General features: G+C 44.4%; 6 protein-coding genes and 1 long non-coding RNA gene across 18 annotated transcripts in view; 3 read left to right on the plus strand and 4 right to left on the minus strand.

Annotated features, from left to right (window-relative positions):
• LOC120024700 (signal peptide peptidase-like 2A) overlaps window positions 1-3,349 on the plus strand; it is a 13,527-nt gene extending 10,178 nt beyond the window's left edge. For 2 of the 4 annotated variants that reach the window (XM_038968952.1, XM_038968953.1), the window contains 6 exons: window positions 412-511; window positions 1,415-1,495; window positions 1,576-1,736; window positions 1,953-1,986; window positions 2,211-2,297; window positions 2,805-3,349. In XM_038968952.1, coding sequence (XP_038824880.1) covers window positions 412-511; window positions 1,415-1,495; window positions 1,576-1,736; window positions 1,953-1,986; window positions 2,211-2,297; window positions 2,805-2,845 — 504 coding nt within the window. In that variant the 3' untranslated portion in view covers window positions 2,846-3,349. The remainder of the gene's footprint in view (window positions 1-411; window positions 512-1,414; window positions 1,496-1,575; window positions 1,737-1,952; window positions 1,987-2,210; window positions 2,298-2,804) is intronic. The other 2 variants (XM_038968955.1, XM_038968956.1) reach the window with 2 other exon arrangements.
• Window positions 3,350-4,229: 880 nt separating this feature from the next.
• Window positions 4,230-84,958, plus strand: LOC120024696 (transient receptor potential cation channel subfamily M member 7-like). Of its 7 annotated transcripts, none has more exons than XM_038968940.1 (42): window positions 4,247-4,425; window positions 19,516-19,595; window positions 32,296-32,334; window positions 33,912-34,122; window positions 35,123-35,336; window positions 35,718-35,842; window positions 36,164-36,335; window positions 39,721-39,895; window positions 40,013-40,136; window positions 40,682-40,754; window positions 43,854-43,954; window positions 44,497-44,631; window positions 44,840-44,950; window positions 45,073-45,213; window positions 45,392-45,526; window positions 46,309-46,586; window positions 46,909-47,137; window positions 47,354-47,509; window positions 47,965-48,108; window positions 49,636-49,764; window positions 50,127-50,378; window positions 55,566-55,740; window positions 57,169-57,301; window positions 57,451-57,635; window positions 57,942-58,074; window positions 58,238-59,025; window positions 67,536-67,645; window positions 68,030-68,126; window positions 68,262-68,341; window positions 69,680-69,717; window positions 70,673-70,704; window positions 70,842-70,889; window positions 71,703-71,747; window positions 71,895-71,960; window positions 76,519-76,599; window positions 76,725-76,792; window positions 76,972-77,106; window positions 79,253-79,335; window positions 79,475-79,680; window positions 83,233-83,284; window positions 83,447-83,553; window positions 83,794-84,958. In XM_038968940.1, exons 1-42 carry the CDS (start codon window positions 4,423-4,425, stop codon window positions 83,895-83,897), a joined length of 5,793 nt encoding a protein of 1,930 aa, XP_038824868.1. In that variant the 5' UTR covers window positions 4,247-4,422; the 3' UTR covers window positions 83,898-84,958. The 7 variants fall into 7 exon arrangements, 5 of the variants coding, with proteins under 5 accessions (XP_038824873.1, XP_038824868.1, XP_038824869.1 ...); XM_038968941.1 differs by having other exon boundaries at window positions 70,676-70,704; XM_038968943.1 differs by having other exon boundaries at window positions 44,897-44,950.
• A 1,748-nt stretch (window positions 84,959-86,706) lies between these two features.
• Window positions 86,707-87,669, plus strand: LOC120024712. Its single transcript, XR_005472934.1, has 2 exons — window positions 86,707-86,935; window positions 87,232-87,669. It is a non-coding gene; the product is annotated as an uncharacterized LOC120024712 (long non-coding RNA).
• A 7,017-nt stretch (window positions 87,670-94,686) lies between these two features.
• Window positions 94,687-100,111, minus strand: LOC120024708 (anti-apoptotic protein NR13-like). The gene is made up of 3 exons (XM_038968971.1): window positions 100,001-100,111; window positions 98,434-98,904; window positions 94,687-96,124 (listed from the first exon to the last, which is right to left on the minus strand). Exons 1-3 carry the CDS (start codon window positions 100,055-100,057, stop codon window positions 96,002-96,004), a joined length of 651 nt encoding a protein of 216 aa, XP_038824899.1. The 5' UTR covers window positions 100,058-100,111; the 3' UTR covers window positions 94,687-96,001.
• LOC120024706 lies at window positions 96,131-98,427 on the minus strand. The gene is made up of 2 exons (XM_038968969.1): window positions 97,279-98,427; window positions 96,131-97,235 (listed from the first exon to the last, which is right to left on the minus strand). The coding sequence occupies exons 1-2, from the start codon at window positions 97,313-97,315 to the stop codon at window positions 96,352-96,354; spliced, it is 921 nt and encodes a 306-aa protein (XP_038824897.1). The 5' UTR covers window positions 97,316-98,427; the 3' UTR covers window positions 96,131-96,351.
• A 158-nt stretch (window positions 100,112-100,269) lies between the features above and the next one.
• LOC120024702 (guanine nucleotide-binding protein subunit beta-5b) lies at window positions 100,270-110,562 on the minus strand. Of its 3 annotated transcripts, XM_038968962.1 has the most exons (12): window positions 110,294-110,561; window positions 109,256-109,367; window positions 108,803-108,939; window positions 108,301-108,342; window positions 108,106-108,182; window positions 107,659-107,791; window positions 104,195-104,338; window positions 104,033-104,124; window positions 103,581-103,629; window positions 102,931-103,027; window positions 102,047-102,213; window positions 100,270-100,906 (listed from the first exon to the last, which is right to left on the minus strand). In XM_038968962.1, exons 1-12 carry the CDS (start codon window positions 110,417-110,419, stop codon window positions 100,895-100,897), a joined length of 1,188 nt encoding a protein of 395 aa, XP_038824890.1. In that variant the 5' UTR covers window positions 110,420-110,561; the 3' UTR covers window positions 100,270-100,894. The 3 variants fall into 3 exon arrangements, with proteins under 3 accessions (XP_038824890.1, XP_038824889.1, XP_038824891.1); XM_038968961.1 differs by lacking the exon at window positions 100,270-100,906 and having other exon boundaries at window positions 100,917-102,213; window positions 110,294-110,562; XM_038968963.1 differs by lacking the exons at window positions 100,270-100,906; window positions 110,294-110,561 and adding an exon at window positions 109,570-109,851 and having other exon boundaries at window positions 100,917-102,213.
• Window positions 110,563-120,630: 10,068 nt separating this feature from the next.
• myo5aa (myosin VAa) overlaps window positions 120,631-142,746 on the minus strand; it is a 79,431-nt gene continuing 57,315 nt past the window's right edge. The window contains exons 20-40 of the mRNA XM_038969556.1: window positions 142,563-142,746; window positions 142,179-142,427; window positions 140,518-140,611; window positions 139,733-139,881; window positions 135,772-135,924; window positions 135,412-135,525; window positions 135,260-135,316; window positions 134,749-134,976; window positions 134,478-134,486; window positions 134,122-134,222; window positions 130,741-130,939; window positions 128,897-128,990; window positions 128,641-128,787; window positions 127,292-127,446; window positions 127,038-127,127; window positions 126,601-126,751; window positions 126,004-126,188; window positions 125,100-125,197; window positions 124,823-124,997; window positions 121,553-121,633; window positions 120,631-121,288 (exon numbers count right to left, since the gene is read on the minus strand). The exon at window positions 142,563-142,746 is cut by the window's right edge and continues 56 nt beyond it. Coding sequence (XP_038825484.1) covers window positions 121,136-121,288; window positions 121,553-121,633; window positions 124,823-124,997; window positions 125,100-125,197; window positions 126,004-126,188; window positions 126,601-126,751; window positions 127,038-127,127; window positions 127,292-127,446; window positions 128,641-128,787; window positions 128,897-128,990; window positions 130,741-130,939; window positions 134,122-134,222; window positions 134,478-134,486; window positions 134,749-134,976; window positions 135,260-135,316; window positions 135,412-135,525; window positions 135,772-135,924; window positions 139,733-139,881; window positions 140,518-140,611; window positions 142,179-142,427; window positions 142,563-142,746 — 2,866 coding nt within the window. The 3' untranslated portion in view covers window positions 120,631-121,135. The remainder of the gene's footprint in view (window positions 121,289-121,552; window positions 121,634-124,822; window positions 124,998-125,099; window positions 125,198-126,003; window positions 126,189-126,600; window positions 126,752-127,037; window positions 127,128-127,291; window positions 127,447-128,640; window positions 128,788-128,896; window positions 128,991-130,740; window positions 130,940-134,121; window positions 134,223-134,477; window positions 134,487-134,748; window positions 134,977-135,259; window positions 135,317-135,411; window positions 135,526-135,771; window positions 135,925-139,732; window positions 139,882-140,517; window positions 140,612-142,178; window positions 142,428-142,562) is intronic.

The following is a 142,746-nucleotide window of genomic DNA, read 5'->3' on the forward strand; positions in this document are numbered from 1 at the left end:
AGAGTTTTTTTCAGTTTTTATCACGTAGTCCTGGCTCTAACAAACTTCTTAATCTGAATTTAATAAAACATTGATATATTTGTTGTGTGATTTGGTGGTGAACTGATTGCTTTCCTGTGTGTCTCATGTTCATGTCATTAACAAACACTACGGCTTGACAGTTGGCATATTTACATTACATGTATGTCTGTTTTCTGTTTTGTAATGGAAGTACTGTAATTGGTTTTGATTCAGAATCTATCATAGTGAATCCTCAGTATGTCTCTCTGTGATTGATTTGAGGTTTAGTTTAGTTTTGGTTGAGCTTTAGTTAACTGTTAGTCAATTGTTATTTAACAGCGTGTTAGATGGTTTTTATTTAATCATTAGTTGACCGTTAGTTGACCGTTGCCTGTGTTGTCTCCCTGGTAGCTCCCGGTAGTGATGCGTGTTCCACGGTTCTCCGCTTGGACACAGAACCTGTGTGGCATGCAGTTCTCCATCCTGGGCTATGGGGACATCATTGTACCAGGTGAGATAAACATGTCTGCATCCCAAATGGCATCCTATGCCCTATATAGTGCACTACTTTTGACCAGAGCTAGGGTTGCAAAGGGAGGGTATATTACGGTAAACTTGACAAGTTTACCAGTAAACGACCAGAATTACGGTAACGTACGTTTTTATTTTATCAGATACCATCTAGTGGGCTTTTTGGGTACTTCAGATTATCACCGGTGTCTGTAATTATCTAAATACAATAAAATATATACAATAATAAAATAATGACAAAACAGAATGACAAAACTATAAAACATTATCCTAAATATGAACCATCAACTTAGTGAATACCATTAGTGTTTAACAGGAGGGTTTCAGCATGAAATATCTTTCTATTTATTTAACTATGTTAATATGTCTTTGTTGTCAATGTTTTGGTACCAAACTGGTGACAGTTGTGAAGAAAGTCAATAGTTGGAAGAGTTGCAGAGTTAATTGAAAAAAATGCCATTGTTGTTGAAATGCTTTTTTCATTCATTCGTTTTTTTTCTTGAACCATATGGTCTATCCACTGGAAACTCATGGACAATATGGACACAGATAAATTACCATAGATTGCCATAGATTACCTGTTAATTACCAAAATGACTGAAGATTCTGGTAACTTTGGTAAATTACCAGTAGCTTTGCAACAATAACCAGAGCCCTATGGGTCCATGTTTCTAGACAATGATCTAAGGTCAGTATTATGCTTCCCTCTATAATGGTTATAATTAGGATGTGTGGAGAGTGTAAGCTGATCCTAGATCTGTTCATAAGGTAATTTTCTTCCTGGTGCGATCTAAAGCTCCATCTTCACACCCTTCTGTTCTGCCTTCTCATTGGACGATAGCTTCAGACCTTCATATATTCTGTTTGCTGATTGGCCCAACAGGTCTTCTTGTGGCCTATTGCAGCAGGTTTGATGTGTGGGTCAACAGCCCCAAGAAGATCTACCTTTTCTGCTGCTGCATAGGTAACGACATGGACATTATCAATATGTTACTGATCATTATCATCATCGTGTTGATCATCTCCTCTCCACCCCTCCCCCAGCCTACCTGTGTGGTATGGTTTTGACGTTTGCGGTGATGTTGGTGACTAAGATGGGGCAGCCAGCCCTGCTCTACCTGGTTCCATTCACCCTGCTAGAATCTGCTCTGCTGGCCTGGAGGAGAGGGGAGATGAGGCAGTTCTGGAACGGGACAACCTACGAGGTGAGAGGACAAGACACTTTTCCTTAGGTGGTTGGAATTCAGTCTATTTAATTGAATATTTGATCACTTCAAAGGGTTTGGGCCTAATTCCATTTCCAACTCAGGAAATGAATTTAAATTTGATTATACATGTTTTTGTTCTCATTATGTATTTCTAATATGGAGGGTTGTTTACAGTAGTGTGTGATGTAATGATGATGATTTAATCTCCATCAGGTGTTGGACTCCACCAGGGAACCCTTACTGCCAGGTGTGCTTTCACCCCCTGACCTCTAACCCCTGAGGCCAGTAAGGGCTACTCACGCTCTCTTCTACTGCATCCTCCCCGCCATCTAGCTACCCTATGTCTCCAGACTACCATTATGTTTTCTTCTTTCACAGCCTTTCAGCCTTTACTTCAAACATTTAGCAAATCAAAAACATAACACTGGAATGTCAACTTGAGTTATGTGTAATATCATGTTACATACTCAGACCAGCTGTACCCGACGTGGTCACTAGATGTCACTAGAGTCCTGGAAATGCCAGATTTCACTCTAGCTTGGACACACACACATTTAGGTTAGAAAAGTCTGTTTCTATTGTTTTATTTCTTTAGTTTGTTTGTCAATGTCTGCATCCCTTAATTTTTTTTCAACAGCCGTCCATCTCTCCTAATCAGAGTACAATCATCTCATAACGTTTTTGTGAGTTTGAATTTTCCCCGTGCAGCTGTGTTTTATTCAGAGGGGGAGTTGCCACGTGGGAGCTTTGTTCGTTGTTTATGTTTTGTCATGTGCGTGTCGTCATGCTTTCTGTAAACCTGTGGTTTGCTTCTGTTCAGAAGGGTGAACATTTCAGAACGTTGCAGTTATAAATGCAATGCATAGAACAGACACAATAGGCTATTCTCTATGACAATGAAGATAAATGTCTGTTCTACATGAACGTTCTGTACAGTTTCACCCTCCTGAATAAGCCTGGGCTGTGCAAAGCAGACTGTCTGTTGGCTACTGGACTAAGCTTTATGTTGTATCACATATGTCTGTCTTATACTGATAAACTCATCTCCTCCACTCCCTCTCCTAGATGGAACACCTGACGATGGCAGCGGAGGAGGAAAGTGCTGACTACAACTGATCTAGGAGCCAACTAACAAACCAAACGCAGGGGCTCTTTTCTACTCTTCAAATCAAGCATCTAGTTTATCATCCATGGGATGCAAGGGAAATACTATAGCTAGTCTATCAATCAATAAGAATTTATACTGGGGAGGGGTAAGGGGTCAGGGGTGGGTTAGGGGTATTGATTGTACAGTGTGGGTCTCTGTTGATTGGACAGTGAGACAGTTTAATTGGAGAGGCTTACTAGTGGCTAAGAACTATAATATTAAAATGATGCCTAAACTGTGTTGCCTTGGTAAAAGATACAAGTGATTTATTGAGAAAGCACTTTAATACTCATGTTGGCAGGTTTTGGGGGATTTTAAATTCAAAGTTAAACTGTAGGTGAAGATAGATTTTTTTGTATTTTCTTTGATAACAGCTGTTCTGGGGTTTTCTGTATAACTTGTTTGTTGTATTGAGAAACACAATCTTTGATTGCTTTTGTTGCCTTAAATTAGTCCAATCTGATTTGAGCTCTGAGTGTGTTCTGTGGCCTGTACTTTATCTAACACTTCATGTCTCTTTAAAGCTCACAGTTAACTATGACATAACTGATTGAAATAATTATAGACTAACAAAAACTCACTGTATAAGTTGAATCAGCTGTGTTACTGCCTCGCTGGAGCAAAAGCCTGCACCCACACCGGCCCTTTGCAGATATCTTTGTCCACCTGTGAGCTAGGTCACTATGGGGCTGGTCAGTGTTACACGGCTCTGTACCTGTACTTGTTACCACCGGGCCTTTAGAAAGAGCAAATATTGAGTTAGTGAGTTTGGGAAGGCACTGACTGACTGCTGAGCCCATGGTACCCATTAATGAATTACTTTATAGATTTGTATTGTCTAACTACCATCCTCATAAATGTACAGAGAGAGTGAGAAAGAGGGAGGGTGGTGGAGGAAGTCCTGGGAAGAGTGAGGAGGGAGGGGGAGAGCGAGAATAGCAGGGAAAGAGAAAGGGAAGAAGATGGAGAGATCAAACTTGGAGAGTACAGTAAAGAGGGAGAACAAGTTAGGGAGGTGGCTTTTTGTACTGTTGCAAAATGTAATTTTTTGGGGTTCATCTGTGGAGTTCGTCATGTTTCAGCCTGTTGTAGCTTATTACTGGTGACTTGCCACTTCTTGCCTACATACCAGTCAGAATGAGAAGTATGTAGATCTACCACATTGACCTAGAAACCTGTTTACAGTACACGCCTGTTGCATAATATACTTATCCAAACACTCATCCCATGGCAATACACTTTAATATCAATGCGGGTATTAATCAATCAAATAATTGATCAATATTCAGGTATTTGACCCCCGCTGTCATGTGACGTGCTCAGTGCTCGGGGGCTGACTCAGCTGGCTTCGTCACGCAGCGGCGTCAGTTCAGAGTCGCACAATTATGAAAAAGCAACCTTCCGCTGGAGCTGCAGCTAGGGCAGATTTCACCAGCGACAACTGGACTTTCCTTCCAAGGCTAACAGAAAAGAACACCGCCGATAGATGGATAAAAGCCTCGGAGAAGCTCTTCCTGAGTCTCAACGGTGAAGAGAATGGTACGAGATCCAACCAAAGTGCTCTTCTGCGTTTGTTTGTCCAGTAGAATGTTTGAGGTAGAATGGGGGCTTCTAGAATGTCAGGTCGGAGGATCGAGCGAGTCGAGGAGGGAGATATGAGTAATTGGCAGTTATTTACATGCTGCTTGATTGTCAAGAAGATCATGATCAGTTGGTATTGCGTACTTGTGTTTAACTATCTATCTAGAATAACGTTGGATATGGTTCAGTGACTAGCCAGTGCCACCGACATCTGGGTAAAACATCTGGGCACCTTTTGCATTGGTAGTGAAAATGTATCGGCCGAACGTTCGCTGAAATGCAAACTGCGGCTGGCTGAGTCTAGCGATGCCGCGGCTAGGTAGTTGAGTTAGCTAACGTTCGCATTACCATCCATCCACAATGGCGTTAGATGCTAACTAGTGAGCCAACTCCAGTTAGCTCTGTCCGCCAATGGACTTGAGTACAAAGCGATGTGACTGCAGAGCCATGCCAACTCGTGCGTGCACTCGTGCGATGACTTGACAAAGTTGGATTCCAAGAAAAGGGGTGGAGATGACATTGTCCCCGCGAGACAGTACTGGGACCCAAAATTCAAGGCTTGCCTTTATCAGTCTTGACTAGCTAGCAAATTAGCCTGCTAGTTTTAATTTTGCGTAAATTATCAGAGATTGTGTCGCTAACTCGTGGTATTGTTGTCTTTGCTATGGCAAGTTGTCATTAAACAATAGCTTAGCCAGCTACATTAGCTGACGAATTTCTGTCTTTGTGGAACCCCCGAGGGGAATCAGTCTCTGGATTGTTCATCATCTAGCTAGCTAACCACCACTGACTAGCATAGTTAAGCTATATATAATGGTTTGAAGCTTCTGATCAGCTTGTCATCAGACCGCTAAAAGTCAGTTGAAAACACACTCTTGAAGAGTTTCAGGCTACATCGGGCCACTGTCAAGTCGTCGCCGGTTCGCGGTTTGGCCAGACAGACAGACACTGCATGTGGCGTCACTAATTGTGCGCGGTGGTCTGGTTGTCATGCTGCTGTGTGTGATGGTTTGTTGTAGTCCCCATGTGTTCACTGTCCAGCGGTTTACCAGGCCAGATGAATGCATGCAGGCTACAGGATATAGAACGGACACCAGCAAATGGTCCCCCGATAGAATAGAACATAATTAAACAATAGAACCACATAAGTCCTACTTCCATCTGTTTTAGACTACAGGGGATCATTAGACCACGATTCATTTTTTGCAAGTGTCAAAGGCCTTTATACAGCTCTGTCCATTCTATACTGAACAAAAATTTAAACGCAACATGTAAAGTGTTGGTCCCATGTTTCATGAGCTGAAATAGAAGATCCCAGAAATGTTCCATACACAAAAAACGTATTTCTCTAAAATGTGTTTACAACCCTGTTAGTAAGCACTTCTCCTTTGCCAAGATAATCCATCTACCTGACAGGTGTGGCATATCAACATGCTGATTGAACAGCAGGATCATTACACAGGTGCACCTTGTGCTGGGGACAATAAAAGGCCACTCTAAAATGTGCAGTTTTGTCACACAAACAAGATGTTTTGAGGGAGTGTGCAATTGGCATGCTGAATGCAGGAATGTCCACCAGAGCTGTTTCCAGAGAATTGAATGTTAATTTCGCTACCATAAACCGCCTCCAACGTTGTTTTAGAGAATTTGGCAGTACTTCCAACCTGCCACACAACTGCAGACCACGTGTATGGTGTTGTATGGGCGAGCTGTTTGCTGATGTCAACGTTGTGAACGGAGTGCCCCATGGTGAGGTTATGGTATAGGCAGGCTTAAGCTACGGACAATGACACAATTGGATTTTATCGATGGCAATTTGAATGCACAGATACTGTGATGAGATCCTGAGGCCCATTGGTGTGCCATTCATCTGCCGCCATCTTGTTTCAGCATGATAATGCACAGCCCCATGTCGCAAGGATCTTTACAGAATTCTTGGAAGTTGAAATTGTTCCCAGTTCATCCATGGCCTGCATACTCACCAGACATGTCACCCATTGAGCATGTTTGGGATGCTCTGGATCAACGTGTACGACAGCGTGTTCCAGTTCCCGCCAATATTCAGCAACTTCGCACAGCCATTGAATAGGAGTGGGACAACATTCCACAGGCCACAATCAACATCCTGATCAACACAATGAGATGTGTCGCGCTGCATGAGGCAAATAGTGATCACACCAGATATTGACTGGTTTTCTGATCCATGCCCCTACCTTTTTTTTTTAAAGGTATCTGTGACCTACAGATGCATATCTGTATTCCCAGTCATGTGAAATCCATAGATTAGGGCCTAATACATGTATTTCAATTGACTGATATCTTTATATGAACTGTAACTCAGTAAAATCTTTGTTGCATGTTGCGTATATTTTTGTTCAGTATAATTTCAGTAAGAAGGACTTGATGGTGGTGGCCGTGGGTTGAATACTGGGTGTAGGAAAACCAGTCCTGTCTGAACCTGTAATTTCCTTGGAGTGAGTGAATGTTATCATTTGTGTTCTCTCAAAGTTCTTCCTCCCTCTGCATCAGATGCAGGTTGTTGTAATGCTACTCCTTGTTAGTGTAATGGTCACAGGAGGTTCATGAATAATTCATTACAATGACCTATTATGATGCATTGCTATCACTTTTTACAAGACCTCTAGGTGCCTCTTAAATGGAACTATTTTCCCTATAAAGTGTACTACTTAGTAGTACAATATATAGGGAATATGGTGCCATTGGGATACAGCCCTAGCTTGTGTACACCAACCATGGGTTTTCTGTCAAACTTTCCCAGAAGAGCCTGGTTCTGCAATAAGTTCTGGCCAGGGCAGGTGTTGTGAAACTGCTCCTTGTTTCCCTCAGTCCCTGTCCCCTTTCAGCCTGCCTCAGCTTACAGCCACTTAGCATGTTGTAGCAGTAGGGTGGTTTACCGTAGCCCTGCTGCAGCCAGGCCAGCGCTGCAGAGATAGTCACTTACTCAGCATGTCTCCAAGATCTTCCAACCTGATTATTTTTTTTAAACGCACTGATCTACAAATCATTTTGCATCCCAAATAAATCTGTTTAAAATGTAAGGGATCTGGACTAAAGAATCTGCACAGTAACTTGTGTAGGGCAAGCCCCCTGGAATGCACCACCTGACTGTCCGTTTTCTAGAGGGCTAATCATGGACCAAAGGAGACTACTACTGTATAGGAGTCTGGCCTGTTCTATATACAGTAAGCTATAGACTGTTATCACACACATTGTTCCAGTGCATGGAAAGCGTGAGAGCAGTGGCACAGTATAGTAGTGAAGGCGGTAGTGTTCTTGTGAAGTAGCAGTAGCATCACTATCTGTCCTCATCCTCCTGTTCTACCTTATTCACTCTGAGAGAAGTCTCTTATATTACACTACTATGCCTACAAGGGCTCCCTGGGAGTGTGAACTGAAGGCTCGTCACACTGCTGTCCCGTGACTTTTCACATGGCTCCACACTTGGCTTAGTTTCAAGTTCAAGTTTTATTAGTCACATGGACAGGTACAGTGAAATGCTTAACTTGCAAGCCCTACCCAACAGTGCAGTATTCAATGTCAAAACAGTATCACTAATAGGAATAAATAAATAGAAGAATGAAAGTTATATACAGGGTCAATGCCAGTACCACATTTACAATGTGCAGGAATACTGGAGTAGTTAAGGTTGACATGTACATGTAGGCAGGGATCAGGAGAAAGTGACTGGTAGCAGGATTAATAGTAAACAATATGGCAGCTGTATAATGGTGTGTGTGTGCTAGAGTGTCAGTGTGTGTGTGATAGGTGACTATACATGTAAACAGGAGTAATAGTGACCAGTAGCAGGATAAATATACAGCACCAGTCAAAAGTCTGGACACACCTACTCATTCAAGGGTTTTTCTATATTTTTACTATTTTCTACACTGTAGAATAATAGTGAAGACATTACCTCGATTTCTGCATAAATTTGACATAGTCACAACAATAAACACAGTGTGCTTAAACTAATAACACACAAATTATTGTATTTTTCTTGAATACATAATTTAAACTTTCAAATTGTAGGTTGGAAAAAGTATGTGAACCCCTAGGCTAAGACTTCTCCAAAAGCTAATTGGAGTCAGGAGTCGGCTAACCTGGAGTCGAATCAATGAGACGAGATTGGAGATGTTGGTTAGAGCTGCCTTGCCCTATAAAAACACTCACAAAAGAGTGAGTTTGCTATTTACAAGAAGCATTGCTTGATGTGAACCATGCCTCGAACAAAAGAGATCTCAGAAGACCTAAGTTTAAGAATTGTTGACTTGCATAAAGCTGGAAACGGTTACAAAAGTATCTCTAAAAGCCTTGATGTTCATCAGTCCACGGTAAGACAAATTGTCTATAAATGGAGAAAGTTAAACACTTGCTACTCTCCCTAGGAGTGGCCGTCCTACAAAGATGACTGCAAGAGCACAGCGCAGAATAATCAATGAGGTTAAGAATCCTAGTGTCAGCTAAAGACTTACAGAAATCTCTGGAACATGCTAACATCTCTGTTGATGAGTCTACGATATGTAAAACACTAAAGAAGAATGGTGTTCATGGGAGGACACTATGGAAGAAGCCATTGCTGTTAAAAAAAAACATTGCTGCACGTCTGAAGTTTGCAAAAGAGCACCTGGATGTTCCACAGTGCTACTGGCAAAATTATTCTGTGGACAGCAGAAACTACAGTTGAGTTGTTTGGAAGGAACACACAGCACTATGTGTTGAGAAAAAAAGGCACAGCACACCAACATCAAAACCTCATCCCAACTGTAAACTATGGTGGAGGGAGCATCATGGTTTGGGGCTGCTTTGCTGCCTCAGGGACTGGACAGCTTGCTATCATCGACGGAAAAATTAATTCCCAAGTTTATCAAGACAATTTGCAGGAGAATGTTAGGCTGTCCGCCAATTGAAGCTCAACAGAAGTTAGGTGATGCAACAGAATGGCTTGAACATTAGGAAAATCCGCTTTCTGTAGTGGCCCAGTCAGTCCTGACCTCAACCCGATTGAGGTGCTGTGGCATGACCTCGAGGGCAGTTCACACCGGACATCCCAACAATATTGCTGAACTGAAACAGTTTTGTAAAGAGGAATGGTCCAAAATTTTAGTTGTGCAAGTCTGATCCTCAACTACAGAAAATGTTTGGTTGAGGTTATTGCTGCCAAGGGAGGGTCAACCTGCTATTAAATCCAAGGGTTCACATACTTTTTCTTGCCACTGTAAGTCCTGGATGGCTGGGACCTCGCCCCCAGTAATGCGCTAAGCTGTCTGCACAACCCTCTGTAAGGCCTTCCGTCTGCAGTTGCCATACTAGATGGTAATACAAGCAGTCAGGATGCTCTCCATAGTGCAGCTGTAAAAGTTCCTAAGGATCTGAGTGGCCATGCCAAATGGTTTCAACCTCCTAAGGGAGAAGAGGCGCTGCCGTGCCGCCTTCACCACTGTGCTGGTGTGAGAGGACCATGTTAAGTCCTCAGTGATGTGGACACAGAGGAACTTGACACTCTTGACCCACTCCACTGCGGCCCCGTGGATGTGGATGAGGGGTGTGCACCCGCCCCTGTTTCCTGTAGTCCACGATCAGCTCCTTGGTCTTGCTGACGTTGAGGGAGTTTAACCTGTTTGAGGCAGCCATCTACAGCCAGCTATAGATCCTTTAACAACATTATCTTATCATATGTAGCTACAGTTAATATAAATAACATTATCATGTTGTGTGGTAATAGGACTTATAACAACATTATTATGCAATGTTGATGATTGTGGTACTTTTTGCTTTAGCTATGAGATCAATCATAGTGACAGCCTGAATCTTATCTTACTTTGCCAATGTCAAAGTTTATTGACCTTCATTAATGCTGCAAAATGTCAGGCAATGTCAAATAAGACGATTGGAGTTGTATTACAACTCTGGGTCATTGAGGGCAGTAGTTTATGGTGTTTTACGAAGAGCAGTGCAGACATTTAAGGACATGTTTATGGTAGTGCCTACAGTAAATGTTGATTTATTATGAAGGCAGGAGAGTGATAGTTCCCTCAGAGTAGACTCCACTGTGCAACTGTTACGGACTGTACCACTACCTGCTGGTGAAGTGGGACCGTACCACTACCTACTGGTGTAGGGTGAAGTGGGACTGGGGAGAGGTCTGTCCATAATAAAGTGCTATTCTGCCTTAACAACGCTGTTAACAAGGTAGGTCCTACAGGCCCTTGTTTTGTCGTACCTGGACTACTGTCCAGTTATGTGGTCAGATGCCACAAAGAGGGACTTAAGAAAATTACAACTGGCCCAGAACAGGGCAGTACGGCTGGCCCTTAAATGTACACGGAAAGCTGATGTGTCAATCTCTCCAGGCTCAAGTAATTGGACTGGACTGATTTGAGTAGAGGAAAGATTGACTTCATCACTACTTGTATTTGTGAGAAGTGTTGACATGTTGAATGCACAGTGTTGTCTGTTTAAACTACTAGTACACAGCTCAGACACCCATGCATACCCCACCAGACATGCCACCAGAGATCTCTTCAGTCCAGAACAGACTATGGGAGGAGCACAGTACTACAAAGAGCCATGACTACATGGAACTCTATTCCACATCAAGTAACTGATGCAAGCAGTAAAATTCAATAAAATAAAGATAATAATACACATTATGGAACAGCGGGGACTGTGAAGAGAGACACACACACAATAACATACTCACTATACACACACGTACACATGGATTTTGTGTTGTGGATATGTGGTAATAGAGTAGTGGCCTGAGGGCACACACTTAATGTGTTGTGAAATGTATTTTAAAGTTTAAATTGTATTATAATGTATATTACTGCCTTCATGTTGCTGGACCCCAGAAAGGGTAGCTGCTGACTTGGCAGCAGCTAATAGGGATCCTTAGTAAATACAAATACTGGTGTATGGTGAAGTTGCCCCTAGATGCTAGTCTGGGGTCAGTTTCTCATTTTCTGTCCCACACTAATGGCTAAGGTTGGGATTGCATTGTTGGGAAGGGCCCGTAAGTAAGCATTAGTTACTCTACACCTGTTGTTTACAAAGCATTTGACAAATAACATTTGATTTTGATTTGATTGGAGGAGGGGAAGCTCATCCTACATATTCACCGGGGGGAAACTTCACCCCAGTGTGTACCTACTCTCTAGGTATCCTGTTGTCTCTTGTGACAGGCTAGTTACATGGGCCTACATGTTAACACGTTTCGTATCTCAATTGGGTTGAGGTCGTGTGATTATGGAAGCCAGATCATCTGATGCAGCACTCCATCACTCTCCTTCTTGGTCAAATATCCCTTACACAGCCTGGAGGTGTGTTGGGTCATTGTTGAAAAACAAATTATAGTCCCACTAAGCGCAAACCAGATGGGATTGTGTATCGCTGCAGAATGCTGTGGTAGCCATGCTGGTTAAGTGTGCCTTGAATTCTAGTTCATTAGAGTTATCGGCCATAATCGGTTTACAAAAATGCCGATTATCGATTGTTATGAAAACCTAAAATCGGCCCTAGTTAATCGGACATTACGATTTTAATCGGTCAACCTCTTCTCTGGCAACAGCTCTGGTGGACATTCCTGCAGTCAGCATGCCAATTGCATACTCCCTCAAACCTTGAGACATCTGTGGCATTGTGTGGTGTGACAAAACTGCACATTTTAGAGTGGCCTTTTATTGTCCCCAACACAAGTTGCACCTGTGTAATGATCATGCTTTTTACACCTGTCACGTAGATGGATTATCTTGGTAAAGGAGAAATGCTCACTAACAGGGACGTAAACGGATGTGTGCAAAAAATGAGAGCAATAAGATTTTAGGATCTTTTATTTCAGCTCATGAAACATGGGACCAACACTTTACATGTTGCGTTTTATATTTTTGTTCAGTATAGTTCCTCTCCTCTGTTATCTCCTTATCTCTCCCTTGTGGTGTGTCCACCTAATCCTTCTGTCTTTGTTTTAGTAGTAGTAATATTAATAATGCCTATTTAGAGGTGAGAAAGATAGCGGTCTGTCTGTGTCTGCTACAGAGGCAAGGCCAGTGTGAGAGGTAAGCCTATTCACCCAGCCTCTCTTAGAGGATAAAGGAAGTTGATTTGAAGCATTTTCAATTCTCTTTATTGTTAATTTTTTTTTTTTTAAAGCGCTGAGCATTTTTCAATCAACACTGGCCTTCTGAGGATGACTCAACACCTCTTTTACACTTCATTTTTGTTGTCATATAGCAGACGCTGTTATCCAGAACCAGAATTGCTTGTGTAAGTTGCTAAGTACCTTGCTCAAGGGCACACCGGCAGATTTTTCACCTCGTCGGCTCTGGGATTTGAACCATCAACCTTTCAGTTACTGGGCCAACGTTCTTAACCAATAGGCTACCTGCCTTTTACACATTCTCCTGTTTGACCCTGAGCTTCTCAGCTTTGTCATGCGCCTTGCCTGGACCGCTAGCCTGGCAGGTAACAGCAGTATAAACTGTCTCTTGTTATTAACACCACAGCACCACTACTTCATGCTAATGTCTTCTCTCTCCCCCAGTTTATAGACTCATTATGAGTGTGAGAACAGGCTGGCTGGCCAGATGTTATCTGGAATTCTATGAGTCAGTCAGGCATGTTGGCCAGAGGAGTGAGAGAGGAGAGGTTAACTAGGGCTGCAGGCCAGGGCTGTGGTGTGCATTTAGCAACCTTCCTCTGTCACTGCCACAGCCCGCCCACCTGGGAAACGGGTTGGAGAGTGGGTGGGGAGTTGGGTGCTTCATGAAACCGACTCATGTCGTCAGAAGGTAAAGGGTCAACAGAGGTGTGTGTGTGTGTGTGTGTGTGTGTGTGTGTGTGTGTGTGTGTGTGTGTGTGTGTGTGTGTGTGTGTGTGTGCGGTTTATGAAGGGAAATAGGGCTGGTTAATTTCCTACAGGAAGACTAAGTGGCCAAAAAGAGCCCTTCCTCTGTTTGGCAGAGAAAGAAGGAAAGCGGGAGGGAGGTAAGGGGAGAGGTAGAGAGAGAGAGAGAGAGACAGGGGGAACGAGGGAGGTAGAGAAAGAGAGAGAGACAGGGGGAACGAGGGAGGTAGAGAAAGAGAGAGAGACAGGGGGAACGAGGGAGGTAGAGAAAGAGAGAGAGACAGGGGGAACGAGGGAGGTAGAGCGAGAGAGAGAGACAGGGGGAACGAGGGAGGTAGAGAGAGAGAGAGAGACAGGGGGAACGAGGGAGGTAGAGAGAGAGAGAGAGACAGGGGGAACGAGGGAGGTAGAGAGAGAGAGACAGGGGGAACGAGGGAGGTAGAGAGAGAGAGACAGGGGGAACGAGGGAGGTAGAGCGAGAGAGAGACAGGGGGAACGAGGGAGGTAGAGAGAGAGAGAGACAGGGGGAACGAGGGAGGTAGAGAGAGACAGGGGGAACGAGGGAGGTAGAGAGAGACAGGGGGAACGAGGGAGGTAGAGAGAGACAGGGGGAACGAGGGAGGTAGAGAGAGACAGGGGGAATGAGGGAGGTAGAGAGAGACAGGGGGAACGAGGGAGGTAGAGAGAGAGAGAGACAGGGGGAACGAGGGAGGTAGAGGGGGAACTAGAGAGAGGGAGGTAGAGACAGAGAGGGAGGTAGAGAGAGAGAGGGGGACCGCGGTAGAGCGAGCGAGGGATGTAGAGAGAGAAGGAGAACGAGAGGTAGAGGGAGAGAGACGTGTCTGTGTTCCTGGCTGGGGCTTTAAAGTGCATCTAAATTGAGTCTTTTGTTGCCTGACATTCTCAGGTACCATGGATACAGGTCAGCGGGGACCAAAGCCTCTCTAACAACCCTCTGTTAACACTATTAACCATCAGACCACCTGAATGAATGAGATGTCCAGTGTTCATTCTCTGAAGAATTCAAATCTTCTCCTGTTATCATAATATCACCATCCTATTGAAGATAGTTTTACCATAATGAATAGGGCTGGGAATTGCCAGGGACTCGCAATACAATATTATCACGATAGTTAGGTGCCGATAAGATATGTATTGCGATTGCCACAATTCTATATATATTGCGATTTGATAATGTGATTTTGTGATTTGATGTTCTAAACATGTTGCTCACTATAGAGTGTCTGCTGCAGAGAGACAAGAGAGCATGAGAAAACGAGTTTTGATCAGTCAGGGAAATAGAAGTGCTGAAAACATGATGACTCACTATTTAAAAAGAAGATCGAAAACAAGCTATAGGATGAAAAAGACAGGTGTTTTGGTGCAGGTACAGCCGACTAGCGCTAGCTAACGCTACCTACTGTAGCATAAATAAATACATTTATTATACAGTACATGTCAAAAGTTTGGACACCTACTAATTGAAGGGTTGTTTAAAAAAAAATATATATATATATATTTTCTACATTGTAGAATAATAGTGAAGACCTCAAAACTATGAAATAACAAATATGGAATCATGTAGTAACCAAAAAAGTGTTAAACAAATCAAAATACATTTTATATTTGAGATTCTTCAAATTAGCCACCCTTTGCCTTGATGACAGCTTTGTTTACTCTTGGCTTTCTCTCAACCAGCTTCACCTGGAATTATTTTCCAACAGTCTTGGAGTTCCCACATATGCTGAGAACTTGTTGGCTGCTTTTCCTTCACTCTGCGGTCCAACTCATCCCAAACCATCTCAATTGGGTTGAGGTCAGGTGATTGTGGAGGCCAGGTCATCTGATGCAGCACTCCATAACTCTCCTTCTTGGTCAAATAGCCCTTACACAACCTGCAGGTGTGTTGGGTCATTGTCCTGGTGGAAAACAAATGACAGTCCCACTAAGCGCAAACCAGATGGGATGGCGTATCGCTGCAGAATGCTGTGGTAGCTATGCTGGTTAAGTGTGCCTTGAATTCTAAATAAATCACAGACAGTGTCACCAGCAAAGCACCCCCACATCATCACACCTCCTCCATGCTTCACGGTGGGAACCACACATGCGGAGATTATCCATTCATGTACTCTGCGTCTCACAAAGACACGGCGGTTGGAACCAAAAGTCTCAAATTTAGATTCATCAAAACAAAGGACAGATTTCCACCGGTTTAATATCCATTGCTCATGTTTCTTGGCCCAAGCAAGTCTCTTCTTCTTATTGGTGTCCTTTAGTAGTGGTTTCTTTGAGGCAATTGGACCATGAAGGCCTGATTCACGCAGTCTTCTCTGAACTGTTGATGTTGAGATGTGTCTGTTACTTGAACTCTGTGAAGCATTTATTTGGGCTGTAATTTCTGAGGCTGGTAACTCGAATGAACTTACCCTCTGCAGCAGAAATAACTCTGGGTCTTCCTTTCCTGTGGCGGTCCTCATGAGAGCCGGTTTCATCATAGCACTTGATGGTTATTGCGACAGCACTTGAAGAAACATTCAAAGTTCTTGACATTTTCAGCATTTAAAAATGCTTTAACCTTCATGTCTTAAAGTAATGATGTACTGCCCTTTTCTCTTTGCTTATTTGAGCTGTTATTCCCATAATATGGACTTGGTCTTTTACCAAATAGAGCTATCTTCTGTATACCCACCCTACCTTGTCACAACACAACTGATTGGCTCAAATGTATTAAGAAGGAAAGAAATTCCACAAATTAACTTTTAACAAGGCACACCTGTTAATTGAAATGTATTCCAAGTGACTACCTCTTGAAGCTGTGCCAAGAGTGTGCAAAACTGTCAAAGGCAAAGGGTGGCTACTTTGAAGAATCTCAAATAGATTTTGAATTTAACACTTTTTTTGGTTACTACATGATTCCATATGTGTTATTTCATAGTTTTGATGTCTTCACTATTATTCTACAATGTAGAAAATAGTAAAAATGAGAAACCATTGAATGAGTAAGTGTACTGTATATAGGCCTATACATATAATTGTTTTTACAAATCGATACTTGAGTCAAATATCTATATAATATTGCAATATGTAACTGTATATATTCCCCCCCATCACTAATAATGAACAGAGCTAGCCTTGTGAAACTAGCTTGATCTCGCGATTGCTCACATTCTGTTTCACTTCACGTCAACATGAACACAGCGGACAGTCTGCTTGACCAGGCTAGAACAGATTTGAATAGCAGTAATGCCATTGACCAGAGAGTTGGGCCTAGTTTCAGTGGGAAGTGAGTCGCTCCCAGTGACTATTAGTTGTCTAGTAATGGTAAGCGTTACCAAGTCGTCTGGTAAGCCTTACCAAGTCGTCCTGTAAGTACCTAACCTGTGGTCCCTGTGTATATAGCGGAGGTGGTTGGTTGAGTGAAACATGCTCACGTGACGAGTGAGACTGTCTCAGCAGGTGGTCTGAAGAAGATATAAATTACTGAGGCCTCTACCTCTATCATCCTGCCTCTCTCTCTCTCTCTCTCTTTCTCTCTTTCTCTCTTCTCTCTCGGGTAATAAGCAGTGTGTCTCAGACACATTCATCAGCCCTCTGAGTGTCTCTGTCTTACAGATTAACTCCTATTTACAGTTCGAGTAACACAAGAGGTTTCTCTCTACTGCTCACTGATCGCTCAGCTTTTAACAGACACGGATTTGCAATTTTCCATCACCTTTTAGACTTTGAGACCGGAGTGATTATGTGGTGAGGGACATAGAGCGAGAGAGAGGAAGATATAGAGTGAGAGATGGTATCTGTGGTGATCTGTTGAGGCTGCGCTGCTGGTCTGCAGTGCTGGTGTGGTTGGTTGGTCAGGAGATGTGTGAAGGTTATTTGGTATGTTCCTGTACTCAGCCCTTAAACACTACCGCGATGAAGAAGAAGACAACTTCCAGGTAGACAACCTGTTTTATCTGTGTTTTAGAACTTCTGTTGTTCCAGAACTTCTGTCCTACCTGTGTTTTAGAACTTCTGTTGTTCCAGAACTTCTGTCCTACCTGTGTTTTAGAACTTCTGTTGTTCCAGAACTTCTGTTCTACCTGTATTTTAGAACTTCTGTTGTTCTAGAAGTTCTGTTCTACCTGTGTTTTAGAACTTCTGTTGTTCCAGAACTTCTGTTCTACCTGTATTTTAGAACTTCTGTTGTTCTAGAAGTTCTGTTCTACCTGTGTTTTAGAACTTCTGGTCTTCTACCTCCTGTTTTAGAATTCTGTTCTAGAGCTTTTGTTGTGCCACTGCTGTGTTACAACTTCCATTTGACCTTTGTTCGAGAACTTCAGTTCTTCTAGCTCTGTTTCTGAAACGCCTGTTGTCCTAAAACTGTTTCTAGCTGGTATGTTCTTTCACTGTGGGAAGACAACAGGGCTACTAGGCCTCTTCAAACCTGGTCATTCCCAGTGTTGTGTAATCTCAGCTCTCTGCCAGTGAACCACTGTACCCAGTACTTCTCTGAGTTAGGAGGAGGTGAAGAATTTCAGCCTGTTCCTTTGTGAAGGGAAGGATTATTGGTGCTAATCGTCTGTGAGGCCCTGTGTTGTTTAGAACCAGGAACAAAAAGCTATCGGAACGACGGAACCCTGAAAATTAATTGAAAATTCTTCTGACATAAAGCCCTCGCTCTCGCTGGACGCTCGGCCGCCTGTCTCAGGAGAGTGAGAGAGTTTGTGGTTGTGAACGGACCGCTGCTGTTCTCACACACACACACACACACACACACACACACACACACTGCTGTCCCCTTGGCAGCACTAGCAGCTCTGGTCTAATACACAGCAGTATTTAGTCTGATTGCATTTATTAGTTTATCAATCAGAGTACTGAGCCTCCTGGATTAGGGGGTCACTTGGAGCTCCTGGCTGGCTAGTTTGGGGTGCCCCTGGGGGGAGCTCGGCTCTGTGGTTACTGGTTAGTTACCACAGCAAACATTGATTGGACTGCCTTTAACTGGGAAAATATTATCTTCTATTATTTTGTGTTGACATGAGTTCAAATTGTATGTATGTATGTATGTACAGTCCTGGCCAAAAGTTTAGAATGACACAAATATTAATTTTCACAAAGTCTGCTGCCTCAGTTTGTATGATGGCAATTTGCATATACTCCAGAATGTTATGAAGAATGATCAGATGAATTGCAATTAATTGCAACGTCCCTATTTGCCATGCAAATTAACTGAATCCCCCAAAAACACATTTCCACTGCATTTCAGCCCTGCCACAAAAGGACCAGCTGACATCATGTCAGTGATTCTCTTGTTAACACAGGTGTGAGTGTTGATGAGGACAAGGCTGGAGATCACTCTGTCATGCTGATTGAGTTCGAATAACAGACTGGAAGCTTCAAAAGGAGGGTGGTGCTTGGAATCATTGTTCTTCCTCTGTCAATCATGGAAGGAAACACGTACCTGCAAGGAAACACGTGCCGTCATCATTGCTTTGCACAAAAATGGCTTCTCCCAACCATCCAGGAACAGTTTGGTGACGAACAATGCCTTTTCCAGCATGATGGAGCACCTTGCCATAAGGCAAAAGTGATAACTAAGTGGCTCGGGGAAAAAAACATCGATATTTTGGGTCCATGGCCAGGAAACTCCCCAGACCTTAATCCCATTGAGAACTTGTGGTCAATCCTCAAGAGGCAGGTGGACAAACAAAAAAAACACAAATTCTGACAAACTCCAAGCATTGATTATGCAAGAATAAGCTGCCATCAGTCAGGATGTGGCCCAGAAGTTAATTGACAGCATGCCAGGGCAGATTGCAGAGGTCTTGAAAAAGAAGGGTCAACACTGCAAATATTGACTCTATGCATCAACTTCATGTAATTGTCAATAAAAGCCTTTGACACTTATGAAATGCTTGTAATTATACTTCAGTATTCCATAGTAACATCTGACAAAAATATCTAAAGACACTGAAGCAGCAAACTTTGTGGAAATTAATATTTGTGTCATTCTCAAAACTTTTGGACATGACAGTATGTATGTTGAATGTTCAGGGTAAGTCAATTAAGCAACCAAGTAGACCAGCTACAGCCCCGTTTGAACTGTACATTGGCCCATGGTTTCCCTACTATAGTGATCTCTGATACAGGGAGCCAGTTTGTACCGTTGTGATTCATTATATTTCTGTCTCCTTTCTCCACAGTCCCAGAAATCCTGGATAGAAAGCACTTTCACCAAGAGGGAATGTGTCCACATACTTCCAGTGTCGAAAGACCCCCACAGGTATCAATCAATCAAATGTATTTCTAAAGCCCTTTTTACATCAGCCGATGTCACAAAGTGCTGTACAGAAACCCAGCCTAAAACCCCAAACAGCAAGCAATGCAGATGTAGAAGCACGGTGGCTAGGAAAAACTCCCTAGAAAGGCAGGAACCTAGGAAGAAACGTAAAGGAACCAAGCTCTGCGGGGTGGCCAGTCCTCTTCTGGCTGTGCCGGGTGGAGATTATAACAGAACATGGCCAAGATGTTCAAACGTTCATAGATGACCAGCAGGGTCAAATAATAATAATCAGTGGTTGTAGCAGGTGCAACAGGTCAGCACCTCAGGAGTAAATGTCAGTTGGCTTTTCATAGCCAATCATAGAGAGAGAGTGGAATACAGCAGGTCCGGGACAAGGTATCACGTCCGGTGAACAGGTCAGGGTTCCATAGACCCAAGTAGAACAGTTGAAACTGGAGCAGCAGCAGGTGGACTGGGGACAGCAAGGAGTCATCAGGCCATGTAGTCCTGAGGCATTGTCCTAGGACTCTGGTCCTCCGAGAGGAGAGGGTTAGAGGGTGCATACTTAAATTCACACAGGACACCGGATAAGACAGGAGAAATACTCCAGATATGACAGAGTATGTCTGTCTGTCTGTCTGTGTTTCTCTCTTTCTCTGTCTGTCTCTCACATGTATCTCTCTCTCCCGTCCCTCCATCCTTGAGTCTTTATTACCTGCATGGTGGGGTTAGTACACTGCAATCTGTAATTACACTGAGTGTGTCAGTAAAGGCCAGAAGGTGAAACTTAACCACTACTGTAGTAAGTAAGATTTGGTGTTAGGGCAGGGTGTAGCCCAACTACTAGGTTATCCTCCAACAGTCAGCCAGCCAGCCAGCCAAGGGCGTAACTTTGTGTTGGATATTGGAAGGGTCAGGGTCAATTGGTTCCAGTGTCAACAACCCTCTACAGGGGGTCCGGGGGCTTGGGAGATTTTATTTTATTTGCTGTGAAATGGTTGTTTCTGTTGACTTTCTAAGGGAAAATGCATCTAAAAAAAATCCTGATAATTTGGTCAATATACCCCAATCACAACTGCAAAAATCAATATTTTTCTATATTACTTTAACCGTGTTCCTACTCTTAACAGTTAACAAAAAGTCACCACCACACCCATTATTTAACTACATTTGAATGTCAAAGCCCATTATTCTATTTGTGTACCCTTCGCCACGCTTGGCTAGTACATGGTCTTGAATAACTAATTTCTTATACCCAACTAACTTTAAAGCAGTCGAGTCCAGAAACTTTTTACACTATTTAATTGCAGTATTAATTCATCAAATAATTCAGTGACAGTTGGAAATGTAACTCTTCAATATGGATCAAACATTAGACTTCAAATAAACCAATCAGTATGGAGTCATTCTCAAGCAATAGACTTCAAAATAAATCAAATCAAATTGTATTTGTCACATGCGCCGAATACAACAGGTGTAGACTTTACAGTGAAATGCTGAATACAACAGGTGTAGTAGACCTTACAGTGAAATGCTGAATACAACAGGTGTAGTAGACCTTACAGTGAAATGCTGAATACAACAGGTGTAGTAGACCTGACAGTGAAATGCTGAATACAACAGGTGTAGTAGACCTTACAGTGAAATGCTGAATACAACAGGTGTAGTAGACCTTACAGTGAAATGCTGAATACAACAGGTGTAGTAGACCTTACAGTGAAATGCTGAATACAACAGGTGTAGTAGACCTTACAGTGAAATGCTGAATACAACAGGTGTAGTAGACCTGACAGTGAAATGCTGAATACAACAGGTGTAGTAGACCTGACAGTGAAATGCTGAATACAACAGGTGTAGTAGACCTGACAGTGAAATGCTGAATACAACAGGTGTAGTAGACCTTACAGTGAAATGCTGAATACAACAGGTGTAGTAGACCTTACAGTGAAATGCTGAATACAACAGGTGTAGTAGACCTTACAGTGAAATGCTGAATACAACAGGTGTAGTAGACCTTACAGTGAAATGCTGAATACAACAGGTGTAGTAGACCTTACAGTGAAATGCTGAATACAACAGGTGTAGTAGACCTTACAGTGAAATGCTGAATACAACAGGTGTAGTAGACCTTACAGTGAAATGCTGAATACAACAGGTGTAGTAGACCTTACAGTGAAATGCTGAATACAACAGGTGTAGTAGACCTTACAGTGAAATGCTGAATACAACAGGTGTAGTAGACCTTACAGTGAAATGCTGAATACAACAGGTGTAGTAGACCTTACAGTGAAATGCTGAATACAACAGGTGTAGTAGACCTTACAGTGAAATGCTGAATACAACAGGTGTAGTAGACCTTACAGTGAAATGCTGAATACAACAGGTGTAGTAGACCTTACAGTGAAATGCTGAATACAACAGGTGTAGTAGACCTTACAGTGAAATGCTGAATACAACAGGTGTAGTAGACCTTACAGTGAAATGCTGAATACAACAGGTGTAGTAGACCTTACAGTGAAATGCTGAATACAACAGGTGTAGTAGACCTTACAGTGAAATGCTGAATACAACAGGTGTAGTAGACCTTACAGTGAAATGCTGAATACAACAGGTGTAGTAGACCTTACAGTGAAATGCTGAATACAACAGGTGTAGTAGACCTTACAGTGAAATGCTGAATACAACAGGTGTAGTAGACCTTACAGTGAAATGCTGAATACAACAGGTGTAGTAGACCTTACAGTGAAATGCTGAATACAACAGGTGTAGTAGACCTGACAGTGAAATGCTGAATACAACAGGTGTAGTAGACCTGACAGTGAAATGCTGAATACAACAGGTGTAGTAGACCTGACAGTGAAATGCTGAATACAACAGGTGTAGTAGACCTGACAGTGAAATGCTGAATACAACAGGTGTAGTAGACCTGACAGTGAAATGCTGAATACAACAGGTGTAGTAGACCTGACAGTGAAATGCTGAATACAACAGGTGTAGTAGACCTGACAGTGAAATGCTGAATACAACAGGTGTAGTAGACCTGACAGTGAAATGCTGAATACAACAGGTGTAGTAGACCTGACAGTGAAATGCTGAATACAACAGGTGTAGTAGACCTGACAGTGAAATGCTGAATACAACAGGTGTAGTAGACCTGACAGTGAAATGCTGAATACAACAGGTGTAGTAGACCTTACAGTGAAATGCTGAATACAACAGGTGTAGTAAACCTGACAGTGAAATGCTGAATACAACAGGTGTAGTAGACCTTACAGTGAAATGCTGAATACAACAGGTGTAGTAGACCTGACAGTGAAATGCTGAATACAACAGGTGTAGTAGACCTGACAGTGAAATGCTGAATACAACAGGTGTAGTAGACCTGACAGTGAAATGCTGAATACAACAGGTGTAGTAGACCTTACAGTGAAATGCTGAATACAACAGGTGTAGTAGACCTTACAGTGAAATGCTTACTTAACCAACACAACAAATAATTAAGGAGCAGCAGTAAATAACAATAGTGGGGCTATATACAGGGGGTACCGGTTCAGAGTCAATGTGGAGGTTATATACAGGGGCTACCGGTTCAGAGTCAATGTGGAGGCTGTATACAGGGGGTACCGGTAGAGTCAATGTGGAGGCTATATACAGGGGCTACCGGTTCAGAGTCAATGTGGAGGCTATATACAGGGGGTACCGGTTCAGAGTCAATGTGGAGGCTATATACAGGGGCTACCGGTTCAGAGTCAATGTGGAGGCTATATACAGGGGTTACCGGTTCAGAGTCAATGTGGAGGCTATATACAGGGGCTACCGGTTCAGAGTCAATGTGCGGGGGCACCGGTGTCGAGGTAATTGAGGTAATTATGTACATGCAGGTAGGGTTATTAAAGTGGCTATGCATAGATAATAACAGAGAGTAACAGCATCGGCGGGAGGGGTGCAAAACAGTATTCAAAATAAACCAATCAGTATGGTGTCATTCTCAAGCAATAGACTTCAAAAATACTTAACATTGTCGTTCACCATCAAGTAAAAAACATACACTTTGAATAACCGGTTGCAACCTTGTATACATATAGTGGTACAGAGAGGGTTCAGATCTTCACTCTCAATTCACTTCAATGTCCCAAATACCTGTTTTATGCCCGTCACTGACGGAAATAAGATGTGGGTATATTGTTTTCCTATCTATGGTATCCGGCTTCTCCTGGTGGATAGGACAGACGGCAACATGGTGCTTTGTGTCATTGTTGATCACAGCCACATCTTCAACCTCCATGACAACCAAATGAAATCAGAATGCCGACAACAACATTTGGGCTACAGTCAGGAAAGATGAGCTGAACCGATAGTGATGTAAATAGCTGTGCAACGTGTTTTACCAGAAGGCCTTATAACTCAAATTCAAAATGTTTCCGTGATGTCCTGTTCATCCTCACCATGTGCCTCAACAGGGGTGGTGCTCTCCCTCTCTACTGACTGTCTCTGATCCCTGGCATGACAACCAAATGAAATCAGAATGCAGGCAGCAGTCATTTTGTTATAGCACTTGGGCTATAGTCAACAAAGATGAGGAGTTGAACTAATAGTGCCTTATAACTCATTCTCACCTGATGACCTGTTCGTCCTCTCCCTGCCTTAGCATGGGGGGGATGCTCCCTCTCTCTGTTGCCTGTCTTTGAACCCTGCCATAATCATATGACAAAAATGTCTGGCCTTAATGATGGGGTTACCCTATTAAGACGAATTAGATTCTGCTTTTATTAGCTAAATTATTGATTTACTGTCTGGCAATAAGTATAGCTAGCTAGCTAGCTAGCTAGCTGACTGCATAGTACCAGTATATTGTGAATTGTACAGTGTAGATAGCTATGTAGCCATTCATTTACTTAGTCTACTGCACTCCTTCAATCTTACGTCCTGCACTTTTCTCCTCTTTTGTATTGGCACCTCCATTAAGCTACTTTTTCACTAGGGTGACCACTGACTCACTGAGTGCTGCTCATCTGAAACTGCAGTTGGAAAGATAAAAGGGAAGATCAAGATACTGTGCTAGCTTGCTAACGTTAGCCTAGCTAAAATAGCCAACCTAGCATTGCATCACTTGGTATAAAACTGTTTTTATACTATTATCTCATCACCAATAGTTTGCTAAATACACAACAACATAGGACTACATTTTATAAAATGTTCATGAACTTTTACTCGTTTTAAACTTTCAAAACATTTATACATTGGAGCGCTCGTGAATATAGCTTCCCAGGGCTCAAGACTAATCTTGATTCTGGAGTGGCACAGGAGACAGTGTCTTCCACCACCATCAACAAAGCACCAAATGATGGAATTTCTTGTGGAAGAATGATGTCACATCCCTCCAATAGAGTTCCAGACACTTGTAGAATCCATGCCTATGCGCATTGAAGCTGTTCTGGCAGCTCGTGGTGGCCCAACGCCCTGTTAAGATGCTTTATGCTTTCTCTCCGTGTCTCCCATCCCACCCATGGCATTATTAACCAAATCTAGCAGAGCGGAAACCAAAGCCTACTGGAGGCACGCTTCGTTCAAATCAAACACAAGAGCGGAGAGAAAGGCCAGTGCCTGTTGCGTACCGCGTATCATCCACCTTGCACATCTGAGCGGAGGCAGTCAGCAGTTTGAAAGTAGCCAAAATCAGACCATAGAAATTGAGGGAATTATTTGATAAATACGTCCTTATGCCATTGAAAACAGCTTTCTTTCATTGTTCCAGCAGCCAAAGACACAATCCTAGTCATATTAGCAACTCATGCTAGTTGTTGCATCTTTAGATCTCCCCTCTTTCTAAATGTGTGGTGTGCTTTTTAGTGTCTTCCAGCTACTTGCATTCTGGAACATTCGTGCAGAGCCTACTGTCGTGTGTGCATTGTTGCGTTTATTCTGATCTGTTGCATCAGCCTAATTGCTTTGTATTTATTTTTATATACAGTGGTTATATGAATTTTGGATCTGTCGTCCCAGAACAGTCCCAAGGTCTGTTTTGAACCGTCCCAGACATCTCATGTTTAACGTCCCGGGACGAGAGGGACACCTTTTTAATTTCAAGCCCTGTAGCTACGTCTCCTCAGCAAACAGCACAAAGAGAGAGAGGTAGTGCATGCTGCTGAACTGTTGCTGCAGGGCTGCTGCCTCTGGGGACCGGGCGCAACCAAAAGCCTTTGGTAAAATGAGGAGCAGGTGTTGTTTTCTATGTTTATAATCTGACAATATAATATGATGGTCTGACGTGTAGGCTAGGCTATGTGTGTTGTGTTTAAGGCTTGTATGAACTTGAAGGTCTCCTGCCGCTTAGTACTGTAGTATTTCCTACTTGAACTTGCTGGAATGTGACATTGCAGTGCTGGAATTCTACAGAGGTCCCGTTTGTACACATTTCACACTACTGAACCATGCTGGCCTGGTTACAATGCTGCAACTGTGTTGGGAAAGACAATCTGAAAAGAAAAATCCAAGTAAGCAGAGTACGGTTTGGGTTCGAGACAGTGTGAAAAGGGTGCTAGTGTGTGGTAGGTTACAGTCATTCAGTTCACGTCTACTGGACAGCTAGACACTCAAATAAGTCGTCTCTCTTCAAAACATTAATTTTATTGTGAAGTACTAACAAAGGATTTCAGACTGGCTATTTTTCCCAATATGACATCAATCGTTGCCAGTTTGCCCTCAGTGACACGGATTCCATCCCCACACTCTAAAAGTAGTGGTTCCCAACCTGGTGTGTCTTGAGGAAACTTTTTCTAATCTTGTTTTTTTTTTTTTTTTAACACTTAGTTAAAAGTGACCAGTGGAATGCACATGGGAGCAGTGGCAGTCAGATAACACACTAAATGGCACATGGGAGCAGTGGCAGTCAGATAACACACTAAATGGCACATGGGAGCAGTGGCAGTCAGATAACACACTAAATGGCACATGGGAGCAGTGGCAGTCAGATAACACACTAAATGGCACATGGGAGCAGTGGCAGTCAGATAACACACTAAATGGCACATGGGAGCAGTGGCAGTCAGATAACACACTAAATGGCACATGGGAGCAGTGGCAGTCAGATAACACACTAAATGGCACATGGGAGCAGTGGCAGTCAGATAACACACTAAATGGCACATGGGAGCAGTGGCAGTCAGATAACACACTAAATGGCACATGGGAGCAGTGGCAGTCAGATAACACACTAAATGGCACATGGGAGCAGTGGCAGTCAGATAACACACTAAATGGCACATGGGAGCAGTGGCAGTCAGATAACACACTAAATGGCACATGGGAGCAGTGGCAGTCAGATAACACACTAAATGGCACATGGGAGCAGTGGCAGTCAGATAACACACTAAATGGCACATGGGAGCAGTGGCAGTCAGATAACACACTAAATGGCACATGGGAGCAGTGGCAGTCAGATAACACACTAAATGGCACATGGGAGCAGTGGCAGTCAGATAACACACTAAATGGCACATGGGAGCAGTGGCAGTCAGATAACACACTAAATGGCACATGGGAGCAGTGGCAGTCAGATAACACACTAAATGGCACATGGGAGCAGTGGCAGTCAGATAACACACTAAATGGCACATGGGAGCAGTGGCAGTCAGATAACACACTAAATGGCACATGGGAGCAGTGGCAGTCAGATAACACACTAAATGGCACATGGGAGCAGTGGCAGTCAGATAACACACTAAATGGCACATGGGAGCAGTGGCAGTCAGATAACACACTAAATGGCACATGGGAGCAGTGGCAGTCAGATAACACACTAAATGGCACATGGGAGCAGTGGCAGTCAGATAACACACTAAATGGCACATGGGAGCAGTGGCAGTCAGATAACACACTAAATGGCACATGGGAGCAGTGGCAGTCAGATAACACACTAAATGGCACATGGTTACATCTGTATCCTTGTTTCAAGTCGTGTGCTCAGGTTGTTACATTTGTATCGTTTGAAAACCATTCGCACAGGCAAGTTTGATTAGGCTTAACCAGAGTCATTTATTTCTTAATATATGGCTCTGAACTTAGCTATGCCACAGCCTCTGCCATAGAACCAAATGGATCATGGCTTTGTGTCTGTGGTTGCACCTTTTACAATGTAGAAAACCGCTCATCTGTTGCCAAAACCATTCAAAACTAAATACCTATTTTACCGGAACTACATTTTCTTATTTCTGGCGCAGGTTGCGGGACGCTCTTAAAACGGATGCACACTAAAATTAACCATCATGAGTAAGGAACTATCAAAACTATGAAAATATTTCAAATAAACCCTAATGTATAAAAAAAGGTTTTCACAGAAAATAAACAGCTATTTTTAGTTCTCAACAGAGATGTTAGATTGGGTTCAAGTCAGTGCTCTGGCTGGGCCACTCAAGGACATTCAAAGAGTTTTCCCGAAGCCACTCCTGCGTTGTCTTGGCTGTATGCTTAGGGCCGTTGTCCTGTTGGAAGGTGAATCTTTGCCCCAGTCTGAGAACCTGCTCCAGAGCGCTCAGGACTTCATCAAGGAGCTCTCTGTCCTTCTGGAAGGTTCTTACATCTCTACAGAAGAACTCCAGAGCTCTGTCAGTGACCATCGGGTTCTTTGTTTTCTCCCTGACTAAGGCCCTTCTCCCCTGATTGCTCAGTTTGGCCGGGCGGCCAGCTCTAGGAAGAGTTTTGGTGGTTCCATACTTCTTCCATTTAGGAATGATGGAGGCCACTGTGTTCTTGGGACCTTCAATGCTGCAGACATTTTTTGGTACCCTTCCCCCAGATCTGTGCTTCGACGCAATCCTTTCTCGGCGCTCTACGGACAATTCCTTCGACCTCATGGCTTGGTTTTTGCTCTGACATTCACTGTCAACTGTGGGACCTTATATAGACAGGTGTGTGCCTTTCCAAATCATGTCCAATCAATTGAATTTACCACAGGTGGACTCAAGTTGTAGAAACAAGGATGATCAATGGAAACAGGATGCACCTGAGCTCAATTTCGAGTGTCATAGCAAATGGTCTGAATACTTATGTAAATAAGGAATTTGTTTTTATTTTTTATACATTTGCAAAAATGTTATCTGTTTCCGCTTTGTCACTATGGGGTATTGTGTGTAGATTGCTGAGGATGTTTTATTTATTTAATCCCTTTTAAAATAAGGGCTGTAACGTAACAACATGTGGAAAAAGTGAAGGGGTCTGATTGCTTTCCGAAGGCACTGTGTCTATATACACATCAATTACACAAAACACGAAAAGCAGAGCACAAACACATGAACCAAACACTTTCTTCAGTAAAAAGGCCATCTAACGTCTTCCTGAATTTCCCCCTGAGGCACCAAATCCACCAACTTTAGGCACTTTTGAAGATCATTCCTAACTCGGTGGAGATCATATCCAATATCAGCTTTCTGCATAAACTAGACGAGTCTCAGTTGGCCCGACCAACCAGTCCTCCTGCACATTGGCTAACCAGGCTATCTGCATTGTGTCCCACCACCCGCCAACACCTCTTTTACGCTACTGCTATTCTCTGTTCATATATGCAAAGTCACTTTAACCATATATACATGTACATACTACCTCAATCAGCCCGACTAACCGGTGTCTGTATGTAGCCTCGCTACTTTTATAGCCTCGCTACTGTATATAGCCTGTCTTTTTACTGTTGTTTTATTTATTTACTTACCTATTGTTCACCTAATACCTTTTTGCACTATTGGTTAGAGCCTGTAAGTAGAATTTCACTGTAAGGTCTACACATGTTGTATTCGGCGCACGTGACAAATACACTTTGATTTGATTTATATATCGGTGTGAGTGTTACTCAATCAATGCTAGCTGGTTTACTTATTGATCATACTAACAACACTACTGCTTCCTGTGAAGTACAACCCCGAGATGGGCTAACAACGGGTACATGATGAACGTGTCTTCAAACAAGACTAGATAGAAACTGTTGTCTGGGTTCATCTCTCTTATTTTATAAGGCCAGGTTACAGCTAAACTACATATGCAAAGGTATGTGGACACCCTTTCAAATGAGTGGATTTGGCTATTTCAGCTACACCCGTTGCTGACGGGTGTCTAAAATCGAGCACACAGCCATGCAATCTCCATAGACAAACACTGTCAGTAGAATGCCTTATTGAAGAGCTCAGTGACTTTCAACATGGCACCGTCATAGGATGCCACCTTTCCAACAAGTCAGTTAGTCAAATTTCTGCCCTGCTAGAGCTGCCCCATTCAACTGTAAGTGCTGTTATTGTGAAGTGGAAACATCTAGGAGCAAAAACAGCTTAGCCGCGAAGTGGTAGGCCACACAAGCTCACAGAACGGGACCACCGTAGCGTGTAAAAATCATCTGTCCTCTGTTGCAACACTCCCTACCGAGTTCCAAACTGCCTCTGGAAGCAACGTCAGCACAAGGACTGTAAGTCGGATTTCCATGGTCGAGCAGCAGCACACAAGCCTAAGATCACCATGCGCAATGCCAAGCATCGGCAGGAGTGGTGTGAAGTTCGCCACCATTGGACTCTGGAGCAGTGGAAACGCGTTCTCTGGAGTGATGAATCACGCTTGACTATCTAGCAGTCCCACGGACAAAGCTGGGTTTGGCGGATGCCAGGAACGTTACCTGCCCCAATGCATAGTGCCAACTAAAGTTTAGTGGAGGAGGAATAATGGTCTGGGGTTGTTTTTCATTGTTCGGGCTAGGCCCCTTAGTTCCAGTGAACAGAAATCTTAACGCTAAAACATACAATGACATTCTACACAATTCTTTGCTTCCAACTTTATGGCACAAAGCGAGGTCCAAACAGAAATGGTTTGTAGAGATCGGTATGGAAGAACTTGACTGGCCTGCACTGAGCCCTGACCTCAACCCAATCGAAAACCTTTGGGATGAATTGAAACGCAGACTGCAAGACAGGCCTAATCGCCCAACATCAATGCCTGACCTCACAAATGCTCTTGTGGCTGAATGGAAGCAAGTCCGCTCAGTAATGTTCCAACATCTAGTGGAAAGCTGTTATTACAGCCTCCACTCTTTTTTATATTATTTTTTACTATTTTCTACATTGTAGAATAATAGTGAAGACATAAAAACTATGAAATAACACATATGGGATCATGTAGTAACCAAAAAAGTGTTTAACAAATCAAAATATATTTGAGATTTGAGATTCTTCAAATAGCCACTCTTTGCCTTGATGACAGCTTTGCACACTCTTGACGTTCTCTTAACCAGCTTCACCTGTAATGCTTTTCCAACTTCACCTGGAATGCTTTTCCAACAGTCTTGAAGGAGTTCCCACATATGCTGAGCACTTGTTGGCTGCTTTTCCTTCACTCTGCAGTCCAACTCATCCCAAACCATCTCAATTGGGTTGAGGTCGGGTGATTTGCGGAGTCCAGGTCATCTGATGCAGCACTCCATCACTCTCCTTCTTGGTCAAATAGCCCTTACACAACCTGCAGGTGTGTTGTCATTGTCCTGTAGAAAATCAAATGACAGTCCCACTAAGCCCAAACCAGATGGGATGGCGTATCGCTGTGATAGCCATGTCGGTTAAGTATGCCTTGAATTCTAAATAAATCACAGACAGTGTCACCAGCAAAGCACCATCACACCTCCTCCTCCATGCTTTACGGTGGGAAATACACATGCGGAGATCATCTGTTCACCCACACCGCGTCTCACAAAGACGCAGCGGTTGGAACCAAAAGTCTCCAATTTGGACTCATCAGACCAAAGGACAGATTTCCACTGGTCTAATGTCCATTTGCTCAGGTTTCTTGGCCCAAGCAAGTCTCTTCTTCTTATTGGTGTCCTTTAGTAGTGGTTTCTTTGCAGCAATTCGAACATGGAGGCCTGATTCACACAGTCTCCTATGAACAGTTGATGTTGAGATGTGTCTGTGACTGGAACTCTGAAGCATTTATTTGAGCCGCAATTTCTGAGGCTGGTAACTCGAATGAACTTATCCTCTGCAGCAGAAATAACTCTGGGTCTTCCTTTCCTGTGGCGGTCCTCATGAGAGCCAGTTTCATCATAGCGCTTGATGGTTTTTGCGACTGCACTTGAAGAAACTTTCAAAGTTCTTAAAATGTTCAGTATGAAGGTCAGTTAATACTGAACATTTTAAGGTCTTAAAGTAATGATGGACTGTCGTTTCTCTTTTGTTTATTTGAGCTGTTCTGCCATAATATGGACTTGGTCTTTTACCAAATAGGGCTATCTTCTGTATACCCCCCCTACCTTGTCACAACACAACTTAATGCGTTTGAGCCAATCAGAAGGAAAGAAATTACACAAATTAACTTTTAAAAAGGCACACCTGTTAATTGAAATGCATTCCGGGTAACTACCTCATGAAGCTGGTTGAGAGAATGCCAAGAGTGTGCAAAGCTGTCATCAAGGCAAAGGGTGGCTACTTTGAAGAATCTCAAATCTAAAATAAATGTTTATTTGTTCAACACTTTTTTGGTTTCTACATGATTCCATGTGTTATTTCATAGTTTTGATGTCATCACTATTATTCTACAATATAGTAGAAAATAGTAAAAATAAAGAAAAACCTTTTGAATGAGTAGGTGTTCTAAAACTTTTGAACGGTAGTGTATGTATAATACTTATATTTTACTTCATACTCTAATGTGAAGATGTTTGTTGATGTTGTTTCAGATGCCTTCCAGGATGTCAGATCTGCCAGCAGTTGGTGAGGTGAGTCTTTGGCCCTATTCTGGTCTCTCAGACAGACATGAGCCCAGTCCTTGACTCAAGACCCTGGGACCTCCTCAATTCAACCAACCTCTTCTAAAATACTGTACTGACATAAACAATAACTGGTATTAAAGTTCTGTGTGGAAGTGTAGCCTAGTCTATTGCACTCCACGCCTATGGTTCTTCACTGTATATAGTACTGTATCAGTGGCGGTCGGTGTCGTTTTAAGATGAGGAAGGACGATTTTTACAATATTTTTATGAGCATGCCGTTATTTCTGTTACAGCATATTTGATGACTGTCATTCATATGCCATTCACCCAACTCAATGTAACATAGTTTAGGTTACTACATGATACTCAAATTGTCCCTATACCCATCATGAGGTTGTTACAACCTATCTTATGAATGAAAGTTTACAATGTACAACAGGTCGAGAGAAAAATTTGAGTAATCAAGGTGACACACAGTGTCTCATTCAATACCGCCTTGCACAATCTTGCCTGCATCTAGCTGATCTAGTGTGTAACTGTAATCATTAGTCCAATAGTTGCAAACGAGAGTTTCTATTGGACAAATTAATGTATGTGTATCCCCGTTACGTTTGCTCCAGTTTAAGAAAGTTTTTCGGCGGAATGAATACACCCCTGATCACACGCAAATACAGTTCACTTTCATAGCAGCCACATACAAATAGCATGATCACTTTGCTCGTTAATTCCTTCTCAAATCTATGCGCTTTCTTCCGCTTACCTTTTCCCTTCATTTGTGGGCTTCAGTGCACAACACATCAGCTGTCTGTGACCAGGCGAAAAAACCTTTCCATGCCAAACCTTTATATCATAACCGCTAACCTCTACACATAGCCTACGTCGTTGTCACCATATTAGCCAACGTCAGTCAACATAGTCCTCTGGAAGTTGTCATAATTACTGTGTAAGTCTATGGAAGGGAGTGAGAACCTTGAGAATCCTAGGTTTTGTATTGAAGTCAATGTACTCAGAGGAGGACGGAAACTAGCTGTCCTCCGGCTACACCATGGTGCTACACTACAGAGTGCTGCTGAGGCTACTGTAGACCTTCATCGCAAAACAGTGTGTTTTAATCAATTATTTTGTGACACGTGAATATATTTAGTATAGTTTTATCTAAAAAGGATAACATTACTATTATTTATTTTATTCACTGAGGATGGTCCTCCCCTTCCTCCTCTAAGGAGCCTCCACTGTACTGTATATAGTACCCCACTGTATATTACGGTGTATATAGTACTCCACTGTATATAATACTCCACTGTATAGTATTGTGTATATAGTACTCCACTTTATATAGTACTGTATATAGTACAGTACTACACCCCGGTCCTGAAAAGAAACCATTACCTTCCAGGCTTTGTGTGTCAGGAGGAACACATCATCCCTCTGAGAGAGGGTGTATGGGAAAGCAGGACCCAGACTGCCCTGTGTGTGTGTCACTGTATAGAAATGTAGAGGGGTAAAGCTGATGATTCATATGAGGCTCTGATGTGTCTGTGTGTAAAATAATATTTATCTCGGTGTCCCCCCCCTTCCTCTAGATGCTGCTGTGGTCGGCTGGTACGGCAGCATGCTGGGTTTACAGCCAGCCTGGCCATGAAGTACTCAGACATGAACTTGGGTGGGGGGGCAGAGGGTGGAGTGCAGCCGGAGTTGGAGGAGTGGGCTGTGGACAAACACACACAGGAGAGCCCTACAGACGCTTACGGCATCGTTAACTTCCAGGGAGGGTCGCACTCTTACAGAGCCAAGGTAGGGTGGAGAGAAGCTTACACACACACACACGTACACACGTACACACTCTCACATCTCCATGGTGGACCTCACAGAGACAGACACTCTCTAAGCGCTTAGCACAACAAATCAAACCAGTGTCTCAGTCACATTGTGTCTCCGGCCATCGCCACATATTTGGCTACTTAGTAGGTTTAATCTGGCTGGCAAACCAGCTCCAAGGTATACATTATAAGACATCCTTTGACCTGGCCTGGCCTAGCATTCTGGATACTCTTCCCTGAGCTGAGCAGCCTAGCCTGTCTAGTCTGCCTCCATAGCCAGCGGGTGAGTCCCAAATGGCATCCTATTCCCTATATAGTGCCCTACATTTGACCATGGCCCATTGGGCTCTGGTCAAAAGTAGTGCACTATGTAGGTAAAAGGGTGCCATTTGGGATGCAGACACCTATACACCACCTAGCAAAACACTTTTACCTCAGACTAACTTACTTACTTAGGCCTGTGTATTCCTTGCAAAACATATGCAATGTTTTTGATGAGTCACCTCCATCCCTTTTGGGCTAAAATAAGTGGTTATTATTGTGGTTATTCTACATGAAGTAGGTGAATATAATCACAACGCCATTTAGTGTAATAGTTTAGAAACAGCAGTGACTGTAATACGGGCAAATCCCCCTCTTAAAACTACAGGTTTATTATGCCTTGGAACAAGTGAAGGGGTTGTGAGACTGAGAATATCCTTCACTGTACGTTCAGGACCGCTTTCCATGGCCCAGATTGACACATTTAATGGTGATGATGTATCAAGCATGTCCGTGTAGGTCCGGGAAATCGACCCTCAAAGACCCAAGTGTTGACATTGGAACATCATTAAGAATGTTAAGCTCGAGTTCAAACTTCAAATTAAAGATGGGTGTATTTTGAAAGGACTGCAACATGAAGTTTGTACATGAGAAGTTCAAACCCTCCAATCTCTCCTTTCCTCCCCTCCTCTCCACTCCTCTCCTGTCCCCAGTATGTGCGTCTGTCCCATGACAGCAGGCCAGAGAGCATCCTGAGGCTGATGCTGAATGAGTGGCAGATGGAGCTTCCTAAGATCCTCATCTCTGTCCACGGAGGCATCCAGAACTTTGACCTGCACCCCCGAATCAAACAGGTGGTGGGGAAGGGCCTGATCAAAGCGGCTGTCACCACCGGGGCATGGATACTGACAGGAGGGGTTAACACAGGTGATACACACGGGCATAGAAAAACGTACATACGCACAGATTCGCGCAAACTCTCTCACACACAGTGACTTACTGTTCTTATTAGGTAAAAGACACACAAGTCGGGTGTTCTGTCTTAGCAGAGTTGTGTTTCTCCATCCCAGCACTACTGGAACCTATATACTGTGTTTAACTCATTATGGAGACCTAATGATAATGTTTGACTCCTTACTTAATGACAGTGTTTAACTGATTACTTAGTGGGTTAATTAACCAGACTGGTGTTTATTCTGACTGGTCCTGATAGTAACACTCAGCTACAGCAGAGTTGGTTGTCCTGACAACTACACTAGTCTGTTTTGCTTGGTGTTGATTGGTTGTATTTTAACCCCTGACCTCCAGGTGTTGCCAAACATGTGGGTGATGCGTTGAAGGAACACTGTTCTAGATCGTCAAGGAAGATCTGTACAATTGGAGTCGCTCCCTGGGGCGTCATTGAGAACCGCAATGACCTCATCGGGAGAGACGTGAGGAACACACACTCACACACACAAAAGTTTGTTTTTTACTATCCTTGTGGGGACCAAACAATTGATTAAAATCCTATTTTCCCTAACCTTAACCTCTAAACCTAACTCTTAAACCTAAAATAGCCTTTTTCCCCGTGGGGACCGGAGAAATGTCATTTTCCTTGTTTTACTATCCTTGTGAGGACTTCTGGATAGTGAAACCAAAAACCCCCACACACAAACAAGCACATCACAATACTTATTTACCCAGTATTTATTTTAAGTGGTCAAAAATATCTGCTGTCCAGTCAGAGTAAAGTGTGTGTGCGTATGTTCCAGGTTGTAGCCCCCTACCAGACGTTGCTGAACCCCCTATCCAAGCTCAATGTGTTGAACAACCTCCACTCCCACTTCCTACTGGTGGATGATGGGACGGTGGGGAAGTACGGAGCTGAGGTCGAACTACGCCGCGAGCTGGAAAAACACATCAAACTGCAGAGGATACACGCACGTAAGAGACACACACACACACGATAAACACATTAAACTGCAGAGGATACACGCACGTAAGAGACACACACACACACACACACACACACACACACACACACACACACGATAAACACATCAAACTGCAGAGGATACACGCACGAAAGAGACACACACACACGATAAACACATTAAACTGCAGAGGATACACGCACGTAAGAGACACACACACATGATAAACACATCAAACTGCAGAGGATACTTTAGCAATAAGGCATGAGAATCGTGGATTATAGTGAATTACACACAATTTTGGGCTGTTCTTAAACACAGTGGGAAGCGGAGTGCCGGGAAACAACCCTTGAGTGTGTTATTCATGATAATCTACAGGTTTGAGTGTGTTATTCATGATAATCTACAGGTTTGAGTGTGTTATTCATGATAATCTACAGGTTTGCGTCTGTTATTCATGATAATCTACAGGTTTGAGTCTGTTATTCATGATAATCTACAGGTTTGAGTCTGTTATTCATGATAATCTACAGGTTTGAGTCTGTTATTCATGATAATCTACAGGTTTGAGTCTGTTATTCATGATAATCTACAGGTTTGAGTCTGTTATTCATGATAATCTACAGGTTTGAGTCTGTTATTCATGATAATCTACAGGTTTGAGTGTGTTATTCATGATAATCTACAGGTTTGAGTCTGTTATTCATGATAATCTACAGGTTTGAGTATGTTATTCATGATAATCTACAGGTTTGAGTCTGTTATTCATGATAATCTACAGGTTTGAGTCTGTTATTCATGATAATCTACAGGTTTGAGTCTGTTATTCATGATAATCTACAGGTTTGAGTCTGTTATTCATGATAATCTACAGGTTTGAGTGTGTTATTCATGATAATCTACAGGTTTGCGTCTGTTATTCATGATAATCTACAGGTTTGCGTCTGTTATTCATGATAATCTACAGGTTTGAGTGTGTTATTCATGATAATCTACAGGTTTGCGTCTGTTATTCATGATAATCTACAGGTTTGAGTCTGTTATTCATGATAATCTACAGGTTTGAGTCTGTTATTCATGATAATCTACAGGTTTGAGTGCCTTATTGCTTATATAAAATGATTACTAACATATAATTTTTTTTTTAAAAAGATTAACATGTTTTCATAAAACAAAAAAATTAGTAAATAAATTTTATTAATCTTTCCACCCAATGATAGTGTCTGGACAAACCCCAGTTGTGTGTTCTATTTATGTGGTTGCTTGCCAAAAGCACATTTTGTTTGTTTTATTGGCACATTAGCTTGCCAATTGGACTGGTCGTCCGTTCTAATTGATAAAGGTTACTATGCAGGCTAGCAATATTTCCTTTTCTAGCTAAGCAACTAAAGCTAACACAATCACACCAAGCAGCTGGAATGACAGCAAACTAGCTACATGTTTGTTTGTTTCACCTTTTGTTTCTATTGCCATTTCTTTGGATATATCCATAATAATAATGCTGATGCATGAACAGGGCCGGCCCGCCCATTAGGCAGGATTAGGGCGGCAGATTGACGAGGGCGGCATTTTAGGAGCTAAACTGACCAAGACGCACCTCCAACAACACATAACGCCTCACATAATTCTGCCCAAAACAATGAAAACGTATCTCGCCCAATGGCATACGGGCTGTTTTAGGTGAGCGCTGATACCACCCCATGATAAGGAGTGCCCACTTTGCCAAAGTCAGGGTTGCAAAATATTTAGCTTGTCCATTCCCAGCATGCCTCTCCAGGGTGCTGTTGGAGATGAGCTGCGGCGCTCCACCAACACTCAAGTCACAACATTAATCATGTAGCCTATAGTAGAGCGAGTAGTAACCTGTGGTTTTTCTGTTGCCTACGGACTGGAGACCATATTTATGACAATGTTATGAGACAGACACTTTTTTTTACATCAAGCACGTCTCTTTGACCAAATAGCCCTATTAAATAAAAATGCAATTCAATATCCTAAAACCAGGATGGGTCCAAATAAAATGGACAATATGGAATTAAATTAGGCTACTCACGACTGCTGTCCGGGAGTTTCACTCCGTGGGCTAAATTGTCATGAATCAATTTTAGGCCTATTTGTCAAAAAAAAATTACGAGCTGATCACAGCAAAGAAGAAAATAGTTCTGCATTTCCGGCTGTGTAAACACATGGATTCTCACTGAAAATGGACTCATAACTCCTGATAATCTTCGGTATCTCATATGCAGATCTTAAATAGACAAAATGATTAGTCTTAAACCTTGGTCAGGAATCAGGATTAGGCTAATAAACCAATGCAACTACCTGTTTTACAAACAGTAGTACATGGATGGGCATTCATAAAATTGCATTGTGGGCCGTCGCTGTAGGCTACACTATTCTAGTTTTTCTGGGGTAGGAGGAGGGCGGTCATTTTTTCTCGCCTACGGCGGCAGAACGGCCAGGACTGGGCCTGCATGAATTCCCCTGGCTCAGAGAAGCTGTCTGTCTCGTCCGGACACGTTCATTCTCATTCTACACGCTGAAGGTTGCATTCCAACATTGTTGCAGAGATCAGAGAGGCAGACTGCAGGGTTTAGACAAACCCCCACTGTTGCAAACCAAATGCTAGGCTAGAAACATGGGGAAATAATGTCAAGATGCTGTTTCCGGTAGAGAGAAAGTTTTGGAATTGCCTGGCTGGGCTGTGGGACAGTCAATGCGCAGTGATAATTCAAATAGCACTGTTAACAAGCATTACCTGTGGATTATCGTAAATAACTAATGACTATCAACCAATTAGCATCCAGGATCCAAACGTAACGTTTTATAATTATTTTTTCCACCACAGGCAGGTGGCTGTGTGTTGAGAGTACTTTAACACCTGAAGGCCATGTCTAAGAATAATGGTCAGGTCCAAAATTATTGGCACCCTTGATAAAGATTAGCAAAAGAAGTCTATCAGTCAGTGTCTACTGTAGTTGCTGTATCTCCCCTGGCCTTTTCTGTCTCTGTGTGGTGCTTCTAAGTGCCAGTGTGTGACAGAGGCAGTTACCAGAGACCGACTATTATCACAATAACCTTAGATCCCCTATTATTAAAATAGCCTAGGCAGACACCCATACAGTATGTACACCCACTGTTATTATGGTGTGGCAGTCCGCTGACCTGCTGAAACACCCTCTTAAAATGGAGCTTTAAGACCTGTCACATGTCTCTCTGGTAACCCTTTACTGCTTTCCTTTTGTCATCACAAACAGAGACCAATAGAATACAGCATCTAGATGAACATACAGTGTTGATATTTGAGATGTTTCCAATGTTCTTAACAGCATATTTAGTGATCTTCTGGCTTTCTCTCTCTCTTTCTCTGTCCTTCTTTCTCCCTCCCCCCCCAGGAATTGGTCAGGGTGTTCCTGTGGTAGCGCTGATATTTGAGGGGGGTCCCAACGTAATTCTGACGGTGTTGGAGTACCTTCAGGAGACTCCCCCTGTTCCTGTGGTGGTCTGTGAGGGGACTGGGCGTGCTGCTGACATACTGGCCTACGTCCACAAACAGACTGAGGAGGGGGGGTGAGACACACATTCTTCTAACAGATTGCACCACATATAATGGGGTTCCACAGGGTTCTGTGCTAGGACCGTTACTTAGAGGAATGATCGTGGATGTAACTTCCTTTAATCCTTCAGGGGTCTACCTGACGGTGTGGAGACGGAAATCATCGCTACGATCAAAAAGACGTTCAACTTCAGCCACAGCGATGCTTTGCACCTCTTCCAGACCCTTATGGAATGTATGAAGAGCAAAGAACTGGTAAACACATGGTTAACTCACAGTTAATACATGGACATCTATTCCACATCAGGTATTTGATGCAAGCAGTAGAATCAGATTTTTTTTTAAACAGATAAAAATACACCTTATGGAACAGCGGGGACTGTGAAGAGACACAGACACAGACACACATACACATAAGACACACACGTACACATGGATGTTGTTTTGTAAATATGTGATAGTGGACTAAATGTATTGGGTAAAGTGTTCTGAAATGTAATGTCATGTAATATTTCAAATTGTATATAACTGCCTTAATGTTGCTGGACCCCAGGATGAGTAGCTGCTGCCTTGGCAACAGCTAATGGGGATCCTTAACAAATACTGAATGAATTTTAAGAGAAAGCTGAATCCTACAATGCGTACTGTGTCGTCAGTTCATAGTCTGATTTAATATAAAGATACGGATGATACTGATAATGCTTATCGTTTTTCATTAATACCAGAAAGTATTGCATTAGTTTAGATTTTTTAATGACCATGTGGGTTTTCTCACCCTCTCTCCTTCCTCTGAACGACAGATCACTGTGTTTCATATTGGCTCTGAGGACCACCAGGATATCGATGTGGCCATACTGAGGGCATTACTGAAAGGTGCGTGTGTAGTGTGTGTGTGTGTGATAGGTAACTTCATCTCAGTGTCCTGCTGTTTGACTGACAGAAGATCTGTGCCCATGACTCCTCTCTGACCTCTGACCTCCTAGAGAAAGGGAGAGGGCAGATGAAAAGATCATAATAATAAAACAGAAGGGCGAGACAGTGGGTTGTGTAGCCAAAGTTTTCACTTTTATGTTTTCATTTTAAAACTGATACTATAGATATGTTTTGAGAAGTCAACTCTCTCCTCCCTCCCTGTCTGTCTCTCTCGTCCTGCTCTCTCCCTCTACTCCTGAGCTCTCTCTCGTCCTGCTCTCTCCCTCTACTCCTGAGCTCTCTCCCTCTACTCCTGGGCTCTCTCTCGTCCTGCTCTCTCCCTCTACTCCTGGGCTCTCTCTCGTCCTGCTCTCTCCCTCTACTCCTGAGCTCTCTCTCGTCCTGCTCTCTCCCTCTACTCCTGAGCTCTCTCTCGTCCTGCTCTCTCCCCCTACTCCTGAGCTCTCTCTCGTCCTGCTCTCTCCCCCTACTCCTGAGCTCTCTCTCGTCCTGCTCTCTCCCTCTACTCCTGAGCTCTCTCTCGTCCTGCTCTCTCCCTCTACTCCTGAGCTCTCTCTCGTCCTGCTCTCTCACTCTACTCCTGAGCTCTCTCTCGTCCTGCTCTCTCCCTCTACTCCTGAGCTCTCTCCCTCTACTCCTGAGCTCTCTCCCTCTACTCCTGAGCTCTCTCCCTCTACTCCTGAGCTCTCTCTCGTCCTGCTCTCTCCCTCTACTCCTGAGCTCTCTCGTCCTGCTCTCTCTCTCTCTATCTCTCTCTCGTCCTCTGTTTCTCTCGCTATCTCTTGTCCTGCCGCTCTCTCTCGTGCTCTTTCTCTCGCTCTCTCACTTGCTCTCTTTTGGGGTTTCCCTGTGGGTGTCAGAGGGGCTTATTGCTAGATACTCTGAGACCCCATTCTCACAACACATAAATCTGTCCTCTTCTCACTTTTCTTAATTCTATTCTATCCGATCTGGCTCTAAGACACAGGGCAAGAGAGAGCTCTGAAAGGATAGGTATTCACATGAACTAGTCTGTCCCTGTGTATTCAGTAGTTATGTGTGTATGTCTATCTATCAGTGGTCTTCTGTCATTGAATAAGAAGTTCAGACAAATGCAGGAATGTGTTCAAAGTCCGCCCCACGCAGCTTGTCTACCAGCTATGTAGATCCCATAGTAGAGGAACCAGTCCAGTCAGTCAAGAGTTCAGGACATTCTGACTGAGCATAATAGATCCCCAGCCAGCAGGAAAATATAAGCCTGTCAAACCAGCATTAGTCTTGGTCAACCAGTAACACATCCTCAATAGAAGGCCTCAATAGCTCATTAGACCCTAAAGGATACATACACAAGCATATGGAAATACCTTTAAAATAGCTGTCCAGTGTTTCCAGATTTCTATGAAATATGACCTATAATTAATTGTATGTATGTTAAAAAGCAGCTTGTCTGTGTTTGAATGGTGTGGGCTTACAGCAACAACAGAATGGTGTGGGTGTAAATGGCTGATTTAGCCACATCAGCTAATGAGCCATCTCTGTGATAATGAGAAGTCTCCTCTATGAGGAAATATGAGACGTGTCCGCTATGAGGAAATGGCAAGCATTTTTGAAACGGTCTGTTTGATATACAACTTTGAGGTGGGGTTTTTCAAGTGTTTTTTTCTGTAATTTATGCTTTGGTCACATGAGTATAGGAAGAGTATAAGTCAACAACATGATTTGGGTTTGAGTTAACAGATTGAGCTGTTAAATGTGAGATTTTCTTTGGACAGTTACATTAAGATTTCCTCCATAAACATATCAGTTGAACCGTAAGGTTACAGAGACATGTTAGTAAATATGGAAATGTCCTGTCTCCCACATCAGGATTTACATCCTGAAAATACGACTTGAACTTTAAACTTTACCAAAAGGAAGTCCTGTAGGAAATTCTCTCTCTATGGTAGTTGTATTTGACTGTGTTTATTTATATTTTTAATAAGGTACACAAACGGGTACACATAGACAGAGAAACAAGTGACAAGACCGAACAAGACAAAGTTCCCATCCCACACCCACCCACAGGACTTCCCCAACCCAAGTTAGATTAGTGGTTCACAATAGCAGTCTTTTTACAGAGTCATATGTTGATGAAAGAGCAAATATGTTTCTTTCACTCGCCCATGTATGAGTCCTACATATATTTCCATGTTTATAATATCCATGAATGATGGCAGACACTGCTGTCTGCTTAAAGTATGAGGAGCCTGCCAACGTGAGGCCAAATATGTCGCTGTTTGACAGATAGGTCTAAAGTAGTGTCATCATTTAACAATAAAAGAGATGGGGAACATGGTACATTTCTACCCATTATGTCACAAAGGCCGGATGAAACACAACTTCAGAAATGTAAAACCCATGGGCACTCCCAAACCATATGAAAACATGTGCCAGGAGCCCCCTGAGAGGGATTGTTTAGCGTTCATCCACTAGAATACTAACTTGGTGTGTAACTCTGACTTCATGCATGGGTTTATATGGATGGTTAGAGTGTACATTGGATCCCATGTTAGGATATGGTTCTGTGTAAAACAGTAGTGGTGATTTAGTATGGTAATTCATCTGTATTATTCTGTATGGTTGTTTCTGTACTGTCTCCCCCTGGCCCTCTTCTCTAAATCCTGCTGCTAAGTCAACAGGAAACACACAATTCATGTGGCTTTGCCTAGCAATTAGTTTGTGTGTGTGTGTTATATATATGCTGTGCATGTGTGTGTGCTTACGCTGCTGCTACTCTGTTTATTATATATCCTGATTACCTTGTCACTTCTAACCCTATCCACATGTACATACTACAAACTACCTGGTAACCCTGCACATTGACTCAGTACTGGTACTCCTCGTATACAGCCTTGTTAATGTGTTTGTGTTACTATTTCCTTTTTATTTAGCAAATATTTGTCTTTTTATCTCTGCATTGTTGGGAACGGGCTCGTAAGTGAGCGTTTTCCAGGAAAGTCTACACCTGTTGTATTTGACGCATGTGACCAATAACATGTGATTTGTGTGCTGCTCCTCCAGGCACCAATGAGTCTGCGTTTGACCAGCTGGTTCTGACTCTGGCCTGGGACCGGGTGGACATCGCCAAGAACCATGTGTTTGTCTACGGACAGCAGCTACTGGTACGTCTATCTGTGTGTGGCTGGCTGGCTCTCTTTGGCTCTGTCTCTGTCTGTCTGGCTGGCTCTCTCTGTTTATGTGAATGGCTGGCTCTCTTTGGCTCTGTCTCTGGCTGGCTGACTGGCTCTCTTTGGCTCTATCTCTGGCTGGCTGGCTGGCTCTCTTTGTCTCTGTCTCTGGCTGGCTCTCTTTGGCTCTGTCTCTGGCTGGCTGGCTGGCTCTCTTTGGCTCTGTCTCTGGCTGGCTGGCTGGCTCTCTCTGTTTATGTGGCTGGCTGTCTGTCAAGACTGCATCTATTATGAATGTGCTGTTCATCAGTATCAGCCTAAACGAACAAATGTAATTTAAACCCCAAATATCTCCTAAGCTAGCCACTCCAGAGTCAGTGGTCCTATATGAGCCAAGGGACAGACTACAGCAAGGCTGCCAGTAGACTGTTTATTTTCACTAGTCTGAACTGGTCTGGTGTATTTATTCATTGTTAGTGCAGTCAATGTTGGATCCTTGTTGAGAGGTGTGTGTGTGTGTGTGTGTGTGCACGCAGGTGGGTTCGTTGGAGCAGGCCATGCTGGATGCCTTAGTGATGGACCGTGTGGAGTTTGTGAAGCTCCTGATTGAGAATGGAGTTAGCATGCACAGGTTCCTTACCATCACACGGCTGGAGGAGCTATACAACACGGTAACACACACACACACACGGCTGGAGGAGCTATACAACACGGTAACACACACACACACACACGGCTAGAGGAGCTATACAACACGGTAACACACACACACACACGGCTCCACAGGGCTCTATGCTGGTACCATTACTGTTCTCATCACACTTGCAACCTCTCAAATCTAACGTTTGATTCGTATTCTGTCAAATCATTTCTAAACAGTCTGTTTATCCATGGTCCTGCTGGGCATCGTGTTTATCTCTGTCTCTGCTGTTCCAGAAACAGTCCCCTACCAATCCCACGCTCTTCAACCTCGTAAGGGATGTCAAACAGGTACGTCTTTGACTTCTTGTCAACCATTGATTGTCAACGTTTGAATTAATTTGAACAATAGTAATTGATGATGATGATGGTGTTGTTGATTAGTATGGCTCACTATGACTAATTGTTTCCAGGGTAATCTCCCCCCAAACTACAAGATGACCTTAATTGACATTGGCCTGGTGATAGAGTACCTGATGGGCGGGACTTACAGGTGCAACTACACCAGGAAACGCTTCAGGATCATCTACAACAATCTCCATGGCAACAGCAGGGTAAGGGTTAACGGTTAGTGTTGAGGGTTGAAGATAAAAGGTTAAACCGTTAGTTTGCTTCAGGGTCAAGGGTTAAACTCATTGTTCACACAGGTTATTTTGATCTTTCACTGATTGATTCATTTAGAGTAATGGTGAAAGTAAACAGTTCTCTATCTTTTTCTCTGTCTCTCTCCAGAGGTCAGGTCGCCACTCTGCAGGGCCTGGGTCCCACCTGAGGAAGAGCCAAGAGTCGTTCAGTATCCAGGCCGACAAGAAGGAGAAGACCAGGCACAACCACTTCATCAAGACTGCACAGCCATACAAACCCAAGGTACACACACACGCACAACATGAAGAGTCATATTTGAGAACACACTGTGACTTGTGTGATGGCAAGAAACAGCCTGTCCACTGATGACCTTGTGGAAATCTATACCAATGTAATCCGACCATGCCTGGAGTATGCCAGTGTGTTGCTGGTAGGCTGCACAAAGATTCTGCACTGGATAGGGTACAGGAAAGGACAAGCAAGATAATAACAAAAACAGAGACATCCCACTGACCCTTCCACCACTACAGCCATGGAGAGAGCAAGCAAGCAGCAGTAAGATTGGTCACTGACATGCACCAACCTGACCACTGTCTACAGGATCTCCTACCACAGAGAAGGGGAGAGTACTGGCAGAGTCCTCCGCAACCAGAACCAACTGTCCAGCATCAACGCAAGGAAAAATAGGCTGAAAAATTCTACCATTGACATCTGCCACCAGACTTTTTAATAACAAAATGTGTCACTTTAAACTGTAATTTCTTGTAAGATGGTACCTTTTTTATTTAGTGTAGTGTCTTGTTTTTGAACTATTGTCTGAATGTAACTGCATTCTGCATTATTCTTGTTGACTGCGAGCATGAATGAAATAAATCAAATCACTACAAACCCAAGGTGTGTACGTACACACACACACACACACACACACACACACACACACACACACACACACACACACACACACACACACACACACACACACAATCAGCCATACAAACCCACAGAACTGAGCCATCAGATTACATTCAAATCCCCCTCTTGACACCCACTCCTCTCCCTCTTAGTTGGAGTCGGCGACAGACCAGTCCAAGAAAAAAGCCAAGGAGGAGATAGTTGACATCGACGACCCGGAGACGCGCAGGTTCCCGTACCCGTTCAATGAGCTGCTGATGTGGGCCGTCCTGATGAATAGGCAGAAGATGTCTCTGTTCTTCTGGCAGCATGGGGAGGAAAGCATGGCCAAGGCCCTGGTGGCCTGTAAACTCTGTCGCTCCATGGGCTATGAGGCCAAGAAGAGTGACGTCGTCGACGACACCTCCCAGGAACTCAAGGACTACTCCAAGTATGACACATTACACACCAAATAACTAGGACACTAAAATCCTCACTAATACTCAAGACTACTATAATATGTGACAGATTACATACTAATACTTTAAGTACTCCAAGTATGATGCATTACTACTAGTAGTCACTAACACTCAAGGCTACTTGAAGTATGAGTATTACTGAGTATTAGTATGTAATGTATCAGACTATTTTTGTGAGTGAAGTGACTGATGTTTGATGTTTTCAGTGAGTTTGATACCGTGGTATGTGTGTGTCATGTTCAGAGGGATGATGTCTGGAGTAATGTAGGTTTGATGATGATTATTATTTCATAGTGAATTTGGCACCCTAGCAGTGGACCTCCTGGAGCAGTCGTTCAGACAGGATGAAACCATGGCGATGAAACTGCTGACCTACGAACTGAAGAACTGGAGTAACAGCACCTGTCTGAAGCTGGCCGTGTCGTCGCGGTTACGACCCTTCGTGGCTCACACCTGTACCCAGCTGCTGCTGTCAGACATGTGGATGGGACGACTCAACATGAGGAAGAACTCCTGGTACAAGGTGACACTGCCCAGCAATGCAGTGTATATACACACACACACACACACACGCAATAGTGTTCGACAGGTTTCTGTGCTTGGATGGTAATTATAGATGTATTATGTTTTTCCAGGTGATTCTCATTATCCTGGTCCCTCCTGAGTAAACATAAATAAACATATACAATAAATACATTTAAAAAATCTAATATTAATATAATAATGTATATATCTCTAGGTGATCCTCAGTATCCTGGTGCCTCCTGCCATCCTCCTGTTGGAGTACAAGACAAAGGCAGAGATGTCCCACATCCCTCAGAGTCAGGACGCCCATCAGATGACCATGGAGGACAGCGAACACAACTTCCAGAACACCACCGACAACATACAGATGGTCAGAATCAATATGACAGAGTTCATCTCATCTGTTATCTTAGTTTATGTTGTATTTTCTTATCTTACTGTGTCTGTTCTGGCAAGTACACTGGTGCTACTGGTATTCTGATGATCCTTGGGTTTAGCTATGAGGGGTAGCTATGCTGGTCCTGGGGTTTAGCTATGAGGGGTAGCTATGATGGTCCTGGGGTTTAGCTATGATGGTCCTGGGGTTTAGCTATGAGGGGTAGCTATGATGGTCCTGGGGTTTAGCTATGAGGGTCCTGGGGTTTAGCTATGAGGGGTAGCTATATGAGAGAGAGGGTTGGACTGCAGTTCTGTTAATTCATGGTTTCTTAATTTCTGGTGCTGTGGTCTGTTTTCAGTCTGCATGTATATATATGGACATCTACATATGCATACATGTCTATACAGTCTATTAAAGAGGCGTTATTAAACATGAATCTTCTCCAGGACGTGTTCCAGGAGGCGAAGGCGGATGACACCGTGGAGGTGAAGGATGAGGCGGAGACACAGGTCCGCTCCCGAAGACTTCCTCTAACCAGGAAGTTCTACGCCTTCTACCACGCCCCCATCGTCAAGTTCTGGTTCAACACGGTATGACGCCCTAACCCCTGGCTCTACCCCCTCCATGTGAGCTGACTAGCAGACACTCTGGGCCTTACTATGTTTAATGGTACAGCAGAGTTCTGACTACCAAGGTTTCCCCTGTGGAGCCGCTAAGCAGCTTGAATGGAAGGGATGTTTCCTTTCTCCTCGTGGGATATTTCCTGTATCCTCTGTGTGTGTGGATGAGTTCGTTTTGCATCGCTTTGTGTCCCGGGTGGGTGGAGATTTCCCGTTCGAAGCAATGTAATGTAACGGTCTAAAAATGAGCACAACTCGCCCAGTGTGTGTACTCTGAGACCGGTGAGGGCTGACATGAAACGTGTTCATGTTGAGAGGACAGAGGGAGGCTGGGGCGTGTGTGTACTTTTCCAGAGCTCTACCTCCCACCCCCTGCATACTTCACACACACACACACACACACACACACACACACACACACACACACACACACACACACACACACACACACACATACCCTCAGGTGGTTTTTCCAGGTGCCCTGGCTTCATTTTCATGTTCTGATAGCATCAGTAGAACAGTCCTTAACATAACTATAGCTGCTGTACCCAGATCAATGCTTATCTGCCCCACAATCAACATCAACATAATTATGCTGCCTGCCACACAATGATCCAGCTCTCACTGCATGTCTGTCACATGATCTCTGCTTCCACATAATAACCCTGCCTGCCTCAGTCAGCACTGATCAGTCTCAGTTTAGTCACGGCCCTCCAACAGCCACACACACCCTACCTAACCCCCGGGCCATAGTTAGAATGACTGATGTCTAGGGTGGGTCTGTATAATGGCTGAGAGGTGTTGTTAAATGCTGTGGTTCCTCCACTTCATGCTTCACTAGTCAGGCTCACAGTGTTCACCTTTAAAAAGACCTGGGGGTATGTCACAAAGCAGGAACAAAGTAGGACTGCTGATATAGGATCAGTTTAGCCTTTTAGGTCATAATGACCCCTACAGATCAGACTTTTTCAAACCTCTCCTCTGACGGCCCTAAACTAGCACACCGGTTTTACCTGGTCGAGGGCTTGATGATAAGTTAACTAGTTGATTCGGGTGTGCTAGTTCTGGAATAGTTCAAATACATGGAATATCTGGGGGTCTCTGAGAAAATGTTTGAGAAGGGTTGATATAGATTTTAAATAAGATTATATGGATGGGGGGACACTTTTTAAATATGGGCCCTGTGCATTGTCTTGGACAAGGGTTTAGTAACAATAAAGAAGCATTTTCAATCAGCTTTACGCTTACCTGGTACTTTCTGTATTAGAGTGCGTGTGTGTTACCAGTATCGATATTGGTATCACAATACTACAATACCAGTATCACAATACTACAATACTACAATACCAAAACAAACACAAAGCAGACTTCACTCTGTGGTGCTGTTGTACAACAGTGTGTGCTATAGATTGCAAAATAAACAAATGTGACTCCACTGACTCAGTGGGTCTGTATAATAGCCTGTGTAAAGGTGTGTGTGTGTTTTCCCCTGGATAGCTGGCGTACCTGGGCTTTCTGATGCTGTACTCGTTTGTCGTTCTGGTCCGGATGCCCGAGTTTCCGTCTCCTCAAGAGTGGGTGGTCATCCTCTACATATTCACCTCCGCCATCGAGAAGATACGAGAGGTACGCTAATGCTGCTCCCTGCATCAATATGTTTATGTTCCAATTGGCATTGTATTTGCTATATAGTGCACTGCTTTTGCCATTTGAAATGGACCCTATGACTTCATTTGTATGAGAAGGACAAGACACTTACCCAGCTATCTTTGTCTCTCAGAGGATTCAATACAATTTTGTTTAGTTCAATTTGCTTTAAACAAGCTCCTTATTCTTCTAGTTGACAGTTTAAACAGAGAAGTACTGACTCCAAATTCATGATAGAATATCTCTCCATTTCTATCACTTTGTTTCCATTGTTGATTTGATTTGAGCTCTCAGTTCACTGGATGCACTCATGTCCTATTGTCTGTTCTGTTTCTTTGTAGATGTTTATGTCTGAAGCTGGGAAGATTAGCCAGAAGGTTAAAGTCTGGTTCAGTGACTATTTTAACCTCTCAGACTTCCTGGCTATTGTCACCTTCTTTGTGGGCTTTGGATTGAGGATCGGAGGAGAGGATGTGCTTGTCCCAGGCCGGACTGTGTATTGCTTGAATATCATCTTCTGGTACGTGAGACTCCTAGATATTCTGGCAGTCAACCAGCAAGCAGGACCGTATGTGATGATGATCGGTAAAATGGTGAGTTATTTTTTCCCCTAATGCTTTACTAATCCAAAATCGTTTTTCAACTGTATCAAATTGTATTTGTCACATGCGCCGAATACAACTGGTGTAGACCTTACAGTGAAGTTGCTTACTTACGAGCCCTTAAAACTTCTTAGGGCTGAGATCCCGCTAACGGGATCGATATGACAACAGCCAGTGAAAGTGCAGGGCGCCAAATTCAAACAACAGAAATCTCATAATTAAAATCCCTCTAACATACAAGTATTTCACACCATTTTAAAGATACACTTCTTGTTAATCCCACCACAGTGTCCGATTTCAAATAGGCTTTTCGGCGAAAGCACCACAAACAATTATGCTAGGTCAGAGCCAAGTCACAGCCATTTTTCCAGCCAAAGAGAGGAATCACAAAAAGCAGAAATAGAGATAAAATGTATCATTAACCTTTGATGATCTTCATCAGATAACACTCATAGGACTTCATGTTACACAATACATGTATGTTTTGTTCGATAAAGTTCATATTTATATCAAAAAATCTCAGTATACATTGGCGCGTTATGTTCAGTAGTTCCAAAAACATCTGGTGATTTTACAGAAATACTCATCATAAATGTTGATGAAAATACAAGTGTTATACATGGAACTTTAGATACACTTCTCCTTAATGCAACCGCTGTGTCAGATTTAAAAAAAGCTTTACGGAAAAAGCAAACCATGCAATAATCTGAGTACGGCGCTCAGAGCCCAAACAAGCCAAAAAGATATCCGCCATATTGTGCAGTCAACAGAAGTCAGAAATAACATTATAAATATTCACTTACCTTTGATGATCTTCATCAGAATGCACTCCCGGGAATCCCAGTTCCACAATAAATGTTTGTTTTGTTCGATAATGTCCATCATTCATGTCCAAATAGCTCCTTTTGTTAGCGCGTTTGGTAAACAAATCCAAACTCACGAAGCGCGTTCACTAGGAGCAGTCAAAAAGTTATGTTACAGTCCATAGAAACATGTCAAACGAAGTATAGAATCAATCTTTAGGATGTTTTTAACATAAATCTTCAATAATGTTCCAACCGGAGAATTCCTTTTGTCTTCAGAATTGCAATGGAACAGAGCTCGCTCTCACGTGAACGAGCGTGGCCAGCTCGTGGCTCTCTGGCAGACCTCTGACTCATTCCCCTCTCATTCGGCCCCCCTTCACAGTAGAAGCATCAAACAAGGTTCTAAAGACTGTTGACATCTAGTGGAAGCCTTAGGAAGTGCAACATGAACAATATCCCACTGTATCTTCAATAGGGAATGAGTTGAAAAACGATCAACCTCAGATTTCCCACTTCCTGGTTGGATTTTTTCTCAGGTTTTTGCCTGCCATATGAGTTATGTTATACTCAGACATCATTCAAACAACTTCAGAGTGTTTTCTATCCAAATATACTAATAATATGCATATATTAGCAACTGGGACTGAGTAGCAGGCAGTTTACTCTGGGCACCTCTGGGCACCTTATTCATCCAAGCTACTCAATACTGCCCCCAGCCATAAAAAGTTAATCAACAATGCTTTAAGAAGTTAAGTAGAAAAGTGTGTTAAGTAAAAATGGATAAGTAGAAAAATAAAGTAACAAATAATTAAACAGCAGCAGTAAAATAACAATAGCGGGGCTATATACAGGGGGTACCGATAGAGTCAATGTGCGGGGGCACCGGTTAATTGAGGTAATAAACAAAAAAAGTAAACTGCTTTTATTTTCAGCAAACTTAACATGTGTAAATATTTGTGTGAACATAACAAGATTCAACAACTGAGAGAAACTGAACAAGTTCCAAAGACATGTGACTAACAGAAATGGAATAATGTGTCCCTGAACAAAGGGGGGTCAAAATCAAAAGTAACAGTCAGTATCTGGTGTGGCCACCAGCTGCATTAAGTACTGCAGTGCATCTCCTCCTCATGGACTGAACCAGATTTGCCAATTCTTGCTGTGAGATGTTACCCCACTCTTCCACCAAGGCACCTGCAAGTTCCCGGACATTTCTGGGGGGAATGGCCCTCACCCTCCGATCCAACAGGTCCCAGACGTGCTCAATGGGATTGAGATCCGGGATCTTCGCTGGCCATGGCAGAACACTGACATTCCTGTCCTGCAGGAAATCACACACAGAACGAGCAGTATGGCTGGTGGCATTGTCATGCTGGAGGGTCATGTCAGGATGAGCCTGCAGGAAGGGTACCACATGAGGGAGGAGGATGTCTTCCCTGTAACGCACAGCATTGAGATTGCCTGCAATGACAACAAGTTCAGTCCGATGATGCTGTGACACACCGCCCCAGACCATGACGGACCCTCCACCTCCAAATCGCTCTCGCTCCAGAGTACAGGCCTCGGTGTAACGCTCATTACTTCGACGATAAACGCAAATCCGACCATCACCCCTGGTGAGACAAAACTGCGACTCGTCAGTAACGAGCACTTTTTTGCTGGGTTTGTGCTTGTAGGCGACGTTGTTGCCGGTGATGTCTGGTGAGGACCTGCCATATAACAGGCCTACAAGCCCTCAGTCCAGCCTCTCTCAGCCTATTGCGGACAGTCTGAGCACCGATGGAGGGATTGTGCGTTCCTGGTGTAACGCGGGCAGTTGTTGCCATCCTGTACCTGTCCCGCAGGTGTGATGTTCGGATGTATTGATCCTGTGCAGGTGTTGTTACACGTGGTCTGTCACTGTGAGGATGATCAGCTGTCCGTCCTGTCTCCCTGTAGCGCTGTCTTAGGCGTCTCACAGTACGGACATTGCATTTTATTGCCCTGGCCACATCTGTAGTCCTCAGGCATACTGCAAGGAGGCATAAGGCACGTTCATGCAGATGAGCAGGGACCCTGGGCATCTTTCTTTTTGTGTTTTTCAGTCATTAGAAAGGCCTCTTTTAGTGTCCTAAGTTTTAATAACTGTGACCTTAATTGCCTACCGTCTGTAAGCTGTTAGTGTCTTAAAGACCATTCCACAGTTGCATGTTCATTAATTATTTATGGTTCACTGAACAAGCATGGGAAACAGTGTTTAAACCTTTACAGTGAAGTTATTTGGATTTTTACGAATTATCTTTGAAAGACAGGGTCCTGAAAAAGGGCCATTTCTTTTTTTGCTGAGTTTATGTGCATGTAGGTAAAGTGCCTATGCATAGATTATAAACAGAGTAGCAGCAGTGTAAAATAGGCGTCTGGGTAGCTCTTTGATTAGCTGTTCAGGGATCTTATGGCTTGGGGGTAGAAGCTGTTAAGAAGCCTTTTGGACCTAAACATGGCGCTCCGGTACCGCTTGCCATGAGGTAGCAGAGAGAACAGTCGACACGGGTGGCTGGCGGTTCAATGCTGACATTTCAATTTATATCTAAATGTTTTATATATCAGTGATAATGTACATCAACTTATTTTATATAGTGATAATGTCAATGTCTATTACAATTGAGTTGTCAATTCAATTGTCTATTACGATGACATTTATATTATGTATAGAGCTGACAATATACAGGTAACTGCCAAAATAAAGAAAACACCAACATAGAACACTAGTCACTTTAACGATGTTTACATACTGTTTTTACCCACTTTTTAGAGCCCTGCACAGGCATTAATCTGAAGTCCAAGCCCTACCCATGCTCGCGACGTTCAGGCCTTACCCTACCCAGGCCCGGTTGGCTTCTGCCAAATTAAGAGCCGGCCCTGCCCGAAACCAGAAATAACTTCCTCCGTTTAGTAAATCCCTTAGCTGCTCGTCTCTGTCACTCACTCGAATCTCACTCTGCATGTACTCTAAGTATCCATAGCAACGGCTCCACTGGGCTGCTCTGCTCAATGAAGAGACATAAGAGAACAGTTTGCTGCTTTTCATCACTCTAAACTCTGACAAACCTCAAGGAACAGTATTTTCTCTGAAATAATCTCTCCTGTAGTATATATTTGACACGGTTGAACAATACCCAATTTATATGTATATACTGTATTCTAGTCATGGTTCATCCTATATACAGTAACTACAGCTATACACATTTTCTATTCATATACTGTCCTTACACACTGAAAAATAGCTCAAAGAAACTAAGTGAGGTGCGGGAGACAACTCAATGGGTGTGTCTGTAAAAGGCCTTCCGACGGAGGTTGGTTTGCGTAGACTGAGAAATCACTGTGGAGCGCCCTTAAGAACACAAGGTGAGAGGAAGGTAGCCTTTGACCAACTTATTTAGGTAATGTGTGAAGGTAGATTGGATGGTTTTCAGTCAATAGCACATCTCTAGGGTTCCATGCTGGTTTGGTTTGAAAGAGGCTAATGATTGCAGGTGGGGGTGTTTTTAAAGGGGTATCCCCGCCTCTTTCAGGTGGACATGATCTGGTTGATTACATTGAATGAAGTGTGTGGTGACAAATAGGTGGCAGGTTCCCCTCCAGGGTAGGAGGGAAGTGGGAGGAGTTGTTTATTTTCCAGACTCCGATATGGCTCCTAATGATATTTTATTTATTTTTTGGGATTATGTGTGTATTGTTATTGTATTGCTAGATTTGACTGCCCTGTTGGAGCTAGAATTGTGTTTTGTTGATGGTGCTGGAAAACATTGTCTCAGGTGCCGTTCCAGAATCTCACATTAATGTTCAATTAGCTTGAGATCTGGTGACTGAGACGCACACCCTTTAAACCCCCCTATGCTCCTTTGAGACCCCTAATTGGCAACTGGGCATTTTTATTTGGTTGTTAATAGTTTAATTACCTCAGGAACCACACCTGTGTGGGAGCACTTTGTTTCCCTCATTTACCCAAGTGTTTCCTTTTCATTTGGCAGTTACCTCAATATATCAACATGTTTTACATAGTGGCAGTAATGTCTACTATCAACAACATGTTTTGATAGACTACGGGGATCCAGCACCAGTTCTTTTCATTCTGAGGCGCTGTAGCTGTGAGTCCGAAAATTCTCTCAGTATTTCCTGGGAACTTGGATGTTTATTTTCAGAACTTGGACCTGGTTAACTGCATGCACATGCCCTTAATATAGTGGTGGTAATGTCTCTATTCATACAGATAGCTGTTTTATATTGTTGTGATAATGTATATATTCCTCTAGGTGGCGCTGGTTTTGAGTTATGGCATGCCCCAGAAAGCCATCCTGTAATGTGTGTGTGTGTGTATATATTATTCCTCTAGGTGGCCAATATGTTTTATATTGTGGTGATCATGGCGGTGGTGTTGTTGAGTTATGGCGTGCCGCGGAAAGCCATCCTGTACCCAAATGAGGAGCCCAGTTGGACGCTGCTCAAAGACGTGGTGTTCCAGCCATACTGGATGATGTACGGGGAAGTGTATGCGTATGAAATCGACGGTAAGGAAGACGAGCCTGGTATAAACGACTACGATGGTAAGAGTTTTCTTAAGGATTCTCACCACGGCATGAGAAGCTGATTAACACTGGAAATCAATCAAAAACCCACGTTTGGTCTAATCAACGCGTCCTGCACCACACAGTCACCTCACACAGTCGCTGTGTTTAAATTATTTTTTATTTCGAGTACAGAATGAGACCCTAGACCCTTGGTTGGATAGGCATATGTTTCACTATGCCTATCTAGTTCTTTCATAAGTAATTAAGTCCTTAGGAGGCAGGGGCTAGGAGTTGATTGTGGACACAGCCAGTCGGCCCCTGTTAGGGGAGGTATAGCCAGCAATGGTAGAGAACAGCAGCTTTTAACCAATCAGGGCTTTAGTTTAGATTATTGTGTCCAGATTTATCTTGAGGCATGTCAAATGTAAGTGATTTGCTTAAAGTACAGGCTCAGAGCTTTAAAATGGCGTATCCTACACTGTAGTTTGAGTAAGTATTCTCCCAGTATAGCTCAGTGCTTTCTCCTTGGCTAAACTAGGCACATTTTACATTTTTATTCATATTTACCAATCCCATATAAGTGTGTAATTAAGGCACATGAAGTTCACATGTTCAAGAAGCCATTTCTGCAACAAAAAAAACGTATTTTGAATCGGTCCTACTGTGAAGTAGGAGCCAGCGTCAAATGCCTCAGATCCTGTAACATTTAGTAAACGTTGTACACATGGGGGTAAATCCTAACTTCCAGTTAAGGCGACTTTTCACTTAGTCTCCTATTGACATAATTGCGTGACTAAGTGACATTCATATTTGCTGCATAGAGCACATATGAGATGGTGTGTTATGATATTTACGGAAGATACATTGTGTAATATATAATAATGGCAGCTACCTGTCTCGCTCATCAGACTCAGGCAGCTCCACCACAGTTGTGTGGGAGATACAGCGGCTGTGGGAAGAGACTACCTGTTGATATATAGAGCAGAATGTATACAGTAGCAGTAGATACTGTGCAGTATAATGAAATGTTATTCCACAAATTAGATGGTAGTCGCTGGTTTTACTGACCCAAATTATGTTTACTCCTAGACAAAAAAATCTGTAGAGACATCAAAGACAGTAGAAAGCTTAATCTGGCTGTGCAAAACCAGTCCATGGAGCTTAGAGGTGTGTGTTTGTGTGTTTGTGTGTGTGTGAATGATCTACACCTGTAGATGATGATCTACATGATCTACACCTTAATTACACACTTATATGGGATTGGTAAATATGAATAAAAATGTAAAATGTGCCTAGTTTAGCCAAGGAACAATACATACGTGTGTTGTTTGGGATGTGTGTGTGATTTATAAGTTTGTGTGTTTTTTATGTTGGGATGTGTGAAGCACTGTATGTGTGTGTCTCTGACCTAGTCCCCTCTCTCCACAGTGTGTGCCAATAATACTGATACGAATGTGAAATCCCTGTGCTCCACTTCAGTGTGGATCACACCTTTCCTACAAGCAGTCTACCTCTTTGTCCAATACATATTGATAGTTAACCTTCTCATCGCCTTCTTCAAGTAAGACTACACACACAACGGTGTTCCACAGAGCGCTGTTCTGTGACCAATACTATTCTCATTATTCATTAATAACATTATTATCATATTTTTCCCCAATTTTCTACATCACTGTGTATATCTATTTTTGCCATCTCTCTTCTCCTCAGTAATGTGTACCTCCAAGTGATGTCAATCAGTAATCTGGTATGGAAGTACCAGAGGTATCATTTCGTCATGGCCTACCATGAGAAGCCAGTCCTCCCTCCTCCCCTCATCCTCCTCTCCCACCTAGTCTCTTTCTTCTCCTGCATCTGTCACAAGAGGAAGAAGGACAGTCACTCTTACGGACCAAGTACGGGAACTACCATTTATCGCTCTAAAATGCGGATATGACAGAACCACTTGGTGATCAGAGAGAACAAGAGAGGCCCTAGTACTGAGCTCTGGGGGACACCAGTAGTGTATGAACAGACTATAAAATGTATAGGTGTCTGAGGGATCTCTAGTTTATCAGCAAAAATATATGCAGCTACAATAAGTTATTTGAAAATGTGTACTAGTAGTTACGTTGATCTGTAAAAGAGGTGAAATGCCTTGTTGAAACTAGAAAGCTCTTCATCCTCTCCCTTCCCATCTCCCCATCTTTCCTTCCCTCCAGAGTTGTTTCTAACGGAGGAGGATCAGAAGAAGCTCCATGACTTTGAGGAGCAGTGTGTGGAGACGTACTTCCATGAGAAAAACGACCAGTTCCACTCAGGGAGCGAAGAGCGCATCCGCCTCACCTCAGACAGGTAACTGTTACCATAGTTACCATTCACCCCAGTTTTTATTTGACCCTTGCGTTGACATTAACAGTTATAGTGTATATATAACATAAAAGGATTAGGAGGTTAATTGAATAGTGAATATTGAACTCTGTGGCAACATAGATGTGTTTCTCCTTTCTCTCCTCAGGGTTGAGACCATGTGTATCCAGCTGAAGGAGGTCGGTAATAGAGTGAACTTCATCAAGCGTTCCCTCCACACGCTGGACTCTCAGATCGGCCACCTTCAGGACCTGTCAGCTCTTACCGTGGACACCCTGAAGACCCTGACCGCTCAGAGGGCCTCTGAAGCCAGCAAGGTCCACAACCAGATCACCAGGGAGCTCAGTCTGTCCAAAAACTTTGCCCCCGGCCTGGCCCCCACCCCTCAGGACCCTACCCCTCAATCCAAGGGGGTCAAACGCAGCGTGGGCGCCTACTTCGGTTCCTCCTTCCCCCAGGTGTCCGGGGTGGTGGTGGGGGGCAACATGGCTGATTCTCTGTTTGGGAGTGGGGTGGATCCAAACCCGCCACTGACGCTCAGTCCCCCAGAGCGGAGAGGAGACTGGGCTGGGCTGGGGCACCAAGCTACTGCTGCTATAGAGGCTGGATCCTCCACGGGTGGCAGTGCCAGTGCCAGTCACAGTGCCTTCTCCCTCTGCCCAGCTCCGGCGCCCCCTACTGTCAGTCCTCCAGAGCTGCGGCTACGCGGCCACTCCTTCACCCAGTGGCAGCTGACCCGTCCAGTGCAGGTGGGCATCTCCGACTGCCCCTCCAGCCTGCCCAGTGTGCCCTCTGCTAGGGCTGCTTTCTACGTCAGCTCTACCCCCTCCCAGCCCTCTGTCTCCAGCCACCCAGAACTCAGCCTGGCTGGGACAGACAAAGACAGAATCTCTGCTTCCACCTCTGCCTTTGCTGTAGAGTTTGGTGCGTTTGTTGGTAAGTATAACTGTGAGGAGAAAGACGAGGACACTAGCTGTGTGTACCCCACTGTTGTTGTTGTGTCCAAGACTTCTGACATTGCTCGCCCCGTTTGCTTGCCTGCTTCCACTGAGAAACGGGAGGCAATTGGTGAGAAGGAGGGGAGGGGTGAGGGAGGGGAGAGGGCGAAAGGGAGGTATAAGAGGGAGGGGAGGCCAGAGGGATATGTGAATGAGGCATTTTCTGATGATGAGGGAAGACCCGAAGGAGTTCTGATGGATGGGCAGGGCAGAAATGCTGAGCTTCCGTTGGCTCCTGAGACCACCCGTCAGGCCACCCCCTCGCCGCATGCTGACGCTTACAGGAATAGCCCCCTCCCTGGCTGCGCCCTGGCCCCTGCAGTGGTGCCCAGGAGACCCCGCGGCCGTAGGACCAGTGAGGTGGGGTCCTCAAGCCCCATGGCCCAGCCAGGGTCTCCTCAGCAGGGGGAAAGAAGGACTGAAGCCCCCCTGAGAAGTGACAGCAGGGAAACTACCAGAGACAGAGGTTTGAGTCTGTCTGAGTTTAAGTTGGCAGTGGGAAAATCTCAGATCACACTCTACCTTTCACCTGTAACACACCTTTTCCTAACCAGGGTGAAGTATGGTTGTTAGTGGTCTAACTGGGTGGTATGGGGTCTAACTAAAATGAAATAACCACAGGTGTGTTCTCAAAATATGGCACCATGCTCAATCAAGACTTCAAAATAAACCAATCAGTATGCCATCATGTTCAATCAATAGACTTCATAAACTCATAGCAACAACTCATTGTCATTTACCAGTAAAATATACACATTCGATAACAGTCAATAAACGGTTGCAAACTTTAAAGAAAAACCTGGGGTACCCTTACAGTGGCTTTCGAAAGTATTCACCCCCTTGGCATTTTTCCTATTTTGTTGCCTTACAACCTGGAATTAAAATAGATTTTTTGGGGGATTTGTATCATATCAAATATTTTATTTTATTTGTCACATACACATGGTTAGCAGATGTTAATACGAGTGTAGCGAAATGCTTGTGCTTCTAGTTCCGACAATGCAGTAATAACCAACAAGTAATCTAACCTAACAATTCCACAACTACTACCTTATACACACAAGTGTAAAGGGATAAAGAATATGTACATAAAGATATATGAATGAGTGATGGTACAGAACGGCATAGGCAAGATGCAGTAGATGGTATCAAGTACAGTATATACATATGAGATGAGTAATGTAGGGTATGTAAGCATAAAAGTGCATAGTTTAAAGTGGCTAGTGATACATGTATTACATAAAGATGGCAAGATGCAATAGATGATATAGATTACAGTATATACATATACATTATATTAAGTGGCATTGTTTAAAGTGGCTAGTGATACATTTTTGATCAATTTCCATTATTAAAGTGAGCTGGAGTTGAGTCAGTATGTTGGCAGCAGCCACTCGATGTTAGTGGTGGCTGTTTAACAGTCTGATGGCCTTGAGATAGAAGCTGTTTTTCAGTCTCTCGGTCCCTGCTTTGATGCACCTGTACTGACCTCGCCTTCTGGATGATAGCGGGGTGAACAGGCAGTGGCTCGGGTGGTTGTTGTCCTTGATGATCTTTATGGCCTTCCTGTGACATCGGGTGGTATAGGTGTCCTGGAGGGCAGGTAGTTTGCCCCCAGTGATGCGTTGTGCAGACCTCACTACCCTCTGGAGAGCCTTATGGTTGTGGGTGGAGCAGTTGCCGTACCAGGCGGTGATACAGCCCGACAAGATGCTCTCGATTGTGCTTCTGTAGAAGTTTGAGTGCTTTTGGTGACACGCCGAATTTCTTCAGCCTCCTGAGGTTGAAGAGGCACTGTTGAGCCTTCTTCACCACGCTGTCTGTGTGGGTGGACCAATTCAGTTTGTCCGTGATGTGTACGCCGAGGAACTTAAAACTTACTACCCTCTCCACTACTGTCCCGTCGATGTGGATAGGGGGGTGCTCCCTCTGCTGTTTCCTGAAGTCCACAATCATCTCCTTTGTTTTGTTGACGTTGAGTGTGAGGTTATTTTCCTGACACCACACTCCGAGGGCCCTCACCTCCTCCCTGTAGGCCATCTCGTCGTTGTTGGTAATCAAGCCTACCACTGTAGTGTCGTCCGCAAACTTGATTGAGTTGGAGGTGTGCGTGGCCAGGGAGTACAGGAGAGGGCTCAGAACGCACCCTTGTGGGGCCCCAGTGTTGAGGATCAGCGGGGTGGAGATGTTGTTACCTACCCTCACCACCTGGGGGCGGCCCGTCAGGAAGTCCAGTACCCAGTTGCATAGGGCGGGGTCGAGATCCAGGGTCTCGAGCTTGATGACGAGTTTGGAGGGTACTATGGTGTTAAATGCTGAGCTGTAGTCGATGAACAGCATTCTCACATAGGTATTCCTCTTGTCCAGATGGGTTAGGGCAGTGTGCAGTGTGGTTGCGATTGCGTTGTCTGTGGACCTATTGGGGCGGTAAGCAAATTGGAGTGGGTCTAGGGTGTCAGGTAGGGTGGAGGTGATATGGTCCTTGACTAGTCTCTCAAAGCACTTCATGATGACAGAAGTGAGTGCTACGGGGCGGTAGTCGTTTATCTCAGTTACCTTAGCTTTCTTGGGAACAGGAACAATGGTGGCCCTCTTGAAGCATGTGGGAACAGCAGACTGGGATAAGGATTGATTGAATATGTCCCTAAACACACCAGCCAGCTGGTCTGCGCATGCTCTGAGGACGCGGCTGGGGATGCCGTCTGGGCCTGCAGCCTTGCGAGAGTTAACACGTTTAAATGTTTTACTCACGTCGGCTGCAGTGAAGGAGAGGCCGCAGGTTTTGGTAGCGGGCCGTGTCAGTGGCACTGCATTGTCCTCAAAGCGAGCAAAGAAGTTATTTAGTCTGTCTGGGATTTGATTTACACAACATGCCTACCACTTTGAAGATGCAAAATATTTTTTATTGAGAAACAAACAAGAAATAAGACAAAAAAACTGAACTTGAGTGTGCACAACTATTCACCCCCCCCAAAGTCAATACTTTGTAGAGCCACCTTTTGCAGCAATTACAGCTGCAAGTCTCTTGGGGTATGTCTCTATAAGCTTGGCACATCTAGCCACTGGGATTTTTGCCCATTCTTCAAGGCAAAACTGCTCCAGCTCCTTCAAGTTGGATGGGTTCCGCTGGTGTACAGCAATCTTTAAGTCATACCACAGATTCTGAATTGGATTGAGGTCTGGGCTTTGACTAGGCCATTCCAAGACATTAAGATGTTTCCCCTTAAACCACTCGAGTGTTGCTTTAGAAGTATGCTTAGGGTCATTGTCCTGCTGGAAGGCGAACCTCCGTCCCAGTCTCAAATCTCTGGAAGACTGAAACCGGTTTCCCTCAAGAATTTCCCTGTATTTAGCTCCATCCATCATTCCCTCAATTCTGACCAGTTTCCTAGTCCCTGCCGATGGAAAAACATCCCCACAGCATGATGCTACCACCACCATGCTTCACTACTGTGGGGATGGTGTTCTCGGGGTGATGAAAGGTGTTGGGTTTGCGCCAGACAGTGATGGCCAAAAAGCTCAATTTTAGTCTCATCTGACCAGAGTACCTTCTTTCATATGTTTGGGGAGTCTCCCACATGCCTTTTGGCAAACACCAAACGTGTTTGCTTATTTTTTTCTTTAAGCAATAGCTTTTTTCTGGACACTCTTCCGTAAAGCCCAGCTCTGTGGCGTGTACGGCTTAAAGTGGTCCTATGGACAGATACTCCAATCTCCGCTGTGGAGCTTTGCAGCTCCTTCAGGGTTATCTTTGGTCTCTTTGTCGCCTCTCTAATTAATGCCCTCGTTGCCTGGTCTGAGTTTTGGTGGGTGGCCCTCATTTGGCAGGTTTGTTCTGGTGCCATATTATTTCCATTTTTAATAATGGTTTTGATGGTGCTCCGTGGGATGTTCAAAGTTTCAGATATTTTTTTTATAGCCCAACCCTGATCTGTACTTCTCCACAACTTTGTCCCTGACCTGTTTGGAGAGCTCCTTGTTCTTCATGGTGCCTCTTGCTTGGTGGTGCCCCTTGCTTAGTGGTGTTGCAGACTCTGGGGCCTTTCAGAACAGGTGTATGCATACTGAGATCATGTGACACTTAGATTGCACACAGGTGGACTTTATTTAACTAATTATGTGACTTGTGAAGGTAATTGGTTGCACCAGATCTTTATTTAGGGGCTTCATAGCAAAGGGGGTGAATACATATGTATGCATATTTTCTGTTTATAATTTTTTTGAATTTTTGGAAACAAGTAATTTTTTTAATTTAACTTCACTGGACTATTTTGTGTATGTCCATTACATGAAATCCAAATAAAAATCAATTTAAAATACAGCTTGTAATGCATCAAAATAGGAAAAACGCCAAGGGAGACAATAATTTTGCGAGGCGCTGTATATATTCAGAGCTCTGAAACTTTATATAGTCTTACTACATTGCAGGCCTGTGCTTTGTACCTCAACAGAGACTAGATGAGGAAGAGCGGCCCTCGCATTTCTGTGCGCAAATGTGCGTTTGTATTTTCTGGATGCGGGAGTTCCAATGCAGGCGATGGTGGTCCTTAGCCAGTGCGGTAGTGGGAAACAGAGGGCTAGTGTTGCTGTTAGCAGGATGATGTTTCTTCACAAGACTCAGAGGAAACCCTAGAATTTCCTGGGGTCTAGGGTTGCTATCTGAGCTCGATATAAACTATTTTGTCACATGGTAGCGTACATACAATATACATGTCTTTGCCTCTTATGGAGATGGCTTGCTATGCTAGCTAGCTAGTTAGCTGGTGTTGGCTACCTAGCGGCTAATATTAGCTAGCGTTGCATCGTACCTTCAGACGGGACCCAAAGCAAACTGTAGAATTGACAGTATTTAGAGTCGCTATCTGAGAGGTATACTACGATTTAAAACTAGATCTACTCAGATTTTTATAAAGCAGAAGCTGGCTACATTCCAGCCCAGGCTTCATCCATACTAAGGTGGATTTTGATCATGCAGCTAACGCAAGCAGGCTGAGGGCATTTCCACATAACACAATAATTTGGATAGCCACTCAAGCTTCCCCCTTATGTGGGTACTAGAAAGTTAAATATTGGTTGTTTCATTGCCCCCATCTTGTTATGTAGAAATGCACTGTCAGTATGTTTTTTAACTACACTTGTATACCGCCTCGCCATGCTAGCTTTGCCCGCGTGTGGGTGCTAGCAACCTAGGTAGTGCTAGGTATCAACAGCCAATCCAGTAGGGAGTGGAAGCTATGCTGAGCTTTAAATTGGTCAAGCACACCGCGATATCGCAAAGTATTTGCATAAAGTTCCGGTTTCCTCATCTTTGGTCCCACCCTGTTCACGTCCCTCGCCCATGCTCGCATCGCCCAACAGTTCCCCGCCCACTTAGCTTCTCTTCCATTGGAAATGAATGGCTATTCGTAGTTTCATTGCCCACGTCACTTCAGTTAACTAACTGTACGTGCATGTTGCACATGGCAAGTCGAACACCGAACTCTTAATTGAGACAATGTTCGCATTTTTATGTTTTGGGCTGAAATCAACATGAAAGAGAAGTTATTTAGCAAATTCAGCAGGCTATGCTGTGACATAGGCTATTAGAAGTGCCGTTTTTCTTTAAGTTTCGATAATGCCGTCTTTGTGCTTTGGAATGCTTATCCATGCACAGGCCCCTTTTTCCCTACCTATCAATAAAATGATTTTAGAAAATCATAAACGTTTCACTGTGCGTCAACTTTCAAATGCATGCTGTGATTACTAAATGTGTAATGTGATAGGTATTTTTAATATTACTCTAGAAAAAATACAATGTTATAAAATAGTTAATCAGTCGTCCTCAAATGAAGGGGATGACAATGTAGTCTTGGCGAGAGGGAGGGAATCTAATTTCATTAGTCCACAACTCACCTCAGACGCTTCATTCAGGATAAATGGAGTTAGCCCTGAGTTAGCCTGCCCCTGATCAGGTTAGTTCTAAAGGATTCGTTGCCATATAAATCTACCTGGCTAAAAGGTGAGCCACTTGTATGACCGGTTATCCAAAATGTAACTCCGAGTTGACCACACTTACCTCGCTAACTCCTCTTTGTAGTATAGGGCTCTGGTCTCGTCACTCAGTCATCAACTCTTCTTAGCTACTTATACAGTTCACATCCTGGTATGCTACATATACAACATCTATTTACATTACAGCTAAACGGTTACAGCGGTCTGCCTTAAACTGGGAATCAAAATCACCTCGGAACTAACTCCCGCCCTCCAACTTTTGTAATTTGTTCCCTTCACTTTCCCTACCTACCCTCTGATCTGGCTAAGGGGGACCTTCAAAGGCGCTGCATGGTCAATCCTACGTCTGCATTGGCCATGTAGCATTTATGGTAATACGGCCTATGCAGAATTCAGGGAATTCATACCTCTTGCGCTTCGTCGAGAAGCGCAGAGCTGTTGTAAAGGAAGTGAGTTTGTGTTTATACAGGACTTCCCGCCCTCACCTACCATCAACCAATCAAGTCAATGCGGAGCTATACGGAATTTACCAAATTTGAGAAGCGCACAGCGATGCGGTACGGAACTCAATTTGGCCTCTGTGTGCCCCCTTGGAGGCTCTGCAATTGCGTCACACCATCCATACGGCGCCTCCGACCACATTTTCGTATCAAGCATAAATTGGCTTTTAGTCAGCAACAGGGAAGAAGGCTGCATTCATAACCAAGTGGAAAGGTGGTAGGCCTATTTACCGCATACACTGGGAAAAATCAGGGGAGATTGCCGAACGATTGAACCCTTTCATTGAAGCCATGCAGTTTAAGGCTGATCGGGATACTGCAGGATCCCCCATTATAGTCAATGGGAAAATATCAATCTTTGTGGTCAATATTCGTGATAATATTTTTTATCCAAAAGAATCATAGTACGAATAATTGCTTCTATTAGACAGATGTATGTCCTTGAACCGATTTATTGTTTTAAAATCGCACACAGAATACGTTTTTAAATATTTGATTCAAGGACATACATCTGGTGTAATAGAAACAATTATTGGAATTGCACACAGAATAAGTTAAGGATAATTTATTTGCTTCCTGCAGTACCCTGGACAACCTTCAACTTGAGCTATTCAGAGGGGGCAGTCGTTCTCCCCTAGTCGCAGCCGGCAACATCACTTCCTGCAGTGGCTCAAACTGTGCATGTTATGTCTTGAGAATCCCCCAATGTAGACATTTTTACATTTTACATTTTAGTCATTTAGCAGACGCTCTTATGCAGAGCGACTTACAGTAGAGTGCATACATTTTATTACATAGTTTTTTTACTTTTTTTTTTTTTACATTTTTCATTACATTTTACATACTGAGACAAGGATATCCCTACCGGTCAAACCCTCCCTAACCCGGACGACGCTATGCCAATTGTGCGTCGCCCCACGGACCTCCCGGTTGCGGCCGGCTGCGACAGAGCCTGGGCGCGAACCCAGCCCAGCCTGGGCGCGAACCCAGAGACTCTGGTGGCGCAGCTAGCACTGCGATGCAGTGCCCTAGACCACTGCGCCACCCGGGAGGCGTCTTAGCAAGCTAAAACCGACTTCCTCTGCTTCAAATGCACCATTTAGTCTTCACATAGGAATGACTGATGTGACGTCATCATAGATGGCTTTGTTCATTCATATACAGTCATTGGTAAAGATCCAGTTGAACGCCCCTCCTGCTCATAATTACTAATGGGAACCTTGTCTATCATCCCTGAGCTCTGACTTCTCTCACATGCTGACCTCTCATGTCAACTATTAAAATGTAACAAATATAACAATTATGAATTATTCATAAAAATACATTTATTAATATGTGAACGCCTCCAACTGGTAATTACCACCTTTATACTTGGTTATGAATGCAGTAGTGCACTACATAGGGAGCAGGGTGTGATTTGGAACATAGCCTAGGAAGAGGTGCCTGGGCTGTAGGGTGCTAGGATCAGATTTGTAATTCACTCGTCGCTGTTGTCTCAATTTCAGATTTGTCTCTCTTTCTCTACCTGTCAATTATTATGTCAACCTTTTGTCTTGTCTAATGTCATTGTTGGGGTGTTGGCCTCTGGTTGAAGGTGACAGAGTTGTGACTGTATCACCATGGATTGATTGATTGGTTGAGATTTGGAACCTTTCCTGAAATTGTCTGTATTGGTTGAAGGGTTTGTCACATGGAAAGGTTGAGGCACCGTCTGTCTTTCAGTGACTGTCCCAGAGGTCTAAGATGTTCTCTCTAAGGCACAGAACCAGGTTTGGCCAACCCCTGACCTGGGTCAGGGTTTGGGTCAATTCCATTTGAATTCAGGAAGTTATCAAATTGGAATTGAAATGAACCCCAACAAAAAAGCCTGCAGCTCTGCAGCCTTCCAGGACAAGTGTTGGCCACCCTTGGTGTGATGCTGTCTCTGTATCTGTCTAACAGTGTTCCGGTCCTCCAGGTCATAAAGACAACCTGCACCTGGACCTGCAGCGCTCCTTCCCCAGAGACATCTCCTCCACAGCCGCCTCCTCCAGACAGCTCAGCCCAGCCACGCAGCACAGGGAACAGGTGAGAGAGTATGTGGGATTATGTGTGTGTTCCTCCTAGGTATTGAGGCAGTTATTTACTTGCTCTTAGTTCCCGGTTGGGAAGTGGTTGTTGGTTGGTAGAATGTCAGTCAATGTTATGACCATTTAAAAAACAGAACCTGTTAGTTCTAGTTGGATATTGCTCCCAGGGCGGAGCAGTTTATTTACATGAAACATCACAGAGACACTTCCACAGAACAAACCAGAATTCCTTAATGGCTTCCTGTCCAACACATTGTCCTCACAAATCCTAACCTTAGCCTCACTATGTGAAAAACAGGAAAACTGATCTCATCAGCTGAGCCCAGTAGAAGGAAGTTGCTCCTAGATACTGATGCCAGTGTGTCTTTCTCTCTGTCTACAGGGTCATCCTGAAGGCCAAGGTAATATGAGGATGGTCAACTCGTATGCTGGCTTCACTGAGTTTGACCGGAGTCCCTCCTTCCTCCATCCAGACTCCTGTAAGTCCAGGAAGATAGACCTGTGCTTCTAGACACATGAATACACTGCAGAACCCTGAGAAGACCTGCCAGAGGTCACGACATGTATACTATGTGTGCTAACTGAAAGGGTCTTTGGTTGTTGTGTGTCTGCAGCTCTGAGTAAGAGAGAGAGGAGCGGCGTGTCAGCGGAAGACATCCTCATCCACGAAGACCCCAGAGCTGCACTACTACTGGTGAGAACTGTCCCATAACTGTATGATGTCTCACACCCCTTCAGGTTCTGAAATCACTACTGACTGACTGTACCACTGACTGACAAGTGATTCACTACAAGTGACTGACTACCACTGACTGACTGTACCACTGACTGACTGACTGTACCACTGACTGACAAGTGATTCACTACAAGTGACTGACTACCACTGACTGACTGTACCACTGACTGACTGTACCACTGACTGACTGACTGTACCACTGACTGACAAGTGATTCACTACAAGTGACTGACTACCACTGACTGACTGACTGACTGACTGACTGTACCACTGACTAACTGACTGACTGACTGTACCACCTACTGTACCACTGACTGACTGACTGTACCACTGACTGACTGACTGACTGTACCACTGACTGACTGACTGTACCACCGACTACAACTGACTGACTGACTGACTACGACTGACTGACTGACTACGACTGACTGACTGACTACGACTGACTGACTGACTACGACTGACTGACTGACTACGACTGACTGACTGACTACAACTGACTGACTACGACTGACTGAGTGAGTGAGTGACTACGAGTGACTGACTACGGGTGACTGACTGACTACGAGTGACTGACTGACTATGCGTGGCTGACTACGAGTGACTGACTGTACCACGAGTGACTGACTGTACCACGAGTGACTGACTACGAGTGACTGACTACGACTGACTACGACTGACTGAGTGACTACGACTAGTCACTGACTGACTGACTGACTACGACTGACTGACTGACTACGACTGACTGACTGACTACGACTGACTGACTGTACCACGACTGACTGACTGTACCACGACTGACTGACTGTACCACGACTGACTGACTGTACCACGACTGACTGACTGTACCACGACTGACTGACTGTACCACGACTGACTGACTGTACCACGACTGACTGACTGTACCACGACTGACTGACTGTACCACGACTGACTGACTGTACCACGACTGACTGACTACGACTGACTGCGACTGACTGACTACGACTGAGTGACTACGACTGAGTGACTGACTGAGTGACTGACTGACTGACTGACTGTATGCCTGACTGACTGTCTGTATGACTGGCTGGCTGTACGACCGACTGGCTGGCTGGCTGTACGACCGCCTGGCTGGCTGACTGTACGACCGACTGGCTGGCTGACTGTACGACCGACTGGCTGGCTGACTGTACGACCGACTGGCTGGCTGACTGTACGACCGACTGGCTGGCTGACTGTACGACCGACTGGCTGGCTGACTGTACGACCGACTGGCTGTATGACTGACTAACTGGCATGTTTTCCTCTCCTCAGGAGAGGGCTCAGGTCAAGACAGCTCAGGCCAGCAGTCTGTAAGTACCTGGCATGCATTCCTACCATCATCCTGGTTTTTCAGCTGGGGTCAACTTACACTTACAGCCCTGGAAGAGTAGAGTAGATGAATTCACTTACAGCCGTGGGTCTAGTAGATCTCTTGGTTGTTGATCAGTTCAGTGTTCCCACAGTTTGGCTCGTAACCCTGGGCCAAGCCTGGCTTACCGTTACCATGGTGACCGGAAACAATGTTCCAATCACATTCCCAACACAGCTATTAGGGGGAGTGGATGGTTGCCCGTAGTGTTAGTATGTGTTAATTAATAGGTGATCTCCATTTTGAAGTAGTACTTTTTCTTCTACTACTTCTATGTGTTGGTAAACAAACTGAAATGGTGCATACTGCTACTTGGAGTGTGTTGTTTGAACAGGTATAAAGCCAAGGTTGGTGATCTACTGCCACCTGCAGTTACGGAATGTTTGCTCACAAGTATAATTCATTGGCTGATCCCTCCTGATGACCTGGAAGTCCCACTACTTTCAAATGATGGAAATCCTCAATGACAATGTACATGCAAAATGGGTTATTTCCAAGTTTTTTATTTATTTAACCTTTATTTAACTTGGCAAGTCAGTTAAGAACAAATTCTTATTTACAATGACGGCCTACCAGAGGGCAAAAGACCTCCTGCGGGGACGGGGGCTGGGATTTAAAAAAACACATATCACGTCGAGAGACACCACAACACTACATAAAGAGAGAACTAAGACAACAACATAGCATGACAGCAACACATGGAAACACTGCATGGTAGCAACACAACATTACTACAACAACATGGTAGCAACACAACATGGTAGCAGCACAAAACATGGTACAAACAATTATTGGGCACAGACAACAGCACAAAGGGCAAGAAGGTAGAGACGACAACAAATGTAATGATCTCTATGAGGTGGAGGTTAATGTCCGTTGTGTGTTCTCTCTCTCAGCAGGGCACCAGGGGAGGACTCAGGTATAAATGGTATGTGTCCATTGGAACTTGCTGTCTGTACTATTACTGTAACTTGATAGTTCCTGATTTCTTTATCTGAGATGAACAGGCTGTTCACCTCTCTATTCACTTCTTTGGCAAATTATATTTTCTCTCCTTCCTCTCAGCTGCATCATGTCTCTACAGACACGCCCACCTGGGGAGCAGGAAGGATTGTGAGTGGCTGTGAACTTTCCCTTTAATAAATCTACTTCTAACTCCTTGAGATGTGAACCATCCCTTTAACTACATCTAACTCATTGTGATGTGATCTATCCCTTTAACTACATCTAACTCATTGTGATGTGATCTATCCCTTTAACTACATCTAACTCATTGTGATGTGAACTATCCCTTTAACTACATCTAACTCATTGTGATGTGAACTATCCCTTTAACTACATCTAACTCATTGTGATGTGATCTATCCCTTTAACTACGTCTAACTCATTGTGATGTGAACTATCCCTTTAACTACGTCTAACTCATTGTGATGTGAACTATCCCTTTAACTACGTCTAACTCATTGTGATGTGAACTATCCCTTTAACTACGTCTAACTCATTGTGATGTGAACTATCCCTTTAACTACGTCTAACTCATTGTGATGTGAACTATCCCTTTAACTACGTCTAACTCATTGTGATGTGAACTATCCCTTTAACTACGTCTAACTCATTGTGATGTGATCTATCCCTTTAACTACGTCTAACTCATTGTGATGTGATCTAGCCCTGTACCACTAAAATGAATTCACCTCTTCACCTCTACTTTTTCATTCTTATTCTCTTCCCTACATGCTTATTTCTTTCTTATTTTTTACTTGTACTTTTATTAGCAATAGTCATGAGAGGAGAGCTTGCAAGTAAGCATTTTGTTGTTGTGTACACTTCCTGTAACCATGCATATCACAATTAAACTTTAGATTTGATCGGATTGGATTTGAAAAACTGACTAACATTTTTATTTGTCATTTTTATTTTTTTTAGCAATTGGTTCCCCTTTCAAGCCAATGGAAAGCTACCAATACTCAGGTGAGGTTTGGACCTTAAAGCATACTGTAGTCAGTCTCAAGTCACACCCTATTCCCCACTACATGGAGTAGGATGTCATTTGACTACTGTAGCCTCCTGCCAATGTTGTGTGTATTTGACTCTGTGTGTATGTTTCCCTCCCTGTAGCTGTGGAGCGTAACAACCTGATGAGGCTGTCTCAGAGCATCCCCTTCACCCCAGTGCCCCCTAGAGGTAAGATACAGTATTACATGTCCCTTTCACCCCAGTACCCCCTAGAGGTAAGATACAGTATTACACATCCCCTTCACCCCAGTACCCCCTAGAGCAGGGGTCGGGAACCTTTTTGACTAAGAGAGCCATGAAAGCAAAAAATTTGGAAATTTATTTCAGTGAGAGGCATATAATATATTTTAAAAGTGAATTCAACTAAATGTCAGTATAATAAGCCTCTGAATTTATTCTTAAATAATGTTGTTATAATACTCACCATTAATGCGACTTCTGGTGCTGCATGGATTTGCTGATGTCTTTGTAGTCTGGTTGGTACTTGGTGAGGTTAAGCTTCATGCAAGCGTTGAGGCTTTCATCCGTTAAACGTGATCGTAGGTTGGACTTGATGTTTTTAAGATGTGAGAATGACTGCTCACATGCATACGTAGATCCAAACATGGTCAATACAGCAATACTCACACGCTGCAGTGTGTGGTATGTGACAGGAAGCGCGTTCCAAGTTTTGAGAATCAGCTGGTCTTCGGGTTGAAGTTTTCATTTCTGTCCACATGTGCTTGCTCGCCAACTCCGCTTTCTGTCGTGTGATTCTTTCCAAATCTTCATTCAGTGACTTGAACTTATTCACCCACATGTCTGAGGCCTTCAGGTCAGCCACTTCTGCTTCAAAATCTCTGACGGAGACACCAGGAATGTAACTCAGGTCGGCTGTGTTCAGTGAACACTCGTTTGGAAGGGTGATGAACTTAAAAAGACGAGTGTGCTCACGAAATTCTCCAAAGCGTGCTTTGAAGGACTGTAGGAGACTGGATGTGCAGCGAGCTAGCTGGTGGAGATCAAAGTTTTGAATAGGCTCACTTGCTGTGCATGCATCTTTAAATTGGCTCAGTTTTTCAAAATGTAGTAAACGACCTGTTTCAAGATCCATGATGAAAAGTTCTAGCTTGTTTTCAAAAGCAAACACAGCTTGTTGAAGGGATAACACTGTATTTCCAATGCCTTGCATTTTCACGTTGAGCTGGTTCAGATGTTCAGTCATATCTACGAGATAGTAAAACTTGAGGAGCCACTCAGTTTCGGCTAGCTCAGGATGCTCGATGCCTTTCATTTCAAGGAAAGTCAGGATTTCTTTCAGGCAAGCCGCAAAACGGCTAAGCACCTTCCCTCTTGACAACCAACGCACATTGCTGTGCAAAAGCAGACCAGGATAGTTATTTCCAACTTCATCCAGCAGTGTTTTAAACTGGCGATCATTTAAGGCTCGAGCAACAATAAAGTTGATCACACGAATGACCAGCGACATCACTTCCCCAAACTGCCTGTCACACATCTGAGCACAAAGTGCCTCCTGGTGTAGAATGCAATGGAAACTTAGGATGGGTCTATTTTCATGTTCACGGAGAAGCGCCACAAATCCTTTTTTATTCCCCACCATACACGGAGCACCATCAGTACACACTGAGAGAAGTTTATCCATAGGTAGATTTTTTTCTTGAGCAAACTCCATGAAAGACTTAAATAAATCCTCACCTCTTGTGGACCCTTTTAATGGCAGAACTGCAAGACTTTCTTCGCGCAGTGTGTCACCAACAGCATATCTTGCAATCACGCTGAACTGCGACAAATGGCTCACGTCTGTTGACTCATCCAAAGCCAGGGAAAAGAACGGCGCTGCATTTATGTCCTTCACTTGCGTTTCCTCCACTTTGTTTGCCATCACGATGGTACGATCATGAACAGTTCTTGCCGACAGAGGCATGTCTTGTATCCGTTTAATTATCTTGTCTTTGTTCGGAAGATCATCAAAAAGTTCATTGGCTACATCCAGCATGAACGTTTTAGCATACTCGCCATCTGTGAATGGTTTTCCGTTCCTCACTATTGCTAAAGATCCAGCAAAGCTAGCGGAATTATAGTCACCTTGCCGGGTCCATACGCGGAGTTGCTGCTGGCTAGTGTCGTGTCTTTGACTATGCCAGATTAATTGCTATGACATGCTATTCTATAAAATAATTTCTCCGTAATTAATATTACCTGATTGAACTAATCATGTAAATATGAATTAACTAGAGGGACACCACGAAAGAATATTTATAGAGCTGTTATCTTTCGAATAAACTCTTAAAGATTTAGTAATATTTTACTAAATAGCAGTCACATTAATCGTCATTTTATTCAGTCTCATCTGAAAGTTGTAAGTCCTTGATTATCTGCAAGAATCCTGGCTAACAAGTTGAATCAGCAATACAAAATTGGGTTTAATTATTTATTTACTAAATACCTAACTAATCACACAGAAACACACATACACAATTAAATCATAACTTGGTCACAAATTACGTCATACAGAAAAACGTCCCTAGCGGGCGGAATAGATATGACAGCTTGTTACACAAAGGGAAGGGGGAAGTCCTAGTGAAAGCGCGGGAGACTTGAACATAGGCGAGCTGTGCTATCGTAAATACAGTATCTTATGCATTCTAAATTATCGCCCATTTGAAGAGGAAAATGCAATCAATATTTACTCTGAGCTGCGCTTCAGTAGGTTGGTGGTAGATGGCCCGTGTCATCACCCGAGTCCTCTGTCCTTTGAAGAATGTCTCTGGTAGTCACGGGAACGTTGTGTGTATTAGACAGGATACTTGGACTGTCCTTCCGAACCTGCGTTTAGCTGTGGCTAACTCCAAGGCTAGGAGATATCACTTCTGTAGTGAATACGAGTTCAAAGTTCATACCATTCACAATCAAAGTCCATGCTGATGTTGGCTTCATCTATAGTGATTATCTGAACCATTCTGACACTGGATCGTCATCCTAGAGTACCCGGAACAGAAAGTTATATTCTGGTTCAATGGCTTTTATAGTGGAGGGAGAGGGGTGTGTCTGAAAGGTTTATAACCCATTCCTCTTCACAGGGGCGGACCACTGTGAGCAGAGAAACTTATGAAAGCACAGATCTCTCCTTTGGAAGCTAAAATTACATTTTATCTCTTCACAAATAATGTCATATTCAAACATTTGAATTAAACAACAATTCCATGTGAATCCGATATCTCTGACATTTAGACTTTCCACAGTAGAGTTTGTCATTCAATCCTTGATGAGAATGTGTCAGAGGGCAACCGAACTGACATAATATACCTTAAGTACCACCGCATATGTTCAGTTGGTTGGATCACCAGAATATAGTTCATTTCCCCCAACTTCTGATGTTACCAGAACCTCTATGTTAACCCATGGGTTTCCTTATGTCACATCAGTTATAGTAGGGAGAGAGAAAAAGGGGGCAAGAGGTATTTATGACTGTCATAAACCTACCCCCAACCCAACGTCATGACACTAGCTTGCACCCTGCTCAGTAGCTCTTGGCACGCTTTCTTTCTGCTGTCTCCCGCAGGGTATTTTGATGCAAAGGTAGCATGGCGCGTGTCGAAGTGCCGCTTTACATTCGACCGTTTCATCGATGTAATTTTGTCATTGCAAATTAGACACACCGCAGAACCTGCTCTCTCCACAAAGGCGAATTCTTCGGTCCATTCGTCCTGAAATGTACGATACTCGTCATCTTTTTTTCTTTTTGCCATCTTCTTCGTCGAAGGGTTAGCTTTGAGCTAATGACCGAGCAGACTGATTCAAAAGGAGGCGTTTACCTGTTTTACCTAGCAACGGCCAACGTAGGCCAGTATCATTTAATTAAAATAATGGACAATTGCTCCTGCAGCCCTGAACAGGACATGAGCAGTGAAAAATCGATGGATGGATTAAAACAAGGAGTTGTAGCGATGAGACAAGATAGTAATTACTAGCGATTGGATACCACGAAAATTGGGGAGAAAAGGGGATAAAATTTATTTAAAAAAAAAAATAGTGAGAATTTTTTGTTTTATCTGCGAGCCAGATGCAATCATCAAAAGAGCCACACCTGGCTCGGGAGCCATAGGTTCCCGACCCCTGCCCTAGAGGTAAGATACAATGTTACACGTCCCCTTCACCCCAGTGCCCCCTTGAGGTAAGATACAGTATTACACATCCCCTTCACCCCAGTGCTGCCTGGGTCCATTTCATCAGGCACCACACGGAGTCGGGTTTCAATTTCTTTCACGGACTGTGTCCTACTGTCTGACTCAGCTGTAGTCTATCTAGTTTAAAGGACTGCGGTGTTGGGGTCACATCCGTTTCAATTCAGGAAGTAAACAGAAATGTATAAACAATGAGAGAGAACTGTCTCACCCCAACCCTGGAGAACTGGACATGTGACAGACGAGGTGACACCACCCAGTCTGTTAGAATGAGGACATAAAGTGGGACATATCATGGCCAGTTAAGGGAGATAAGGAAGCCATTTTAACCTATAAATAATATTAATAATTTGGTGGGTGCTTATTTGTCCTATTTTATTATACAGGTGTGAATTGGAAATGTGTTTTTGCATATCCCAACTCCCCCTGACACACCCAAACCAGTTGAACCTATAAACCATCTATCCTGTGTGGCTGCAATTCTGTATTTAATACACACCCACACTCTCTCTCTGTGTGTGTGTGTGTGCTGCTCCCTGTAGGTGAGCCAGTAACAGTGTATCGTCTGGAGGAGAGTTCTCCCAACACCATCAACAACAGCATGTCCTCCTGGGCTCACAAAGGTCTCTGTGTGTGTGTGTGTGTGTGTGTGTGCTGCTCCCTGTAGGTGAGCCAGTAACAGTGTATCGTCTGGAGGAGAGTTCTCCCAACACCATCAACAACAGCATGTCCTCCTGGGCTCACAAAGGTCTCTGTGCCAAGATAGAGTTCCTCAGCAAGGAGGAGATGGGAGGGGGGCTGCGACGTGCACTCAAGGTACAGTTGGTGTGTGTGTGTGTGGTCACTACTGTCTAGTGTCTTCACTACATGTAACAGAGATGGAACTGAACATTAAAAAGTATTGCTATTGGTTTGTTGCTTTTGTTGTTGCATTGTTGTACAATAATGTATTTCTCTGGAGGACAATAAACTATAACTATTTTATTGTACTCTAGGTGCTGTGTACGTGGTCGGAGTATGACATTCTGAAGCCAGGTCACCTGTATATCGTTAAGTCCTTCCTACCAGAGGTGGTCCAGACCTGGCAGAGCATCTACAAGGAGGACACTGTACTGCTGCTCTGTCTCAGGGTAGAGGAGAACACACTCTCACACACACTGCGCTTTACCCAATGAGATATATATATATATATACACACTGAGGGTACAAAACTTTAAGAACACCTTCCTAATATTGAGTCTTCCCCCCACTTAAATCTTTTGTCTCGCCCATTCACCCTCTGAATGGCACACATACATAATCCATGTCTCAAGGCTTAAAAATCCTTCTTTAACCTGACTCCTCCCCTTCATCTACACTGATTGAAGTGGATTTAACAAGTGACATCAATAAGGGATCATAGCTTTCACCTGGATTCACCTGGTCAGTCTATGTCATGGAAATAGCCATGTGTTGTACACTCAGTGTCTTTGTTCCCTGATTCATTCCCAGTACTTAAAGCCCTGAAAGGAGGAGTATGAATATGGCGACATGGTGGCTTCAAAGGCTCTTATTGGCCAAGACATAGTGTCAGCTATCCAGGGTTTACAGTGCATTCGGAAAGTATTGAGACCCCTTGACTTAAAAATTTTGCGAATGTATTACAAATGTAAAACAGACACCTTATTTACATAAGTATTCAGACCCTTTGCTATGAGGCTCGAAATTGAGCTCAGGTACATCTTGTTTCCATTGATCATCCTTGAGATGTTTCTACAACTTTATTGGAGTCCACCTGTGGTAATTTCAATTGATTGGACATGATTTGGAAAGGCACACACCTGTCTATGTAAGGTCCCACAGTTGACAGTGAATGTCAGAGCTAAAACCAAGTCATGAGGTCGAAGGAATTGTCAGTAGAGCTCCGAGACAGGATTGTGTCGAGGCACAGATCTGGGGAAGGGTACCAAAACATTTCTGCAGCATTGAATGTCCCCAAGAACACAGTGGCCAAACTGAGCACTCAGGGGAGAAGGGCCTTGGTCAGGGAGGTGACCAAGAACCTGATGGTCACTCTGACAGAGCTCTAGAGTTCCTCTGTGGAGATGTTTGTCCTTCTGGAAGGTTCTCCCATCTCTGCAGCGCTCCACCAATCAGGTCTTTATGGTAGAGTGGCCAGACGGAAGTCACTCCTCAGTAAGAGGCACATGACAGCCTGCTTGGAGTTTGCCAAAAGGCACCTAAAGGACTCTCAGACCATGAGAAACAAAATGTTCTGGTCTGATGAAACCAAGATTGAACTCTCTGGCCTAAATTCCAAGCGTCACGTCTGGCGGAATCCTGGCACCATCCCTACGGTGAAGCATGGTGGTGGCAGCATCATGCTGTGGGGATGTTTTGTCAGCAGCAGGGACTGGGAGACTAGTCAGGATTGAGGGAAAGATGAACGGAGCAAAGTGATCCTTGATGAAAACCTGCTCCAGAGCGCTCAGGAACAAAGTATGTGGCGAAGGTTCACCTTCCCACAGGACAACGATCCTAAGCACACAGCCAAGACAACGCAGGAGTGGCTTCGGGACAAGTCTCTGAATGTCCTTGAGCATATCCCAGAGCCCGGACTTGAACCCGATCAAACATCTCTGGAGAGACCTGAAAAAAAACTGTGCAGCGACGCTCCCCATCCAATCTGACAGAGCTTGAGAGGATCTGCAGAGAAGAATGGGAGAAACTCCCCAAATACAGGTGTGCCAAGCTTGTAGCGTCATACCCAAGAAGACTCGAGGCTGTAATCGCTGCCAAAGGTGCTTCAACAAAGTACTGAGTAAAGTGTCTGAATACTTATGTAAATGTTATATTTCAGTTTAGAAATACATTTGCAAACGCTTCTAAAAACCCTTTTTTCGCTTTGTCATAATGGGACATTGTGTGTAGATTTGATGAGGGGGAAAAAACAATTGAATCCATTTTAGAATAAGGCTGTAATGTAACAAAATGTGGAAAAATTTAAGGGGTCTGAATAATTTCTGAATGCACCGTATAAACTGTACGTCATTGACTCCACCTCTGTGTACATACACACACTCTTCATAATGACACACCATAGCAGGACAACTCTATGGTTAGTTTTCCTTTTTAATGTATGATCATTTCCACCACCCTCTCTTCGTCCATTCTATTCATCCTTCTTTCCTTCCTTGTCTATCCTTCCTTCCTCTGGTCTATTCAAGGCTATTCAATGTGGAAATATTGAAATACCTCACTGGTATCATTTCTCTCTCATTTGTTCTCTCTTGACAGGAAATTCAACAGCAGAGAGCTGCTCAGAAACTAACATTTGCATTCAACCAAATGAGGCCCAAGACAATCCCTTACTCTCCCAGGTAAACGAACACACCAGAGCTATATGGCACACTTCTCATTTAGCTGCTTGTTTTCAGCTGCTAACCATAACAAATGTATGTCTTTTGACATTTTAAACATGAATTTCAGAAGACACAGTGCCTACCTCTCTCTCTGTAGGTTTCTGGAGGTGTTTCTGTTGTACTGTCACTCAGCAGGCCAGTGGTTCGCTATAGAGGAGTGTATTACTGGAGAGTTCAGGAAGTTTAACAATAACAACGGGGACGAGATTGTCCCAACCAACCTTCTGGAGGAGACCATGCTGGCCTTCAGCCACTGGACATACGAGTACACCCGGGGAGAGCTGTTAGTGCTGGACCTACAAGGTAATACTGACCTTCAAGCCCTAACCTTTAACCCCAGACCCTTCAGTAGGGTTGCAAATGGTCTGGAAATATATGGTAAATTTCCAGAATTTGTTGGGAAATTTTCCATGTGAAGTTAAGCCTGGGAATTTTTCTTAAATTCATAAAAAAAAGTTAGCTTATAATAATTAACCTTTTTTTTGTGCGATACACATAAGGTAATTCTAGGTGTTGTGGCATATTTTGTTTAAACTATCCCCAATTCAATGGAATTGCAACCCTCTGCATGCACAGTGCATTCTTCCCTCACATGTGCAGTGCACTCTTCCATCACATGTACAGCTGATTCTCAAGATCTTGCACACTAATGAGATGCTGTTGAGCCCACAATACTACACTGTCTGAGCCAAGGACTACATGCTTTCTGGTACGTTTTGATTACAATACTGGGTGGGGTGAATATATTTTATGATATACTTGATTTTTTTGTTAACTAGTAAATAGTAGCCTACAGCAAAATGTTTAAATAATTTCTACCTTGTTAACAATTTCTGCTAGTTAGTTTTTCTACCATGTGGGTTTTAGCTTGCTTGTGCCTGCTGACTGAAGAGTGTTAATTCACCTGTTTCCATACATGTTTCATTTTAAAACATTTATCTTACAAAGGAGTTGTTTAATCTTACTGCTTAACTATTTATCTGTACATGTAATTGTATTTATTTATTTTTTACTCATTTTTTTCTAATCTTTACAGGAAAATGCCACAGGCAGTATCTGATGTGTGGAGACATTACACTGCAGCTAATGTAGAAGGAAAAGCTGTGTACATTTGCAAATACTGTGCCAAATCGTATGTGAAGAATGCAACAAAGACGCAGAATCATCTGGCCAAGTGCACAAAGTTCCCTCAGCGCTCACAACAAGCAACCTCTGACAAAAGTCCCTCTACTTCTATTCAAGTTGAAAACGAAGAATCAGACACCTTATCGATAGCAACAGCTCATGGTCCTCCTGGAATCAGATTTTCTTTTTGAGGAACGCAGTCAGAGAAATGCTGATGAATGTCTTGCTCGAGCTGTGTATACAACTGGTTCACCTCTGATGCTCACAGGCAATGTGTATTGGAAGAGATTTCTGAATGTTCTTCGCCCAGCATACACCCCTCCAACCAGACATGCTTTATCTACTCATTTGCTGGATGTAGAGTTCAACAGAGTTCAAGTGAAGGTCAAGCAAATCATAGAGAAAGCAGACTGTATTGCAATCATCTCTGATGGGTGGTTGAATGTTCGTGGGCAAGGAATAATTAACTACATCATCTCCTCCCCTCAACTAGTATTCTACAAGAGCACAGACACAAGGGTCAACAGACACACCGGTCTCTACATTGCAGATGAGCTGAAGGCAGTCATCAATGACCTTGGACCACAGAAGGTATTTGCACTGGTGACAGACAATGCTGCGAACATGAAGTCATACCCTCACATCACACCCATTGGCTGTGCTCCTCATGCATTGAATCTGCTCCTCAAGGACATCATGGCACTGAAAACAATGGATACACTCTACAAGAAAGCCAAGGAAATGGTTAGGTATGTGAAGGGTCATCAAGTTATAGCAGCAAAATACCTCACCAAGCAATGTGAGAAAATAAGCACCACATTGAAGCTGCCCAGCAACACCCATTGGGGTAGTGTTGTCATCATGTTTGACAGTTTCCTGGAGGGGAAGGAGTCTCTCCAAGAAATGGCCATATCACAGTCTGCCGATATGGACAGCCCCATCAAGAGGATCCTCCTGGAAGATGTATTTTGGAAGAGAGTAGTAAGCAGCCTGAAACTCCTGAAACCTATAGCAGTAGCCATTGCACGGATTGAGGGAGACAATGCCATCCTGTCTGCTGTTCAGACTCTGCTTGCAGATGTAAGAGAAGAAATCCGTACTGCCATGCCCACTTCACTGTTGCTCCAAGCATAGGAAACTGCAGTTCTGAAATACATCAAAAAGCGTGAGGACTTCTGCCTGAAGCCCATACATGCCGCAGCGTACAATGTTGGACCCCAAGTATGCTGGCAAGAGCATCCTGTCTGGTGCAGAGATCAACAAGGCCTATGGTGTCATCACTACCGTGTCTCGCCACCTTGGCCTGGATGAGGGCAAGGTTCTTGGCAGTCGCGAAGTACACTTCCAAGCAAGGGCTTTGGGATGGAGATGCAATATGGCAGTCGTGCCAACATATCTCATCAGCCACCTGGTGGAAGGGACTTTGTAGATCTGAGCCTCTTCCCCATCATCCTCCAAATCCCAACAACATCAGCCGCCTCAGAGTGCAACTGGTCCTTGTTTGGGAACACACACACCAAAGCACGCAACAGGCTGACCACTGCAAGGGTTGAACAATTTGTGGCCGTCCGGGCAGATTTTTGGCTTTTTGAGACTGACAACGAGCCATCCTCAACAAGGTTTGAAAGTGACAGTAAATATGAGGCCTCAGAGTCTGATGTTCAAGAGGTGGACATTGCGGAGGTCCAGGGAGAAGACATGGCACCTGAGAGGAAGACAACCAAAGCTATAGTTTCTAGACTATCATTATACAGACAGACGTATGTTGAAAACATTTTTGGGAGATGCGATAGATCATTGAGAACACAGCCATGAATAAAGAATGGTGCCAACACATCCTCCGAGAGCAACTTCTCCCAACCATCCAGGAAAAGTTTGACGAACAATGCCTTTTCCAGCATGATGGAGTACCTTGCCATAAGGCAAAAGTGATAACTAAGTGGCTCGGGGAACAAAACATCGATATTTTGGGTCCATGGCCAGGAAACTCCCCAGATTGACTTGTGGTCAATCCTCAAGAGGCGGGTGGACAAACAAAAACCCACAAATTCTGACAAACTCCAAGCATTGATTATGCAAGAATGAGCTGCCATCAGTCAGGAAGTGGCCCAGAAGTTAATTGACAGCATGCCAGGGCAGATTGCAGAGGTCTTGAAAAAGAAGGGTCAACACTGCAAATATTGACTCTTTGCATCAACTTCATGTAATTGTCAATAAAAGCCTTTGACACTTATGAAATGCTTGTAATTATACTTCAGTATTCCATAGTAACATCTGACAAAAATATCTAAGGACACTGAAGCAGCAAACTTTGAAAATGTATATTTGTGTCATTCTCAAAACTTTTGGCCACGACTGTACTTATAATGTAAAATGTTTCTGTCTCCATATGATATGGTAAATGTATCCAATGCAAAAACATCTACATTTAAATGGTATTAATATTAATTTGCATATATTCCCGTTAATTCCCACGGAAAGTTTCCACCTCTGAATATTCCCCAAAATGTGCAACCCTATGCTTCAGTGACTTGACATATGAGTATACCCAGGCAGAGCTGTTAGTGCTGGACCTACAAGGTAATACTGACCTCCAACCCCTAACTTTTAACCCCTGACCCTTCAGTGACTGAATATATGAGAACACCAGGGGAGAGTTGTGCGGGGCTGGTCAAAATCCTGTAAATACAAGTCCCTCCCATTTAGTAACTGCTATCTTTGTGTTTTTAGGAGTGGGGGAGATTCTGACTGATCCATCTGTCATAAAGAGTGGAGAGAAGGGGTGTGTAAACCTGTTTGTTCTCACATTCAAAACTCATGTTTCACTTTGTTCCAAATATTTTATAACACTCCCATTCTATTTTAATCCATAGATCATACAACACAATATTTGTACCTTTAGAATGCTCACATAATTAATAATGTTCTCTTGACTAATCTGTAGGTCATATGACATGATATTTGGTCCTGCCAACCTGGGAGACGACGCCATCAGAAACTTCCGGGCCAAACACCACTGCAACTCTTGCTGCAGGAAACTCAAACTTCCTGGTAGGGAATTCTCTCTCTTGTTTGTTTACCGTTTGCATCTGAGTGTGTCCATTACTATGGAGACGAGGTGAGCTTATCTTTTGCTATAGGGACAGAGGACTGTGGGCGAGAGGGGACAATGCATATTCAAATATAAGGCTCTAGGACAATGGAGTAGTGACATTTGTTATTTCAGCTTTATGTAGTAGATGGATGCCTGGCTGTCTGCCTCATCTCTCTCCTCTTCCTGTGTCGCTTCAGATCTGAAGCGGAACGAGTACACACCGGACAAACTGATGCTGCCTCAGGATGAATCACACGACCCCGGAAGCGGGACCCGCCACTCAATGAGGCTCATGCTCTGATCCTATAGGACACAACCAGAGAGAAGAGGCCGGTGCTGTTATTCTATTGGCCAATGCCAGAGAGGAGGGAGGAAGAAGTAGTGCGCACAGCTCATGGCTAGAAGGGATCCAGCTTTTGTCAAATTAGCATCAGATTTGACGGACTTAACGCAGCAGGTTAGGAGAATTATGTTAATGTTAGGAAAATATTTAGGGTTAGCAAAAAATATATATATATATATACTTTTTTCATTCATTTGACAAAAGCTGGATAAGGTGGGTCTAGCCATGACACACCTCATCCAATCAACTGGAAGAGCCACACCTGTGTTTCCATGGAGACGCATGCATGCAGAACTGTTACTTTTGTATCTGCCCAACCAAGGCCAATCAGCAACCAAGATGATTTTAAAAAAATTAAAAAATGTAAATGGGGAACAAAACTTTTTAAAGATGTTTTTTACTACAAGTTTATATGTTATGAGTGTGTATATATCTATATATAAATGGCTATCAACAGGTACAATATCATTGCATAAAGAGACAGTATAGTACTTATTCTGAACTATGAAAAGTTGCCTTGTATAAACTAAAGTGCATTGTCTGTCTGTAATGCAAGACTGTAAGGGTCAACCTGCTGAGATACAATTTGCAACACTTTATACAGAATGTCACCAGATACTTTTTTATAAATGTAAAATACATGTATTATTATGGCATTAGTGGTTCATATTTAATGAGAAGACACATGAATTTGAAAATCTTGTAAAATATGGGCAGATTGCAATGCAACTTTTACAGTACATATATGTAATAATTGTATTGTGTTGAACTCTTCTGAAATGTGTCCACTGAATATTGCTGATAGTTTTTAAATGTTACAATGCTGGTACTATTATTGTTATTTCTTTGTCATCACGTATTGAATGAGCAAATACCAATCTAGTGTATCTTATAGATACTTATATCTGCTACTGAGCAGAAGCAGATGCTGTTTTTTTCAGGGGAGTGTAAGGGTCTATTACTCTATACATGTTCTACTGTATAACATTTTAAACTAATAAAATGACAGTTATGTTCCATTCCTTGTACAGTATGATGCTGATACTGTCTGATGGGGATGAGGCCCCCACATTCTTCAGAAAGACTGCAGCTGCTGGCAGACAGATGCCCACAGAGAGAAACACTCTCTCGCCAGCTGGTAAAGAACCCAGTAGCCAACAGCTATTCATCAGTTACTCGTCTGTAACCCGACACCTTTACCCTACAGTTAGGTCTGGATGGGAACGCTTTCATCCTTTTCACAAACCTCATCTCCACCTACATCTTTAGAAGTTTAGGAACATCGATCAACAGTGATGAAACTCTTCTTGGTGTTGTCACAAAGTCCAGTGGAAAGCAACATTGTGTAAAATAATAGTATGTACAGTAATATGTCCATTTTACATCCACATTGCTGTTTGGTGGAGCTGCGTCAGAGCTGTCAAATCCACCAGTGGCTCCTGGCATTATACCTGAACTGGACATTGCCTAGGCTGCACGGAGTTAAGTTCCAACACTGGAATGTGAGATGTAATCTACATCTCGATTAGGATGATAAAACCCTTATTTTGTTGAATGATTTTTACATTTGAATGTAGTTATTTCTATATAGGCTACACTTTCTCGTTCTGAACTTCTAAAGCGAATGGGGGCAGGTGTGGCTTCATGAAGATGCCAGAGCAGCTGCTCACCGATTTGACAGCTCTAACACAGTTCCACCACCAAGTCATCCACTATGCAGGTGTCTGCTATCGCTGGTTAATGCTCTGATTGAATCTAGGCCTTAGTAGTAGTAATAAGTTAGCGGTAGTAGTTATTAGTGATAGTAGGCTTCCATATGTTTGTTGTTTTTATTTCTTATGAATTTGTAGTTTGCAAATTTCTGTGAAAATAGACAAAATGCTTTTTGATCTTTGGCCAATAGAGAGAGCAGAGTACAGTATATTGAAAGTCTGTGTCGAATAGCAGAAGATTTTTTAAAACCACTTCCTGTCTAGGCTTGATGAACCAGTCTACTTGTTACCTGGAAAGGCGTGGTTATATGGAGGCCAGTGAATCTGCAGTTTACTCACCTTGTTCGTAACAGTGCTCACCTGCTCGCACTTAAGTCTCTTTCCCATTGCTCTCACACATAAACACGTCCCAGAGGAGAAACTACCAAGAGAGAAGAATCATGTCTGTGGAAGTCCACATAGAATATTGGTAAGTTATTGTTTTACTACATCTGTTAATGTCTACTCTAAAATGTTATTAGGAGATCTGTTGTTATACCAAAGAAAAACAACACTGAGACAGTGTACAAACTGTCTGAATGTGTTGGTGTGGAACCAATAGAGTTCATATTGCCTCAGGTTATTGATTTAAAGAGTTTGCACACAAAAACTGACATGATTGACATGATTTTCCAATTAGAGAAACTCATTATTTACATCATCAGTCTAACTTTTACCAACATTTCAACTACCCTCTCCATTTCTATTGTCCAGTGTAAAGTTATAGATATGACATGCTGTGTGACATGCCGAGTGTGTAAGTAACTGCTGATGTAAGACGTCAATGTGATGTCAGTGTGTCGAATATGTAACTTCAAAACATTGTATGTTAAAAACACTGTGTGTGTATGTGTGTGGTGTGTTTGTGTTGTGGTCTGCAGTAGTGGATGAGGGTACGACTCTCGCTATCAGGACCTAGCATCTGCCATCAAGCGGAACGTTCCTGATGCGACGGTGACGGGAACCACGGGGCGGCGCTGTAAGTTACACACACAGCTTGTAATTACCCTGTCATAGTGACGTCACAGCTGTGCTTTACACACAGAACGACGTTACAGATCCCATCGGATTTCAACTGACTACACTCTGATGGTCCATCCATTAGATTTGATCAATACCTCAGTAGATTATTAAGTTATATTCTAACTGCTCATGGTTTGTCCTACAGCCAGTTTCGAGGTAACAGTGAATGGTAAACTGGCCTACTCTAAACTGGAGGCCGGAGGATTCCCAGACACCAAGGAGGTGGGTGTTATTCCTGTTCTAAACAATAGGTGGCACCATACTCAATGTATCTTCATGTATTGTCTGAGGTAAAGCTACAGTATCTGAACCTGAACAGTAGTTCAGAAGTGTTAAATCAGGGAGCATGGATAAGGCATGGGATCCAATCCCAGCCAAGTCATACTATTTCTTTAAGCATTTCATTGTACTGTATAGTATACTCCACGTGTATCCTGTGCATATAATATGACAAATATACCTTCATTTGATTTATCTCCTACATGCTCTCTGTAACATGTGCTCTACTGTCTGACCAGATGGTGGCGATGGTGAAGGAGGTGAGCCGCGGAGGAAAGGTTGAGAGAGTGAAGAAGAAGGATAATAAGTGTGTTCTCCAATAGATGAGTGGATATTAAGAGAGGGAGAGGAGGAGCGTTTTTTAAGATCCTGGGTCCTGATCTGATTCTATTAATGATTGTTCACAATGAAACTAAGGATGTGCAACATGATGAAGTCTACAGTCATTTCAACTCTGTGATCTGAGGGAAATACTCTCATCCTGTGTCTCTGTTTTATACTGTCATGTCTTATGTTATTCCTTGTCTGTTTTTCTTTCGTTATACAGACAAAGATATTATAGACTGACTAGCATTTAGTTTTACATTCTAGAAATGATATTGTACTCAATGTAGACCTCTGCAGTTGTATAGGCTGTACGTGTATTTTTAAATGATCACATAAATTCTATGAATCAATTAGTATTGACTTTGTGTGTTGGGGGGGTGCTGTTGGACATTTACTGGTGTTGTGTTATTATTGGATCTTGTGCCAGGCAATCTTTCCCATCTTCACTTTGCCTTTTTCACTTTCTTACCGGGTGTGATGATGCAATAGATATACTGCCTTGGCCTTTATAGCGGTCAAAGGATTTGATTTGATCTGATTTTGTGTGTAGGCCGAGACTGGATTCTATCCCCAAAAATGTTATTCCTCTGTGTGTTATTTTATTGTAGAGGTACAACGTCTTTCGTTTTAGTTTTTATATGGCTGTATAAAGATGACAGTTTATTATCAAACTTGTGATAGAGATCACACTTCAGCCAAGAGGGGAATTTAATCCAGTTGTGATGAGGGAGAGGGAATTACCACTCTGCCATTTGGAGTTTTACTACATTTTACCACCACTGTATTCCATGGAACTTAGAGCTGTTTATTATTCATTCTATCCACTCTATTAGCCTCTGTCAAATGCACTGTAATATCCTCCAGCATATTGGGGAATATTCTAGAATCTGACTCTTTCTACCCGGCCCCCATCTAACCATGCCCTTTCAGGTAACAGGTGGATAGAGGGGGAGTCACTCAGCTTATCTGTAACAGTGCCCACCTGCTCTCACGTCTCTTTCGCATTTCACACTCACACACACACTAGAGAGAAGAATCATGTCTGTGGAAGTCCACATAGAATATTGGTAAGTTATTGTTTTACTACATCTGTTAATGTCTACTCTAAAATGTTATTAGGAGATCTGTTGTTATACCAAAGAAAGAAAACAGTGAGACAGTGTACAAACTGTCTGAATGTGTTGGTGTCGAACCAATAGAGTTCATATTGCCTCAGGTTATTGATTTAGAGTTTGCAAAACATTGACATGATTTTCCAATTAGAGAAACTCATTATTTACATCAGTCTAACATTTACCAATGTTTTAAGTATCAAAGTAAATGGAATTGCTAAAATATACTCAAGTATCAATAATTTCAAATTCCTTATATTAAGCTAACAGCACACTCAACACTCGGACATAATTTACAAACTAAGCATTTGTGTTTAGTGAGTCCGCCAGATCAGATGAAGTAGGGATGAACAGGGATGTTTTTTCTCTTACGTGAATGGGACCAGTTTCCTGTCCTGCTAAGCATTAAAACTGTAATTAGTCCTTTTTGTAAGGGAAAATGTCTGGGGTAAAAAGTAAATTATTTTCTTTAGGAATGTAGTGAAGTAAAAGTAGTCAAAAATAGAAATAGTAAAGTGAAGTACAGATACCCCAAATAAACAATTTAAGTAAAAAGAATTTAAACTACTACTTAAGTACTTTACACCACTGCTTGCACTACCAGTGTGTCACTGTGTAATAGCAGTAGGATGTTGATTTGTGTATAGAGCAGATATTTCCTTCTCTGATAATTCAGAACCTGGTGGGATAGAGAGATAAAGGAGTGAAAGATTGGTAGATGAGGATCTGGACAGGAAGCCTGCGGTAGATTGGTGCTCTGATCTCAGGCGGTATGAGATTTTACCTGTCCGTGATGCTGCTGGAGTGTGTGGATGTTACCTGGTAAAGTGCAGTGTGTGTGTGTGCCCTGCTCCCCTATAACCTTCCCAACACACACTCTATACCAACTGATTGATTTCATTTATTTGATCACTTAAAAACACATGTACAACTGCAGAGATCTATATTGAGTAGAATATAACTTCTAGAATATAAATCTAAATGCTAGTCTAATATAATATCCCTGTCTGTATCCTGAAAGAAAAACAGGAATAACAACATAACAGTATAAACCAGACAGGATGAGAGTATTTTCCTTAAATCACAGACCGTTGAAATTACTCTAGGGGCTCCCGGGTGGCGCAGCGGTCTAAGGCACTGCATCTCAGTCCTAGAGGCGTCACTACAGACCCTGGTTAGATTCCAGGTTGTATCACAACCGGCCGTGATTGGGAGTCCCATAGGGCGGCGCACAATTGGTCCAGCATCGTCCAGGTTTGGCCGGGGTAGGCCGTCACTCAATAAGAATTGGTTCTTAACTGACGTGCCTTGTTTTATTTAACTAACTCTAGTCTGCACGGAGTAAAGCACAGCTGTGACGTCACTATCTGACAGGGTAATACAAGCTGTGTGTGTAACTTACAGCGCCGCCCCGTGGTTCCCGTCACATCAGGAATGTTCCGCTTGATGGCAGATGCTAGGTCCTGATAGACTCGTACCCTCATCTACTACTGCTGACCACAACACAAACACACCGTTACACACACTGCTTGTTATAACTTTACACTGGACAATAGAAATGGAGAGGGTAGTTAAGTATATTTAAAACCAAAAACAACATTACAAATACCCATACACACCCATTTGCCACATGTAACAGCTGCTGTAAGAGCAGATGTCAAACTCACAGCACAAGAAACCCAGAATGAAGTAAACATCATTCACTACTCCCCGTCCACAGTCTAGTGACATTCACTACTCCCCGTCCACAGTCTAGTGACATTCACTACTCCCCGTCCACAGTCTAGTGACATTCACTACTCCCCGTCCACAGTCTAGTGACATTCACTACTCCCCGTCCACAGTCTAGTGACATTCACTACTCCCCGTCCACAGTCTAGTGACATTCACTACTCCCCGTCCACAGTCTAGTGACATTCACTACTCCCCGTCCACAGTCTAGTGACATTCACTACTCCCCGTCCACAGTCTAGTGACATTCACTACTCCCCGTCCACAGTCTAGTGACATTCACTACTCCCCGTCCACAGTCTAGTGACATTCACTACTCCCCGTCCACAGTCTAGTGACATTCACTACTCCCCGTCCACAGTCTAGTGACATTCACTACTCCCCGTCCACAGTCTAGTGACATTCACTACTCCCCGTCCACAGTCTAGTGACATTCACTACTCCCCGTCCACAGTCTAGTGACATTCACTACTCCCCGTCCACAGTCTAGTGACATTCACTACTCCCCGTCCACAGTCTAGTGACATTCACTACTCCCCGTCCACAGTCTAGTGACATTCACTACTCCCCGTCCACAGTCTAGTGACATTCACTACTCCCCGTCCACAGTCTAGTGACATTCACTACTCCCCGTCCACAGTCTAGTGACATTCACTACTCCCCGTCCACAGTCTAGTGACATTCACTACTCCCCGTCCACAGTCTAGTGACATTCACTACTCCCCGTCCACAGTCTAGTGACATTCACTACTCCCCGTCCACAGTCTAGTGACATTCACTACTCCCCGTCCACAGTCTAGTGACATTCACTACTCCCCGTCCACAGTCTAGTGACATTCACTACTCCCCGTCCACAGTCTAGTGACATTCACTACTCCCCGTCCACAGTCTAGTGACATTCACTACTCCCCGTCCACAGTCTAGTGACATTCACTACTCCCCGTCCACAGTCTAGTGACATTCACTACTCCCCGTCCACAGTCTAGTGACATTCACTACTCCCCGTCCACAGTCTAGTGACATTCACTACTCCCCGTCCACAGTCTAGTGACATTCACTACTCCCCGTCCACAGTCTAGTGACATTCACTACTCCCCGTCCACAGTCTAGTGACATTCACTACTCCCCGTCCACAGTCTAGTGACATTCACTACTCCCCGTCCACAGTCTAGTGACATTCACTACTCCCCGTCCACAGTCTAGTGACATTCACTACTCCCCGTCCACAGTCTAGTGACATTCACTACTCCCCGTCCACAGTCTAGTGACATTCACTACTCCCCGTCCACAGTCTAGTGACATTCACTACTCCCCGTCCACAGTCTAGTGACATTCACTACTCCCCGTCCACAGTCTAGTGACATTCACTACTCCCCGTCCAGTCTAGTGACATTCACTACTCCCCGTCCACAGTCTAGTGACATGCACTACTCCCTGTCCACAGTCCAGTCTAGAGCTAACATCATTCACTGCCCCCTGTCCAGTCTAGAGCTAACATCATTCACTGCCCCCTGTCCAGTCTAGCGCAAACATCATTCACTGCCCCCTGTCCAGTCTAGAGCTAACATCATTCACTGCCCCCTGTCCAGTCTAGAGCTAACATCATTCACTGCCCCCTGTCCAGTCTAGAGCTAACATCATTCACTGCCCCCTGTCCAGTCTAGAGCTAACATCATTCACTGCCCCCTGTCCAGTCTAGAGCTAACATCATTCACTGCCCCCTGTCCAGTCTAGAGCTAACATCATTCACTGCCCCCTGTCCAGTCTAGAGCTAACATCATTCACTGCCCCCTGTCCAGTCTAGAGCTAACATCATTCACTGCCCCCTGTCCAGTCTAGAGCTAACATCATTCACTGCCCCCTGTCCAGTCTAGAGCTAACATCATTCACTGCCCCCTGTCCAGTCTAGAGCTAACATCATTCACTGCCCCCTGTCCAGTCTAGAGCTAACATCATTCACTGCCCCCTGTCCAGTCTAGAGCTAACATCATTCACTGCCCCCTGTCCAGTCTAGAGCTAACATCATTCACTGCCCCCTGTCCAGTCTAGAGCTAACATCATTCACTGCCCCCTGTCCAGTCTAGAGCTAACATCATTCACTGCCCCCTGTCCAGTCTAGAGCTAACATCATTCACTGCCCCCTGTCCAGTCTAGAGCTAACATCATTCACTGCCCCCTGTCCAGTCTAGCGCGAACATCATTCACTGCCCCCTGTCCAGTCTAGCGCGAACATCATTCACTGCCCCCTGTCCAGTCTAGAGCGAACATCATTCACTGCCCCCTGTCCAGTCTAGAGCGAACATCATTCACTGCCCCCTGTCCAGTCTAGAGCGAACATCATTCACTGCCCCCTGTCCAGTCTAGCGCTAACATCATTCATTGCCCCCTGTCCAGTCTAGCGCGAACATCCTTCACTGCCCCCTGTCCAGTCTAGCGCGAACATCATTCACTGCCCCCTGTCCAGTCTAGCGCTAACATCATTCACTGCCCCCTGTCCAGTCTAGCGCTAACATCATTCACTGCCCCCTGTCCAGTCTAGCGCAAACATCATTCACTGCCCCCTGTCCAGTCTAGCGCAAACATCATTCACTGCCCCCTGTCCAGTCTATAGAGAACATCCTTCATTGTCCCCTGTCCAGTCTATAGATATCATTCACTGTCCAGTCTATAGATATCATTCACTGTCCAGTCTAGAGTTATTCACTGTCACCTGTCCAGTTTAGAGATACCAACACAGCATGACTAGCATCAGTCCCCAGCCCAGCCATCAGCCGGTCAGTGATCATTCTACTGGGTGTCTAAGGTCATTGAGGTCAGAGAGTTGAACATGTTTCTCAAACCCCCAGACTTCTGTCTGACTCCCTGCATCTCCATTCCTCACCTTCTCCATCCTGGTCTCTCATCAATTCCCCCTTCTCAGTCCCTCCCTTTGCTTGTTTTTGAGATCCAGTCCCGAGAGTCCTATCTGGGAGCCAGTAAGAATGTCCCCCTTCATCTAAACAGACAGTGTCAATAGAACTAGTGATAATAATTGGGCATTAATATGTTAGCCAGTTCCCCATGATGAACCACAGCAGTGGACGGGCTGCTGTTAGTCTACTGGGAGAAAACATGTCAACAGGATATAACAGTCACACATTGACAACATCAGCTCAGCTCTCAGCCATGTGTGAATATGTTGTGTTTATGGTAGGAAATCAGGTCAGTCTGTTTTGCATGTTCTGAGAGGCCGAGGGCTATACAGACCCTTTGATGGTTCAGATATACAATGGCTGGTCTCACACTTAACTCCATCGCACACTTCGGATCCCCTCCATCCCAGAGACTATTGGTGACATTAAACAGTCACTCTTAGCCAGAAATCTACTCTGGGACAGAGAGACATTGTATGGGAAGCAGGGGAAAGGGGGTCAAACTCATTTGCAAGGTTTGCTTGGCTGCTTGGGGTGAGTGCCGGCTAGTCAGAGAGCAAGGCTTGTGTGTACAGTGTGGGTCAGCAGACAGTGCTGATAGTATAAACAAGTTGGAGAAAAAGTAGCAGATAATACTGCTCTTCCCATGGCTCAGGGGTGTGAGAATAAACGGGATAAGTGTATATCAGATGGAAAGCCGGCATAACAGAAACTAGTAGCCATCATCAAGATGAGATCAGATAGTGACAGACTCTTGAATAACAGTCTGTCACTCATCTTGATAGCTAGTAGTTTGTGCTATTTGAGTGTCACAATCTGATCTCATCTTGATGTGGCAGGCCTCATGCGCCACATCTTGTCTCTCCGATACACTTCTCAGAATAAAAAGTGCTGACTTGTGTAACAAGCTGCAGCTTCCTAGAAGGCTTGCTGTGGCTACATATAGAGAATAGCAGTAGCCACAGCTTTGTATGTGACCAAAGTGCCATTAGTTGAGGTGTCGGTCTCTGTTCGTACATCTTATCCTGGTAGACAAGGATCAGACAGAATGGTTACGGCCCTCGGGCCTGATCTAATCCCCCCCTCACTGACAGACACGTCTCATTGCTGTAGCGTCACTGAGCGTAGGACTGAATTCTCTGGCTAGGAGAAAGCACTGGCTGAGATTTCTAAAGTTCACCAGAAATACAGTTAGCAAAAACTGAGACAAATGTGACTCCGTGAAAGGCAAAGTTGTGTTTTTCACAGCAAAGGCTGTGTTTCTTAGAAGGCTTGCGGTGGCTATGTGTAGAGAATAGCAGTAGCCGCAGCTTTGTATGTGACGGTAACTAAAGTGCCATTAGTTGCGTCTAAAATAGCAGTAGCGACAGGATACAAGTCAGCACTTTCATTCTAAGAGACAAGATGTGGAGCACGAGGCCTGCAAGACTGTGATGGGGGAGGAGTGGGTGAGATGAGGGGTTAGTGTGTAGGCTGATAAACACTAGTGACAGTAACAAGAACCCAGAAAGGAGTTCTGAAGTCAAAGTGAAACCAAAAGGACTCCTGGACTATCAGTGTCTTTACCATCCTGCAGTCTCTCACACTCTTAACAAAAAGACAGTACTGTAACTCCATGACTGAAACTTTTTATTTAGAAAAAGACAAATAAATAAGTCATGCACTAAGGAACAGGGTGCATTTGTGATGCAGACATGCTTAATATCATCTCACACTGTAGCACCACTGTCTGTAAAGCCCTGAAAAACATGACCTACCATCTCAGACACAGAGATAAACCTACACAGACAGACCAAGGATATTTAACTGCAGGCCTGGAGGACCTGAACACTTCTGAGATAATGAAAACCAGAGACGGGACGCATGTACTCTGGCCAATCAATCAATTAGCAGGTAGAAAAGAATCGGCCAGTAATGTGGACCTCCGGGCCTGGAGTAGAAGAACCCTGTTTTTATAAACCAGAAATGGATGTCTAACATGACGAGACGGAGAGAAAGGTAAAAACTAACAATGAAATCTGCCAAGTGGCAATGCAAAGATGGCCACTGTTAACATTTTTATTTCATATAAATATAATATATTAATGTATGTTTATTACACTAAAAAATATTCTTGCCCCACACACACATTACTTGAAGTAGAAAGGCAAGAGGGACATTAATAAAAACAAGTCAGGACACTAAGCAGTGGACAAAATGATGGGGTTGGTCCCAAATGCCACCCCATTTCTATATAGGTCAGGGATATTGAAATCTGGACCTACAAGCCAGTTCCACTGTTGATTTTCATTCCTCCCCTCTTACCAGGGACGGCTTTAGACCTGAGACACCAGTTGGGTGCAATTAATGATCAGGTATAACAGAAAAGCAGGACTACTTCAGGAGGTCAGGCTTGGATTTGAATAGCCCTGATATAGGGATGAAGCAGCCATCCACATCTACATGGTCATCTTTGTAGCTGCCCGGTCAAACAGAATGCAACCAACCATAGTAGTGCAGCAGTGGTCAACACAACATGTGGTCCCTGTGCGCTCGCTTTGACAAAATACTAGATTTTAATAACATAACAGCGGAAAGATATGCAAACTAATAATATTGACATATTCCATCATTTCAGAAGGCCTTTCGTTTGTTGTGGTACGATCTCTAGGTACGACTGAATAATAGAGTTGTAATAGTTGAAGGTTTTACTGCGGGCTGAAAGATGTGGAAACATTCAGTTGATGAATGAAACTAAACCATGTAATGGAATCCTGCTTCAGTGTGACACATGGGGGTGAAGGGGGACATGTCCCATCCACTATTCAAAAAAGATATTTTGGCCCTAAGTTAGTCTCTCCCCTGTTGTGACACCATTTAACCCATTGAAGACCTACCACACTGCCATCACTTTGAAAGGAGACTGATGATGCAGCAGGGCTTGTGTGTTAGCGGACCAGGAGGAAGGTTAACCCTGCGATGCCCACGCCAGCAGCAGCAAACAGGGCAGTCTTCATGGACGAGTCCTGGTTCACCTCTCTTGCTGTGTGGAAGAACTTACAGAAGCCCTCCTAGAAGAGAGAAGATTAGGGTTAGATCCATATATTTTATTGAACACTTATTCAGGTCACAATGGTGTATCAAAGGACCAGGCTAGAGATCAAAATAAGGAAGTCAAGAAACTTAGTTCAATACTGCTCAAAAAGCCCCATTTCCTCTCAGTTTTCAGACCGAGAGACAGCTGCCTGCGGACAGTCCCTGCTATAACAGACCTGTGTCGTGATTAGTAAGGCAAATTTCAAAATGTGGTTGTGTTCATCAGTCTATTTGTTGTTCTGATCCAGACCCAGCTGGTTGTGTTCATCATTCTATTTATTGTTCTGATCCAGACCCAGCTGGTTGTGTTCATCAGTCTATTTGTTGTTCTGATCCAGACCCAGCTGGTTGTGTTCATCAGTCTATTTGTTGTTCTGATCCAGACCCAGCTGGTTGTGTTCATCATTCTATTTGTTGTTCTGATCCAGACCCAGCTGGTTGTGTTCATCAGTCTATTTGTTGTTCTGATCCAGACCCAGCTGGTTGTGTTCATCAGTCTATTTGTTGTTCTGATCCAGACCCAGCTGGTTGTGTTCATCAGTCTATTTGTTGTTCTGATCCAGACCCAGCTGGTTGTGTTCATCAGTCTATTTGTTGTTCTGATCCAGACCCAGCTGGTTGTGTTCATCAGTCTATTTGTTGTTCTGATCCAGACCCAGCTGGTTGTGTTCATCATTCTATTTGTTGTTCTGATCCAGACCCAGCTGGTTGTGTTCATCAGTCTATTTGTTGTTCTGATCCAGACCCAGCTGGTTGTGTTCATCAGTCTATTTGTTGTTCTGATCCAGACCCAGCTGGTTGTGTTCATCAGTCTATTTGTTGTTCTGATCCAGACCCAGCTGGTTGTGTTCATCAGTCTATTTGTTGTTCTGATCCAGACCCAGCTGGTTGTGTTCATCAGTCTATTTGTTGTTCTGATCCAGACCCAGCTGGTTGTGTTCATCAGTCTATTTGTTGTTCTGATCAAGACCCAGCTGGTTGTGTTCATCAGTCTATTTGTTGTTCTGATCCAGACCCAGCTGGTTGTGTTCATCAGTCTATTTGTTGTTCTGATCCAGACCCAGCTGGTTGTGTTCATCAGTCTATTTGTTGTACTGATCCAGACCCAGCTGGTTGTTCATCAGTCTATTTGTTGTTCTGATCCAGACCCAGCTGGTTGTGTTCATCAGTCTTTGTTGTACTAATCCAGACTAGATTTTGAGTATTAATGATTGTTGTGTGCTTGGCGGTCACTAGACTGTTACGTTAGAGACAGTACATACGGCTGTTGGGACCAGCTGGCTAGATGGGGGGTGTGTGTGGTTAATTCACAAAAGCAGTCAACAAATTGAGCTGCAGCTGTGTTGTTGCTACCCCAGCACTACAGTCCTATGTTGTTTTGGAGTACACCAGTAACCTCACTACCCCTGATCCACTTTATATGACTATACTGGCTGTGTCAACCTTGTACAACCCCTCTTTAAAGTGACAGGTAGATCTTTGACCTCTCAGACAACCAGGGTTTATAGTCCACACCACAGTAAAATCACTCTGTATTGACTGAAGAGTTATACATTTATAAATCTACTGTGACACAACAGCCTACTGACATGTAACACATTACAAGTCAAACACCCATTTCTAATAAGCATTAAAAAGGCAAATTTAGGGCCAGTTTCCCAGACAATAACTTTCAAATGGTAATTCTCCATTGAGCTTGCTCTTTAATCCAGAACTACATTGAAACTTTTCCAGTAATTTAAGTCATTTAGTTGACCCTCTTATCCAGAGCGATTTACAGGAGGAATTAAGGTTAAGTGCCTTGCTCAAGGGGCAAACGACAGATTTTTCACCTAGTCCTCTCTGGGATTTAAACCAGCGACCTTCCCGTTACTGGCCCAACGTTCTTAACCACGGGGCTACCTTCCGCCCCTAGACTTAATCTGTGTCCGGAAACTGTCCCATTTCTTGTACCATAAAAATCCTGTGTGTTAAGCAGTCATTCCTGGGTTAGACCTGAACATTGTGTTGGTAGCACACACACAGTTCAGACATTCTTGGCTCATGCCACTAACTGACTAACACAGCAAACATCCGCCACATAGCAAGAAGCCACAAGGTGTCTGAATCACAGACATTATTGACAATAGAAGGTGTCATTGTCCAACTGTTTCTCTTAGCTTGACAGAGAACTAGTGCTGCTGATATGAGCCCAGATTCCCATCAGCTTAGTAAATGATCCTGTGTGTGCGTGCACATGTGTCCATAAGCGCATGTGTGTGTGATGCTCACTGCTCAAACCTACCCAGCCTTTGTTCTCCAGCATCCAGTCACTCTTCTCCTCTCCTAGGTAGTCTGCTATGGTCTCCGCCAGCGCCCTGCAGCTCTCTTTCCCCCCCAGCCCCATGCCATTACCCAGCCCCTGGTCCGTGTCCTCTCCCTGTAGTTCTCTGACCAGCACACCAGTGAAGGTGAACAGAGAGACCACCCTCCCCCAGTTCATCTGTCCGTCTCCCACCAGCTCCTCCATCACCCTCCTCAGACAGGCGCAGGGGTCCGGCCCGCATTGGCACAGGAAGCTGTGTGCCATGGCATGGAAGCGGGCCCGGTGCTTGGCCTCCATGTCCCGGGCCTGGCGCCGCATGGCTGCAGCCGAGTCGCTGGGAGGAGGACCGGGCGGGGCTTTCCGGGACCCACTGGCAGGGATAATACTGCAGACAGACAGGTAGTCCTCTGCTATAGCCAGGGTTTCTTTCCACAGCCCGCATGACATGGTCTACAGGAAGACATACAGTTAATACATTATCTATAGCCTATATATCAGAATGGGCCTCTGCTACAGTTTTTTTCCCACAGCCAGCACGATATGATAAATACAGGAAACACTATCAATACATTATCACATGCAGTTCATTTCTCACAGCCCACACTACAGGGGCTAGACTCTAGAGGAAACATTATCAATATTCATATTGTTATGCCTAAAAGGAAATACATTATACAGCAGGCTTCTTTCCACAACCCACCCAACATGGTCTATTGGAAACAACGTCAATCTAATCCCAAAGAGGTGACATCCTCTGTGCAATACCAAGAAGAGGCTTGTACTCAAGACTGAAAGCAAAGCTACGTTTCCCAATGAGCTGCATAGACCACATAGCAATATGATGCAAGCAGCACGGTGACTTGAGGTTAACACTGATGTCTAGTCTTGGACCTGCTTGAACTAATCTGTAAATAGAACGGTAAACAGTTGGCTAGGTAGCTTTGTAACTAGCTAGCTAAATAACTGGCTATGTGAGCAAGCCAGTCAAGTCTAATTTAAGAGCCCTTGAAGTCTGGATTAATTCAGGACGTGTCATGAAAGAAACAAGGTTGTAGCTAGAACTAATACGTTAGCTAACTACAGTACCGTATAAAGCAAACTGAATTGACTAGAAAATTGACATATTTGTACTTGCTAGCTAGCTTGACTGTCAAATCGAAGGCAAGTCACACATACATGCATCGCAATCTAGCTAGCTAAATTATCTATCCAGCTAACGTTAAGTGGTTGGATTGTTTATCATTTTCTTGTCAACATCAACATTGGAAAATAGATAACTAGTCATGGTTTGGATGAGTAAGCAGGGCTTCTCGCGAACGTTAGACATTTCTGGCTAGCAGCTGATAGCTAACTAGCGTAGTACTGATTGACACAAAGGACCAGAGAAACCAAGGCAGCGAACAACATCAGTGGCTCAACCCGCATCGATCCATTCACTCAGTCTGTAAAACCGAAGCTTGACACGCTTATTCAAGAATAGTTCGAGTTGAAGAAAAATAAATCGCATATAGGTAGGTAGGTAGGAAAAAGTTAACAAAAAGCTTACCCTCCCAGCGATCAGACTGCTTTCTCCACGTACAGACGGAAGGAGGATCGCTGTCATCAACCGTATTTCCGCCTCACCAGGCTCTCGCCAGACTTTATACTCTCACTAAGCAACGTCACACAAATGGCATTTCCCTGAATTGTATTGTCGTTCCGCTAGAAGAGAATCAGATGTAATGGAAATAACGTTACCTGTCTCCATATCATCATCCTCTTCGTCATTTACACCATAACCATGGGATAAAACAAACTTTTAAGACACCATTAATCAATAATTTAAATAAAATGTATTTATTTCACAAGAAGACTGATTACAAATGAACAATACTTCAAACACTCCCTCTTTCTCCCTCTCTGGCTAGTCATAGTCTATGGTCTGGTTTTATATAACAATAGTATTACACTTTAGATCTGAGCAAGTTACACTCTGGGCAGACTAATTGACTGGTAAACTACAGACTGTGAAGCAGGTTTAAAGGGGGACTAGGGAGCATAAAAGCGGCAGTGAGTTAGCTTCTATACAGGAAAGTCAGTACTGCATGGCATTGGCTAGGACCTGCTGTAGAGGAAAACTGTGCTCAACTGACTTTAGTATTACAATAGTAATAATATTTGTAATACTGCTAATAATAAAGCTTTAGGAACTCATTAACCTGATGAGCATTTGGTATAGTCCAACTTCAGTCAAATAAATAGTCTCTGTGAGTCAAACCTAGATAGCTTATTATTGTGTGTGTGTAACTGAATATAGTTTCTATAGGCAGACTCTTTCTGCGGCAGGGTGCGCTCCATGGGCACTCTGGGTCGACTGGTCACATGACTCTGGTCCTGACCCTTAACCTCTGACCCCTGACTTCCAGGGGTTCGGTCTCGCTCTGATGACATCACAGCAGCTCTAGGCCCAGATCTGTCCGAGAAAAAGCACAGAACATCAGTAAATCACATTGTATTCAATAAGACATTTAAACAACAACACTTGTCAAAAAGTATATTACAGTAACCCGGTCCAGACCCCAAAGAGCATGCAGCAGCATAGTGACAATGAAAAACTCCCTGGAAGGAAGAAACCTTGATAGGAATCAGATTTTGGGGGAGATGGAGAATCCTCCTTTGTCAGACCGGTGTAGATTATGAGGCAGAGCAACTCGGAGAAGAAGTGGTCCTGTGTGGCTCAGTTGGTAGAGCGTGGCACTTGCAACGCCAGGGTTGTGGGTTTAATTCCCACGGGGAATCAGTATGGGGGGGAAAAAGTATGAAAAAGTATGCATCCACTAAGTCGCTCTGGATAAACGTGTCTGCTAAAATGATGTAAGTGAGATCACCAGAGGGAAGACTATGGCTGTGTTACTATACTTCCACAGACATTAATGAAGAACAACTACTACAGCATCTCTCAGTGGTGGTTTCCGTGTCCTATATTGTGGCTGTGCCTGTAGTGGAAAACAGAAGTATGTACTGTGGGGATAGTCTGACGCATGACTCTGCAGAACCAGGGTTTTCCACAAATAGGTCAGCCTCTACTCCTCTCTCTAGCCCATGTTGTATCACATCCGGCCGTGATTGGGAGTCCCATAGGGCGGCGCACAATTAGCCCAGCGTTGGCCGGGGTAGGCCGTCATTGTAAATAAGAATTTGTTCTTAACTGACTTGCCTAGTTAAATAAAACATTTTTTATTTTTTATTTCCCTCCTTGTTTCATCTCCCTTCCGACCCCCCTACCCCTCTTGTCTCACCGGTAGAGTGTTCTCCCTCCTTGTTTCATCTCCCTTCCGACCCCCCTACCCCTCTTGACTCACCCGTAGAGTGGTGTCCCTCCTTGTTTCATCTCCCTTCCGACCCCCCTACCTCTCTTGTCTCACCGGTAGAGTGTTCTCCCTCCTTGTTTCATCTCCCTTCCGACCCCCCTACCTCTCTTGTCTCACCCGTAGAGTGTTGTCCCTCCTTGTTTCATCTCCCTTCCGACCCCCCTACCCCTCTTGATTCACCCGTAGAGTGTTGTCCCTCCTTGTTTCATCTCCCTTCCGACCCCCTAGCCCTCTTGTCTCACCCGTAGAGTGTTGTCCCAGGACCCGGAGCAGAAAGCGGTCCCATCAGGAGAGACTCTGAGTGAGCTGACTCTGTTCTCATGACCAAACAAGATGGCTACTCTGGTCCCCTTCAGGACGTCCCACACATTGATGGTGTAGTCATTATAGCCAGCAAACAACAGACGACCTGGAGGAGGGGTGGAGAGAGAGAGAGAAAGAAAGATGGATACAGAGATAGAGGGGTAGAAAGGGTCAGATTCTAGAATATTCTCCAATATGCTGGAGGATATCACAGATCAGATGTATTACAGTTTAAAGTGCATTTGACAGAGGCTAATAGAGTAGATAGAATGAATAATAAACAGCTCTAAGTTCCATGGAATACAGTAAAACTCCAAATGGCAGAGTGGTAATTCCCTCTCCCTCATCACAACTGGATTAAATTCCCCTCTTGGCTGAAGTGTGATCTCTATCACAAGTTTGATAATAAACTGTCATCTTTATACAGCCATATAAAAACTAAAACGAAATACTTTGTACCTCTACAATAAAATAACACACAGAGGAATAACATTTTTGGGGATAGAATCCAGTCTCGGCCTACACACAAAATCAGATCAAATAACATCCCTTGACCGCTATAAAGGCCAAGGCAGTATATCTATTGCATCATCACACCCGGTAAGAAAGAAAGTGAAAAAGGCAAAGTGAAGATGGGAAAGATTGCCTGGCACAAGATCCAATAATAACACAACAACACCAGTAAATGTCCAACAGCATAATTGTAAATCTGTTCATGATCGGGGGACCAAAGGATGCTTAGTTGACTCTAGTCTCTATTGAGAGGAAGCTAATAAAGAGGTATTATTTGCCAAACAGTTTCTGACTATTGTCCACATCTTACCACTAAGAGAGAAGTCAACACTGGCGGCTCCAAATATTATGCTGTCTTTGGAGTAGATGGACACCTCCCGATCAGCCCTGAGATCAAACAGACGGCACTGGAACACACACACAATCAATGGGACATTTTAATTTGATTTTTTATTTAACCCATCACATGCTAGTTGTTGTTTCTGTCTGTGCTGTGAACTCAAAGGCCCAGCATATTTCCTAATGAGGGACAATAATGTTACATTGTAATTTTCCCATGATGTACAATAAAGTTATATTGTAATGTATTGTATTTTTGCTCCTTGGCCTGAATAACACTTCTTAAAACAATACAAACCTGTGTAGTAATGTAAAACAGTGGGATGCTTTGACACATGTACTGTATGATGTGAAAGATAGGTGTTTGACCAGTGTAAGATAATCAATTCTCTCCCAGAGATTCTATTAACTCAACGGTGTTATTGAGACAGAGTGTCCGACTGCCACACACAACCCACAGAATCACATCAAAGGTCCATCATCTGTCAAGTGACACCCTATTCCCTTTATAGTGCACTACCTTTGATTAGAGCTTTTTGGTGGCAACTCTATGTGGCTTTGTTCAAGAGTAGTGCACTAAGTAGGGTGTATAAGTGTGCTATAAGTGTGTTATAAACTCACGGTAGAGTCGTCAGAAGCAGAGGCAAAAGCATCGCCACTGGGGTAGTACCTGGAGAGAGAGAGAGAGCGAGAGAGTGGGAGAGCGAGAGAGAGGAGTAAAGAGGTTGATGTGTACACTAAGCTGTATGAAAGCCTAGTGGTTAGTGCGTTGGGCCAGTAACCGAAAGGTTGCTAGATCGAATCCCTGAGCTGACAAGGTAAAAATCTGTCGTTCTACCCCTGAACAAGGCAGTTAACCCACTGTTCCTAGGCCGTCATTGTCAATAATAATTTGTTCTTAACTGACTTGCCTAGTTAAATAAAGGTTCAATAAAACACAATAATAAAAAGGGTTAGGTTTAGGGTCGATGGATGCTGTTAGCTGTACTGAGAGATTATGTGGATACTATAAGGATAGGTGATCTGTAGACAGTGAAGCTGTATAAAGGGTTGATGTGGATGCTGCTACTTACTTGACACAGTTGATGTCAGAGTCGTGGGTATCAAACGACTGGACGTTCTGCCCTGAGCGCAAGTCCCAAACGTTAGCCTTCTTATCAGAACCCTGGAACGAACAAACAGACATGTTAGGGGAGGGACAGAGAGATAGGAGACACACACACACACACACTGACCCCGGAGACGAAGGTGTTTCCAGTCTCAGAGGGGGCGAGGTCCAGAGTGAGAACATCAGCAGAGTGACCGTGGAAACTCTGCAGCAGCTGACCACTCTCCACGTCCCACAGCGCACTGGTACCGTCACCACTGGACGTCAAGATCTACACACAGCAACACACTTTATCACAATACTGAAACACACACAGCAACACACTTTATCACAATACTTTAACACACACAGCAACACACTTTATCAGAATACTGAAACACACACAGCAACACACTTTATCACAATACTGAAACACACACAGCAACACACTTTATCAGAATACTGAAACACACACAGCAACACACTTTATCACAATACTGAAACACACACAGCAACACACTTTATCAGAATACTGAAACACACACAGCAACACACTTTATCACAATACTGAAACACACACAGCAACACACTTTATCACAATACTGAAACACACACAGCAACACACTTTATCACAATACTGAAACACACACAGCAACGCACTTTATCACAATACTTTAACACACACAGCAACACACTTTATCAGAATACTGAAACACACACAATGATGTATTCTTAAACATGGGGCAATGTGTGATCCTACTACCCTTTTGTGGTAGTTTGGGGTTATATAACTAATCTACGGCCATTACACAGAGCTGGTTAACGACTGGGGTGTACCCAGCTAGCCCACAACGTTCTGAGAACCATATGTTTCCCAGAACTTGGTGAGTGAGTGTTTGTGCCATGGTTATTTTGCATACAACCTTCCCACAACGTTCTGGGAATGGTGCAGGATAGTTGCTTGGCTTTGAACATTCTCAACACATTTAAGGAACTTGACAAAAAAACATAATTGTATTGGTATTTCATTACTTTAACAGAACGTTTCCTAAAAGTTCAAACATGGTTACATTGCATTTCAATTTTGGTAATGTTCTTGACATTGGGAATGTTCTCAAATAATTAAGAGAACGTTAAGAAACAACGTTCTTCTGTGTGAATGTCAGTACTTCAGCATAACGTTTCCTACAGGTTTCCTCATGGTTCTATTTAAAGTAAAGTTCTCAAATTGAGCCGAGAACGTTAAGAAAATTACAAGAATTTTTACAAGAAAATTACCATAAAAACTACAAGAATATTTTAGTAACGTTCAGAGAACATTCTAAGAAAGTTATTTAAAAACATATACATTCTGTTCTTAGCATCAACAAAACTCTCTATCCTCTCTTGTTAAGTGTGTTCAGGTGTGTTGGCCAAGCCCATTAATTGGCCACACCTTATCTTAATGAGTGCTTATTTCCTTTGAAATGGGGTCTGTTTGAATAGACAAAATGAACAGCTTTATATAAGATGGCATGCTAGCTCCATCCTGGTGGCGCAGTGGACTAATTCCATGGATAGAGAACATTGATGCAGTGTCACAAAAAATACATGTGTTTGCATGATTAATGACTAAGGAAATTAATTTCTATGTGCCCAATCATGCTTGGTCTTCAAAAAAGTTAACCCAAAATAAGCTAGCAGTGTTATTAAATGTCTTATTGAAACATTCAGTGAAAGTTTTAAGGAAGTTATTCTAAAACCTCCAAATAACCTATAATGTCTATTCTCACAGTGTTAAGAAAACGTTCAAGGAATCAGAGTAAAACGTTCTCACAACCTCCCTACAACCTAAAAATAAACATTCCCAGAACAGGCTAAATGTTATTTTCTGTTCTCAGAACATTTAAATAAAAAAATATGTTTTACTGGTCAGGAAACGTATGGCTTCGTTCTCGCAACCAACAGGAAAACCAAAAACATACATTCCTACAACTTTCAAAGAACCAAATGTGCTAACTGTGTATTCACTAGGAACCAAACGGTTGATATGAAACATCCCCCTGTCAGTCAGACAAAGATATGAAACATCCCTGTCAGACAATAAAGATATGAAACATCCCTGTCAGACAATAAAGATATGAAAGTGAGACTGAACTGAGATTGACTGGGGCAATGTAGTCTCGACTCTCCACAGCCCTGTGCTTTGTTCCACACACACACCACACACACCACACACACGTCTTCACAGCTCAACACCCACCAACAGACCCCAGTGCATTAGGGAGACATAGATTGTGTATGTGCCCTTAGGTATGAGTTTTCAGCTCTGACAGATAAAGGCCTCTTAATGTCTATTAATACACTCACAATGGAGGGCCATCTCTCTCTATGGGCCACTTCTCTGTTTCCTCTCCTCTTCTGTCTCTCCTCTCTCTCACGCTTTCTCTCATCACTCTCTCCTCATCCAGCTATAATTCTCAACAGTTCCTCTCCTGTCTAGCACAGATGAATTACTAACAGTCTTAAACATATAATATTTCCTTCCTTCTATTCCTCCCTCCTCTATTCCTCCCTCCTCTATTCCTCCCTCCTCTATTCCTCCCTCCTCTATTCCTCCCTCCTCTATTCATTCTCTCCTCCTTGTTCTGAAAATCTCAAATCAATTTCCTTCCCTCTCCTCCTTGTGTTGTGTGTCTATGTCTGTGTGTGTGTCTGTGTGTGTGTCTGTGTGTGTGTCTGTGTCTGTGTCTGTGTGTGTGTGTGTGTCTGTGTCTGTGTGTGTGTGTGTGTGTGTGTGTCTGTGTCTGTGTCTGTGTGTGTGTGTGTGTGTGTGTCTGTGTCTGTGTGTGTGTGTCTATGTGTCTGTGTGTGTGTCTGTGTCTGTGTCTGTGTGTGTGTGTCTATGTGTCTGTGTGTGTGTGTGTGTGTGTGTGTCTATGTGTCTGTCTGTCTATGTGTCTGTCTGTCTATGTGTCTATGTGTCTGTCTGTCTGTCTGTCTGTCTGTCTGTCTGTCTGTCTGTCTGTCTGTCTGTCTGTCTGTCTGTCTGTCTGTCTGTCTGTCTGTCTGTCTGTCTGTCTGTCTGTCTGTCTGTCTGTCTGTCTGTGTGTGTGTGTGTGTGTGTGTGTGTGTGTGTGTGTGTGTCTATGTCTGTGTGTGTGTCTATGTCTATGTGTGTGTGTGTGTGTGTGTGTGTGTGTGTGTGTGTGTGTGTGTGTGTGTGTGTGTGTGTGTGTGTGTGTGTGTGTGTGTGTGTCTGTGTCTGTGTCTGTGTCTATGTCTGTGTGTGTGTGTCTATGTCTGTGTGTGTGTGTGTCTATATCTGTGTGTGTGTCTATGTCTGTGTGTGTGTGTCTATGTGTGTGTGTGTGTGTGTGTGTGTCTATGTATGTGTGTGTGTGTGTGTGTGTGTGTGTGTGTGTGTGTGTGTGTGTGTGTGTGTGTGTGTGTATGTCTGTGTGTGTGTGTGTGTGTCTATGTCTGTGTGTGTGTGTGTGTCTACGTCTGTGTCTGTGTGTGTCTGTGTGTGTGTGTGTGTGTGTGTGTGTGTGTGTGTGTGTGTGTGTGTGTGTGTGTGTGTGTGTGTGTGTGTGTGTGTGTCTATGTGTGTGTGTGTGTCTAGTCCCTAACTTGCATGTCAGAGTTGGTGAAGGTGCAGCCGGACAGGTAGTTGGTGTGCATGGCAACCGACTTCTTCTTGGCCGACAAGTTCTCGTCCTTGTCCAATGAGAGAGGGTACACCGAGCACTTATTATCCAATCCCCTGTCAGACAGAAAGAAAGAAAGACACAGACAGACAGACAGACAGACAGACAGACAGACAGACAGACAGACAGACAGACAGACAGACAGACAGACAGACAGACAGACAGAAAGAAAGACACAGACAGACAGACAGACAGACAGACAGACAGACAGACAGACAGACAGACAGACAGACAGACAGACAGACAGACAGACAGACAGACAGACAGATTTGTACGGCGTTACTATAACATCAAGCCAGTACTTTAGCATCAAGCCAATACCTTTCTTGGGGCTAAGGGGTTAAAGGTCAGAGGTTAGAGTCAGACTCACCCACAGGCGATGGCACAGCCAGAGGGGGCGTAGGCACACGCCATCACCCACGTAGTCGGCATGGTCACTGCATGTTCCTAGAACACAGTGTGCATATACATTAACGTAAATAAGCCTGGTTAAGACCGCTCCACCAGGGGACTGGATTAGGCTGCCATTAGTGCACTCATACACACTCAGGCTGCTTTTACTAACCTTATTGGTGGTGAAAGCATCCCATACGATGACCTTCCCATCCTGGTAGACAGAAGACAAGGAAAAGAAGCATACAGTTCACATGGACATACAGGGAGAGATGAGCATTAAATGGCTGGTGAGAACAACATGTTCAGTGTGTCTGAGAATGGAGGAGGCAGGGAGGGAGGAATGAAGAAGGGAGGAGAGAGGGGAGAGAAGGGAAGAAGGGAGGAATGAAGAGGAGGAGTAATTGATGAAAGAGGAGTCAGGGAGTTCAGCACCATGGACAGGGTTGTGACCAAAACACACTAATTACAGTAGAATAGAAGGAGGATAGGGGGATAGGGTGGAGAGGCAGGAGAGAAAGGGGAGGGACAATAGAGGGAGGGAGGAAAGGGGAGCAGTTCATGGCTAAAATGTGGGATGGTGTGTGTGTGTGTGTGTGTGTGTGTGTGTGTGTGTGTGTGTGTGTGTGTGTGTGTGTGTGTGTGTGTGTGTGTGTGTGTGTGTGTGTGTATACCTGTGAGGAGCTGACAATGCGTCGTTTGTCTTTGCACCAGTCCATACAGAGCACCTTGTTGCCATGGCCCTTCAGTGTCCTCCGAGTCTTCATGTTTAACTCACCAAGAGCTTCCGCCTTCTCAGCTACCTTCTCCACTACACACACACACACACACACACGGTTAAAAACTCTAGTAATCACAATGAATTGTCATGTAAATTAATAGATAGGATCTTTATGTGATCACCCTGTTGCAGGAAAACTTTCCTGCAATGCACTGTATTAACTATATTCTGGCCACGGGCAAATCTCTGCACGCCTGGAAATTACATATCAGATGATTTTTGGCATGAATATCAAATTCCATTAGTATATAATAATATAACAGTTGCTGCATAACTTTCATGTTTAGTGTACAGTCAGTAAACATTTTGTGCATCGCGAGGCCCCTCTCCCTCCCATTAAACTTACACTCCACATCGTGCAGCTTCTTCCGCTCCTCCTCGAGCTTCTTCCTCAGCGTCTCGCTCTCCGCCTTCAGCGACTTCAGAGTCTCGCCGCTCGCAAGGCCCTGGCACGCCATCTTTAGAGAGGAGGAACGAAAGAAGGGAACGGGGGAAAGGACAGAAAAGGGAACGGCAACAGCAGACGTTTTTAGTCGCGCGCTGGCTGCCCCCGACAAGGCGGCTCTGCCTTCCTACAGCTGGTGCGTATTCATTACGCCGATTCTGTGGCAAAACGTTTCTTAAACGGAAGCAAACGGAACGAAACGGAGAGAGACCTACCTGACTTCTTCCAATATGAACTCTCGTTTTTGTTTGGACTAATGAATATGCCCCTGATTCTGCTGCCGCGCTGATGTGCTCCTTCTCCCCTCTCTCTCCCGCTCTCCCTGTCTCTTGTCTCACTCGCTCTCTGGCAAGTCTCTACCTCTTTCTCTCTCTCCCTCTTTCTATATCTCTGGTTTTCTTGCCCAAGAGAAGCCACTATGACTGTCTTTGGTAGAAATTGCACTAAATATAGCCTAACTTTCCTCTAAAAATATTAATTTAAATACTTGACAGAAAAATCACATTTTCCTTATTTTATTTTACCACATTGCAGTTTCCTTGTTTAAATGTATGTTATTTTCCTTTGAAAGGTGTATTTGCACCTATTGTTGTTTAGAGAAGTGAAAGACAAGGTGTGTGGATGAGCTGCCAGAGAGAAGGGAGGATAGATAAGATGAGGTGGTGAATTCATCCAGGAATGGTGTGAGTGTGTATGTGTGCACGTGTGTGTGTGTGTGTGTGTGCTGAAAGAGGCTCGCTGCTACGGTATATCAGACAGATAGGGAGGCTGCATTCTCAGATGGGGCCCTCTCCAACCCCCTAAAAATACATCAAGAATCTCAAATCTAGCCCTAAGCCCTGGGAACTTGTGAAGATCTTAAAGGATTGTATTGGTCCAGGATGGAGCAGTTAGATTGGTTAGAGTCAGAGGTTAGAGGTCATGGGTAAAGGGACGTACAATCTCCATGCATAGTGAGCAGTAGTTGATGGGTTCAGTCTTGATGTATAGATTCATCAAGGGGCGGTTCTCCGAGCAGCTGTCACACGGCCCGAAGGTGATGGCCAAAAACGTCTGGTCACACATGGCTGCAGCTGGTTAACCACAGACCTGTTTAGAGGAGAAAAGGAACACAGTGTTAACATTCAGGTATGAGAAATAACACACATACACACTGTTATCGATTCACCTGAAGGGAGCATTGCTATTTTGTGTGTGTGTGTGTGTGTGTGTGTGTGTGTGTGTGTGTGTGTGTGTGTGTGTGTGTGTGTGTGTGTGTGTGTGTGTGTGTGTGTGTGTGTGTGTGTGTGCGTGTGTGTGTGTGTGTTAGAGAGAGATAGTGAGTAAGAGACAGAGCGAGAGGAGAGAGGGAGTGAGTGTGAGTGTGTGTGTGTGTGTGTGTTAGAGAGAGATAGTGAGTAAGAGACAGAGCGAGAGGAGAGGGAATGAGAGAGAGGGAGTGATAGTGTGTGTGTGTGTGTGTGTTAGAGAGAGATAGTGAGTAAGAGAGAGTGAGAGGAGAGAGTGAGTGTGTGTGTGTAGGTGTGTGTGTGCTGACAGCTGTATTGACGATAAGCAGTGGGGAATCTCCCTCCTGCCTGATCCTGCTCAGAGAAGGGGAGAGCAGTAGGCCTAACACTACATTACACACTAGAAATAGAACACTACATTACACACTAGAAATAGAACAGTACATTACACACTAGAAAAAGAACACTACATTACACACTAGAAATAGAACAGTACATTACACACTAGAAATAGAACACTACATTACACACTAGAAATAGAACACTACATTACACACTAGAAATAGAACACTACATTACACACTAGAAATAGAACACTACATCACACACTAGAAATAGAACACTACATTAAACACGAGAAATACAACACTACATTACACACTAGAAATACAACACTACATTACACACTAGAAATAGAACACTACATTACACATTACAAATAGAACACTACATTACACACTAGAAATAGAACACTACATTACACACTAGAAATAGAACACTACATTACACACAGTAGAAATAAAACACTACATTACACACTAGAAATAGAACACTACATTACACACAGTAGAAATAGAACACTACATTACACACAGTAGAAATAGAACACTACATTACACACTAGAAATAGAACACTACATTACACACTAGAAATAGAACACTACATTACACATTACAAATAGAACACTACATTACACACTAGAAATAGAACACTGCATTACACACTAGAAATACAACACTACATTACACACTAGAAATAGAACACTACATTACACACTAGAAATAGAACACTGCATTACACACTAGAAATAGAACACTGCAATCTACACACAATACCCCATAATGACAAAGTGAAAACTGGTTTTTAGAAATTGTTGCAAATAAAAAAAATACAAAAAAACAGAAATACCTTATTTATTCAGACCCTATGCTACGAGACTCGAAATTGAGCTCAGGTGCATTCTGTTTCCATTGATCATCCTTGAGATGTGTTTACAACTTGATTGGAGTCCACCTGTGGTAATTTCAATTGATTGATTGATTGGACATGATTTGGAAAGGCACACACCTGTCTATATAAGGTCCCTCAGTTGACAGTGTATGTCAGAGTAAAAACCAAGCCATGAGGTCGAAAGAATTGTCCGTAGAGCTCCGAGACAGGATTGTGTCGAGGCACAGATCTGGGGAAGGGTACAAAGCATTTCTGCAGCATTGAAGGTCCCCAAGAACAGTGGCCTCCATCATTCTTAAATGAAAAAAGTTTGGAACCACCAAGACTTTTCCTAGAGCTGGACGTCCAGCCAAACTGAGTAATCGGGGGAGAAAGGCCTTGGTCAGGGAGGTGACTCCAGAGTTCCTCTGTGGAGATGGGAGAACCTTCCAGAAGGACAAGCAGCTATGTAGCACTCCACCAATCAGGTTTTTTTGGTAGAGTGGCCAGATGGAAGCCACTCCTCAGTAAAAGGCACATGACAGCCCACTTAGAGTTTGCCAAAAGCCACCTAAAGGACTCTCAGACCATGAGAAACAAGATTCTCTGGTCTGATGAAACCAAGATTGAACTCTTTGGCCTGAATGCCAACGTCACATCTGGAGGAAACCTGGCACCATCCCTACGGTGAAGCTTGGTGGTGGCAGCATCATTCTGTGGGGATGTTTTTCAGCGGCAGGGACTGGGAGAATAGTCAGGATCGGGGCAAAGGTGAACGGAGCAAAGTACAGAGAGATCCTTGATGAAAACCTGCTCCAGAGCTCTCAGGACCTCAGACTGGGGCGAAGGTTCATCTTCCAACAGGACAACAACCCTAAGCACACAGTCAAGACAACGCAGGAGTGGCTTCGGGACAAGTCTCTGAATGTACTTGAGTGACCCAGCCAGAGCCTGGACTTAAACCTGATCGAACATCGCTGGAGAGACCTGAAAATAGCTGTGCAGCAACGTTCCCCATCCAACCTGACAGAGCTAGAGAGGATCTGCAGAGAAGAATGGGAGAAACTCACCAAATATAGGTGTGCCAAGCTTGTAGCGTCATACACAAGAAGACTCAAGGCTGTAATCGGTGCCAAAGGTGATTCAACAAAGTACTGAGTAAAGGGTCAGAATACTTAGTACCAGTCAAAAGTTTGGACACAGTTACTCATTCAAGGGGTTTTCTTTATTTTTACTATTTTCTACATTGTAGAATAATAGTGAAGACATCAAAACTATGAAATAACATGAAATCAGTAAATCAAAATATATTTTATATTTGAGATTCTTCAAAGTAGCCACCCGTTGCCTTGATGACAGTATTGGCCAACTGGAAAGTGTCTTCACGGACATTTTCAAACTGAGTCTGTAATACCAACATGTTTCAAGCAGACCACCATAGTCCCTGTGCCCAAGAACACTAAAGTAACCTGCCTAAATGACTACTGACCCGACCCGTCTGTAAATGACTACCGACCCGTCTGTAGCCATGAAGTGCTTTGAAAGGCTGGTCATGGCTCACATCAACACCAGTATCCCAGAAACCCTAGACCCACTCTAATTTGTATACCACCCCAACAGATCCACAGATGACGCAATCTCTATTGCACTCAACACTGCCCTTTCCCACCTAGACAAAAGGAACACCTATGTGAGAATGCTATTCATTGACTACAGTTCAACACCATAGTGCCCTCAAAGCTCATCACTAAGATAAGGACCCTGGGACTAAACACCTCCCTCTGCAACTGGATCCTGGACTTCCTGACAGGCCGCCCCAAGGTGGTAAGGGTAGGTAACAACACATCTGCCACACTTATCCTCAACACAGGGGCCCCTCAGGGGTGCATGCTCAGTCCCCTCCTGTACTCCCTGTTCACTCATGACTGCATGGCCAGGCACGACTCCAACACCATCATCAAGTTTGCCGATGACACAACAGTGGTAGGCCTGATCACCGACAACGATGAGACAGTCTATAGGGAGGTCAGAGACCTGGTCGTGTGGTGCCAGGACAACAACCTCTCCCTCAACGTGATCAAGACAAAGGAGATGATTGTGGACTACAGAAAAAGGAGGACCCAAGCACGCCCCCATTCTCATCAACGGGGCTGTAGTGGAACAGGTTGAGAGCTTCAAGTTCCTTGGTGTCCACATCACCAACAAACTATCATGGACCAAACACACTAAGACAGTCGTGAAGAGGGCATGACAAAGCCTATTCCCCCTCAGGAGACTGAAAAGATTTGGCATGGGTCCTCAGATCCTCAAAAGGTTCTACAGCTGCAACATCGAGAGCATCCTGACTGGTTGCATCACTGCCTGGTATGGCAACTGCTCGGCCTCCAACCGCAAGGCACTACAGAGCGTAGTGCGTACGGCCCAGTACATCACTGGGGCCAAGCTTCCTGCCATCCAGGACCTCTATATCAGGCGGTGTCAGAGGAAGGCCCTAAAAATTGTCAAAGACTCCAGCCAGCCTAGTCATAGACTGTTCTCTCTGCTTCTGCACGGCAAGCGGTACCGGAGCGCCAGGTCGAGGTCCAAAAGGCTTCTTAACAGCTTCTACCCCCAAGCCATAAGACTCCTGACCAGCTTATCAAAGGGCTACCCAGACCCCTCTTTTACACTGCTGCTACTGTCTGTTTATAATCTATGTATAGTCACTAACTCTACCTACATGTACATATTACCTCAATTACCTCAACTAACCGGTGCCCCCGCAATTTGACTTATTTTACTGCTGCTGTTTAATTATTTGTTACTTTTATTTTCTATTTTTTTCCTTAACACTCCCCCCCTTAACTTCTTAAAGCATTGTTGGTTAAGGGCTTGTAAGTAAGCATTTCACTGTAAGGTCTACTACACCTGTTGTATTCAGCGCATGTGACAAATTAGTAAAAATAAAGAAAAACCCCAGAATCCTGAAAAACCCTGTGTCAAAAATTTGGACTGGTACTGTATGTAAATGTAATATTATTATTTTTTTAAATAAATGAGCAAAAATGTATAAAACCTGTTTTTGCTACGTCATTATGGAGCATTGTGTGTAGATTGATGAGGGGAAAAAACTATTTAATCAATTTTAGAATCAGGCTGTAACCTAACAAAATGTGGAAAAAGTCAAGGGGTCTGAATACTTTCCAAAGGCACTGTATATACTATATTGTGGGCTGTAAGACATACACAGTTCTAGAGATAAACACACAATTCTAGAAATAGAACTATATTATTAGGAAGTTAGTAGCTGCCATTGTGCCGTTGAGCAGGCCGCTTGCTGCTATATGGGAAGGGCCCGTAAGTAAGCATTTCACTGTTAGTCTGTACCTGTTGTTTACATCTGACAAGAAACATTTGATTATATTAGAATATAACCCCTACACAACTCCAGGTTGACCTTGTGCTCATCCCACAATTGCCATTTTTGTTCCTGTCTTGTCTGCCTATTGTCTGAACCATGGGTCTGAGGGGTATACTACAAAGCAGGTTCAAAAAGTTAGCCAGCTAACTTTGATAAATAACTATTGGTTTTCTGGTTAATCATTTGTTTTACTTATGATCGGCCTTTGTGTTTTTGGTTGTTGAGTAAATTAGAGTAGGAGACCATGCCCATTTACAAAACTAACATGAATATTTCTAAATATTTAGGTAAGTTAGCTGGGTAACTCATTGATCCTAGGTTGATATGTAGTATATTTGTTATATGCTAGCCATGTGACTATTTTGATCAGTAGCCTTAGGAATGCAGGATGCGCTGCTCCCAACCCCCAGGACACCACGGAAACACATAACAACATACAGACACTTCCGAGGAGCACAAGGTCAACCACAATGCAGCACCCCTGGAGCTATGTGGGGGTTATGCTGGAGCGAGTGCCTTGCTCTTGGGCACAACGGGAGTGGATGGTACCCACAAACTTCCTATACTACTGTACACTGTTCCGTACTGTACTAGCCACATGCTTAAAATAGAGACTGAGAAATAGGCTTTAGTGTTACAGTGCTGATAGTGATCCACCTAACCCTAAGCCCTATACAGTCCATGTATGGCTTTTCAGTGGTTTATCAAATTCTCAAAGTAATATCCTAAATACATTGCTGAAGGCCATGTATATTGAATTATAACTAAGTCAACACCTTGCCATTATTTAAAATCAGTCAATCTCATATTGTACATGCTTACAGACCTGATATGCTTTAAATATAAAAAAATAGCTGACCAACTGTTTCCAACACAACTGCATGACATCATCATAACAAATGTATAATATAGTTCTTACCTAATGAGGGAAGTTGGTTTGTCTGTCAGACGGTATGCTATCCTGAGGAGACAGTGTTGTCCAGCGTTAGTTAGTTAGAGGACTGGAGGCCAGGGACAGAGAGGGAACACTAAGCTACTTACCAAGGGCTTTGACCACGCCACAGTATTACCCTCAGGTACAGACCAGGGCCACATCCCAAATGGCACCATATCCCCTTTAAAGTGCACTTCTTATGTCCAGAACCCGATGGCCTGGTCAAAAGTAGTGCACTAGAAAGAGAATAAAGTTCCATTTGGGATGAAGCCCAAAGTATTAGGACTGGATAGAAGCTGTCTCTAATCACTGGTCCAAGGTCAGATTGTTTCACATCCACTAATGGTAAATGTTATTGTTGGTGGTAAGGGCTGTATTACTTGTTCAGGCTATAGGTCAGCTAGCCACTGAACGGTCTGAGGGCAGAAATAGTTCACGTATTTAATATGAACTTAAAGCTCAAATTCCATGGCATAATGCTTATAATAATACAATAATATAATAACTGCTATTATTTTCATAACCCATTCATGACCACAGCTTGCTTTTGGCTTTGGACAAAAAAACAAACAAATATTTTCAGTGCTGAATTCCTTTATTTGTCTTTTACAGGGTTTGACAATTTAAACGTATTCCAAGTTTCTTAATGGTGAACACATTCACTAAGTACAGCTACCAGGAATTATACACACAGTCCAGTTCTCCTGATGTACACACGGGAGGAGAGAGGACAAAGAAGTGAATAGAAGCGAGGAGATGGAGGAGAAGAGCAGAGTTTCAGCATCTCTACCACAGGTGGACTGTATGAAGTCTTCAGATCATTAGGTCAATGAGATGTGTTGGTTAGTGATGATGTCGTGACTTCATGTGATACTTTAGCATTGACCTCAATTGTCAAAACCATAAAAAGGGAGATTTTAAGTATCTATTTTAAGAACCATCTGGAGATGTTAAAATGTACATCTCAAATGAGGTGAAGACCGGTCGTACCACAGAGTGTCTACATGAACAAGCCTGTCTGAGGCACACGGCATCTACAGAGTGGGACACTATAAGGGGAAGGGGAGAGCGGGACATCTACACTGCTTAAAGAAGGCTAATCATAGAAATGGACTAAGGGTACATACCAAATGGCACCCTATTCCCTATGGGCCCTGGTCAAAAGCTGTGCACTATCTAGTGAATATGGTAACATTTGGGATAGTCACTAAGACTATAGCCTTCTACTGTTTAAATGACTACAGCTAGATGACCTCTCTGGAGGAACATAGACCACATGATGATCAAAGAAATTAGAATCATATCAGATAGGTTAAGGGCAGACAGAGCTAACTTTATCAGCGTTTATTAAACTTGTTCAGTAAATATTTCAAAAAGTGCAACTAGACAGAAAGCAAAACAATCCTTCCATCCCAGCCTCTGAAATAAGATCTAAGGACAACTTGTCAAAACATTCAATAATAATAATGCTACTTTTTAAAACAGTAGTTGTGTAACAGACAGACAAAGACAGGAGATGATAGTGTTTTTAAAATCATATGTAAGGCTTTGTCCCAAACATGAGTAACAATGAAGTCATCCTATATGTATGATCAATAACAGCTCTAAAACATTCACAAGGGTAAAACCTGCAGTATTGCCAGTATCATTTTCCAGTATCGTCCAAGATGCAGATTTACATTTTAGATCTGGTATCACTACACACATGTTGAACAACCTAAAACGTATTCCTAAAAATCCTTCATTAAAATGCAACGCTGCAAAAATGTAACAAAAAGGCCATTTTTAATTTTTATACAATACACTCATGGTGGTCCCAATAATAAATATATGATTATTAATTAAATTGCATCACAAAACAAGTTTAAACATGAATTTGACTCCTACATCAATGATAGTAATAATAATAATATGTTTTTCTGAGTCGCGTGTCTCTATAGGCCAGGTAACAAAGTTCAAAGGGTCAGGGTTGGTAGGCAAATAAAGGTCACGGTAAATAATAAGATTCACGGTAAAATAAGGTTGAAGGTTAAACAATAAGGTTGATGGTTAAATAAAGTTGGTGGTTGATGAGCAGTTAGGGTATGGGTGAACACTGATGGCACAAGTAAGGAAGAGAGGCAACGATGATGATAAATGTAGTTCTATCCTTTCTGTCCCTCAGCGGTTGACCAGTCAGAGAGGTTAGAAGGGCCTTAGTAGTAGTGAATAGAATGTTTGTAGATCTTCTTTGATTCTATAGAACATCTGGCAGAATGTCTGGTTCTATAGAAGCCACAGTCATGTGACCTAGTGTCCAATGTCGCCCTCTACTGGTCACTTTCTGGTGCTGAGCAACAACATGGCTGCTTTCTCTAAAAGTAGAGCCATGAAAACAGATTTGGCTGATGTTGGGACACAGTGAAGAGGTGGTTGGGGAGACAGTGAAGGAGTTGTTAGAGTAGGTTAGTAGGGAATGAAAGACGGGGGTACGAGTTAGAGTAGGTTAGAGTAGAGACTGTAGCCAGGGCATGTAATAGTTTGTCTACAAAGAAGTGATTTAGTTTCTGGAGTAAAGCTGGCATGACAGCATTATCATACAGGCTGTAGGGAAAAACATTCAAGACATGGTTGCTATTGAGTCTAAATGTGATGGATTATGAGAGCAACTACAGTAAAACAGACTGGCTCAGTGGTAACCAGGTTTAGTAACACGCACAACCTCCTTTCCAAGGCTATAATACTGAAAGGAATACCTACAGATCTTGTCCATCATAACGTACAGAGAGTGGAGCAGACAGAGGGGTGGGGTGAGGACATGTAGATATTTAGAAGTGAAGATATGTAGTAGTTGGTACTGCAGGAGTTCCAACTGTTGTCCGCAGCCCCATTTTGATATATAAAAAAAAAAAGATCACGACTCCAACGCTAATGTAAACTTATTGTTTTAGCTGATTTAGTTCCTGGTCTTGTCCACTCTGTTCTAATGAGGCCTGTGGCCATTGTGGAGGGAAACAGAAGACACATACGTGTTCCTGAGAGTCTTATCTTTCAGTGATGGGGTCATAATATTTTGTATCTTGAACCATTTAAAAGATAGAGCCACATTTGTAGGAAGAAAACAGAAACCGCTCTGTTTATTACAACTGTATCTAGAGGCTACCGAAGGTTACCGACGTAACCCTGGTTCTATGAACAAAGCGCGGTTTTATTGTATTTTTGTTCAACCCCATTTTTTAAAAATCAGGCGCCCCCACATGTGGCCGCGACCAATAGTTTTGGGAAACGCTGTGGTAGTGGATATGTAGGATCCAGTGTGCTTCTGTTTTTAACAACAGTCACTAGTGTGTGTGTGTGTGTGTGTGTGTGTGTGTGTGTGTGTGTGTGTGTGTGTGTGTGTGTGTGTGTGTGTGTGTGTGTGTGTGTGTGTGTGTGTGAGTTAGTGAGTCCTCTGTAGGGGTTTTGGAACCAAAGTACTTAGTTAAAGTGGAGAAGCAAGTACAGTAGCTGAAGCCGTCTAAACCTGATAGTTTTATACCCATACCTATCTAAACTACTCGTCCAGTCTAGCCCTCTATTGCAAGTCTAATCCTCTATCTATTTCAACCTCTGTTCCAGTCTAATCCTCTATTTCAACCTCTGTTCCAGTCTAATCCTCTATTTCAACCTCTGTTCCAGTCTAATCCTCTATTTCAACCTCTGTTCCAGTCTAATCCTCTATTTCAACCTCTGTTCCAGTCTAATCCTCTATTTCAACCTCTGTTCCAGTCTAATCCTCTATTTCAACCTCTGTTCCAGTCTAATCCTCTATTTCAACCTCTGTTCCAGTCTAATCCTCTATTTCAACCTCTGTTCCAGTCTAATCCTCTATTTCAACCTCTGTTCCAGTCTAATCCTCTATTTCAACCTCTGTTCCAGTCTAATCCTCTATTTCAACCTCTGTTCCAGTCTAATCCTCTATTTCAACCTATGTTCCAGTCTAATCCTCTATTTCAACCTCTGTTCCAGTCTAATCCTCTATTTCAACCTCTGTTCCAGTCTAATCCTCTATTTCAACCTCTGGTGCAGCGGTGCTAAAGTGCAGATCTACTAGAGAAGCAGGTTACACAGGACAAAGCTACGGCAGAGAGATCTTAAAGCACAATACATCATGAGCTAAACAAATAAAAAGCTACATTAAATAGTGCTAATTAAATGAGACTAGATAGATCATCTGCTATAGACATAATTCTAATACTACAGGACTCTAGTGGTCTTTCCATGGCCATACTTCTCTCCGGTCTGGAAAGCTGGAGAGATAAGCCTACATGTCGATGGTATCCATGTTTTCTGTCTGCAAAGAAAAACGTATTCTAGGAAAGGGAGTGAGATAAATGCAATAAATAAAACACCCTAGCGTGATATATATATATTAATATTTATATGTATTTATATATGTATAAAATTATGGTACAGACAATGGGTACTGCACTTGGCTTGACTGTATTCAGTGGGTGAGTAGATAACAATGTACTCAAAACTGATGCTAGCTAGATAACTGTAGAAGCGCTAGCATCCTATCATAACACAACAGATGCTAGCTGAGCTTAGCTGAAGGAGCTAGCTAGCTGTGATGCTAGCCCTGGACAGCTAGCTTAAGTGTACCGTAATACATTCCTATGGGAGAACCGGACTGCTAGAAAACACTACACTATTGAGAAGAGAACAAAGAGGAGAAAAGAGGACTGGGGGAACACGGTACTCGGTCTTAAATGGGGTTGTAGGTGGGGAGTGTAGCTTAGTAAAAGGGGGTAAGATAGGAGAAAAGGTGGCCTGTAGCGGTGCATTCTCTTAGAGTTGAGCATTTGTACACGCGGAGGAGGATGGGCTTTCAACTACTGACATAAAGACTACCGTAGGGTGGAAGCTGAGCGTGTGTATGTGTGTGTGTGTACTGTATGTAAGTGTTTGGATGTGTTAGGAAGAGAATGGTTTGTGTATGCATGTGATTGCATGCCTATGTATAGCCTATCTATTAGTCGTGTATGTGTTAGACGCGGGTAAGGAAGGCTAGGTTGAGGGAGCCTGGTATTTGGATAGTCTCCAGGGCCAGAGAGGAGGGGTTGAAAGGGAAGGTGACTGGGTAGATGATCTTAGTGTCCATCAACAGCTGAGGAGTCTCACAGCGGTCCCGCAAACGAGTCTGACAGACAGAGACAGAGAGAGAGAGAGAGAGAGACAGAGAGAGAGAGACAGAGAAAGAGACAGAGAGAGAGACAGAGAGAGAGACAGAGAGAGAGAGAGAGATGGAGATACAGAGAGGGAGAAACAAAGAGGGAGCGAAGGAGAGGGAGAGAGAAAATATATACATTAGTTACAGTTACTTATATGCAGAGACTGACAGACAGACACAGACAGGCAAACAGACTGACTGACAGACAGACACAGACAGACAGACAGGTCATACCTGTATGGTTCGTATGAAGGTAACAGACACCCTCTCTTCAAACTCGTTGACTGGAGTGTACAGGTTCAACACCTTTACAATCTGGGAACACAGAAACACAGAGACAAACTTCATTAGTTGAACCTTGAACTATTAACTCAACTGATGCCCTGTCCCATTCTCCGCAGTGATTGGGCTTGACTGGTAAATTGAGTACCTGAGGGCTGGGATTGGTTAGTTCAGTACCTGAGTGGTAGAGAGGGCTGTGATTGGTTAGTTCAGTACCTGAGGGGTAGAGAGGGCTGTGATTGGTTAGTTCAGTACCTGAACAGGAGCACGGAGAGGCCGACGGAGGGACGCACCGCTGATCGGGGGACGCAGATACGCAGCAGCGGAAGGACATGGAAACTTGGACATAGAGGCATCCACCGAGAGCGAATTCCCTACAGACAGTGACTCCAGCTACCATGGCACACAGTCCGTTTTTTTAGCCCGGAAGCAACAGAGGGCTCCACGAAAGAAAAGAAACGATGCAGGAGAGTCAAGCGGTCGAAGAGACCAGGAACACAGGCCGTGGACACGGAGCTACAGCAGGACGCGGTAATTAACCTCTCCAAAAAATACCTTACTGACGCTCAAGTCTCAGTCTTATCTAAGGGCCTCTCTTTTGTACCTACATGTACAGATAAACCATTCGATATGAAAGTAGATCTGTTTAAATTTTTTCGCAAGATTAAACTTAAGCATGTGTTTTCGCAAAACACTGATTCGGGCCTAATAACACATCAAAGAACTGGTACCATTTTAAGCCCAAAAGCAAATTCTGTCCCATGGTTAACAACTCCTCGATTAATACCTATTGTAGGTTAGTCAAACAAGAAGCCATGTCAGTATATACGAGACAAACAAACCACATTCAGAAGAACCTCACTAGAACAGAAGAACAGGCACTCAATGAATTAATGAAAGATTCATCTTTGGTTTTAAAACCTGCAGATAAGGGGGTGCTGTGGTTGTTTTAGACTATGAAAAATATAAATTAGAAATTCAGAGACAACTCAGCAATGAACGTTTCTATAGAAAACTGAGTGTTGATCCCACACAGGTGTTCCAAAGGGATATATGCTCTAATCTGGGGCCCTATTAAACAACCTCATCTCAAAACCTGAATATGAATATCTTTGTTGTAAATGTGCCATACGTCCATGCTTATACAATTTACCGAAATGACACAAACCTAAAACACAACAAGGCAACTATCCAGGCAGACCAGTGGTTGCAGGAATAGGCTCAATGCTAGAGCCATTGTCGAACTTTGTAGACTCTTTTTATTAAATCTCATGTGCATTCATTGCCATCATATGTAAAAGACTCTATAGACTTCATAAACAGGATCTCACCAATAACGGGTTTAACAGAAGACTGTATTTTGGTCACATTAGATGTCGAGAGTCTATATACCAGCATTCCCCATGTGGGGGGGCTGGCAGCACTAGCACACTATCTGGGAGACAGAGATACTAATGAATATCCACCAACAAACTTCATTCTAGAGTTGGCTGAATATGTTTTGACGTATAACTATTTCAGGTTTGATGATGAATACTACCTCCAAACGAATGGAACATCGATGGGCTCTACATTCGCTCCGAGCTATGCTAACCTCTATATGGGTCTTTTTGAAGAACGTTTTGTTAATAATGAAAACGAGAATCCATTTTTGAATAAAGTCCTGAAGTGGTATCGATATATTGACGACATGTTTTGTATATGGGAAGGAACTGAACAAGAGCTGTCAGATTTTATGGCACTACTCAATGACATTGACCCCAATCTCAAATTCACTATTGAACGTGACACTCAACGTGTTCATTACCTCGATATGTGGATTGAGAAATCAAATGGAACCCTGTTTACAACTCTGTATAGAAAAGAAACGGACAGAAATACTCTATTACAGGGGGACAGCTTCCACCCTGAGCCATTAAAAAGTCGACTTCCAAGAAGCCAGTTTTTCAGACTGCGCCGTATCTGCCACTCCACAGAGGATTATCTAGAAAAAGCAGCAGAGATGCGCATGAGGTTTCTAAGAGGCTATTCGTCACAATGTGTGGATGAAGCTCATCATTTGGAAAAAACACGAGATGAACTGCTACAACAAAGACCCGCTAAAGAACCCTCCGTAATGTTCACAACCACATATACTTTGAATTCGCCAAAAGTGGGAGGTGTGGTCAAGAAACACTGGCATATTTTATCATCGGACCCAGCTTTGCCGGCTGAATTTAAATATCCACCACTTATTGTGTATAGGAGAGGTCGTAATTTACGCGATAAATTGGTTCACGCCAACTGCAAGCCACAAAAGAAAATCAGCCAAGCTCTTTTACGCCCTCTACCAAATGGTAGCTATAAATGCAGAAGATGCGCACAGTGCAACAATAGGATGACGTGTGAATATTTCTGCCACCCACACACAGGAAAACGGTTCCAAATAAATGACATTATTACGTGTTCCACCACCCATGTTATTTACATTATTAAATGTCCATGTGGGCTGTGCTATGCCGGTAAAACCTCCCGCTCTCTCAAACAGAGAATTAGTGAACATAAAAGTTCAATCAGGAGAAACGTCAGGGATTATCCAGTCGCTGTACATTTCAATGATCTGAAGCATGACATTTCTACCTTTTAGATTTTGTGGCATAGAGAAAGTTAAGATATCAGACAGGGGAGGGGATATTAATAATACTCTGAGTAAAAGAGAATGTTTTTGGATTTTCACCCTCCAGACATTATTTCCTAAAGGACTTAATGATGAAATGCCTATGTATGTTATGTTGTGAATTTGAACATGAAATATGTGTCTATTGTAGATTACTCTGATGTTTTTCGTACGATGTACCCAATGACTAATGTAAACTTGCTATGTCCTCATTGAGGTTTTACAGAAGTGTTCAATACGCCTTATTTATACACTTTTGTAATATTTATGAAATGCATATTGTTATATTTGGTAGCACTTATTTGTTTTTCCTTTGCCTCCAACCCCCTTCGATGTGTAGAACGGATGTGGGTGGGGCCAGGTCTACATAAGGGTGCAGATTTTAAAAAATCACAAAAGCTCTGATGAAGGCCGTGAGGCCGATACGTAAAGATTATTAAATATCGGTGATACTATCAAGAGCAGTGTGCGGTTTCCTTTTTCCTTCATCTAGTACCTGAGTGGTAGAAAGGGCTCTAATTGGTTAGTTTAGTACATGAGCAGAATAGTGAGCTGTGATTGGTTACCTGAGATGTGGACAGGCTGTTGCACATGGAGCAGATGGCCTCGGCGTCTTCGTCCGTCTTCTTCTTGACTTGCAGCAGCTGAGCAGCCTGAATCAGAGGCTCCAGAGTCTCCTTGGCTCCACACAGCATCAGAGACTTGTCACGCAGCCACTCCTCCAGCTGACTCACGTTATACCTGGTACACCACATTATATACGTTACACACACACACTCTATAAAACACATTAGACACAGTCTGTCTATACATACTAAGACATGACAGCCTCTCTGAACCCACCTGATCTGCATGCCTTTGCTCCAGGAGCACATGTCTTTACGCAGCAGCAGATTGTTGAGAGTCACAGCTCCAATGATGTAGAACTGCTGCTTCACAACCTGGGGTCAGAACACAACCAGGGGTCAGGGTCAGAACACAACCAGGGGTCAGAACACAACCAGGGGTCAGGGTCAGAACACAACCAGGGGTCAGAACACAACCAGGGGTCAGGGTCAGAACACAACCAGGGGTCAGAACACAACCAGGGGTCAGAACACAACCAGGGGTCAGGGTCAGAACACAACCAGGGGTCAGAACACAACCAGGAGTCAGAACACAACCTGGGATCAGGGTCAGAACACAACCAGGGGTCAGAACACAACCATGGGTCAGAACACAACCAGGGGTCAGAACACAACCAGGGGTCAGAACACAACCAGGGGTCAGAACACAACCAGGGGTCAGGATCAGAACACAACCAAGGGTCAGAACACAACCAGGGGTCAGGGTCAGAACACAACCAGGGGTCAGGGTCAGAACACAACCAGGGGTCAGAACACAACCAGGGGTCAGGGTCAGAACACAACCAGGGGTCAGAACACAACCAGGGGTCAGAACACAACCAGGGGTCAGAACACAACCAGGGGTCAGAACACAACCAGGGGTCAGGGTCAGAACACAACCAGGGGTCAGGGTCAGAACACAACCAGGGGTCAGGGTCAGAACACAACCAGGGGTCAGGGTCAGAACACAACCAGGGGTCAGGGTCAGAACACAACCAGGGGTCAGAACACAACCAGGGGTCAGAACACAACCAGGGGTCAGGGTCAGAACACAACCAGGGGTCAGAACACAACCAGGGGTCAGGGTCAGAACACAACCATGGGTCAGGGTCAGAACACAACCAGGGGTCAGACACACGGACCTGTTTGATGAGTTCAGGGTCGGTGCCGTGCTGACACATGGTGGAGTGGAAAGCGCTGAGCTGACGTAAGATGGATTCCAGCGTGTAGGTTCCCTCGTCAGCGATGCTCGATGTCCGTTTACGCAGACCGGTCGGCTTAACCCCCGACACACCCTGGATGGTCTCATGCTCCAACATACCAGAGACTGGGACACACACACACACACACACACACACACACACACACACACACACACACACACACACACACACACACACACACACACACACACACACACACACACACACACACACACACAGTACACGTTAGTGGTTGGATGTTCACCCACCCACACACCACACAGTGGCGCAGCGGTCTAAGGCCCTGCATCTCAGTGCAAGAGGCTTCACTACATTCCCTGGGTCGAATCCAGGCTGTATCACATCCGGTCGTGATTGGTAGTCCCACAGGGCGGCGAACAATTGGCCCAGCGTCATCCGGGTTTAGCCGTCATTGTAAATAAGAATTTGTTCTTAACTGGCTTGCCTAGTTAAATAAAGGTTACATTCAATTCAATAAAAACACACACACACACACACACAGCGTGGTGGACTCACCAATCATGGGCTGTAGGATGTTCTCCATGCATTTGATGAGCTGCTGGTAGATCTGAATGGCCAGGTCACTGAGGACCTGACGGTACTCAGCCAGGTCAAAGTTAGACAGGCAGTGATCATTCTGCTTAGGAGTGTTGTGCTTCATAAACGACTGCAGGAACAGAGAGGAGGAGGAAGAGAGAGAAACAGATACAAACACACAAGTTGGAGCATCGCAAGAATAAAGTGTTTCTGTGTTTTGGGGTGTACCTCACCGCCGCTGTACCGTTTCAGACTGTCTGTGTGTGTGTGTGTGTCGGTCTGTAAGCATTTGTTTGAGTATTTGTGTGTGTGTGTGTGTGTGTGTGTGTGTGTGTGTGTGTGTGTGTGTGTGTGTGTGTGTGTGTGTGTGTGTGTGTGTGTGTGTGTGTGTGTGTGTGCGCTGGGTCCGGTCTCACCTCATCACCGCTGTACTGTTTGAGACAGTGTAGGAAGCGGCAGGTGTTGGACAGCCAGAAGGAGACCGTCTCAAAGTCATCCCCCCGTTTCTGACAGAGATAAAATTACAATATAGTTAGTGTAATTACAGTGTTACTACACAAGTATAGGAGCAACTTAATGTAGTTTTACTGACATCATAGGGTGTGCGCCCCAAATGACATCCTTCCTATACCATATATAGAGCACTACTTTAAACCAGAGCCCTACGCACCTTGAGTATCTTCTTGATGCTGTTGATGGTGGATGTGAGCAGCGTCCTGACCTTCTGGTCATCGTTGACATAGTCAGCATGCCTCAGACACATGAAGAGGATGTAGGCTGGCAGGCCTGGGATCAGATTTACCGCTACACCACGAGGCTTCAACTCTGTTACAGATAATTGACTGTTACAATAGACTATTGGATTATCTATGTATATGCCTGTATCTATGTATAAACAGAAAAACTGCTCTCTAACACTCATAGAGAGGTAGAGAGAGAGGTAGAGAAAGAAAGGTAGAGGTAGAGAGAGAGGTGGTGAGAGAGAGAGAGGTGGTGAGAGAGAGAGAGAGCTGGTGAGAGAGAGAGCGAGAGAGCTGGTGAGAGAGAGAGAGAGAGAGCTGGTGAGAGAGAGAGAGAGAGAGAGCTGGTGAGAGAGAGAGCTGGTGAGAGAGAGAGCTGGTGAGAGAGAGAGCTGGTGAGAGAGAGAGAGAGAGAGAGAGAGCTGGTGAGAGAGAGAGAGCTGGTGAGAGAGAGAGAGAGAGGTGGTGAGAGAGAGAGAGAGAGAGGTGGTGAGAGAGCTGGTGAGAGAGAGAGAGAGCTGGTGAGAGAGAGAGAGGTGGTGAGAGAGAGAGAGAGAGAGGTGGTGAGAGAGAGAGAGAGGTGGTGAGAGAGAGGTGGTGAGAGAGAGAGAGAGGTGGTGAGAGAGAGAGGTGGTGAGAGAGAGAGAGAGGTGGTGAGAGAGAGAGGTGGTGAAAGAAAGAGAGAGGTGGTGAGAGAGAGAGAGGTGGTGAGAGAGAGAGAGGGGTGGTAAGAGAGAGAGAGAGAGGTGGTGAGAGAGAGGTGGTAAGAGAGAGAGAGAGAGAGAGAGAGAGAGAGAGAGGTGGTGAGAGAGAGGTGGTGAGAGAGAGAGAGAGAGAGAGAGGTGGAGAGAGAGAGAGAGAGAGAGGTGGTGAGAGAGAGAGAGAGAGGTGGTGAGAGAGAGAGGTGGTGAGAGAGAGAGGTGGTGAGAGAGAGAGAGAGAGAGAGGTGGTGAGAGAGAGAGAGAGAGAGAGAGAGGTGGTGAGAGAGAGAGAGGTGGTGAGAGAGAGAGAGGTGGTGAGAGAGAGAGGTGGTGAGAGAGAGAGAGAGAGAGAGAGAGAGAGAGGTGGTGTGAGAGAGAGAGAGAGAGAGAGGTGGTGAGAGAGAGAGAGAGAGGTGGTGAGAGAGAGAGAGAGAGAGAGAGAGGTGGTGAGAGAGAGAGAGAGAGAGGTGGTGAGAGAGAGAGAGAGAGAGAGGTGGTGAGAGAGAGAGAGGTGGTGAGAGAGTTAAAAGAGAGTGCAAGATTGAGAATGGTTAGAGGTCAGAGTGGAGGTTACATACCCAGTATGAGGTTCTTAACCAGTTTCAGCTCATCCTCCTTCTTGTACTCCAACATTCCCTGGAAGTCTTTCTCGCGACGAGGAATGTTCACCGGACGGACCGTCTCTTCAACCATCTGACCCGGAGATATAGTCTCAACATGGCCAGCTAGACACACACACACACATAAACACACACACACACGGTCAGATATACACAAATTCAGGTCCAACAGACACCCGTCTACACAGACGGTCAGGTGCGTCTCCTTCCTTACCTCCCATTTCTCCAATCTTCTTCGAGAACACCTTCAGCTGTTTCTTAAGCTTACGGATAGTTTTATCCTGCTTCTCCAGCTGTTCCATGAGGTCCTGAGAGAGAGAGATAGAGAAAGAGAGGTGAGGTTGGCAATAGTCCATCAGTTTATCAAAGCGAAGGGATCAGCGGTCAAACAGGAAGCTGACAATGATCAAAGTTCAGACAAAAACAGGCTCCCTTACCTAGTGGGTTGGAGAGAGAGAGGGGGTTGATTTAAAATAGGGGGTACTTATTTGGTCCTCTGTGGGGTTAGAGAGAGGGGGGGTGCTAATTTGAAACAAGGCCTGGCTGTATGTTAACAGAGAGAAGAGGTGCTGGGTTTAACACATTGACCTCCTGTGTGAGTTAGAGAGAAGAGGTGCTCTGCTGGATTTGTCTGTTGTGGGTTAACAGAGTTAGAGTAGAAATCTGACACACACCAAACTCTGTTAGTGGTCACACACGTGCAGAGAAACACACACAATGTCCTTAGACTCGACATACAACCATCCGTCGTAATATGTTGACTTTGGCGCTGCGATATGCTGTTGGATCCTCGGTCCTCAGCATCTCCTGTTAGGTGACATCCACACACATCAGAGGGTGTTCTCACAGGACACACACATCAGAGGGTTCTCACAGGACACACACATCAGAGGGTTCTCACAGGACACACACATCAGAGGGTGTTCTCACAGGACACACACATCAGAGGGTTCTCACAGGACACACACATCAGAGGGTTCTCACAGGACACACACATCAGAGGGTGTTCTCACAGGACACACACATCAGAGGGTTCTCACAGGACACACACATCAGAGGGTTCTCACAGGACACACACATCAGAGGGTTCTCACAGGACACACACATCAGAGGGTTCTCACAGGACACACACATCAGAGGGTTCTCACAGGACACACACATCAGAGGGTGTTCTCACAGGACACACACATCAGAGGGTGTTCTCACAGGACACACACATCAGAGGGTGTTCTCACAGGACACACACATCTGGGTGGTGTCGAACACACACGCCCCCTCAGTAAAACAGTAACTATGACAGTACCACTAGCGACCAATAAGGGAAGTGCTGGTTGATGGCAGCAGGTTGTCCTGGTGGGGCCAGTGATCTGGTCTGAGTATGTGTGTTTTTTTTCATTCATCTATGACCTTTTGAATGCTTAAATCATTTCGTAAAAGTATTACAATTTGTGTTTTAAAATGTGTGTGTGACTGCATGTGTGTGTGACTGCATGTGTGTGTGACTGCATGTGTGTACACGTTTGCATGTTTGTAAGCGTGTGAATACACTGGGTGTACAAAACATTAAGGACACCTTCCTAACATTGAGTTGCCCCCCCCTTTTCCCCTCAGAACAGCCTTAATTTGTTAGGATTCGTAAGCGTTCCACAGGGATGCTGGCCCATGTCGACTCCAATGTGTGAAAAACCCAGCAGTGTTGCAGTTCTTGACACAAACCGGTGCGCCTGGCACCTACCACCATACCTTGTTCAAAGGCACTTAAATATTTTGTCTCGCCCATTCACCCTCTGAATGGAACACACACACACAATCCATGTCTGAATTGTTTAAATCCTTCCTTAAACTGTCTCCTCCCCTTCATCTATACTGATTGAAGTGGATTTAACAAGTGACATCAATAAGGGATCATAGCTTTCACCTGGATTCACCTGAACAGTCTATGTCATGGAAAGAGCAGGTATCCTTAATGTTTTGTACACTCCGTGTATGTGTGTGTGAATACATGTGTCTGTATACTATGTGTATGTGTATACATGTGTGTGTAAGTGTGTAACGTACCAGGTTTTCGTTGGTGAGTCGTGTGATCTCATGCTGTAGACTAGCCTCTATGCGTGCCTCTGGTGGGAGCTGCAGGTTCTGGGCCAGCAGCTGTTGTTGACGGTTATTCTCCTCTTTAACACTCTGTAACTCCCCTCGCAACACCTCCACCTCGTTGTCATAGCTACGCCGCTGCTGCTGCATCTGGCCCTCCAACAGTCTGAGAGGAGGGGATGGAGAGAGAAGAAGAGAATCATTCTTCAACTACTATAGGAGGTTGGGAAAGCATGAAGGAGAAAATATGGGATGGAGGGAGCAAGAACAAACAGCCCCACACCACCCCTGGTCCACACACACACACACACACACACACACACACACACACACACACACACACACACACACACACACACACACACACACACACACACACACACACACACACATGGTGAACCTGTTGGTCTCCTTTAACCCTTCATATACCAGCCACAGCTAGGGGAGGTGGTGGACTAGGGGAGTTGGGGTGGTGGTGGATTAGGGGAGGGGGGGTGGTGGTGGACTAGGGGAGGTGGTGGACTAGGGGAGGTGGTGGACTAGGGGAGATGGGGTGGTGGTGGATTAGGGGAGGTGGGGTGGTGGTGGACTAGGGGAGGTGGTGGACTAGGGGAGATGGGGTGGTGGTGGATTAGGGGAGGTGGGGTGGTGGTGGATTAGGGGAGGTGGTGGACTAGGGGAGATGGGGTGGTGGTGGACTAGGGGAGATGGGGTGGTGGTGGACTAGGGGAGGTGGGGTGGTGGTGGATTAGGGGAGGTGGGGTGGTGGTGGATTAGGGGAGGTGGGGTGGTGGTGGATTAGGGGAGGTGGGGTGGTGGTGGACTAGGGGAGATGGGGTGGTGGTGGATTAGGGGAGGTGGGGTGGTGGTGGACTAGGGGAGATGGGGTGGTGGTGGACTAGGGGAGGTGGGGTGGTGGTGGACTAGGGGAGATGGGGTGGTGGTGGACTAGGGGAGATGGGGTGGTGGTGGATTAGGGGAGGTGGTGGACTAGGGGAGGTGGGGTGGTGGTGGACTAGGGGAGGTGGGGTGGTGGTGGACTAGAGGAGATGGGGGACTAGGGGAGGTGGAGTGGTGGTGGACTAGAGGAGGTGGGGTGGTGGTGGACTAGAGGAGGTGGGGGACTAGGGGAGGTGGAGTGGTGGTGGCCTAGAGGAGATGGGGTACTAGGGGAGGTGGAGTGGTGGTGGACTAGGGGAGGTGGGGAACTAGGGGAGGTGGGGTGGTGGTGGACTAGAGGAGATGGGGTGGTGGTGGACTAGAGGAGATGGGGGACTAGGGGAGGTGGAGTGGTGGTGGACTAGAGGAGGTGGTGGACTAGGGGGGGTGGGGTGGTGGTGGACTAGGGGGGGTGGGGTGGTGGTGGACTAGGGGGGGTGGGGTGGTGGTGGACTAGGGGAGGTGGGGTGGTGGTGGACTAGGGGAGGTGGGGTGGTGGTGGACTAGGGGAGGTGGGTAGTTGTGGACTAGGGGAGATGGGGTGGTGGTGGACTAGAGGAGGTGGGGTGTTGGTGGACTAGGGGAGGTGGGTAGTTGTGGACTAGGGGAGGTGGGGTGGTGGTGGACTAGAGGAGACGGGTGGTGGTGGACTAGAGGAGATGGGGGACTAGGGGAGGTGGAGCAGTGGTGGAATAGGGGAGGTGGGGTGGTGGTGGACTAGGGGATGTGGTGGACTAGGGGAGGTGGGGTGGTGGTGGACTAGAGAAGGTGGGGGACTAGGGGAGGTGGAGCAGTGGTGGAATAGGGGAGGTGGGGTGGTGGTGGACTAGAGGTGGGGTGGTGGTGGATGCATGATGCATGTCATAACAAGATGCCCACCGTTTCAAGCAAACCCTCCTCCACCCTCTCTCGCTCTCTCCCCACCCGGAAAATGTCAGTCTCATCCAACGCTCCTACATTCGTCTGTCCAATGCATGTAAACAGCTTGCCCGCTCCATAGAAAGTTGCTATATCCTCACTGATTGGTGAAGTAATTTAATGTCGAGCTAAATGTTTAAAAAAAAGTCAATTTCAGAGTTTATACAGGAACAGAAAGGAATGGTATTAATCTTTGCTTTTTGTTGGGTTCGAACCGGTTCAGAACTTTGTTTTGCTGGTCGGAACAAAAAAATGTATGGTTCTAGTCAGAACAAAACAATTGGAAAATAATGTTGGTTCCAACCCCTGGTAGAGAACAAGCAAAATGATCAAAGTCTGAAATGACAAGGATTCTTAATGCAACGTAACACACAGGGTGGTAGCAACATGATGGAACTAACAAAACACAACACAGGGAAACACACGGTTGGTAAAGATGCAGGGTTGGTTCCATGCAGAAGAAGACATTTCATAGGAGCTGATTAGTAATTAAGAGTCTGTACATCATTCATGCCTTCAACCTTCAACCCATACGGAGGCTAACCTAGTTTAGCTTCAACATGCTAGTTAGATTACCAATGCTATGTAGGCTAACCTAGCTTAGCTTAATTACCATGCTAGTTCGATGACCAATATTACGCAGGCTAACCTAGCTTAGCGTCATCATCATACTAGTTAGCAGGCAGCTTATGCCGCCTTCGCCACTTACAGTACAGTACAGGTTAGGCATCGCCCGGCGTGCAAAACAAGCAGACCCATTGCTACTGAAGCAAATCTAGTTTTATCACCTACATAATATATCATTAATATAGATTCAATATCAGCCAGCCATCATCAACTATATTATCCTATCCAATAAAAAGCCTCCGCTCAGTCTTGCTCAATCCCCATTGGTCAGCGTGGCCACGCATGCTCTGCCTCACGATGCAAAGGACACATCTGATTGGTTACCTGAGCCGATTTAGGAGCTCATTGGCTTCTAGTGGTTTATGCAAGAACCTGGGAGATCTGCGCAAAACAGAGAGAGGAGTTCACACACACATACAGATCTCACACACACTGAGTGTACTCATGGAGTACATCAGACATACTGGTGGGGAGCTTGTACTGTAATGAGTCCTCTGTGGACCTCTGGGGGGAGGAAGGGAACGAGGGAAGGGGGTGACAGACAGGGGGGAGGGAAAGCGAAAGAAAGAAAATGAAAGAACGTGAGAGAGAAAAAGAAGGAGATAGAGGGGGAGGGAAAGCGAAAGAGAAGGGGAGAGAGAAAGAGATAGAGGGGGAAGGAAAGAAAAAAAGAGAAAGTGAAAGAGAGAAAGGGAGAGAGAGAAAGCGAGAAGGAGAGGGAAAGCGAAGAGAAGGGGAGAGAGAGAAAGCAAGAGAGAGAGGAGATACAGAGAGAGAGAGAGGAGATACAGAGAGAAGGAGATAGAGGGATGGGGGAGGGAAAGCAAAAGAAAAAAAGAGAGAGAGAGAGAAAGAGAGATGTACCTGTTGGTCTCTTTGAGTCCTAGATAAGCCTGAGTGATTGCACCAGAGTCCTTCATCTTATGGACATCCTCTGCATAGTGCACTGGCTCTGTCATTGTCTCCTGGAGAGAGGGATGACATGGAGGGGGATGAGAGAGGAAAAGAACCACATTCACATGTAGAGAAGACACAACAGAGCATCAGGCAGAGAACAGAGACATTATGACACTATTATTCCACTTTAATCTTGACCCATCCAGTATTGTGAATCTAAAGACAATACATACGGTGGTGTTACATGCAAATAAATCAGTGGCACGTGTGTATGTGTTTAAGCTAGTCATTCCCAGAGCATGCAGTCAGCAGAGTTCTAGTACCTTCTCATCCTTTAGGAAGGCATGGCAGGAGAGAGAAGAGAGGAGAGAGGGATAGAAGGAGAGAAGAGACTGGAGTGTTAGAAGCATTGATAGTGCAGTGGACAGACATGAAAAGGTTTCACGTGTGTGTATGTGTATATATATCTGCGAGACTGTGTGTATATATGCGTGTCTGTGCATGGGTCAGTGTGCATGTGTGTGTGTTTGCACATGTCCGTGTACGTGTGTGTGTGTGTGTGTGTGTGTGTGTGGGTCCCTCCATGTCTCCTACCTTGTGCTGCATGGCCTCCTTCTGTGAGACCAGTTGAGATCGTAGAATCAGCACCTCCTCTTTCCGCACCTCCAGCTCCTCGCACGAGGAGTTCAGTTGGTCCATGAGAACTTTGTAGGGTGGACTTCCTGGTGCCCCCGCCCCAGCGCCTGCATTACCCAGCAGGCTCTGCCTCATGGCGGTCAGGTCGTGCTTCAACTTCTTGTTCTCGGAATCCAGCTCCTGGCGCTGTGGATTAAAGATGGATACCGCCGGCGGCAGACAGAGAGTTAATACACACCCATAGAGATGGAAATGTCAATGCTAAAATGGGTTATATCCATCTAGAGATCTCTAATCATCTATGTATACAACACACTCACCCAGAAAATCCAGTCCCAAAATCAACCCCTAGCCCCATGATGGGCAACTGGCGGCCCCCGGGGCCCTTGAGCCACGAGCTGTTGCCCACCTAAGTCCTAGCCCCTACCCACTACCGTAGATATGAGTAGATTGGATATCTATACAATACCTTGAGAGACTCGTACTCCAGTTCTGCTCCACGTGATTTCTTATGCTCCTCATCATCCTGACAGACAGAGAGGTCCGACAGTAAAGTAAGTAAGACTGTGGTTGTAATACAGCATAGTATTGTAGTAATATTGTGTATTACTGTGGCTGTACCCTGACTCTAGCCCGCTGGAACTGCTCCTCCTTGTTTTCTAGCTCGTTGCGGAGAGAGGATTTCTCCTGCTCCAGCTCGGTCACGCGCTTCTGCAGCTTCAGAGTCAGAGACGTGTCCATGCCCCGGGTCACATCCTGTCACAACAGGAAGTGAGGTCAGAGACAGGAATGACACTGACAGGTGGAGCTTTGGGGAATCGTCGTGGGCATTAAAGACATTAGCTGTCAATCCTAAAACATTACAGAAAGTGTTTTACTGAATGACGACCAATTCTGCAGGGTTGTAGTTGTAATAACTGTTAAAATAACTACAGAACAGGTTGAAGCAACATAAACAAGTTTTTTGTAACATTTTCTAATGGTGAGAGGAAGTTCCTTTCTAAGTCCCGCCCCACTCACTTCTCCATGTCGGGAACTTTCTTCTGATTCGGCGAACTCGGAGTTGTAGGTGCACTCTGATCCGTTGCTGCTGTGGGTGGAGTCTGTTCTCCTGTGGCCGGGCTTGGGCACGCTCTGGAGAAAGGAGGGGCAAGGGGACATTAGTGTGTGTTTGTTTGGTGTGTGTCCGTGTAGTATGGCGGGGCAGTGTGGCGTGTGTGTAAGTATGTGTGGTCTGGTTTGGTCCAGTGTTTGTGAGTGTGTGTGGTCTGGTTCGGTCCAGTGTTTGTGTGTGGTCTGGTTCGGTCCAGTGTTTGTGAGTGTGTGTGGTCTGGTTCGGTCCAGTGTTTGTGAGTGTGTGTGGTCTGGTTTGGTCCAGTGTTTGTGAGTGTGTGTGGTCTGGTTTGGTCCAGTGTTTGTGAGTGTGTGGTCTGGTTTGGTCCAGTGTTTGTGAGTGTGTGTGGTCTGGCTCGGTCCAGTGTTTGTGAGTGTGTGTGGTCTGGCTCGGTCCCGTGTTTGTGAGTGTGTGGTCTGGTTCGGTCCAGTGTTTGTGAGTGTGTGTGGTCTGGCTCGGTCCCGTGTTTGTGAGTGTGTGGTCTGGTTCGGTCCAGTGTTTGTGAGTGTGTGTGGTCTGGTTCGGTCCAGTGTTTGTGAGTGTGTGTGGTCTGGTTCGGTCCAGTGTTTGTGAGTGTGTGTGGTCTGGTTCGGTCCAGTGTTTGTGAGTGTGTGTGGTCTGGTTCGGTCCAGTGTTTGTGAGTGTGTGTGGTCTGGTTCGGTCCAGTGTTTGTGAGTGTGTGTGGTCTGGTTCGGTCCAGTGTTTGTGAGTGTGTGTGGTCTGGTTCGGTCCAGGTTTGTGAGTGTGTGTGGTCTGGTTCGGTCCAGTGTTTGTGAGTGAGTGTGGTCTTGTTCGGTCCAGTGTTTGTGAGTGTGTGTGGTCTGGTTCGGTCCAGTGTTTGTGAGTGTGTGTGGTCTGGTTCGGTCCAGTGTTTGTGAGTGTGTGTGGTCTGGTTCGGTCCAGTGTTTGTGAGTGTGTGTGGTCTGGTTCGGTCCAGTGTTTGTGAGTGTGTGTGGTCTGGTTCGGTCCAGTGTTTGTGAGTGTGTGTGGTCTGGCTCGGTCCAGTGTTTGTGAGTGTGTGTGGTCTGGCTCGGTCCAGTGTTTGTGAGTGTGTGTGGTCTGGTTCGGTCCAGTGTTTGTGAGTGTGTGTGGTCTGGTTCGGTCCAGTGTTTGTGAGTGTGTGTGGTCTGGTTCGGTCCAGTGTTTGTGAGTGTGTGTGGTCTGGTTCGGTCCAGTGTTTGTGAGTGTGTGTGGTCTGGTTCGGTCCAGTGTTTGTGAGTGTGTGTGGTCTGGCTCGGTCCAGTGTTTGTGAGTGTGTGTGGTCTGGTTCGGTCCAGTGTTTGTGAGTGTGTGTGGTCTGGTTCGGTCCAGTGTTTGTGAGTGTGTGTGGTCTGGTTCGGTCCAGTGTTTGTGAGTGTGTGTGGTCTGGTTCGGTCCAGTGTTTGTGAGTGTGTGTGGTCTGGTTCGGTCCAGTGTTTGTGAGTGTGTGTGGTCTGGTTCGGTCCAGTGTTTGTGAGTGTGTGTGGTCTGGTTCGGTCCAGTGTTTGTGAGTGTGTGTGGTCTGGTTCGGTCCAGTGTTTGTGAGTGTGTGTGGTCTGGTTCGGTCCAGTGTTTGTGAGTGTGTGTGGTCTGGTTCGGTCCAGTGTTTGTGAGTGTGTGTGGTCTGGTTCGGTCCAGTGTTTGTGAGTGTGTGTGGTCTGGTTCGGTCCAGTGTTTGTGAGTGTGTGTGGTCTGGTTCGGTCCAGTGTTTGTGAGTGTGTGTGGTCTGGTTCGGTCCAGTGTTTGTGAGTGTGTGTGGTCTGGTTCGGTCCAGTGTTTGTGAGTGTGTGTGGTCTGGTTCGGTCCAGTGTTTGTGAGTGTGTGGTCTGGTTCGGTCCAGTGTTTGTGAGTGGTCTGGTTCGGTCCAGTGTTTGTGAGTGGTCTGGTTCGGTCCAGTGTTTGTGAGTGTGTGTGGTCTGGTTCGGTCCAGTGTTTGTGAGTGTGTGTGGTCTGGTTCGGTCCAGTGTTTGTGAGTGTGTGTGGTCTGGTTCGGTCCAGTGTTTGTGAGTGTGTGTGGTCTGGTTCGGTCCAGTGTTTGTGAGTGTGTGTGGTCTGGTTCGGTCCAGTGTTTATGAGTGTGTGTGGTCTGGTTCGGTCCAGTGTTTATGAGTGTGTGTGGTCTGGTTCGGTCCAGTGTTTGTGAGTGTGTGTGGTCTGGTTCGGTCCAGTGTTTGTGAGTGTGTGGTCTGGTTCGGTCCAGTGTTTGTGAGTGTGTGTGGTCTGGTTCGGTCCAGTGTTTGTGAGTGTGTGTGGTCTGGTTCGGTCCAGTGTTTGTGAGTGTGTGTGGTCTGGTTCGGTCCAGTGTTTGTGAGTGTGTGTGGTCTGGTTCGGTCCAGTGTTTGTGAGTGTGTGTGGTCTGGTTCGGTCCAGTGTTTGTGAGTGTGTGGTCTGGTTCGGTCCAGTGTTTGTGAGTGTGTGTGGTCTGGTTCGGTCCAGTGTTTATGAGTGTGTGTGGTCTGGTTTGGTCCAGTGTTTGTGAGTGTGTGTGGTCTGGTTCGGTCCAGTGTTTGTGAGTGTGTGTGGTCTGGTTCGGTCCAGTGTTTGTGAGTGTGTGTGGTCTGGTTCGGTCCAGTGTTTGTGAGTGTGTGTGGTCTGGTTCGGTCCAGTGTTTATGAGTGTGTGTGGTCTGGTTTGGTCCAGTGTTTGTGAGTGGTCTGGTTCGGTCCAGTGTTTATGAGTGTGTGTGGTCTGGTTCGGTCCAGTGTTTGTGTGTGGTCTGGTTCGGTCCAGTGTTTGTGAGTGTGTGGTCTGGTTCGGTCCAGTGTTTGTGAGTGGTCTGGTTCGGTCCAGTGTTTATGAGTGTGTGTGGTCTGGTTCGGTCCAGTGTTTGTGAGTGTGTGTGGTCTGGCTCGGTCCCGTGTTTGTGAGTGTGTGGTCTGGTTCGGTCCAGTGTTTGTGAGTGTGTGTGGTCTGGTTCGGTCCAGTGTTTGTGAGTGTGTGTGGTCTGGTTCGGTCCAGTGTTTATGAGTGTGTGTGGTCTGGTTCGGTCCAGTGTTTGTGAGTGTGTGTGGTCTGGCTCGGTCCCGTGTTTGTGAGTGTGTGGTCTGGTTCGGTCCAGTGTTTGTGAGTGTGTGTGGTCTGGTTCGGTCCAGTGTTTGTGAGTGTGTGGTCTGGTTCGGTCCAGTGTTTGTGAGTGTGTGTGGTCTGGTTCGGTCCAGTGTTTGTGAGTGTGTGTGGTCTGGTTCGGTCCAGTGTTTGTGAGTGTGTGTGGTCTGGTTCGGTCCAGTGTTTGTGAGTGTGTGGTCTGGTTTGGTCCAGTGTTTGTGAGTGTGTGGTCTGGTTCGGTCCAGTGTTTGTGAGTGTGTGTGGTCTGGTTTGGTCCAGTGTTTGTGAGTGTGTGTGGTCTGGTTTGGTCCAGTGTTTGTGGTCTGGTTTGGTCCAGTGTTTGTGGTCTGGTTTGGTCCAGTGTTTGTGAGTGTGTGTGGTCTGGTTTGGTCCAGTGTTTGTGGTCTGGTTTGGTCCAGTGTTTGTGAGTGTGTGTGGTCTGGTTTGGTCCAGTGTTTGTGGTCTGGTTTGGTCCAGTGTTTGTGGTCTGGTTTGGTCCAGTGTTTGTGAGTGTGTGTGGTCTGGTTTGGTCCAGTGTTTGTGGTCTGGTTCGGTCCAGTGTTTGTGAGTGTGTGTGGTCTGGTTTGGTCCAGTGTTTGTGAGTGTGTGTGGTCTGGTTTGGTCCAGTGTTTGTGGTCTGGTTTGGTCCAGTGTTTGTGGTCTGGTTTGGTCCAGTGTTTGTGAGTGTGTGTGGTCTGGTTTGGTCCAGTGTGTGTGGTCTGGTTTGGTCCAGTGTTTGTGGTCTGGTTTGGTCCAGTGTTTGTGAGTGTGAAAATGTTGACATGCTATGCGTTAGCCTCCTACCACAGAGAGAGTGATTTCTTCCTTGAGGTCGTCGTAGCGTTCCTCCAGTCTCAGGTGTTCTGTAAGGAGGTTCTGGTAGCGAGACCTCTCCTCGTTCAGATCGCTCTCCAACTGCTGAGTCTCCTCCGCTAATGCACGAGTCATTTTCTCTGAAAGGGGGAGGAGGTGGAGATGGGGAGGAGAGAGCACAGAGAGAAGAAGGGAAAGGGGGAGGAGGTGGAGATGGGGAGGAGAGAGCACAGAGAGAAGAAGGGAAAGGGGGAGGAGGTGGAGATGGGGAGGAGAGAGCACAGAGAGAAGAAGGGAAAGGGGGAGGAGGTGGAGATGGGGAGGAGAGAGCACAGAGAGAAGAAGGGAAAGGGGGAGGAGGTGGAGATGGGGAGGAGAGAGCACAGAGAGAAGAAGGGAAAGGGGGAGGAGGTGGAGATGGGGAGGAGAGAGCAGAGAAGAAGGGAAAGGGGGAGGAGGTGGAGATGGGGAGGAGAGAGCACAGAGAGAAGAAGGGAAAGGGGGAGGAGGTGGAGATGGGGAGGAGAGAGCAGAGAAGAAGGGAAAGGGGGAGGAGGTGGAGATGGGGAGGAGAGAGCACAGAGAGAAGAAGGGAAAGGGGGAGAGAGAGGAGAAAGAAGACAAGTTCAGCACGTGTGGGGAACGTATCATCAATTCTCTGTATGGAACTTCAACAATGAATGTGATTGATCTAAAAGTATTAACACGGAATGTGATTGGTCTAAATATAGTAACAGTGAATGTGATTGGTCTAAAGCTAGTGAATGGTTGGGTACCTGTCATCTGCTGGCTCTGTTCCTTGATCATTCGGTTCAGGTCGTCTTTCTCGGTCTTCAGCAGACCATTCTGCTGCTTCAGCTCTGCTACCATCTTCACACACAGGAGAAAATACTTCAATCAAGTCTACCACAGCCTATTGGTCCAGTAATCCATCAATCATGTGATTTGAGAACACTAGCAGATCTGGGTCAAATAGTTTCAAATACTTAAAGGTGTACTTGATTTGCTGGACCAGTGTGCAGAGGTGGGGGCGTTTTAGAACATTTCCATTGGTTCCAGTGTACAGGGTGAAACAAATCAAGTGCATCTTCAGTATTTGACAGATGTTCTGTATCTGACTTAGGTCTGGACTGTCGGGACATTGGGGTTTAGTTGATTTCACTGGGCTTCTGGAGGACTGCTCTACTGTACTGCACAGCTAGCACTAGTCTACCTGCTATTAACTACACAACCATACCACACGAGTCTACCTGTCTCACCTACACACCCACACTACACTAGTCTACCTGCTATTAACTACACAACCACACTACACGAGTCTACCTGTCTCACCTACACACCCACACTACACTAGTCTACCTGCTATTAACTACACAACCACACCACACGAGTCTACCTGCTATTAACTACACAACCACACCACACGAGTCTACCTGTCTCACCTACACACCCACACTACACTAGTCTACCTGCTATTAACTACACAACCACACCACACGAGTCTACCTGTCTCACCTACACACCCACACTACACTAGTCTACCTGCTATTAACTACACAACCACACCACACGAGTCTACCTGTCTCACCTACACACCCACACTACACTAGTCTACCTGTCTCACCTACACACCCACACTACACTAGTCTACCTGCTATTAACTACACAACCACACCACACGAGTCTACCTGTCTCACCTACACACCCACACTACACTAGTCTACCTGCTATTAACTACACAACCACACCACACAAGTCTACCTGTCTCACCTACACACCCACACTACACTAGTCTACTTGTCTCACCTACACACCCACACTACACTAGTCTACCTGCTATTAACTACACAATCACACTAGTCTACCTGTCTCACCTACACACCCACACTAGTCTACCTGCTATTAACTACACAACCACACTAGTCTACCTGTCTCACCTACACACCCACACTACACTAGTCTACCTGTCTCACCTACACACCCACACTACACTAGTCTACCTGTCTCACCTACACACCCACACTACTCTACCTGTCTCACCTACACACCCACACTAGTCTACCTGTCTCACCTACACACCCACACTACACCAGCCTACCTGTCTCACCTACACACCCACACTACACTAGTCTACCTGTCTCACCTACACATCCACACTACACTAGTCTACCGGTCTCACCTGCACCAAGGCAATGGCCTCCCAGCCCGCCATATGCCCAGTCTGCAGTAGATTCCCCTGGGTCCTAAACCGTTGAACCACGACACACATTACACATTCTTATACAAACTTGTCACACTTCTATAGGGCCACTATGGGAACGATGTATGAAAGGGAGCCATTTAACTGAAATATATCTGAGAAGTGACTGGAGGAGATAAGATGAAGAGATGACTAGAGTGAGCCGTTTTCTATCCCACCACCCTCCTCATCCCTCACCTTTTCCATCTCATCCCTGTACTTGGTAGCCCAGTCCTCTATGGTCTTCTTCTCTTTCTGGGTGGTGGTCAGCTCCTTCCTCAGCCTCTCCAGCTCCTCCAGAAGGGAAGTGACACGGTTGGCGTTGTTCTTGGCTTCCTCTTCTATCCCCTTCAGCTTAGACACCTCTACCTTCAGCTTGTCACTCTCCACCGCGTGGGACGTCTCCAGACAGCTCAGCCGCTCGCTAGTCACACGGTTGTCTTTAGCCTGGGAGAGAGAGAGATCATGTTAATGTAATGTGTGAAGATGCATATTCTGTTCGAGCAGTCACTCTTGGAGGAGAGTTTGTTATCCAGCAGCACAAAGATCCAAAATGGCCACCTGGTTTCTACAGAGCCCCACCTGTTCATCTAACCTCCTCTGCAGCTGCATGATCTTATTCTCCATGCCAACGTTAAGTTTCTTGAAATGTTCAACGGAGCGGGCCTCGATTTTCAGCTTCTTCAGCTCTTTCTTGGCCTTCATCCTCCTGATGCAGCACTGCAGATAGACGATGGCTCGCAGGGATCGCTTGTACCGCTGTCTG

The sequence above is a fragment of the Salvelinus namaycush genome, chromosome 30 (assembly GCF_016432855.1).
Source record: "Salvelinus namaycush isolate Seneca chromosome 30, SaNama_1.0, whole genome shotgun sequence".
Taxonomy (NCBI): Eukaryota; Metazoa; Chordata; class Actinopteri; order Salmoniformes; family Salmonidae; genus Salvelinus; species Salvelinus namaycush.

What these genes read in the sequence shown, in the direction of transcription:
- LOC120024706 (XM_038968969.1), bottom strand. Translation starts at nt 97,315, where the DNA reads ATGAACACAACCAGCTGGGTCTGGATCAGAACAACAA. An exon ending in GGTCTGGATCAGAACAACAA is followed by an intron (nt 97,236 to 97,278) that starts ATAGACTGATGA and finishes TCAGTACAACAA; the next exon opens with ATAGACTGATGAACACAACC.
- LOC120024708 (XM_038968971.1), bottom strand. Translation starts at nt 100,057, where the DNA reads ATGACAGCGATCCTCCTTCCGTCTGTACGTGGAGAAAGCAGTCTGATC. An exon ending in GCAGTCTGATCGCTGGGAGG is followed by an intron (nt 98,905 to 100,000) that starts GTAAGCTTTTTG and finishes GTCTTCCTGTAG; the next exon opens with ACCATGTCATGCGGGCTGTG. An exon ending in TGCTGGAGAACAAAGGCTGG is followed by an intron (nt 96,125 to 98,433) that starts GTAGGTTTGAGC and finishes TCTCTCTTCTAG; the next exon opens with GAGGGCTTCTGTAAGTTCTT.
- LOC120024702 (XM_038968961.1), bottom strand. Translation starts at nt 110,419, where the DNA reads ATGTGTGACCAGACGTTTTTGGCCATCACCTTCGGGCCGTGTGACAGC. An exon ending in TCACCAACTCTGACATGCAA is followed by an intron (nt 104,339 to 107,658) that starts GTTAGGGACTAG and finishes TGCTGTGTGTAG; the next exon opens with ATCTTGACGTCCAGTGGTGA. An exon ending in TCTGACATCAACTGTGTCAA is followed by an intron (nt 103,630 to 104,032) that starts GTAAGTAGCAGC and finishes CTCTCTCTCCAG; the next exon opens with GTACTACCCCAGTGGCGATG.
- LOC120024696 (XM_038968940.1), top strand. An exon ending in GACAGGAGGGGTTAACACAG is followed by an intron (nt 35,337 to 35,717) that starts GTGATACACACG and finishes CCTGACCTCCAG; the next exon opens with GTGTTGCCAAACATGTGGGT. An exon ending in TACTGCTGCTCTGTCTCAGG is followed by an intron (nt 77,107 to 79,252) that starts GTAGAGGAGAAC and finishes CTCTCTTGACAG; the next exon opens with GAAATTCAACAGCAGAGAGC.